Source organism: Rattus rattus, chromosome 5 (genome assembly GCF_011064425.1).
Source record: "Rattus rattus isolate New Zealand chromosome 5, Rrattus_CSIRO_v1, whole genome shotgun sequence".
NCBI lineage: Eukaryota > Metazoa > Chordata > Mammalia > Rodentia > Muridae > Rattus > Rattus rattus.
The window spans coordinates 153,786,931-153,906,546 of record NC_046158.1 but is presented as its reverse complement, the minus strand read 5'-3'; the positions used below and the strand labels follow the sequence as shown (position 1 = coordinate 153,906,546).

At 47.1% G+C, this 119,616-nt stretch overlaps 3 protein-coding genes across 3 annotated transcripts; 1 reads left to right on the top strand and 2 right to left on the bottom strand.

The window, feature by feature from the left end:
- The first annotated feature begins 1,952 nt into the window (after positions 1-1,952).
- Positions 1,953-79,651, top strand: Stk4 (serine/threonine kinase 4). Its single transcript, XM_032904862.1, has 11 exons — positions 1,953-2,053; positions 7,399-7,479; positions 12,188-12,316; positions 14,992-15,106; positions 18,858-19,022; positions 25,866-26,033; positions 27,610-27,747; positions 28,769-28,897; positions 29,600-29,786; positions 47,574-47,731; positions 77,653-79,651. The coding sequence occupies exons 1-11, from the start codon at positions 2,019-2,021 to the stop codon at positions 77,809-77,811; spliced, it is 1,464 nt and encodes a 487-aa protein (XP_032760753.1). The 5' UTR covers positions 1,953-2,018; the 3' UTR covers positions 77,812-79,651.
- A 9,630-nt stretch (positions 79,652-89,281) lies between these two features.
- Positions 89,282-94,242, bottom strand: Kcns1 (potassium voltage-gated channel modifier subfamily S member 1). Its single transcript, XM_032902500.1, has 2 exons — positions 93,204-94,242; positions 89,282-90,743 (listed from the first exon to the last, which is right to left on the bottom strand). Exons 1-2 carry the CDS (start codon positions 94,227-94,229, stop codon positions 90,276-90,278), a joined length of 1,494 nt encoding a protein of 497 aa, XP_032758391.1. The 5' UTR covers positions 94,230-94,242; the 3' UTR covers positions 89,282-90,275.
- Positions 94,243-102,974: 8,732 nt separating this feature from the next.
- Positions 102,975-108,033, bottom strand: Wfdc5 (WAP four-disulfide core domain 5). The gene is made up of 4 exons (XM_032902499.1): positions 107,860-108,033; positions 103,697-103,837; positions 103,465-103,605; positions 102,975-103,130 (listed from the first exon to the last, which is right to left on the bottom strand). Exons 1-4 carry the CDS (start codon positions 107,942-107,944, stop codon positions 103,126-103,128), a joined length of 372 nt encoding a protein of 123 aa, XP_032758390.1. The 5' UTR covers positions 107,945-108,033; the 3' UTR covers positions 102,975-103,125.
- Between the last annotated feature and the right edge of the window lie 11,583 nt (positions 108,034-119,616).

Below are 119,616 nucleotides of genomic sequence, written 5' to 3'. Positions count from 1 at the left end.
GCAATTAGTCCACGACTAAAAGAAGGCGCACTTTTCGTCAAGATCTTAATACTCTAGAGATGGAAAAGCAGGGCGATGCAAACCTATGGAAGGCTGAGGCACCCTCGAGAACTGTATGGTATAGAGTGAACGTGGTGAAAATTTATCATACACGCAAAAGAATACAATGCACTTAAAAAAAGAAATAGAAGCAACAAAACCCAAAGTTCAAGTCTGCAATTCTACCACTTGGGAGGCCAGGGCCAGGTTAAATGAGCTCCTGTTTTCAAACAAAACCAAGAAAACACAATGATGTTATCGGTGCTAGGTTATTTCTCCGTTGCCGGGGAAATGAGCCAATTTAAACCAGATTAGATTATATTAAAGACAGGTTTATTGGGAAACTGCTCTCGGGCAATTCACTGGTCCCAAAGAAGACGGCCAGGGAAGTCGCCATGGTGGGGGGGAGGGGAAAGAGAAAGAAAGAGGTGCTTATACACCAAGAGAAAAGAACGAGAGACAGACCAAAATGTCTGGATTATATAGGGAAGGGCCTCTGGGGAAAGGGCAGCCCAGCCCCTGGGCTGGAAAGTTCAGGGGGTGGGGGCAGGGTATGGCAGGTAGGAACTGAGAGATGCTGGGAGAGCCTGGAGCTCCAGGGAAACCAAACAATAGGAAGAAACCAGGAGGAGGCTGTTAAGCGTGAGCAGGCCGCGGAAAGTCTCCGAGGGTTAGAAGTGAGCTGAAACCTGAGATGAAGGGAACAGGATTCCAGAGAGCTGGAAAGCACCTGGCATCTTGTAGACCATAAAACTTATTTAGTGGGTAAATACAGATGAGTCAAGATCTTCCACTGAAGCTGGCTCTGGTGGCGTACGCCTTTAATCTCAGCACTTAGGAGGTAGAGGCAGGTTGGTTTCTGAATTCGAGGTCAATCTGGTCTACATACATGTTCCAGGCCAGCCAGGTATATATACAGATGCTGCCTCAAACAAACCCCAAACCCCTACAAACCCCAAACTAAAAATATACTCCCCATCCCCTAAAAACAACAAAACAGAACTGTGTGGTTGAGTCTAGAAGGTCATTTTTGGACTAAGTGGGTCTGCCCGTTTTTGGGGTGTGCCAGGTCCAAAGGGAAACATCTCCCCCCATTTCCTTCCCAAAAAAGGGCAGGCATGTGCTGAATATTGAGAGGGTAAACAAAAGGATTGCTGGTGGATAGATCGAGTATTCTTCTAGAAACTGTTAGTTTCTGTCTCCCAATAGGTGCCACTCCATTATCTTCCTCGCCTTTGGCAAAGGAGCCTTATGGCTGGCTATTGAGACATAGCTGTTATTACATATCAAAGCCCAAGCCAACCTGCAGGCTCGTTGAGTCCCTAGTAACATGTATCTGTTATGAGCATCCTAGCCCTCCTTACCTCCTCCACTATACTCTCAGGCGGTTCTAGATTATAACTAGCTCACTCCTCTCCGCGGTAGTTATGCTATAGCAAAGTCCCGACCTGCTATTCTCTCTTCGCTATTTTCTCTGCCCAGAAGATAAAGCCCTGGCTTTGGCCAGCCTGTTTCTTCCTCTCTGCTCAGTGTTTGTTTACTCTCATCTACAATAAAACCTCGCCAGTCGTGGAGCAGATATTTCTGTGGTTTCTTTACTACGCTCTAGTTTACAGAGTACCTGGGGCATTTCCCCTTGGCTCTAACAAGAACTCAATTCTTATCAAGCCCATGCTTTGCTAACAGCCTCACCGCCTGAGAAATTGGAGAAACCTCAGTTAGGCTCGAGAGTATTCAGTCCAAAGGCAAGTCAAGGAGAGGGTGACGCTAACACTTGAGCCACTAGAGGCCGCCCGAGAGGAAATTCTTTGGTCTCAGACTTCTGTATCCGCCCGCCACTGTACCACGTGACTCACGCCGATCAGCCCGGCCTCCTCTCGCTTCCGGTAGGGGCGGAAAGCGGAAGTGTGGGAGGGTTTGCGGGGCGGGCTCCCGGAGGATGGAGCATTGAGGCAGTCTGGGCGGCTGCTGGCAGCGCCATGGAGACCGTGCAACTGAGGAACCCACCGCGCAGGTGAGGGGCCGTAGGCTGAGAGGAGGAGAGTTGGATGGGAAGGGAAGGCGCGAACTTGCTCAGGGTGGACCCGGGCGTGCAAGCTCCTGCCGGGCGGAGAGGGACCCGCGAGGCTAGGGACCCGGCTGCAGGAGCACCTGCTGAGTGAGAGAGCATCCGCTGGCCGGGATAGAAGTGGTTGTGGTTAGAGAGAGCACTCTCTGGGCAACGTGCGGACAAGTTAGGGAGACACCAGCAGAGGCCGGGGAAAGGCGCCCCAAGAAGGGTCTCGAGGATGTAGGGGCGAATGCTGAGGCCGGGTGAGAGCGAGGACTTACTGAGAGTGTCCTGAGTACCACAGACCGTGCGGTGGTAAAAGGTCTGATGCTTTGCTTCTGAGGCAGAAGTCGTTAGAAAAATTGATTGGAAGTCTCATAGCCAGTAAGAGATGGAGTGGGGTTTTGTGTCCTGTCTAAAAAGTCTTTGCTTTTAACTGCCTTACTGTGGAAGTACCAATGCTTCGTGGTTCTAGTAGTGGAGAGAGGGTTATGGGGGATAGAGTTTCCAAGGGTTTTGAGGGTGTCAACCTCATGTAGTAGTGGTGATGGTAATTAATGGCTTTTATTACTGATATCCTGAGTGTCTGCCTAATTTTCTTCAAATCCTCCCTAGTCTTCCAACACCCAAAGTTGGGACGTTGATAAGGGGGTGGGGTGGGGTGGGGGAACCGGGGTTGTGTAAGCTGAGGTCCAATAGAGTTTAGACACAGTAGGTTCAGTCAGACTTTGTCCTTTTCCAATTCTGTTTCGATACTCTCAAGTCCAGATTCTGGAAGTATCTAGAATTGTTTTGGGTTAAGATGAAGGGGACTGACTTTAGGAAGTCTCAACTCCTAAACTGGCTGTTGGTGCGTTGGACCGCTCCCCCTCAGGAGCCTGAGGGAGTCATGCTTCTCTCAGATACAGCCAAAAACTTGGGTTTCACAGTGAAGACGTTTGACTTCCTGCAGCAGAATGAGCACTAAAATAGGAAGTGTTCAGAGTAAGGGAGTGCCCCGCACCCGAGAGGTGAAGGGAGCAGATTTGAAAGCCTGGGGCAGCACTCTTGGTGGGGGTGGGGTGGGGGTGGGGTCGTTGGAAGTACACAAACATGGAATCAAGCAAACGGCTTCTTAAGATGGGCTCAGGTTTGACTTAGTGTGGTGTGCGAGGCTCTAAAAGCAATAATTATTAATTATTACAGCCGGAGAGTGCTTACAGGTCGGCAGGCACTGTTTTAATTGCTCTCCATCTCTCCTCTTCAACCATGCGAAATTGCTGGTGTTTGACCACTTCTGAGCTTGTAGAAGTGGTACTTTGAAATGGTACACCTTACTGACGCAACCGGCCTTCACAACGATCATAGGAGGAGGATATCCTTGTCTCCTGACTGTACAGATGATGAAGCCAGGACACAGGGAGGCAGGGCATTTGTTAGCTGCCCCATAGTCAGAGGCGCAGTTGAAACGTTAATGTCTGGTGATCTAATCTTAACACCCTTGCTCTTGGCTTCCCTACTCTGAAGCCTCTCTGGAAGTTACCTGTTCCATTGGGTCTTTGTGTATACACATCTTAGCAGCTTGTTACTCTATGTGTGCAGTCAGTCACCACTAGACCAGTGTATTCTCTTTGGTTCCTTTCTCCCAAAACCTTCATTTAATTAAAAGGTTTTTTTTTCCCCTTTGTGTTTGGTGATAGTGGGCGGGGTGAATTTTTTTGTTTTGTTTTGACTTTGCTCATTACTTGTTGTCTTTCTTTTTCTTTTTCTTTTTTTCTTTTTCTTTTTTTTTTTTTTTTTTTCTGAGACAGGGTTTCTCTGTGTAAATGTTCTGGCTGTCCTGGAACTCACTCTGTAGACCAGGCTGGCCTCGAACTCACAGAGATCTGTCTGCCTCTGCCTCCTGGTTGCACCACCACAGCCCAGCAACTTTCCTCATTCTTACAGCGTTTGGATTTTAAGAACTGTAATAGAGTGCAAGAGAAGAGTGTTGCAGGGTCGATTTGCTGCTGTTCTGTTCTGTATTTTATTCTCACCGGAATTAACTGGTTCAGATTACTGCACCACACCTAGATGGTTTAAGCAATGGAAATTAATTTAATTTTTTATTTAGTTGCCATTCTGGAGGCTGGAAGTTGGAAATCAGATGTCTTTGGTTTACAAACGGCCACCTTTCCCCCACTCTTCATGTGGTCTTCGTTCGTATCTCTCTGTGCCCTCATCTCTTCTGATTTCAAAATGGCCTATCTCCAGGTACAACCTAATACTCTGAGGTTCTCTGAGTTAGAATCTTAACAGTCACACGAGGGAGGGGCACCGTTAGTTTAGTTACCCTTTTTGTTTATTTTGAGACAGGGTCTCACACAGGTGTCCTCAAACGCTCTACAATCCTGCAGCCTCCAGCTGCCTGCCTCAGCCTCCCGAGTGCTGAGATTACAGGCAGAAGCGACTGGACTTGACCACTCTGTTAGTAAGATGTTCCGGTTATCTTTCATAGCTGTAATCTGGAACATTCTGCTAGAGGAGCAAATGTACGTAAATGCATCGAGCCTCTGAGCGATCTGACATGGGGTGGTCGATTGAGAATGAGTCATCTGCGAGGTCACTTTATGACGGCTCGTGTTCGGAAAAATACAGATGTCTTCTTGAGAGGTTCGGATGGTCTGTGCCCCAACTGTCTCAGTGCAGGACATGCTCTCTGCAGTCATTAGCTTGACGTTTGTGTGGGACTCTGGCTAATGATGGATCGGTGACTCACAAGAGTTAGTGATTTTAAAATGTAAGTCGCTGTTGGGTAATGGTGTAGTAGAAGGCTTAGGCTGCATTCCTAGGATGCTGGCCATTCCTGTGTCAGCTGACACAGGAGACGGACGTCACCAATATTTGGTGTGTGTAATTGCATTGGCCAGGCCTGCTCATTATGAGCAAGTAAAACCTGGCAGACGATGTCACCCCTGTGTGAGCCTTGCCACCACAGTTCACCAAAGTCAAGACTATTTGGGTGGTATAGTCCTCATCCTTGAGGACTCAGTCACTTAGCAGCTGTCTAATAGGAATTTATTTGTTGATAACCTACTAGTTAGCATCTCCGAAGAAATTTTATTTTCATGAGCCAGGTGTGTGGTGTACGCTTTTAACCCCAGCATTCTTCTGGAAGGCAGAAGCAGAGGAAACTCTGAGCTTGAAGCCAGCCTGTCTGTAGAGCGAGGTTCAGGACAGCCAGTGCTACAGTGTCTCAAAAGAGAAAGAACGAAATTCTAGTTTGTTAACATAGAGAACACAGAGATTGCTACTCAAGGTTATGGGACTGCCATTTGGCTTATCTGTTTAGCAGATATTTTTCTGACCATCTCTCATTTATTTGAGAAAATAAACCTTCTTTAAGTTTGAAGTGTTTAAAAAACTCTCACGAAGGTTTAAAGTTTGTCTGTCCTAGTCTTATCGAGTCTTGCAACTGTCTCTTAGGGCCCTGGGAGTTTCCTTTGTTATTCTGTGGTCTCTGAAGTACTGACCTTTGCTTTTGTTACGCTCTAAGAGTCAACACTTGAATACTTTCTGTAAGCTGTTTATCAGAGTTTATTCCTGATGAATGAGGCATTGTCCATCGTCCGTACAGGGATGAGTGGGGTTTCACCAAAAACTCCCAGTATAAGAGCTGTTGGTTTTCATTTCTGAGTTCGTAGAAATACCACTTCTGAAGCGTAAGAGGAGTCTCACTTCAGCCCTTTCGTTTTGAAGCTGGGAGTTTTTAAAGAAGTCATTGGGATTTTAGTTTTAGGATCTTTTAAGTCTCCAAATGTCAGTGTGTTGGTTGATCTTCAAGTCGAGACGTTAAACTCTCTGTGGTTCTGCATTTCTTTGTAAAATTATGCAGGCTCCCCTTGACGTCAGGGCTTGTTGTAGTTCATGTGGTCAGGCTTTTTTTTTTTTTTAACTTTATATCCTTCTGATTTTTCTATTTTTATTTAAAGTAATGTCTTAAATATTGGTATCTTTCAGATCAAACCTTTTTTTTTTTTGCACAAGAAATTGATAGTGTGGCTGCTTCCACATTTCATACCGTTTCCTGAGCTGTCTTTTCTTTGTTGTCCTTTGTAGTTTCAGGAAACCATTGTGTAGAACACACACACACACACACACACACACACACACACACACACACACACTTATATAGGCATACTCTCTCTACAGCAAACTCTTTAAGTCTGTTAGTGTGTTTTATCAGAGGTTTCAGAGTTTTACATTTGAAAAGTTGCTTTATAACCTCTCCAGTTTATTACGAGGGTCTCGCATTGGTGCAGAGTTTGAACTGTGTACAAGTAGAGACTGGCACATTGATTTTGGGCACTTGTGCCGTCAAGTTAGTTTGTACGTTTGCTTCTGTATAAATGTCTGCTTTCTACTTCCTGTTTCTGTTACCTATAGAACTTAATTGGGTAGACAAGATGACCAAAACTTTCCCAATAGAGGGAAAAGGTCAGTTAGTACAGTTCAGGCTTAAATATACAGCCTTACTTACACACTTTTTTTTTTGTTTTGTTTTGTTTTTTAAGAGATAGCTATGCCATTTAAACTTACAGAATTATTTTACGTAATGTTTGACTCTGTGCTATAGCATTTCAGTCACGTGATACTTTATTTTCCATACGTTTTCCAACCATACAGAACTTGGCCTTCTCAAGGCAGTCTATATCACTTTAGGGCAGCTCATCTTATTAAAAAATTCATACAGGGGGTTGGGGATTTAGCTCAGTGGTAGAGCGCTTGCCTAGGAAGCGCAAGGCCCTGGGTTCGGTCCCCAGCTTCGAAAAAAAGAACCAAAAAAAAAAAAAAAATTCATACAGATGTTGAACTGAAATTTGATTCTTTATGTTCTGGTCCAGAATGTGCTCATTGGGTAACCCAGCAAAAGTATCCCTCCCACAGAGCAGTCCGTTAACGTCCTTTTTTTTTTTTTTTTTTTTTTTTTCCGGAGCTGGGGACCGAACCCAGGGCCTTGCGCTCGCTAGGCAAGCGCTCTACGCTGAGCTAAATCCCCAACCCCTGTTAACGCCTCCTTTAAAGGAGCCAGGGTGGTGGTATATACCTGTAATCCTAGAACATGAGAGTCTGAGGCAGGGGGATTGTGAGTTTGATGGTAATCTTGAGTTATAATCTGAGCCTGACTTAAAACAAAACAAAACAACCCTCTTAGCTCGCCTTAACTATTAGTTGCTAGTAGGGAAATTACTTCACAGAGCAGTTCCTAGAACGGTAATTGTAAAGTATAGTGTTCTTTATTTTTTAATTGCAAGTAAGACACATTTTGAGTTTTATCTCTTCATCCACAGGCAGCTGAAAAAGTTGGATGAAGATAGTTTAACGAAACAGCCAGAAGAAGTGTTTGATGTCTTAGAGAAACTTGGAGAAGGGTAAGTATAGATAAACTACGTCTGACCGTGAGTCCCAGTCTTAGCCCCGACCTAGCAGCCGAAGAATGTGAACTTCTCTCCTGTGACACTCAAGCCTGCTCCTGAGTCTCCTGTCAGCATGGCTTCTGGGTGCTGGGGGAGGTGCTTCTGGGGGAGGTGCTTCTGGGTGCTGGGGGAGGTGCTTCTGGGTGCTGGGGGAGGTGCTTCTGGGTGCTGGGGGAGGTGCTTCTGGGTGATGGGGGAGGTGCTTCTGGGTGCTGGGGGAGGTGCTTCTGCTACGTGCCACGCCTTTGCATTCTTCAGCCTCATCACTACACAGATTTAGTGAACTCCAGGCTTTTCAATACGAAGTCATCTGTTGTTTTCTTTTACAGAATCCGTGATTCGTATGGGTTTATATTGTTAACAGGAAACACTATTTAGATTACAGTTCATTCATTCATCTTTTAAAAAGTCAGCCAGGAAGGAGGCACATACCTTTAATTCCAGCATTTAGGGGGTAGAAGCAGGTAGATCTTGTGAGTTCGAGGCAGATCTGCTCTACATAGCATGTTCCAGGTCAGCTACATAGTGAGACCCTGTCTCAAAATAAAAACAAAAACAAAACAACAACAAAACCAGGCTTAGTCAATTTTATATGCTGTTCAGGATTTCTGCCTAGTGTGTAATCAGCTAATCACCAGTCAGTGAAAAACAGGAATTCAACATTTCCATTGCAGCTTTGTGAAAAAGAGCAAATACACTGAGAACGGTTTGCATCTTCCCAGGAGATCCAGCATCCCAGTTGGGAACCGGTGGGCTCTTAACATACCGTTCTGGTGGAGGTTCTGAAATGCCGCTCCATTCAGTGATAGATGGTGGGCGACCGACTTTCACTGATAGCGTAGGGCATCACGTGAGAGTTTCTGATACTTCTGCATATCATTGCAGTCTAAGTCTGTGTTTTCCTTCCTTCTGTAATGACCGGTGCATGAAAATACCAGGGATACCTTAAGTGTTTACCTTTTGAGTACGTATCAGAGGTAGTTGATGTGTAAGCAAACAAGTGCGAGCTGTATGAAATTTCTGTCTCTCCAGAATACCTTTGACTAATTAATGACTGACGTGACCATATGCTTTTTTTTTTTTCCTTTCTCAGTGGTGCTAGGGATTGAACCCAGGGTCATGCACATGCTAGGCAAGTGCTGTGCTGGAGCAAAGCCTCCCTCCCCTTCCCTGACCGTTTTGAGAGTTTAGCATTATTTATGTTTAACACAGATCTGTGGCGATAGCAAATCCAATTCTGGATTGCATGGAGTAGATTTTTCACGGATTACCTCCTTGTTAAAAACTCGAGTCTTCAACTTTCTGTTAGTTGCAAAAGTACTCTTTGGGATCCATCAGACAGTGAAGCAGGGGAAGGAAGGATGAGAACATGCGTTGTGGTGCTCATGACAAGCCTGAGACGGTGGAAGACTGCCAGCCGAGCGGCTTCAGTAAAGGTACCTTTAGCCTGGCATTATCCTCCTCCTCCTCCTCCTCCTCCTCCTCCTCCTCCTCCTCCTCCTCCTCTTCCTTTCCCTCCTCCTCCTCCTCCTCCTCCTCCTCCTTTCCTCCTCCTCCTCCTCCTCCTCCTCCTTTTTAAATGATTTCTTTATGTCTATAAGTACACTGTAGCTGTCTTCAGACACACCAGAAGAGGGCATCAGATCCCATTACAGATGGTTGTGAGCCACCATGTGGTTGCTGGGAATTGAACTCAGGACCTCTGGAAGAGCAGTCAGTGCTCTTAACCTCTGAGCCATCTCTCCAGCCCTAGCTTGGCATTCTTGCTATTCTCCTAAAGGCGCGTAGTCCATGCGCCTTCATCAAACAGTGTTCACAGGTTATTTTTGGGATAGGACATAAATCTGTAGACATAATTGTATGGTTTTTCATTTTTAACAAAAGCATGTTAGAGTAATGAAGTCACTCAAACCAGAGTTAAAGGTTTTGGTGTCCTATTGATTAGTCATAGCACAAGACCTTATATAATTTGGAATCTCATAACCCTTATCTATAAAGTGGGGATAGTAACAATATCTATTCCATGGCACCATGAAGGATTGCATGAAATACTAGAGAAGTACTAGGCACGGTGATTGTCATGCACTGAGTGCTCTGGAAGTCACAACTGTTGGTTTTGAGTTTATCAGCTGACACATTTTTCAGAGCTTACACCAAATCAAAGCTAAATCTCGTCTTTAAGTGCAGTTAGGAATTCTTGGTGGGAGTATTGCTTGGGGTGCTTAATTTAGGAAATATCACAGTTATAGTCAGGAAATGTCAGAAACCAAGTAAGTGATCTCTTTTTCTTAATAGTGTTTAGATATGGATGACGTCAACAAAGAACGTGGGAATGGCCCTCTAAAGATCCTTTCTCGTGCTGTCATCTCTTGAGCTCCTGAAGGACACCACAGACACGTGGGTTTTTGTTGTCCTGATGTAGTGAACCTGAGCAGATTCAAGGAACCAGCATGCTCCTGAAGGAAGACCTTACCTTCGCTTCTCTAGGATGCTACCACGTCCTCAGATGTTCCTTCTGGGAAGGACTGTGATTTCCAGTGACCCGTGGCTTGTTCTCAACGTGAGCGTGTGCTGAAGAACCACAGAGTTCTGGAGCTGTGGTCATGCTCTTGAAGAAGTCACGTGGCTCTGTGGCAAGGCAGTCACAGCTTCGAGCACCCGGCGTTTTGAGAACGGAGCCTAGCCTCTTGCTTCTGTTATTCCAAGCTTTACACAGGGGCTCCTATAAGTTCTTCCTTTTTTCTTCAGTCTTAGAGTCTCGTGCACTTTAGGCACCTGCTCTGTCAGTGAGCTCTGTTCCTACCTTCGTTACGTTTTATTATTAGATAACAAGTTGTTCCCGTAGTTTCACAGCTAATGAGTGCTAATGCCTGGAACGCTGTGGAGAGCTTGTTTGTGAAAATGTTACTCCATGAGAGCAGACTTCCAGAAGCAGTAGGTGTGGGAGAGCCGCAGCACGAGTGCTGAGGGAAAGAGTTCTGCACCCAGCAAAACTCGCTCCAGCATGAAGCCGACATGAAGAGATTCGTACACATGTGCTCCGTCTAGCTGGATGTCAGTAAGAGAGTACCTGCCAAGAGTGGCTAACTGCGGAGGCACGCACCGACAGACTAATAAACTTCCCCAAGTGGATAGTTGACCCGATAATGGTCGGTCTGGCCAGTTCCTACAGTTCCAAGACGGTTATGTTAGTTTCAAGTGTCATTCCCCTTGACAGTATCCAAAGCAAGGCCGAACGTGACAAGTGGAAATGGACAGCCTGGTCTTACCTGGGAAGAAAGTCTTGAGAAATCTAGCTGTACACCAGCCAGATCTAGGTTAGGTTCCTGCTGCTGGTTCATTCCCCAGGAAGAGAAAGGGCGCAGCCTATCATGATTCTCCCCAGGGACCAACAGGAAGGAAGGGCACTGGCTGGGTCTTCCACACGTGCTCACCAGTTGTTTGCTCTGATAAAACAGAATTGGAAGCTCCTTTGAGTTTAAGTATAAGGGATTCAGACAACCTTTTCCGTGTTCTGCATTCATAGATATTTCTTTCGTTTTGAAAGAAGGTTTTAAAATCTATTTTGACATTGGGATAATTCCTTCTTGCCAGTGACATAGCTCTGCTCTTGACCACTTAGGCCACATTCTTCATTTTGATTTTCTCTTCACTAAGACAGTGTGTAGAAATGGGTGTGTTTGTGCAATCTATTTATTCCTTTTGAGTTTTCAGTTTTTTGAGACAAGGATTCTCTACGTAGCCCTGGCTATCCTGGAACTCCCTCTGTAGACCAGGCTGGCCCTGATCTTGCAGAGATCCACCTGCCCTGGTTTCCCAAGTGCTGGGATTAAAGTTGTATGCCACACTGCCCAGCATGTTTGGGGAATTAAAAAGATGGTTTTCTCTTATCACTGAGTGATGCCCAGGGTATTAATGAAAACAAATGTCTGTAAGGGTCCAGAGTGTTTCTCGTGAGCACCATAGCTGTCTGGTTAGGGAGGGTTTTGTTTTTTGTTTTTAAAGATTTATATATTTTAATTATATGAGTGCACTGTTGCTATCTTGAGACACACCAAAAGAGGGCATCTGATGGTTGTGAGCCACCATGCGGTTGCTGGGATTTGAACTCAGGACCTCTGGAAGAGCAGTCAGTGCTCTTAACCACTGAGCCATCTCTCCAGCTCCTGTTTGTGTTTTGTTGCTGTAATCTTGTGAAGAAGACAGTTGAGGCACAAGGCGCTAACTCAGGTTTATAATAGTGTGTATCAGTCTGCTGTCTTTAGATTCTAAACCTCATGTTCTTGTAGCGCCTAGATTGAATGAACATAGAACCTTGGTTTTGTTAAAAAGCTTTTCGGGGGAGATGAAACGCAAGGCAAAAAAGATTTGAATGTGCTCTGTTCATCTGATTCTGGCACGAAAGAGACTTGGGTTTTTGTGAGAGTCTGTGTTTAAGCCTTGTAGCACTTGAGTAAGGACAGAGAGACTGAGGATAGAGTGGCCGTAGGAAAACAGACACAGGCATTGTGTTGCTGTGAAGAGAAAACGAGCATGGAGTTCAGACTGTGTGGGCTCAGCTCATAGCTCATCACTTACGTGAGCTTGGGTAACGTGATTGGCCTCACCTGCTCTCGTGTCTCGGCGCTCTGGCTCCATAAAGGGTCTCCTTCCCCACATGCAGGTCTTATGGCAGCGTGTACAAGGCGATTCACAAAGAGACCGGCCAGATTGTCGCCATCAAGCAGGTGCCCGTGGAGTCGGACCTGCAGGAGATAATCAAGGAAATCTCAATAATGCAGCAGTGTGACAGGTAAAGCTCGTGGGGTCCTTCGACAGAAGGAGCTTCTGCATCCGCTGGGGTTGCACCGCTGGACACCACAGAGACTGATCTGCTAAGACGCCCTCCCGAGGGCGGGGTCAGGGATCACCGTGCTTGTTCTTTCTGAAAAACAGGAGGAAGCATGTTATGTTTTTGTAGGTAGTTTCCATTTTTGTATTTTTTCCTTCATCTGTCAGATCTTTTAGAGACTAGGAGGAAGAGGCAGAAGGTGGTACTGGCTTTCTTTTTATTTTTCTTTTCGTACTGCTCTCTCTTCCCATTGCGCAGTTAGCTAAGATAATTCAAATACTTTTTAGCTCCAGAAACCATAGAATAGCAGATTGGCGTACAAAAAGAGAGTGTTTGCTTAGGTACTAACTGTTTCTCTTTTGCTCTTAAGAATGATTCGGGTCAAGAGTACTTAAGTGTTTTATTTTGAGGAACTAAGGTTTGTCAAGCTCTAAGCAGGAAGTTGGCCCCAAAGTCAACCACAGAAGAGCACGTGACCTGCTCTGAAGTTCCATGACAACACAGTGGTTGACAAAGCAGGCACAGGCCAGCACTGTTAGACGTGAGAGTACAGTGAAGGACCGTGCCAGGTCCAGGGCTTGGGAGTGAGGGCGAGGAGGTTCTGCACGGAGGCATTGCTGTTGGCTCCGAGGACAGTTTGGTCAGATCAGTCTGTGACCTCTGTTGGTCAGGCCTCAGCGCTAGACTGTGTGGGGGGCGGTGCATCTCGTTATCGAAGGGCAGCTGTTGCTCTTCTTCCCCCTGCTCTATCTTTTTCTTTTAGTGGTTATTGTCTACCCTACGGACACCTCCACCCCGCCCCACAGCTGGATTGGGGGAATTAAGTTCGCGGGTTTTCTTCTTCTCCACATGATTTCACTTTGGAACTCTCTTTAGTTGGCAAATTGGGGCTGTATCTAAACAGAGTATGGAAATGCTTCTAACTAAAGATTTGATTTTTAAAGATTTACTCATTTTTACTTTTTTTTTTTGTTTTTTGTTTTTTTGTTTTTTTGGAGCTGGGGACCGAACCCAGGGCCTTGCGCTTGCTAGGCAAGCGCTCTACCACTGAGCTAAATCCCCAACCCCTCATTTTTACTTTTTACGTGTATTCCTGCATGTACGTATGCAGCCCACATACGGGCCTGAAGCCTGTGGAGGCTGGAAGACGGTATCAAATCCCCTGGAATTGAGTTACGGACAGTCGTGAGCTGCCGTGTGGGTGCTGGGATCTGAACCCGCGTCTTCTGCAAGATCATCACGGGCTAAGAAATATTTTGAAGATTTTTCTATGTTAAACTTGTATTTAAAAAAAAAGAAGATGGGGCAGAATCCTTGTGTCCTAGGAGTTTTGTTTGTTTGCTTCTTTGTTTTATTTTTATGTCACTGTCTTTTGAGTAAAGGGAGGGTTTAGAGGGCATTTGCCTGGCTTACTAGAAAAAGTGGCTGGAGTTAGAGTGTCAGTAGGTTCCCTCTGTTTTCTGGGAGTTCACAACCCAGGCACGAACCGTGCAGCAGATCTTAGCGGGCAGTACAAGACTGCACAGATCATTTCCCAGCAGTGTGTTAGGACAATAAAGTAAGCACGGACAGGAGGGGAGGAGCAGAGCGCCGGGGACTGTGGACCTCGGGCACCCAGTTACCTGTGCTTTCACAAATGCTCATTTTGTGTGCTCTGTTTTCTTCGCTACTGGCACATGTCCAGGCTGAAGGGGCGTTTGAAATTGCAAGTCAAAGAAGCCAGGATAGTTTTAACTTCTTTCGTTGCTATGCAACCTGGCTTTCAACAGTAGTCCAGCTGTTAATGACACAGTTGTTGACACAGATTATTCATTTTCCTGAGATGCTTGACTTCTCACATATTTCTTTTTTGGTGTCTCTCATCAAATTTCAGACCTAAGGTTTCAGATTTGATGCTAAGTAATCTTTATACTGTATAGTGATGATCTTGCTACTCCCAATTATATCATGACTTTTGGAAGAAAAGAGAAAGAAAAAAATTACCTTTCATCATTGATATGTGTCCCTTGATGTATTATCTGTCCTGTCTCACTGGGAGTGTAACTCTGTTTGCTTTACTCTTTTATAGCTTACCTCCCCCTCTCAAATTTAAATTTCATGTCTGCAACACTTGCATGCCTGGTACCAGAGGCCAGAAGTGGGCATCAGGTCCCTGGAACTGGAGTTAGAGAGAGTTATGAGCCACCATGTGGTGGGAACCAAAACCAGGTCCTCGAGAAGATCAGCAAGTGCCCTTAAGAGCTGATCCGTGTCTCTGATCCTAGGATATAGTAACGCTGTTTATTAACCATTCCTCTGACCGTTCTGTAGACTCGTGGTGGGTCGTGTGTGCTACGGCGTTATTTCTCACGTTCCCTCCTATTGGCTGCTCACATGCCTCATGTTTCTTTTATCGGTTCTGTGTTCATAGCTAATTTTTTGAGAATCTGTGATTCTTTTCTGAAGATAAGTTGTACACTTAGAAATATCATTCCCTTGCTTTGAATCTGTATTACTCTGAGGAAGAGCTATCCTTCATCTTATCAAGAGATTGCTTTCGTTAGGCCTAACTAGAAATAGTTCATTTTTTTGAAATGAGAAGTTACTTTCCATGCATTGAAGAACAGTCCACTAAGTTGTACTGTTTCTCTTTCCAGCCCGCATGTCGTCAAATACTATGGCAGCTACTTTAAGAACACGGACCTGTGGATTGTTATGGAGTACTGTGGGGCTGGTTCTGTATCCGATATCATTCGGCTCCGAAACAAGACGGTGAGCTTACCTACCTCCTCAGACGGTGCCGCGGGAGAGCAGTTTCGCCAGCTTTCTCTGGCCTTTTGTGTGTGTGCTTCTACACCTGAAGAATGACGGTCATTTCCCCATTCCTTGGGTGTCTGCTCTCTTACTCACCTCCCTCACCCTCAGACAAGGAGAATCTCAGTGTGGTCTCTTACCTTTGATCCTTCTAGCCCATCCCGAGTGCTAGGTCACAGGGGTCAGCCACTTTGCTCAGTTCCCTTCTAAACGTGGCAGATTGATACTGACTTGTTCCAGTGATCTTTGTTTATTTCTTATTAGACGAAACCGTTATCAAATCACAGCTTGGGGATGAGTTTTTATTTTGTAATACAGGATTTCATGGGGGAAGAGTAAGTTATCTGGAGCTGACCTTGAACTCACACTCCTCCTGTGTCATTCTCCCTGCCATGTCCAGCTGCCATAGAATGACTTGTAAAACTACTTGGTCTTTTAAAAGTTATGCGTGTCTGCGTGGGTTTGCACACGTGAGTGCAGGTGCCCAGAGAGACCAGGCTTCTCTACCCTGCAGCTGGGTTTGTAGGGAATTTATGAGCCATACATTGTGGGCGGTGGGAATGAAACTGAGGACTTCTGCAAGAGCAGAGTGCTCTCCTAACTGCTGAGTCATCGCTCCAGCTTCTAGAATGAGTTTCAAATGTTGACTTTTGGATTTGAATTTGTCCTCTTACCCAGTATGTCTAGAGTGGCTTCTGCTTGCTGTTGGATGGGGAATAAAACTATTGTAAGCATTATTTGTCATGTCTAAGATGGCAGGATCTGACCCAAGAGTCACGGATTCTAGTTTTCAGTTGCAGAACAGCGCTATGGGCACTAGGGGTCCAGAAGTGGGTCAGAGAGCACAGCATGTGGAGCACTGCGATCCTGGCAGCACACCTTCCAGTACAGAAACAGAGAAAACAGGCAGCAGCTGGGAAGGAAATGCCAGGTGATGAGAAATACTTTGGAAAAAATTAGTAGGGCTTGTGTCTTAGGGTTTTATTGCTGTGAAGAGACACCATGACCACAGGACAACATTTCATTGGGGCTGGCTTACAGTTTCAGAGGTTTGGTCCATCCTCATCATGGTGGGAAGCATGGTGGCACACAGGTAGCTAGGGAGCTGGAGAGGTAACTCAGAGCTCTACATCTTGTAGGCAGCAGAAGGAGACTGTGCCACACTGGGTGTAGCTTGAGCATAGGGGATTTCAAAGCCCACTCCCACAGTGACACACTTCCTCCAGCAAGGCCACACCTAATAGTGCCACTCCCCGAGCCAAGGATTCAAATACATGGGTATGTGGGTGCCATATCTATCCAGACCTCCACAGATGGCGATGGGGAAGTGGTAAAGAGCCTTGGCGGTAGGTCGAGAAGCAGGAGCGAAGGGACACTGCAGATAGGACCCAGCCAGTGTGAAGGCCCCAGAATGCTGCTTGTTTGTATGTTTGGTGTTAGAAGTGCAGCCACAGAGACAGAGGAGGTCAGGCAAGAGAGGTGGGCAGGTTTGATGGTGTTGGGTCGTCTAGGGCGTGATAATAAGGCTGAGTTTCAGTCCATGTGCAGAGGGAGATGTCTAGGCTGTAAGAAGCTAGTGGGTCAACTGCTATGCAGTTTGGAAACCAATCCCAGTTGCCCTGCAGATTGTCAAAATGGGAACATTTGCCTTCGGTTGTAAGAGGGGGAGCGAGCATCTCTTTAAGTCTCTGTAGTGCTGTAAAGTTAGCTTAAGTATGCAAAGGTGAGCCATGAGGTATTAGATAAGTGTAGGGTGGGGCTATTGGCAAATGTTATAAATCTTGTGTTTTATCATTGTTTCCCTTTCTTAATTTACTTTGTTGAAAATTGTGGGTTTTCTTGATTAGACAGTAAGTTCTTTAGCCAAGAATAGTGTTCTGACATAAAATTTATTTGTGTGTGTACATACAAACATATATGAAGGTAACAATAATTAAAAAGAGGCCATGAATTTGAAGGACAGCAAGGAGGGGGGTACATGGGAGGCTTGGGAAGGGGGGAGATGCTATAATTATATTATAATCTCAAAAAATGGATTAAATAATTAAAAAGAAGCCCAAAACCTTGACTGGCTTGTTGATTTAAGATTGAAGCCCTTAGGGTTGGGGATTTAGCTCAGCGGTAGAGCGCTTGCCTAGCATGCACAAGGCCCTGGGTTCGGGCCCCAGGCCCGAAAAAAAAAAAAAAAAAAAAAAAAGATTGAAGCCCTTGGCTGGAGCGATGGCCCCAGGGCACTGGCTGCTCTTCCAGAGGACTCTGACTCAGTTCCCAGCACCCACACGGTGGCTCACGACTGTCTGTAACTCTAGCTCCAGTAAGTCTGACATCCTCACACAGACACGCATGTAGGAAAAACACCAGTGCATAAAAGACAAAAATAAACAAGTCATCAAAAATGCTTAAATAAATAAAATCGATACCTTAATACTAGTTTATTAGTCTATGTGACTTAATTATTAATTTGTTGTGTGTTATATAAAGACCATTTAGTGTGACCACTGCTAGCCACAGATGACTAGAAGTATTATTTAAATTTGAAGAAATAGAACAGAAAGATCTGAAAAGAAAAAAAAAGATCACAGTAGACTGTGGTACTGCTGTGCTAAAGAGGTTGCCAGGCTGAAACCACAGATGCTGCTTGCCCTTGGCCCTGAGTCTGTTCTGATGTTGCTCTCAGCCCCTCATGTTTTATGAATGCTGTCTACATGGGGATGTGGAAGGGTAGGTGCCAGGACACTAGAAAGGGGCCCCCAGGAGGCAGGAAAATCTTAACTTTAAGCAGAAAACTGGTCTATAATTAAACCTAAGTGGATGGTAGCTGTACTTTAAACCCAGCGTCCTGATTGATTGGATTAAGGTCTGGCCACCTGTGAGATATTTTAAATTCCTGGTTAAGTTCCTTTGGGAATTGCCGTTGGGTGTACTTGCAGGGCACGCCCTCTTCTGATCATTGACGCTGCTGTCATGCGGTGGTTGGTTTTTGTGCATTTCTACCCATCGGGCTGTTCCCACCGAGCCTCACTCTCATTCTTGTTTTCCTGATTTCTCTCCTCACTGGTCCTCATTCAGCAATGTCAAACCTTAGATAAAAGGGAAAGAGAGTAGTGCCAGAAGTCCAGGCTGGGTCCTTCTAATCCTGGGTCCTTTTGTCCACAGCTTACTCCTGAATGTGGGTTGGTTGTCACATGGGAGCCGTGTGTGGGTTTGGTGGGATCTGTTTCAGACTTGGGTCTGCTCAGAGGCCTGTGCCAGCCTCCAGCACTGTCATTCTAGAGCTATTTCAGTCCCCGCTCTTAATACCAGGGCTACAAGAGTAAGCAGGAGAGGACAGTTTTTAATGGAGCGTGCGTCTGTAATGAGGAAGACTGCATTGTATGTCAGGCTGCCTCTGAGCTGACGCGGTACGAGAAGAACAGAGAATGACCCAGGCGTGGAGAAGGAAGGCCTCTGCTGTTCTGATGAGTGACATTTGGGCAGGCTGAGGAAGGCCTGTGGTACAGATGTACACTGGGAGAGCCTTCCAGGTAGATAGGACAGGCAGGTGAGAGGAGCCAGGGGACTGGAGCTCTGAGTTCACAGTTCACAGGTCGTAGATCACCCGAAACAGGCAGGACACAGCAAGGCTGAAGCAGCCGTGAGAGAGTTTCGATGTAACTTTTTTCTCCTGTGTTAACAGGGTTGAGACTTCTTACTGTCTTTTGTTTTTCAGTTAACAGAAGATGAAATAGCTACAATATTACAATCAACTCTTAAAGGACTAGAATACCTTCATTTTATGAGAAAAATACACCGAGATATCAAGGCGGGAAATATTTTGCTAAACACAGAAGGCCATGCAAAGCTTGCAGACTTTGGAGTCGCAGGCCAACTTACAGTAAGTGGAAATGGGGACTGGTAGCCATAGTTTTGTCTGTGCCCCGAGAAGCCAGTTCCAATAAGTGATTGTGTGTGTGTGTGTGTGTGTGTGTGTGTGTGTGTGTGTGCGCGCGCGTGTGCGCGCGCGCGCGTGCGTGTACACATGTCTGTTGGCTCATGTGCACATTTGTGTGCTGTGGAAGCCAGAGTTTATTGTGGTGGTGGTTCTCCACTGACTCGGAGGTCACTGATTCAGAAAGACTGACTGGCTAGTGAGCTCCAGGAGTCTGTCTGTCTGCCCACCAGTTAGGGATTCCAGGCGCACGCAGGGCCGTAGCGTCCTGCGTAGGGTGGAGCTAGAGAACTGTACTGAGCTTCTCAGGGATACATGACAAATGCTTTCCTGACTGAGACCTACTCCAACCCCTACTTTCTCATTTTTAAAAAATAAAATACTTGATTTAATTGTGTTAGGAGAAATTTGTAGGTTTCCAAGTACATCATCAGAGCTGATAGGAGTTTCAGATCTTTTCCGGGACTCAGGTTCCATGGTTCAGTTTTTCTCGCAATGAAAACTAGCGTAAGAAATGAGCTTTAGTTGAACTCTGATACATCAGGTACATAGAAAGCTTCACTAAACCAGCCTGCTTTCCTCCAGCAAGGCAGCCAAGCCGCTCAGCTGCTGTGCCAGAAGTGCTCCCGCTTGCTTCAGTGTTGGCTCTTGACTTCCCGCCTGCCTCCCCAGCACTTGCCAGTGAGAAAGAAAACTGTTTAAGATGGGGCTAGAGTTACCTCGTTTTTAAAATAACTACTGAATGTGGAATTCTATGTAGGAAAATGGAACAATTCTATGAGAATAAACACTAGATTCCCAACAATTCAGGTTTTCCAGGGTAGTACAGCAAACACTGGGTTTCACACCCTCTCCTCCCCTTCTCCCTAGCTACAGACCTTTTGTTGTGTTGTGTTTGAGACAAGGTTTAACTCTGTCTCCCTGGCTGGTCTGGAACTCTGTGTGTAGACCAGGCTAGCCTTGATAGAAATCCACCTGCCTCTGCCTCCCAAGGGCTAGGATGGTGGCTCATGCCACCATCTCTGTCTGACTTTTTAACTTTAGGAGACGTCCAGTTTCTTGTTTCTTTGGCCACTTAAGCTTCTGGCACTTTATGTAACTAAGAAATCAAGACCTTGTGCGAGATCCCTTTTTATGTGTTTAATGGTCTCAGTTCTAACATTTGCTTTGAGATCTGAGTTAATTTTCATGCTGTGAGTAGGTCTCCAGATACATTCTTTTGTGTATAGGTAACTGGTCATTGATCATTTATTTCAATGACTTGTAGATAAGCCTTTAGCTTTCTTCTGGTGATATATGTGTTGATACTTGCTGAAAATCCAGTATGGCGTATCTGTGGCTTGTCTTGTCTTCTGTTGTCCTGCACCTGGGTCACTGTTGCTGCTCCACTCTTGACTTCACGCTGGTTAGAGTCGAGGCCTTTTACTTCATTCTCATCTTCCAGATTGGTTTGACTCTCCTGGGACCCTGCATTTCTCCTCAGTTTTGGATTAGTGGGTTAATTTTGCCAGAGAAATCGTTGGCATTTTGTGAGACACTGCTTTGAGTCGTGGGTAAGCCTTGAAACATTACCATGTTAGGATTAAGTACTGTAAGCCATGGACCTCGGACAATTTTTCCGTTACTTAGGTCTTTTATTTTTCACCAATGTTCTATCATTTGCACAATCCATATTTTGCCTTAATGTGTTTACGTCATTCCCTTTTGAAACTATTTTAAGTAGAATACTGTTTTCAAATTGTTCATTGTTGGTGCGTGGAGTTTTATGTATTGTGTCCCACAGTGTCACTGAACTTGCCGTTTGTTGCTAGTTTTCATTTTAAAAAGTGTATGTGTATGGCTGGACGGCTCAGTGGTTAAGAGCACTGACTGCTCTTCCAGAGGTCCTGAGTTCAATTCCCAGCAACCACATGGTGGCTCATAACCATCTGTAATGTGATCTGATGCCCTCTTCTGGTGTGTCTGAAGACAGCTACAGTGCACTCATAAATAATATAATAAATTTGTAAAAAAAAAAAAAAAACCCTTTATAAAAAGTGTGTGTGTGTGTGTGTGTATGGCTGCATGCTGCGATGAGGTATACATGTGGGGTTCCACCCTGTTTGATGTTTGAGAGAGGGCATTTTGTTGTTCATGGTGCAGATTCCAGAAGTTCTCCTGTATTCCACTTCCCATCTCCTAGGAGGAATGTAGGATGGGCTGTCAAGCCTGTCTTTCACTGGGTTAGATGTCAGCATTAGAGATGTCAGATCGAGAAGGGGTTTGCAATCCCATAGGAAGAACAATAGTATCAATCAACCAGAACCCCCTAGTTCCCAGAGACTAAACCACTGATCAAAGAGTGCACATGGAGGGACCCATAGCTCCAGCCACACGTGTAGCAGAGGATGGCCTTATGGGGCATCAGTGGGAGGAGAGGCCCTTGGCCCTGTGAAGGCTCAATGCCTCCGTGTAGGGGAAAAGCCTGGACGGGAAGACGGGAGGGAATGGGTGAGTAGGTAGGGAAACACTCTCATGGAGGCAGGGGAAGGGGGGAGGGATAGAGGGACTCCAGAGGGGAAATCGGGAAAGGGGATAACATTTGAAATATAAGTAAAAAAAAAATCCAAGGGAAAAAAAAAGAGGAAAAAGAGATGACAGATGGATGTGAGGTTGGAATTACAGGCATTTGTGGACACCTGATGTGGGTGTTGGGAACCAATCTCAGGTGCTCTGACAGAGTAGGAAGTGCTCTGAGTCACTGCGCACTCCTCTGGCCGTCCTTACTTTACATACATTTCCTTATTTTTGTGAGAGGGATTTGCATTCTAGCTTTAGCTGACTTGGAACTCTTAGTCCCCTTGCTGCAGCCTCCTGAAGGCTGGGATTCGATGCCTGTGCCAAGATGCCTGCTTTCTGAATCCTTCTGTAGACTCTTTGAGGCCAGCATTGCTGTTCTGATGCCCATGCGCACCGTCCTCCCGATGCCAGCCGCCTCAGCGACAATCAGGTGTTCCTCAGTTTTCCCAGTGACTGCCTCAGGACTGCATGCGGTTGTCCGTTTGGCTGCTGTTCAGCCTGCCGTCTGCTTCCCAGCTTACAGAACTTTTTGGTTTCGCTTTGCATCTTTAGATGATTTGGGGAAGATAGATTTGTCCAGTCAGTCATCTTTAGCAGAAGTTTGCAATTATTGTCTTTTTCTGTTTTGTCTTCTGTAGCCCAGGCTCCTGATAGACTCCATCCCTCTGCCTCAGCCTCCTGGGTTAGCAGCGCATGACGGTCTCTCAGGCTCAGTCTCTGATGCAGCTTGGGTTTTCATGTGTGATGTGCTGTTGCACACTGGGTGCTCACTGATCTTGGCTTTCAGTTCCTACTGCTGCCGCAAGTGTGGCAGTAGATGTGTGGTAACCATCGGCAGGGTGACAAAGCAGCTTCTGGGAGGCCAAGGACGCTGTCAGTAGGACAAAACGGCAGCCAACAGATTGGGACAAGGTCTTTACCAGTCCTACATCCCATAGAGGGCTAATGCCCAATGTATGCAAAGAACTCAAGAAGTTAGACTCCAGAGAATCAAATAACCCTATTTAAAAATGGGGTACAGAGCAAACAAGTCAGCTGAGGAGTATCGAATGGCTGAGAAGTACCTAAAGAAATGCTCAACATTTTTTAGTGTGTATTTGATTTTTGTCCTTAGAATAGTGCCCCCTCCCTTTTTCAAAAAAGTTAAAAGACGTGTTCTTACTGTGTAACCCTCTCTGGCCTGTGTAAAACAGGCTGACCTCAAACTCAGAGACCCCTGCTTCTGCCTCCCGAGTGCATGCCTCGTACTCTTGGTTTCCCTCCCTTTTAGGCACAGCCTCATCCTGTAACTGAGGGTTGCCTGGAATTCACTGTGTAGTCTGCTCTTGAAGCCTCTGTCTGCCGAGGGTGCTTGGATTACAAGTGTGAACTAGGATTACAAGTGTGAACTAGGATCACAGGTGTGAACTAGGATTACAGGTGTGAACTAGGATCACAGGTGTGAACTAGGATTACAAGTGTGAACTAGGGCAGACTCAGATTTAGATTCATCCTGTCTCTCTGTCTGTCTCTGTCTGTCTCTGTCTGTCTCGCTCTCTCTCTCGGTTTTTATCTTTGGTGTTCTGTTCCAGCATTGTATACCAGTTCATCTATACATCAGTATTATTCTGGGATTTGTTTTCTATATTTGAGAATTACCTTATTTGAACTTATTTTGGTGAAAGTATAAGATAAAATTTAAGTTTAGAATTTTATACATGACTATCTAGATCTTAGTTTGTTTTTCTCCTCTTCCTTTCTTCCTCCTCTTCCTCTGAGACAGGGCATCATTACATAGTACTGGCTGGTCTAGAACTTTGATATAGACCAGGCTGGCCTAGAACTCAGAGAGGTCTACCTGCCTCTAGCTCCAAGTGCTGGGTTAAAGGTATGTGCCACCACCCTTGGCCAGTGCTTTGTAGTTTGGGGATGTTGTGTCCTTAGCATCTAGTTTGAAAGCCTGTTCAGTTGTCTGTGGGGCATGTACAGCTGACTGGCTTTCCAGCGTGTGCATAGACAGTTACATGAGCCACAGTTTCTGGGTTTAGTGCTTTCTGCTGCTCTTTTAGTAACTCTGTAACTAATTGGAGTTTAGGATACACTGCTTACTTATTCTCAAAACAGTTTCCTTTATGTGAGTGTCCATTTCTAGTTTAGATAATCTAGTAAAAGCAACTTCAGCTATCTCCATTTGAAAGCCCACAAGTTTGAGGTCTCAGCTAAGGAAATGATTAAGCCCAAGTTGTTTCCTTTGTTTTTTAATTTGGTGGCTGTGTGAGGCTAGTTCAGAAGTCATTGCTCCAGACTGACAGAACCTAAGCCACAGGCCCTCAGGGAGGGTGGGAAGAGGATGGGAGACTGCACCTTCGCTGTGTTTCCAAGTCCTCTCCCTCCCTGCGCTTCAGTTGTAGCAAGATTCTGGGAAAGTGTGCACCAGCTTCTTAGTGTAGTAAGTGCCACCTTCCCTTCTTCAAACCGCAGGTGAAACTAGGGACAACTTCTCTATCTCAGCTTGAAGACGATTTTTCTAATTGCACTATTAACCAAGGGAGTCCTACGTCTGTAAGATGGACAGATGAGTAGCCTGCCTTCTGGCTGTGACCTGTCTTGACAGTACTTACCACTGTAGGCTGCTCTTCTGCTCCGCCGGCCGCTTCCGTTCACTGGGTGTTGCATTGTCTTGACTACTGTTCTGTTTGCACATAAATAAAGCTGGATTCGTCATCATTTTGTAAACTACTTTTCTGGTGTTGCAGTAGCTTACACATTTTCCATGCCTGCTTTCATTTACTATTTAGTTTTGTCTACCCTCAAAATTAAGCCCCTTTTGCTCCTGTCTCTCATGTGCATGGGCTAGGTGGGTGTTCACTCTGTTTACCTCTTTAGAGAGTTTTTGATGTGTTATTTCAGTATATAAGTATCTATTGTAATATTTACTTTTCTGTTTGAGCAGGGTCTTATCAGGTATCCCTGGCTGGCCCGGAACTTGCTGTGTAGACCAGAATGGCCTAGAAAGCACAAAGGCCCATTTGCCTCTGCCTCTCGGGTGCTGGGATTAAAGGCTGGGCCTGGGTCTCATTCTGGGTTCCCTGCCGTTCTGGAACGCTCTGTGCAGTCCAGGTTGGCCTTGAATTCTCTGAGATCTTCTTACCTCAGTCCCCGAGGACTCAGATTACAAGTGCTAGGCACCTGTGTGGTGATTTAAAAAAAATTATTTACCATTATTATGTAAGTCAGGTTACAAGTGTTAGGACTTAAACTGTTGTTCATTGAGTACCGCAGCACTGTCTGCCTGATCTTGCCCTCCGTGGTTCAGGTGGCCTCCCGAGTAGCTGAGGTGTAGGTCCCTGGCTTGGTAATTCCTGATCATGAACATTCTACTCTGGCGTGTATGTTATTAGTACTGGTTTAAACTTTTAAAACTTTAATAATTTTATATTTTAATAATTGAAAGTTTTTACGGCCCTTGGCCATTTGAATTTCTTTAGTGGCTTGTCTCATTATGCCTTGAGTATTATTTTTAGATATGTTTCAAGTACAAGGCATGTTTTTCTTCTTAAAATGTTTTTATTTATTCCTTGAGAATTTTATGCATTATGTTTTAATCATATTTTTCCCCTTTCCAGGTCTTCCCCAACTCCTACTTATCCAACTACATGGGTTTTGTTGTTGTTATTTAACTTTTTTAAGAAAACAAAGCAAAGATATGAGGGGGGCCGGCTTATGCTGGCCGGCTCCCCCTGAGCATGGCCTGCCCTGGAGTAGGGATGATGTTCTCGGTGACATTCTGTTGAAGAAAACAGATTTTCCTTTCCCCAGCAGCTGTCAGTTGCAAACAGCTTCTTGGCCCGGGTGGGACATTGTCCCAGCTTCCTGCATGCTGTCCAGTTTGGGTCTCTGTTAACTGCAGAAACCTCTCTGGGATGGCTGAGTGGTGCCGATGTACAGATGTACAGGTGCAGCAATGCGTCGTGAGGAGCTGTTTTTTTGCTGTGTCATTAGCAGAATAAAGCAGCAAGTTTCCCTTAGGGCTGCCGACCTGTCTCGGGTCCTTGGGCTCACCAACAGCAGCAGTAATGGACTCCTCCCTCCCCTGGAGGGAGCCTTAGTGAAATCTAAGCAAAAAGCTAGTCTCAAACAGCCACGCCCCCTCTGTACCACTTGGCCAGAACAAAGCAGTTTTTAATGTCCAAACCATTTCTTTTTCTCAGTTTTCATGCTTGATGTTGGTCTCTCCCCTTTCCCTTTTAGGATACCATGGCAAAGAGGAATACAGTGATAGGGACACCGTTTTGGATGGCTCCTGAAGTTATTCAGGAAATCGGGTACAACTGTGTGGCAGACATTTGGTCTCTGGGAATCACGGCCATAGAAATGGCTGAAGGAAAGCCCCCGTATGCTGACATCCATCCAATGAGGGTAAGGAAGCAGAAAGCTAGTTGGATGACTGACAACTGCTCATCAGAAAGCTATGTGGCATCTTCCTTGGTTACGTTCCAAACAGGAGATGAATTAATTTTATATAATGACAAATGCTTACTGTGGGTGATATTCTTCCCCTGGCATTAGATGTAGTAAGAAATTAATTGAAGGGGTTGGGGATTTAGCTCAGTGGTAGAGCGCTTGCCTAGCAAGTGCAAGGCCCTGAATTCGGTCCCCAGCTCCGAAAAAAAGAAAAAAGAAAAAAAAAAAGAAATTAATTGAATATAGTTCTTCATTCTGCAGCATGCGTCTCCTTGAAGGATATAGGCTATAGAATATAGAAATGTGTAGGTTGACTTACAAATTACATACATTTAATATATACCCTTTAATAACTAAGGTGCCTCATTTTAGCTTTGTGCATATAGGGCTTTCGATTTTATCATTTTCTGTGATCCCCGTTGGGTCACCACCGTCAGACAGCACTTGCTGCAGTGTTTTCTTCAGGGTGTGTTTGCACCTACAGCACTAACCACCATTTTTGTTCATATATTGTCTTTTTCATGCTTGGTTTCTGTAAGAGTTTTGGGTTGTGAATCCTCAGACTCAGAGGCAAAGCCCAGTCTGTAGAGCCAGTTCCAGGATAGCTAGGGTTACCCAGAGAAACCCTATCTTGAACCCTACCCTCCCCGCTCCAAATAATTTAAAGTATTTAATGCAAAATTGTTTCATCTTTCATCAAATGGTGTTTACATAATTTAAAATCCAATAATTAATAGTCTTTTAAAGAAAGATTTATTATTTTAATTGTGTGCTACCTTGGAGGCCAGAGGAGGGTGTCAGATCCTCTGAAGCTAGAGTTACAAGTGACTGCCCGACACGAGTGCTGGTCCTCTGACCTGACCGAACTCAGGTCCTCTGCAAGAGCAGTGCGTGATACTAACTGTGAGCGTCTCCAGCCCTAATATGTGATAACCGTAGCCTTTGAGAAGTAGAATTTAAATGTGCTTGATTTTATAGCAGCCCATAGTAGCTTGAGGTTTTGTTTTTTTTGTTTGTTTGTTTGTTTTTTTTTCTCTCATTTTTGCAGAGAGATGATTTGAGGGTGTGGAAAAATAGCTTAGTGGCAGAGCTCCTCCTTGGCATCCACAGGCCCCATGTTCAGTTCCTAGTGCCATAGTCTCTCTTTACCCTCTACTCACTCTTTCTCTCGCTCCCCTTCTCTCACATTCTCTCTCTCTCTCTCTCTCTCTCTCTCTCTCTCTCTCTCTCTCTCTCTCTCACGCACGCACGCACGCACACACACACACTTTCCTCTTTCTCTCACACACATACATGAAAAGGCTCTTTTATTGTTTTTAATACTGTAAGGTTTAGAACACAACTGCGTGTGAGCAAAGGGAAGGAGAACAGTTATCAGATTCTCTGATTGCTGTACTCCACGTGGACACGCTTTGTGTTGGGATAAGTAAAGTCCCTTTACCAAGCAAATGTAGTTGTAGTTGTTTATATTGAAATGTCATCTTTATTTTACCTAATCTTTTTTTTTTTTTTTTTTTTTTTGGAAAACTAGGCAATATTCATGATTCCTACAAACCCTCCTCCCACATTCCGTAAGCCCGAGGTGTGGTCGGACAACTTCATGGATTTCGTGAAGCAGTGTCTGGTAAAAAGCCCGGAGCAGAGAGCCACAGCCACCCAGCTCCTCCAGGTATAAGCCGCGTCCCCAAGCCGCCCACACACTGCTAAGTTGCTCGCCTGGAAGCAGTAGTGAGGAGTAAGCCAGTCCATGCTGTGAGAGGGGTTTAAAGCTGTTGAGATGGGAGGCCATAGAAAATACTTAACTCAGAACAGCGCAGGAACGGAAGGAAGTGCATCACCCGTGAGTCTAGGTTCAAGAGCAGTAAGAAGCTCAGAAACACTCCACCACCAGGCAGAGGAGTGGGTGGGAGTAGCTCAAGACTGATGTCAAGCCACGTGCGTGTGTCTGGTGAGAGTGGAAGGAAGTGGTGTGAACTACCGTGTAAGGACAGAGAACAAGGGCACGTGTGACTCTCGCTACCAGCCTAGCTCTTCTGGGTGTATTGCCAATGTGCCTGGAGGAAATGATGCCAGAGGCTTATGGCCAAGTCTTCTGCTCTGCAGTCTCACCACCCTTTCAGTTTAACAAAGGCTTGGGGCATTTACCCTGTTGGTGATGGGGGCAGGGATGTACTAATCCCGAAAGGAAATGTGGGGTACTGTCGGAATAAGTTGGGTGTATAGGTAACTCCTGCCCAGGAAGCCTATATGAAACTCTAACTACCAGGGACTGTTGTTGCCCCACAAAGACAGGAGGACATCAGATGGAGCAGGTAATGTCTTGGAGGGTAAAGGTGCCCTCCTGCCTGAATTCAGTCACTAAGACTGGGGTCCTGGAGACCCCAATAAAACAAAGACAAAAGAACCTGTAGATGAGACAGAGAAGTGGCACAGGTCCAAATGGTCATCTGCCTTCTTGGAGGTAGGAAGTAAGTGTGGCTTTGTGCCCCAGGGTTGAAGAGAAAAATTAGACCCACTGATTTATACGACAAGTCTTGCCAGATTTCTATTACGTGCCATGTACTGCTGTAAAGTAAAAATTGTGGCTGGGCAGTGGTGGCGGTGGAGCTCCGTTCCAGGCCAGCCAGGTCTGCACAGAGAAGCCTGTCTGAGAACCAACCGTGTCCGATGTCCCCATTTTCTTACTTAAGCACCCGTTCGTTAAGAGCGCCAAGGGAGCAGCCATACTGCGAGACTTAATTAACGAGGCCATGGACGTGAAACTGAAGCGCCAGGAAGCCCAGCAGCGGGCAGTGGACCAGGACGACGATGAGAACTCAGTGAGTGGCAGGCGCCGTGCTGGGTCAGGGGTTCATGTCTCTTAGGTCTCCCTGGCCACAGAGGCGGTAAGAAGCTGGTGGAGTCAGCTCTTTGTCCTGGGTGGATCTCGTTCAGCGCTGCCGGACACTGTGGCTGGGTCTGCGTGCGCTCAGTGCTCAGGGTTTTCTTAGAACACAGTATTTTGTCTCCATAGCATTTACCCAGTTTATTCACTCACTAAAGGGATAGTGACAGAGACAGAGACTTGGTTTATCCAAGCCCTTCTGAAGTATTTGTACTGTATTCCGGAGTAACCTGCAACTTTTATTTTTTTTTATTTTTTTTCTTTTTCTTTTTTTCGGAGCTGGGGACCGAACCCAGGGCCTGGCACTTGGTAGGCAAGCACTCTACCACTGAGCTAAATCCCCAACCCCACCTGCAACTTTTAGATTCCAAGGGCACTTTCGTTCAGATCTGAGCTGGAAGTCAGGTGAGAAGGGAGGAGGAGGGAGCTCCTTTTGATGAGAGATGCAGTTGTCACATGGGTGACTTTTTGTGATGATTCCTGGTTAAACAAGTGCTTTTCAGCTTCTGAGGTGTTGCATACAACCTGGAGAGGTGTCAGATCCAGGTCTGTTTGCACCAAGAAGAGTAACGGTAATTCAGAAACCTCAGAGTCTTGTGATTCCTTAGCTCCAGTTTACGATTCTGTTCCTTCGCAGGAGGAGGATGAAATGGACTCCGGCACGATGGTTCGAGCTGCGGGTGATGACATGGGCACTGTCCGAGTAGCCAGCACGATGAGCGGCGGAGCCAATACTATGATTGAGCACGGTGACACATTGCCATCCCAGCTGGGCACCATGGTGATCAACACGGAGGATGAGGAAGAGGAAGGAACCATGAAAAGTGAGGCTCTGAGGAGACGCCAACTGATCAGAGACGGGTTCTCACAGCCCCTGCCGTCTTAGTTGTGGATCTGTTGTTCTGTTGCCATAGATAAGTTCCTCAGAGGAAGAGATTAGATTCTCAGTGGCAGCTTTGGCTGGAGGGCTGTGGGGAGCAGGAGGCTGGGGAGGAAGAAAGCTGGCAGTAGGCTGTGGGAGGGAATTTGCTTCTGAACCCCAGTGTTCTCACTGGAGGGTTCCCCTGGAGGAGGGCACATTCATTGTTGTGATACAGAATTCACCTCAGATTGTAATAAGATGTGAGGTGCCGTACATATCTTCAGTTCATTTCCTGATAGTGTCTGTTTAATCAAGGGTAACCGACAGCCAGTCAGAGATAATTGAGCAGATTTAAAAGTTCCGTTAAGTCTTCAGAAACTCCTTCCTTTTTCCTCTCTCCTTGCCCCTTCTGTTCCTGCCATGTTTTACTCCCCTCTCCCTCCTTCCTTTCCTCCCTTCACTCTCCCTTACTTTCTTTGCTGGGGATTAAATCCCTGAGCCTCTCACATGCTAGGCAAGCACTGTACCAGTGAGCTCCCCCCAGCCAGTGCTTCTGCCTTTGAGACGATTCTTCTGTGTAGCTCAGGCTTCTCTCTAACTTCTGGGCTTAGCCATTGCCTGTGGTCAGAGTCTAGGCCTGGTGTTTGTAGATTTTTGTCATTGTTTTGAGGAAAGAGAAAAACCTACATTGTTTGCAGAGTAGCAAGGCAACTATTTAGGCAAAGCACAGGTCAGAATACAGCAAGAAGGCAGTAGGCCACAGGAAGGCACAGTTACTGCCCAAGGCTTCTTTCTGTGAGAGTCCGGTGGAGGGAGGGACTGGTTTCTAAGGGAAGTAGTCTGGGTGGTTCCCTGATGTTGCTTGATAGATGAGTTTATTTGATCACTTCCCCTCTGTACATGCCTCTGTCTGTAATGCAGTCCTGTTTTCCTCAAGTTCAACTGAGAACACACTCCATCTGGTCGTACATGAATCTAAAGCTAGTTCCTGCCAGGTCTGCCTTTCCGGAATGTCTTGTGCCTGGACAGGAGAAGAATCTGACTGCATAGTGTTTGTCTAAGTGTGATGGTCGTCAAGGGGCAGGAAAAGCCCATTCCATTCTTCAGAGTAGGGTGCGTGTGTACCCTGGTCAGATGGGGATCCTCAGTTGCTAACAGGTTGCTAGGTGTGCCTTTAAGGAGGGGAAAGGACCTGCCTAGGTCTTCAAGTGATGCTAAATGGACTCCCAGGTTGTTAAACTCTTCCTAGTGCTTGCCTGTCGCGTGGTTCCCTTGTCTCAGGCTCCAGTCGATCCACAGCCAGGCGTGTGCCACAGACCTGGGTTCTTTCCCTCCTTCCTGGCTGGCCTGTGGCTGGCTCCATTCCCTGAGGTGGCTTAGAGTCCCACACTAGGCTCTTCAGTGACCGCTCTTTGTCTTACCCTGAGGTACAGGCCAACTCACAGAGGAACTAATTGGAGGGTACAGAGTAGCTGAGGTGTAGAGGTCCAGTTTAGCCTAAACCTTGCGTCCATTTAAAGACCTGAGTTTCCTTGGTTATCAGGTTTTCACCCCCTTAACTCCTACACCCATGCTAGGGATCAAATCAGCGCTTCACATGTGCTAGTCTACTGCTGAGCTATACCTCTAATATTTACGGCTTTTCTTCTAATCCAGGGATCAGCAAACCAGTGTCTAGGCCAAGCTAGACTGCCACCTACTTTGGGCAGTAAGCACAACTGGAACATGGCCATAACCATTCCTTTGTTGCTTTTGGCTGCCTCTGTACTGAAAAGGCTGAGTTGAGTACCTGTTAAAAACCGTTGCCTAAAATATTGGCTCTGTTCCTTTACAGACAGAAAGTTTGTTGTCTGGTAGAACACTTGACTAGCTCACATGTGAGGGGCTGGGTTTGATCCCAGAGAGGGGGCACAACTGAAGGGGAGGAAGAAAAGGCGATCAAGGAGCCCTGGGGCTTGAAACCTAAGCAAAGGGCCTTACTGGAACGACATAGGCACAGGGTCCGGATAGTCCAGTAGTGGCTGGCTGCAGACCGGAGAGACTGAGAACCTGCAAGCTGCTCAGCCCACATTCTGGATGTCTTGGCAGTCTCAACCTGGCTCTCGGGGCCTGGAAGACTCCCAGGAGTCACTGGACTGTAGTCCATAATGGAAGACCAAGAGTCTGGAGTCTAACGCACCAATGGATGGCAGTGATAGCGGCTGGAGCAGCCACAGGGATGGCTGTGCCAGCAGGAGGCAAAGTCAGGCTGACGAGCAAGGCTGGTGTGTCTGCCTCCAGGCCCTGTCAGATGGTGCCCTCCACTCTCAGGGAGAGGCTTTCTCAGTCGGTCCTTTCCGTAAATGCCCTCACAGACTGACTTCCGTTGTGTCTGAGTTGGTCCCAGGTGTCATCAGTGCAGGGAAGGACATGAGTTCTAGTCTGGTGTAATCCGAGCGTGCTGCCAGAGTGCAGTAGGAGGGAGGGTCTTTAACTTGGCTGGGGCTCCTTGTAGAAAGGCAGCAAGGCTGGCAGCTCGCAGGTGGGTGGAGGTGTCCCAGCAGAGGGGCTTCTGGTGTCTGAGGGCGTTGCAGGGCAGTGTTCTCACGTGTCTCTACTCTTCGCCTTCCAGATCGTGGTTTGCATGGTAACCACTAACCTCTCGTTTTCAAAGGCAAAATAGTTCCTTGTATCAGTTTTGGGGCTCAGATTCATTATCTCTGAGATTGAAAGGAATGGTAATGTTACATGGGTAGATTCATACATTGATTAAACTTCTGGATGCATTCTTTGTCTGGCGTTTACAAAGTTCAGATCTGGGGCTGGAGAGATCGCCCCACAGCTAAGAACACTGCCTTCTTCCAGAGGACCCGAGTTGTTTCCAGCACCCACATCAGGTGGTTCATGAGCATTTGTAACTCCAGCCTCATGAGATCTCGTGAGACTTTGCCCTCCTCTCCCACATGAAGATACTTCTTGTTGTGTACACACAATCAAATCGTAAAAGAAAAGGTCAAACCTGTGGCCCGGTAAATTCTCTCCTAGAACTAGGCCCAAGGAAATAATTAAAGATAACATTTACAAATTTTTCCCAGACATGCTATTTATTATATATATAAAAATATCAGGTACAGTCCAGCCTTAGCTGAAATCTGAAGGAGAATGGACATTAACTAGTCATTACTTGTGTAAACACATACTGGTAATTCTTGTCAGTTGTCTGTAGAATGCGTGCAGGGCAGACTCTCCTGTTACTTTCGAATGAGGGCTCTATCCTCTTGGTCTCAGTGATGAAGAGGAAATTCCTTGTGAATTGTCCGTTTGGGGCTTGTCCTCCCACTGTGCCAGCAGAGGGCGCTCTGTGATAGGCTATGAGTTGAAATTGTGCTTTCGTTCAAGTTCACTGATAGCCTTTGTATGATGGTATTTATTTTGGATCAAGACTACTTATATTTAAGACTTTATTTTATCTTACTCTATTTTATTTTATGTGTTTGGGTGTTTTGCCTGTATGTATGTCTACACACACACACACACACACACACACACACACACACACACACACACGTGGCTAGTTCCTACTTGTGAGCTGTGGGTGCTGAGAATTAGACCTTGCTTGTCAGAAAGAGCAGCCCTCTCTCCACCCTCACCTTTTAAGGCTGTCCCGAGTTACCACAGCAACGCTGGGGATGGCCTTCATTTCCTTTAGTTAGGAGGTCGGCTACTTGGCAGAGTTGAAGCACTTAAGCACAGCCTCTTCCTCTCAGGTTTTTAGTGACTTTAGCAGGAATTGGTTTTGCAGTTCTTGAGCACAGTGCCACACATAGTCTTTTAAATGTCACCGGTTAAGTGGTCCCAACCAAACAGTGGAATAGGACTTTAAGACAAAGCAGTTCATGTGCAGAACTGATGGGGGAAAGCTATACTATGTAGAAAAAAGTGTTAGAGATGTTTGTAACAGTTCGTTGCTTGGTATGTCCCGATTGTGGTTTTGCAAGTGCAGGGACTGGAACCCTGGGCCCTGCAAGGCAGGTGTGCACAGCGGAGCTGCAGGGTGCCTGAGTGGCGGTTTACTGATGCGCAGAGCTTCGTGTATCTTAGGTACTGGCTTTCTCGGCGTGCGGTTTGCGCTGAGTTGTTTAGCCCTCGCCCACGATGTGAGCCCCGACTGTTGCAGTCCTTCTTAGCAGGCAGCCTTCTCGTGACATCAGCCTGTTCCAGGGTTACATACAGAATTATTTTTTTATTCTTCAAGAAATTTTGCTGGGTGATGATGATGCACCCCTTTAATCCCAGCACTAGGGAGGCAAAGGCAGGTGGATCTCTGAGTTCAAAGTCAGCCTGGTCTCCAGAACAGGTTCCAGGACAGGCAGCGCTGCATAGAGACACACTGTCTTGAAAAACCAAAAGAAGAAGAGAAAAAGAAAGAAGTTTCTTTGTACCTAGATATCTTGAAAATAGTAAATGTTTGAAGAGTTGTAAAGTCTCACTGTTGACAGATGTTCTTTAATGTATCATGAATTTCTTTTCGTTTGTACTATGAGCTGTAGTCGCATTCAACTGTATGGTCCATGACCGTTTATCTAAAGTAGATTCCATGTCACCCCCCTTCTTTTCTGATTCAGATTGCTATTTGAAATTTCTTTACAATGATCTCATCAGTTTCAGGATTACTGGATTCAGTTTTGCATTATGCCCCACGAGGACTTTACTTGATTGTTTTGAACACATAGTTCTGTCCACAAACACGGTTACATGGTTTACCCAGCGTCTCTCTAGGGAACTGTATCATTTATTCACAGACACGCTCTCTATATTCGTATGTGTGTATATCTGTCTGCCTGTCTATTTATTTATGTTTTTGTCGGGGAGGTCTGAGACAGCGTTTCTCTCTGTAGCCCTGGAACTCTCTGTGGACCAGGCTGGTCTCAGCCTCAGCAGAGATCCACCTGCCTCTGCCTTCTGAGTGCTGGGATCAGAGACACGTGCCACACTGCCTGGCACATGTGTGTTGATGAGGCCTTTTTATATAGCTCAAACTGGTGTCAACTTCTGATCCTCCTGCCTCAGCTTCATGAGCATTGCAACTATTGGTATGTAGGGCCACTCTTAGCACATGTGTCCGTGTACACATGTGTGTGCTCATGTGTAGGTCAGAAGTCAACACTGGGTGTTGTTCCCCAGGAGCTGTTCAACTTGATTCTTTGTTTTAGTTTTGTTTTTTAAAAATATTTTTAGTATTCAAAATTGTGTGTCAGTATGTGGGGTGTGTGCGCTTAAGTGTGGACACCTCAGGAAGCCTGAACTTGTAGCCCCTGGAGCTACAAGTGCTGGGCCCAAGTGAATCCTGAGGAGCGTGCACACAGACCTGCTGAGCTGTCTCTCCAGCCTTCAGCTTGGTCTTAGGGCCAGTTCTGAGGGGTTTGGTTTTTTTTTTTTTTTTTGGTTCTTTTTTTTCGGAGCTGGGGACCGAACCCAGGGCCTTGCGCTTCCTAGGTAAGCGCTCTACCGCTGAGCTAAATCCCCAGCCCCGAGGGGTTTGGTTTTATGTTGGTTTTGGTTTTTGTTTTATTTTTATGGCTGTTGTGTTAATGTTTTCAGTGGATTGTTGTACTCATTATCCTATGAGATTCCTAATCTCTAAATTCCCTTTTTATTTCTTATGAAGAAGACCTTGTCTGTGGATTATGGCCTCAGCGTTCCCCCTTTTGATCCATACTCCTTTTTTCTGGTTCGCTCGGATCTCTAACACAGTTTGAATAGTAGTGCCTGTCCTTGTCTTGTTGTTCCCCTGAGGGAAAGTTCCTCTCATATCTTACTTAATTAATACTGAGTCTGATAGCGCAGCAGAATTATAACAGTTCTTCCTTACACTGAAGAATCTTTACCTCTAGCTTTAGAGCTCCTGGTATCAGAACTGGGGTAACATCGTTTACCATCTCGAAGTTTGATTTTTCTTGCTTGCTAGTCTGACTACTGGTAGCTTTTCCCTGGCTCTGCTTCAGCCTCACTCCACTGTCGATGTGGCGTTCTGCTCTTTCCCTTTCTCCCCTTCCACCCTCTGGCAGCGGGCGTTGAACCTGGGGACCTCAGCGCACTGCTCAGGCATTCTGCAGGGAGCTGCATACGAGCTCTGATGAGCGTCTTGTTTATTAGAAACCGGTTTGTTCACTGTTGTCACTGCCAGCCTAGAAGTTGCTGCGTATCCCAGACTGACCTCAAATTCAAAACTCCCCTGCCTCTGTTTCCTGAATTCTGGAAGTATGGCCACATGAATTATTCAGAATGACTTTTTTCAGAACTAAGTGTGTGAAATTTTAAAACTGGGTATGGGCTAGAGAATTGTGTTTAAAGAAGGAGGCCTGTGTGGTAACAATTCTTTTTGTCAGAAGAGTCTTTGTGTGCTTTAGCAAGATTGTGTTTTCTTCTTTTGAAAATATTTAAGAACTCTGCATGTGCGTGTGTGCCATGAAGCTGTGCTGTGGAAATCAGAGACAGCTTTTGTGGGTCCTGAGACGTCAGCTCAGGTCCGCAGGCTTGTGCAGCGAGAACTTTACCCAGTGGGCCACCTTGACATCCCAAGGGTGTGTGCTTTCTAGTTGGTACAGGAATTTATGTCTAGGAAACTTAATTTGCCGATGCCTTTAAGTGGCCACTCTACCAATTTTTTTTTCTTTCTTTTCTTTTTTTTTTTTTTTTTTCCTGAGCTGGGGACCGAACCCAGGGCCTTGTGCTTGTTAGGCAAGCGCCCTACCACTGAGCTAAACCCCCAACCCTCACTCTACCAATTTTTTATCCGTGGTTTTTGAGAGACAGATCCAGCGAACTATGGAAGAAAGGGAGTGGGCTTGTCTGTACAGGTTGTATCTTAGCAGCACTTTCCTGAGGAGGGGCAGACAGGACTAAGCACAGCAGTTCTGATGGGGAACGGACACCTGTCTGCTGGAGACTTGAAGCCAGTGGCGCTCCCTTTTTGTGCTCGGTACTGCAAAGGTGTGGCCTTGTCCTTGCTGCATGTCTAGAACATGCACATCAGCCGGCCCCTCCTCCTTCCCAGGCCTGCTGCCCGGGGAGGTAGAATGTGCCTTAGTGTTTGCCGTGTTCCTGACCTTGACTCAGGCCTTGCCAGTTAGACCCTGTGAACCGAGGGCAATGAGAGGATTTCTTTTTAAGATTATACTGAGTTTCCAGCATTCTGATTTCCCCCTTAGAGCAGTAGCCACACTAATCTGTGTGAAGTAGAATTTTAAAGCCTAGTGGCATAGTTAACTAAGTTCGGGGAGCTCTGTGACTGAAGGCATCTACTGTTGCTGCGTTTCCTCCTTTAAGACTACGTCGAGGCTCTTGTTGAAAAGATTCGTTTCAGCACTGTCTGTCAGATCCGCATTCATCAGAGCGGCGTAAGAGAGATTCTTGACTCTCAGCCCGTCTCTTTGCCCCTGCAGCTGTCTGGAGGATGGTGTTAGAACTCAGTCCCCGTGTTGACTCGGTCAGTCTCTAACCTGGGGGATAGCATGTGGTAGCGAGGGTGTGAACTGCATGCTGTGGTACTCCTCTCTACAGCGGCAGCCTTGTCGTCCAGCTTCAAACCTCACCGGGGAGAACTCAGTGCTCCCGTGTACCTGCCACTCTGCATTGACACCATAGGAAGGTTCTGGATAGTGCTAGGGCTGTTTCCTGCTCTAGAGTGAAAAGCTACAACATTTAATTTTGTTGCAGTTGTCTTGCTGAAGGGAGGCAAGAGTAGAAAGAAAATACTGGAAAGATTTTTGGAATCATCTTTGGCTGGGAGTGTATTTCTGGGTCGCACAGGCGGAGTCTCCTTAAGGAGGTTACTCCTCCCCTTTAACCTTCAGTTTTATGTTTTGTCTTCTCAGACTAATATAAGGTACTACACATGAAATACTGAGTGTCCGAATGATCAAAATGAAAGTGTTTTAATAAGCATTTATTCATTCAGAGAGAGGGAGGGACACACACACACACACACACACACACACACACACACACAGAGAGAGAGAGAGAGAGGGAGAGAGAGAGAGAGAGAGAGAGAGTTAAATTCCCTAGCAATAAGATGATAGCTATTTTAAGAACCAGTTAAACAGCTCAATATACAAGATGGCAGATTTAAAGACGGCCAGACTTCAGATCCCTTTGAACCTTCTTTTATAAGGCTTCAAACTCTTATCTTAACACTGTGGCATTTATTACTGACTGCCGTTCTTTCCATCCCTGAAAGGTAATCTCCGTGGTGGACTGCATTTTCAGAGACGTTCCCTCCTGGGTGAGCTTCCCAATGGGAAAGCACGCTTGGGGCTTAAACTTTCCTCGCACTTTCACAAATAGCTCAAGGTCACCCTTCCGGAGCGGAGGCTGACTCCATGGTTGTGCAGTCTATTGTCTCCACATGCTGGGCTGGCTTTCATCTTTAGAAACCAGAAACATTCTTCAGTTCTTTAGGATGAGCCAAAAAGCAGAGAGCCTGGTGCCTGAATATTCAGTCAGAGAGCCCAGCCAGACGGCAGGCTGGGATGTGAAGGCACCAGCTGTCCGTGTGACCCGGGGCACGGGCCCAGGACCTACGGGTGACTGACGGGCCCAGGGCCTGCAGTTTTCGGAACATAAGGCCCTCCAGTGTGGTCATGTCAGTCAGAGGAGAGGCAAGAGTAGCCATGAGGCCTTGCGTCTCCCAGAGGTCAGTGATGCAGCGGCAGGGAGAAGAGAGGCGTGAGTCCAGTGAAGCTTTGGCTGTGGGTGTGAGAACCAGGCAGAGAGGTCAGCTTCGTCCATTTGTGCTCCAACTCCAGACCCTAAGCTCCTCTGAGCTGCTGGCTCTTGCTTGGAGAGGAGTGGAGATGCATTCTCTATACTAATTTAAATGGATCTATAAGAAAAAGATGCTGATTTTCTGTAGGCATGTCTACAGTAAGAAATGTCAATCTCTGAGCTATTTTCTAGGGATGTACTCCATGTCACAACTGTGCAACACACAGGGAGGGACTTCAGTGAAACACTGACTGCTGAGCAGGGACTTACAGGTTAAAAACATAGGATGGCGTCTCGCTGTTGCCGTTCAGTGCTGTATGCTCGCACTCCACTTTCTAATCCTCTGTATGAGTAGGACGCACCCCGATCGTGGCCTTTGGTAGTGATTTGATTAGAGAGGCCCTCTGCATAGGAAGATAACAAAGCACTTGATGACACATCAGGGAAGTTACAGAAAAAAGCGAATGAGCTTGCGAGAAGGATGGTAAAGAGTCAGAAAGGGAGACGGGGCGTATTGAATATTGAAGTTGGCTAAAGCAGATACAAACATTGGTCAACTTTAATTGACCAGGATTGAGTGCCCAGATAGAGTTTTAACTTGATACTGTTGTTAAGGGGGTGTACGGAGACACTCTGGTCAGGAAAGTTGGCCCAGTCCCAGGAGATTGATGCAGGATGCAGTACCAAGGGATGGAACTGTTGTCTCTTTCCAGACAGCTCTCCCCAGTGCCCTAGCTAGGGGCCCTTGGACGTTTTGAGCTGTAGTTTTCTTGAAATCCGTATGCAGCTCATTAGAGTTAAGATGGCTTGTGAACCACGGTCTAGAAAGCAAGTCAGTTCCTATAGATGCAGTTGTCCTGTCACCAGGAAGAGAGCTTTCCTGGGCCCCAGGGCATCTCACAACCCTCCGTTCTTAGTGGTTTCAAGAACAGCCAAACGTTTGTGGTTACACAGACTTGGACAGTGACTTTATGTAAGTGAGTGACTAGGTACATCTGAAACCCATAGCTGCTCTTAACAAAACCAAACCAGAAACCACATAGACAATAAATGTTAGATTTCGAAACAAATCAAACCCTCCATGATGCATTTACATTATGGCTCCTTGTTTTAAAACAGGGAAACATTGAGGTATTACTGGAGTTTTTGTTTTTGCAAATATTTTTCCATGGAGCCCAGAGGAAATTGTAGGCTGGTGCCCACTTCGATACTTTGAGCAGAACTAATTACTACTTAGATAAAAAAAACAAGTTACGGTGAGAATTAAGGAAGGGCTAGGCTGACAGTTGTGGTTCACTTAGTGATAGCTTGAAAGCGAAGGTGTGGGACAGAAGAGCCATCCCGTTTGAGATCTCATAGATGGGCACGCCAAAGGCGATATGAGCTCCAGTTTCTGGTCAAGCTTCCTTGTAGTACGTCTGTCCTGACATGTAGTGGACCTGTCAGGAGCACATTGTAGAGGAAGGGGTCATGCCTCTTTATCTCAACATGGAGTTATTGATATAATTTATGCACTATGGTGTTTACTCGTTTAGAGTATACAGTGACTTTTAGTATTCGTGTGTGCATGAATACTACCAGTATTTAATTTTTAAAGTTTTATTACTTTAAACTGGGATATAGTTTATAAAGCCTAATGCTTTAAAGCATACAGGTTCATAGATTTTAGTATGTTGACAACATCTTACAAACCTAGCAACTATTAAATCCCAGTATTTAATACCTTCAAAGCTACTCTCACCCCGTTGTCAGTTACTTCTTACTCTTCCTCTCCTCTGTGCATTTCCTGTTCTGGATATTTAATGTAAATGGACTTAGACAATATGCTTTTCTTTGGGTCTGACACTTTTGTATAATTCTTCCAAGGTTTATCCAAGGTGTATCAGTGTTTAAATAATTTTTTGTTGGTGTATGTGAACATGTGTGCATGAATATGTATATGTGTGTATGGTGAGTATGTGTGTATGGTGAGTATGTGTGTATGGTGAGTATGTGTGTATGGTGAGTATGTGTGTGTATGGTATTGGGGTAGGCCAGAGGTTAACACTGGGACTCCACTTTGTTTATTGAGTTGGTGGATGTGGCGAGGCTGGCTGGCTGGTAGCTCCAGGGATCTGCCTGTCTCCTCCTCCCCAGTGCTGGGATGCAGTCTAGGATGTTCATCAGTTGGTGGACATTTGGATCATGTCTTTCTGCCTTTCTGCTTTTTTTTTTTTTTTAATTTATTTTATGTATATGAGCACACTGCAGCTGTCTTCAGACACCAGAAGAGGGCATCAGATCCCATTACAGATGGTTGTGAGCCACCATGTGGTTGCTGGGAATTGAACTCAGGACCTCTAGAAAAGCAGTCTCAGTGCCCTTAACCACTGATCTCCAGCCGGTCTTTCTGCTTTTATGTAACATTTTCAAAGAAAAATGGAGACAAGGCACGGTGCTCAGCATCCCCTCCTTCGCCTGCAGGTTTGGACCGCGTGTCCATTCAGGTGATGAGTGGGGCTTACAGAGGAGGAGGCCGCCATAGTGTAGAGCACATTTATTTCCGGCATCAGATAAAGAGAATCAAAGCAACATGTGGCTGTTTCCGTACTTAGCCCAGTCCATCCTCCCTCTGGCTTCAGCTTTCCTGGATTATCATTCAGCCGACTGTGTTCATTTCCTGTGAAAAGCTGAAGAATTAGTCTAGTTCAAGTTGAAACAAACTGTTCCCAGACCAGCCGAAGCCTGGGAGCTGGAGAGGACGGAGCAGCCTAGTTTTTAATCAGTTCGGAGTAGTTTACTTCCCAACTCTCAGGCTGCTGCTAGTGCTTGACCCTCCAGCTCAAGGTTGCTGGAAGAATGGTTCAAAGATTAGGTTCCTGGGGAAATTCCATTCGCTTACCCTTTCTGCTCTCAACTTAATGGCAATGCTAGCAGGTCAAGAATCTTCATTTTGGTTTTAGAGAACTCACCAGATGATGCACAGCTCTCGAGGCTTAAAACCTGTTCACATTGGTCCTTGTTGTCATAGCTATAAAATCTTAGGCAAACAGCTCATCCATAAAACAGGAACCATAATATACTTCAAAGATTCCTAGAGGAGTTAGTGAAGGGCCATTGTGCAGCACTGGGCAGGCAGGTCCCTCAGTCTCCGTACCTCCTGTGCAGTCAGATAAAAGAGCATCCAGCCCAGGTGTTCAGTAGCAGTGTTGGTTGCATTTGCACCTGGGTTCTAAGGGAAATAAATGCTTTTTGTGGATGTAAGATCCCGTGTGAGTGAGCACACTTAGGGAAGGGGAGAAGAAGATTGTTACAAATCATTTAGCTTTTGCTGCATAACAAAGCAGTCCAAAGTTTGCTGAATTAAAAAAGCAGCCATTTCATTTAAAGTATGATTCGGTAGGTTTGAAAAGAGCCGTGTGCACTTGGGTACTTTTTTTGGTCTGGTCAGGTCGGCTCAGATCCCTGGGCAGCTGCTGTAGCAGCCACTGGCCTGGCTGATCGGAAGGCCTCAGTTAAGATGTCTGCTGGGTAGCGCCTCCGTGTGGTTTACTATTAGGAAGCTCGCTGAGATTTACCAGCACTGACGATGATTAGACGATGTTGAAAGTCTGGTCTGGCTATGTGCAATCAGGACCAGGAGTTTAAATCATCGCACCTTCTGGGGTAGGGGCTATCTCTGTCAATTTGAAAAGAAAATCATTGTAAAATGTGCACAGTGTAAAACTCCAAGCTAGGAATTAGTCTGCTGCGCTAGTTCCGAAATTGACTTTGGAGGCTAGGAATATAGTTTACTTGCTGGGTTTGATTCCCAGAGACAGCACACCCCCAGATGACCTCCTGCCCAAACTGAAGTCATCCTTCCTTCTTTGGTAATTTGAGGTATGTAAACGTTGACTGTTTAGCTATAATTGAATTCCCAAGAACAGTCTGCCTTTCATTCCCAGTTTATGTCTGAATATGTGATTAGAGGAAAAAAATTATCTAATCATAAAACATAGTTTGGGGTGGGTGTCTTTAAATTCCGATTCATGTCAGGGATAACCAGGTGCTTGCCATGGATAGCACAAGAGGAAAACAAAGGCATTGATAGAATTTCTTACTTGTGGTTCTTAGTTGTTGAAAGAGACAGAGGATGGTTTTGTTTGTTTGTTTGTTTGTTTGTTTATTCCTCCAAAAATATTAGAAATCTTGAAGGGCTTGGGGAGGGCTGTTGTTGTCAAGTAAATAAATGAATTGTGAGGAGGGCAAACACTACTTTTCATCTAAACAGTGATAGCCAGAGATTTGTTATCTCTTAGTGGTTGTCATTCTTGTGATTTTTTTTTTAATGGAATGATTTAGAATTAAGCTACAAAACTGTTTTTTAATCTCATCCCTGACTTAAAGATTTGATTTATATATCTTCGTTTATATTATACTTAATTTATTTTGAGACAGATGTCATTGTCTAGCACAGTTTGGCCTGGAACTCGCTGTGTAGTTCATGTGTTCTTTGGGTGTCCATAGCGTTTCCGACTTGGCAGTGGTGGTTCTCCCCATGGTACCTCTTAAATGCCCATTAGTTTTAAAAAAGTGAATATTTAGTTGGCTAAAGTAATCTTCAATGCATTAGTAATTTTTTAGACTGCAAGATATACGTGGTTTGAGGCTTAACAGAAATACATAAAATTTAGAAATAGCCCATTTAGTAAGTGTTTGAGCATGTATGAGCAGTCACGTAAGTCCTGTTAGCATTTATAAAATTGCAGGGACCGTGCTACAGACACCTCACTGGGTGGAATCTCTTTAGTTATTAGGGCACCAGATCCTGTTTTCCCAAAGAGGAGAGGGCGCGGAGGTGTCGGGTATTCCTGTCGGTTGCTTCTAAGAGACTCCCACACTAATGTCCACACTCTGAGAGCCACAAGAAGTCTTAGGGACACTTAGTGGAGGAATCTATTTTGGGGTCTCGAGACGTTAGCTCCAGATGTGGATGGAGTTGTGGCTTCTAAGGGCTACTGAGCGAAGTCCCATCTGTCGGGTTTTGTCCTTGGTGGGCGAACTGGGTCCGCTGAGACCAAGCAGGGAGTCTTGAGGGACGAAGGAGCAGTGTGGATGCGGGGTTCTCACAGGTGCGCTGATGCTGCTGTGGTGAGGTGTGAGGGCTTGGAGGAAGGCTGGAGGTGGCCTGGTAGCTAAGGTGGGGAGGGTCTCCCCTGCTATGCTCTTTGTGCTGCTGTAGCAACACTGGAGCCATGGCTTTAGCAGGGACCTCCTGGTTCTCTGCCGCACAAGGAGCCTGCCAACCGCAGGACCAGGGCTGTGGAGCCAAGAGTTCTCTCCAGCTAAGCCCCTCTCCAGCTGCACTTTTTATAGTTCTTGTCAATCTTTTGTTCTTTTTAATTTTTATATACAATATTTTAATCATATTCTCTCCCCTTTCCCAACTTAATATTCATTCTCTCTCTCTCTCTCTCTCTCTCTCTCTCTCTCTCTCTCTCTCTCTGTTTTTTGAGATTATAATATTACTACCCTCCTCCTTTCCCTTTCCTCCCTCCACGCCCTCCTGCACATCCTTCATGCTCTCCTTCAGTTTCATGGCCTCTCATGAATCGTTATTAAACATACATGTTCCTAAATATACAACCTGCTCAGCCTGTGTAATGCTACTTGTGTGTATGCCATAGGGCTGATACTGGGTAACCAGTTGTACTCTTCCTTGGGGAGACCATTTCTCCCATTCTTAGGATTCCTGAGTTGCCTGTAGTCCTCTGTGTAGGGCAGAGGTCTGAGGTCTGATTGAACACCTGTCCACTTTAGCATGTGTGGCACTTTATTGGTTTAAAGTTCCTAAAAACATGCAGGTGTGATGTGCCCTTGGTACATGTGTGTATATGCATGCATGCACATGTGTACACACACACACACACACACACACACACACACACCAGCCAACCATGGTTTCCATTTTGTGTTGGCCAGCTTCTCCTGAGCATGAGCAGCAAGCTGCCTGGCGTGTGATTGGTAGGACCAGTGCATTCCACTGAAGAAAGCAGATTCTCCCTTTCCTAGCAACTCTCAGTTGCAATGGCTTCTGTCGTTCAGTGAGGCATTGTGCCAGCTCCCCGGTTCGCCATGCTGGTATTTTATGTGGTTTGAAGCTGTGAGGGCTCGGGTGTGCTGTGATGGCCTATGTGAGCTCACAGAGCATCCGCCTGCTCTGTTGGAAGGTGCTTATTGCCCAGTCCATGTTAATCGCCATCTACTGCAGGAAGAAACTTCTCTGATGCGGCCGTGCGATGCACCGGCCTGTACTCGCCTAAAACAATGGAGGCTCACGTAATGATTTTTCTTTCTTAGTCCCGGAATTTGCTGGTTCCCTTTTTCAGTGGAGGAGATTCTGCTTTGTTTTGTTTTGTTCTTTGTTTTTCTCAAACTCGGATCTGTACCGAGGATGCTCATTGGTGTAGAGGTGTCATGGCTTTGGTGCCCTTGAGTCAGAAACGCTTGGCAGGATCTTTTTTAAAACACGAGTTCCTGTTCAGAGCTGTAGTCGAGACTCATCACTACAGACGGTTCCTGTGTGCTTCTGGTCCATGGTTTCATATGCAGCTGGTCCTGCTGCACACTGTACGGCTGGTTCAGCCAGCCACAGCCAGCATCCGCAGGGCGCACTGTGGGGTTTGGGGTTTTGCCAGCTGAAGCGTTAAGAGGTGGCTCCTCACGTGGCTTTAATTTATGTTTCTCCTGTAAGTGAGCGAAAGCCTTTCTCTTTACCTTTATAAGGAGCAGTTGGGTAGTTTTGTGTGCCCTACCAGTCTTTATCTCACTGTTCCCCAAATTCACAAACTCTTCCTACAGTTGTCTTTAAAACGCAGTTTTTAAAACATCTTATGGTATTTGTTGCAAACATTTCTCATAATTTATCTTTTAGTTTGGCTTATAACATGTGTCGTACACTACTTAGTCATTTTAAGATCTGTGCTGCTTCCTTCACACACAGGAAGTGGCCTATTTCCTTCCCTCTCTCCACTCCCCTCCCTCTCCCCTCCCTCCCCGGTCTCTCACCATTGGAAAGCCTTCCGCAGAATTGGCCTTTAGGAGCATTCTCCTCTCTAGAGTTTATAGTTTCTGTCTTCGCAGTTACTGTTTATTACTTTGGAAGTTACTTGTTTTTGGAGTGATACGTATCTAGTGTGATCTTTTCCCAAACAGCTACCGGATAATCTGAACTTGCTAGGTTTTCTGGTCTGCTCAGCTGCCCAGGGAAGTTCGGGCATTTTGTATGGTTACCATGTTCTGACTGTGTCATTTCAGCATCTCGAGGCTGGTTGGCACTGGTTTTCTGACACTCCTTGTTCACGTGTAGGACTAGGTGAAGGTCCGGTGTGCAGCTGTTTCATAGCCTGTCCTCCCTCTTGAGTTCCCAGAGGGAGGAACTGAGCAGAGAACATGGCTTCTGTCTCCTCAGCACATCCAGTGTCATACACAGTTTTACAAGCTTGTTTTATTGTAGTTCTTGTAGTAGTTCAGTATGCAATCATAACGAAGCTTAAAAACTAACAAAGCGAGCATAAGCACCTTGTGTTTTCTATAGAACACACATCACAGTAGTACACCATGTCTTCCTAGTGTGATTGGTAGATCTTGGCAAAGCCTGTGTGAAATCCCCTGTAAGGGGGAAGCTGAACAAGGCCGTGGTAGTACCTAGAGTGGGCAGACCTGGCATCGCTGGACTTGTGTGACGGAGAAAGAACCCAAATGTCTGAGAGGTTCATTTAACATTTTGGTCTATTTTTCTCCTGTGTATATGATTTTACAGAGTTCAGCTCATGCTACACACATGATATTATACCATATATAAATCATTTGTAAATAATATTTTAAAAATTATTTATGGGCCAAGCATGGTGTACATGTCTTTAATCCCAGCTCTTGAAAGGCAGAGGCAGCAGAGGGATCTCCGAGTTTGTGGCCAGCATAGGCTACACAGTAAATTCCAAGCCGGCCAGGGTTGCAAAGAGAGAGGCTGCTTCAAATAAGTAAATAAACAGATAAATACAAATGAAAAAAAATAGAAAACGTTATATAAGGCTAGGTGTGTGTGTGTGTGTGTGTGTGTGTGTGTTATATAAAAGTTTTATACATATATATATATAAAAGTTATGTAAAAAAAAAGTTATATAAGGCTAGAGTTCAGTGGGAGAACACTTGCTTGGTATGCACAAGGCTTTGGTTTTATCCTTAGCAGCAGAAGAATGTTACATAATATTTCACAAGTGGAAGGATTGTCCTTAACGTGTGCGTGTGACACACACACACAGACACACTGCTTGTGCATATTTGTCTCCGTCTCTCAACTGGAATGTGAGCTCGTTAAGGAGCAGTTGCTTCCCATGTCATTGTCTGTCCCTCTACGGCATTGGGACAGACAATGATAGATACAAATGTTTTTGTTTATGCAATATTTCCTTTTTTTTTTTTTTTAAGATTTATCTATTTTATGTATGTGAGTACACTGTAGCTGTCTTCAGACACACCAGAAGAGGGCATCAGATCCCATTACAGATGGTTGTGAGCCACCATGTGGTTGCTGGGATTTGAACTCAGGACCTCTGGAAGAGCAGTCGGTGCTCTTAACCACTGAGCCATCTCTCCAGCCCTCTGAAATATTTTCAATCTAAATATCTCAGGAATTATTTCCTATAGGAAACTAATAATAATAAAAAGGACAACGGTAATATAATTTTTACTTGAAGCCTTTTCAGAATCATTGAAGTGCCCAAATCTTTCTGTTTAGAAATAATGACTCTGGGGAAAACATTTATATAAATTATTACAGGGGGAAGCCACAGTCTGTCTATTTCCGTAAGAAGTATTTTGAGTGAGAATTTGTGTATTTTTCTTTAGCTTCAGCAGAGTCTTTTATAAAGGGGTCTTTATCCAGCAGAAGGAATTGACCTAGAGCCTGTAGCCCTTGTGGGCATCCTGACCACACGTGGATTTGTGTTTCTTTTCACCTTCTGTGTTTCTTGGTTTTCAGGGAGAGACGAGACCATGCAGCCTGCAAAACCATCTTTTCTTGAATACTTTGAACAAAAAGAAAAGGAAAATCAGATCAACAGCTTTGGCAAGAATGTATCTGGCTCTCTGAAGAATTCTTCAGATTGGAAAATACCTCAGGATGGAGACTATGAGTTTGTGAGTAGAGCTGAGGTTAAACGGTGGTGCTCCTGGAAGGGCGGGGTCTGTGGTGTTGCTCATCCTGTCCGGTCAGCTCACAGGCCTTGAGCATTTTTGAACCAAGTTTGAGTCCCCGTAACTGCCCTTGGCAGCAGCTCCAGGGCCAAGGACCTCACTAGTTTGAGACAACACTTTTACTGACATGTGAAAAGTTCTGGGATCCCTGACATTTTTTCCCTTTAAAAAATCCTTCATCCACTTTCTATTTGCTGTTTCATCCAGGTTGAAATGATTAGGGATAAAAGATGTACGTGATAACCAAATGAGGAGGCAGCTGTCTTTAGTGGTTCATTAAGGAGTGTGATCTTTCACTTAGGAGTTGAGCATTGGAGGGAAGTAGAGCATAGGTAGGAGAGTGAGGGCGGGAGCTATGCAGGTACCCAGAGACGGCTTGTCAGGCGATGCAATGATCCCACAGCGGAGACCTTTCTTCTTGAGGTTTACGGGAATCCCTTTGCTGGAGGTGACTTGACGTACTTTAGACTTTGAAACTTGCATTCTGGTGCCTCTGTTAACATGTAGCAGAAAGAACTTGGCTGTAGTGTTTTTTACTGTACAGAGGAGGCCACAGTTAGGGGGCGCCTGCCGCCATTCCTCTTCCAGGTCCTTGGCGTGTATCTTCTGACGTGGTGAGGCAGCGCAGACTCAGGAGCTTTGAGTTGTGCCGCTCGCCCCTCGTGTTGCCTGTGGAGTTGCCTTCATTGTGTCTGTAAAGGTTGATTTTCTTGGTTCAGTGGCTCTTTAAGCAAGCCTGTTTGGATTTCTGTCAGAAGATCACATCATTATTGCCAGGCAGAATGTAAGAGCTCTTGGATCTGCACTCACATCTGCGTCTTCGCTTTTGGAGGCCTGAGAACTAGTAATCTTGAGATACAGTCGCTCGAATGCTGTCCCCATCCTTAGGTCAGTACTTAATGTATGAACAGCTCTTTTATCCCTGCCCTGATTTACTCAGGGTGAGCTATTGTCTGAGAGCGTGGCTTGACAGGCAAGCTGTTTCTACAGAGGCTTGGTCCTCAGAGTGCTTTGGTGGAAGAAGGTGATGGCTAGTTCATGAAGTTGGGCCCCATGAGTGGACGGGTTAGCAGCTGTCCGGTCTGTACTGCACTACGACTCCTCTAATCCAAAGGCGGCAGCAGCTCACACAGGCTGCTCTGAGTTCTGTAATACTATAAAGTTTAAATCCAGTTGCCTGTACTTAAAACTCGAGGTATTTTACATAAAATGCTATTTTTCCAGCTTGTCCCAGAAACTTGGGAGATCTGGCCACATGCTTGTTACCATCGGATGATGGTTATTAGGGTTTGGTAGCAGCCGCCCTGTTTGAGCATGGCTTCTCCGACTCCCCACCTTGTGTGGCCAGCTTCTCTTTCCTACTCATAATCCAACCTATCTCACACTGAGAGATACTTGCTATTAGGGCTTTTGTTCCAAATCCAAAGTTTGGATTTATATGTGACTGAACCACCCTGTCCTGAGAATAAATGCCTCTGTTTTTACTTCAGAATGCTAAGAGAATTGTTAAAGAAACACGCGACACAGCGTGCATGTGGAGGAAGAAACACACACAATGCCGTGTCCATGTGGGAGTCAGGACAGCACATGGGTTTGAGTCCTCTCCTTCCACTGTGTAGGTCCCAGAGACCCAGTTTAAGGGCATAGGCTTGGTGGCAACTGCCTTTACCCACTGGACCAGCTTGTCAGCCTGAGAGTTCTATTTTTAGAAGACATATTTTTCATGTGTGGATCCATGTGAGAGAATGTGCACCCGAATACAGTGCCCGCAGAGGCCAGAACATCAGATGCTCTGGAGTTGCAATTACAGGAAGTGGTGAGCTACCTGGTGTGGGTACTGGAAAGTGAACTCAGGTTGTCGCTAAGAGCTATTTCTCCAGTCCCCTGAGAATTTGGTCTTTAAAATTGTCTTTTAAGGGGATATCATAGTTGAGTAATGAAAGAGGGTGAGATTGGGATGTATGTGAAAACATACTGATGATCAAGGGAAAATTGTCTCTAAAACCTTCGTACTGTCGCCCTGACTACAATCCTGAGGCAAGGGTTTGCTAAAAGATGGCTCACAGTACAGAGTGGTCAGCACACTAGCAGTTGACCGGGAGATACTGACCTAGAGTTCGAGGACAGCACCAGGTTGTGCCTCAACCTGTCCCTCTGGTGACACTAAGCCATGAAGTCTGACCTAAAAAATTCTCAGAGTGTGTCACTATAAACGAGTTTCTCTTTTTCTTACTAGTTACCATAGTGACAGAGGCATACTGCATTGTGGGAAGAATCCCTGGACAATCTTATTTCAAGCTTAGGAGATGTATCTGTACGGCTAACTAACACGTTTACCTCAGCAGCCTCAGAGAGAGGCTTTCTAATTCCAGACAAGCAGTATTTGATTATGAAAATGATACCTTCTTTTCTCTTGTGAAAGCCATTGCTTTTTTCGAAATGAACTTTTTGTCCAAAATGGAAAATAGGAAATAATTTAATCAGAAGTGGCAGAACTTGATATTAAAAAAACCTTCATATTTTCATCTGAAATTGAATACTTATCCCATTTCTAAAATTGAATTGCCTTATTTACCAAGTTGAAAGAAAACCTTCAGTGATTCCCTGTAGTGTTTAAGATATGTAGTGATTTCTAAAAAACACTGCTTAGAAATGCAGTAGGCTTTAAAAGTGATATTTCTATAAACTGATCACACTTTTGAAGAGAATATTCCTTTTAGGAGAACTCACACATTCTCATTTTGCACAAAATTCCACAAAAAGCTTTAAATTTAAATCCAATTTGGTTCATGACTCTTCAAAAGCAAAACTCCACCCTGTAATACTTTAGTTTAAGATAATTTACCAGCTCAGAGTAGATGCACAAGACAGAGCCTGTTTTCATTGAGTTCATGATGAGAGAAACAAACATAAATAAAATCAGTTAAGCTACAACAGTGGCTAATTTGTAAAGCATGGTAAAGAGAAAACATGGAGGAGGTCTTGTATAGACAGAGCATTCCATAAGACAGGAAAAACAACATGCCGTCAGGTCAGGAGGCCCCTCACAGACTGAGCCGTACACAGACACAGCTGGGCATAAAGGAAGCAACGGAGTCAGTGTCTGGAGCTGAGTGACAGACAAGAAATGCAGACACACTGGAAATCACAGAAAATGTGATTAAAAGTACCTGCGTTCTAAGAGTCTATAAAAGATAAATCTCAAAACAGTGTTACCAAAAAGCTCAAGCTAGAGAAATAGAGGACAGACCATGAGAACACTCACTGAGGTAGAAGTGGGGTGTGTAGTGTGCCCCTGGAGGCCTTGCTGCTTGCAAGGCTAGGGTGAGGGCTCCAGCCAGGCCAGTGTAGCAAGACTGCATCTCAAAACAACAGAACTGAAGACCGCATTCTATGGAAGAAACCTGCCTTATATTACTGTGGGGTGTGGGTGGGCTGGAGAGGATGAGAGTCGTGAATCTACATGAAGCCTATACATCTGTTGATGGGTGAATGGATAAATGTCACTATCCACTTACAGTATGGACTAGACATAGGAAGAACGCAGTGGACACTGAAAGCATAGTAATAGTATAAATATCGCTTTCTCAAGCATGGACCGTTCAGCAGCTAGAGACAGCTCAGTCAGCAAAGTTCTTGAGGATCTAAGTCCAATGTCCAGATCCACATTTTTAAAAAAAAAGAGACCCAGGGGCAGTGATGTGTGCTTATCACCTGGCCTTGGGGAGGCAGACACAGAGAGTAGATCCCTGGGCTTACTGACCAGCCAGCCTAGCTTACATAACACTGTAGCCAACAGGTGACTGCCTCAGAGAGAGAGAGAGAGAGAGAGAGAGAGAGAGAGAGAGAGAGAGAGAGAGAGAGAGAGAGAGAGCGCGAGAGAGCAAGAGCGAGCCATAGTCAATTGCTGGCCTGTTCGTGCGCGTGCACAAGTGTATCGAGAGTGTAGTGGTGGCGGGAAAATCTCTGTCCTTATGAAGAGAACAAATGGGTAACTGGGAGGAGGGAAGCCTGACTTGCATGGACTTTGGACTGGGGTAAGTACTTATGACTAGGGACTGAGGGAGCATGGTGGCTGGGATGGGCTTTGATATGCAACCAGACCTCTAGGTCCCTCCATCAGGGGTAAGGGAAGTGCTTCTTGGGTCAGATTGGGCAACAGAGTCCACTAGTTCCTGAGGGATGCCGGCTTTTATCTAAACACCAGAACCCCCTATAGTCCAGACTGTGCTGAGCCTGATTCAACTTTGGACCTCATTGGTGGGCCTGCTCTTTTTGTGGGGGCATGGGGTACCCTTTAGACCTGACAGGAACATATAGAATACAACAACAAAAAGTAGTACTCTGGAAGATGTATAATTTTAGGTTCCCAGAAAGACCGTAGCTAAAGCATTAAACAGGATAAATATAAAAGCAGAATTCAAAGAAATGGGAACGATATTGATCCATAAGATCAAGTCAGTGTCTAGGGGGACGTGGCTTTGATTGAGTTTTAAAGGGTTATATAATGGCCCATCCTAACCATCTTTACTGCATGACCTCTCTCTGGGCTTTTCTAATAGATGTGCTGATAACGCTTTTGTAAAGCATGCTGTAGGGGCTGAGGGGTGTGGCTTAGTGTCAGAGTCTAGGCATAGCCTCAGCCTGTCTAGCTAGCATGGAGCTCTGGCTTTGGTCCTCATCACTACATAACAAAACAAAGCAAAAATCAGGGGGAAAGCCCATTCTATAAGAAACACCATAATGACCCATGGGAAATCATGGCAGATGGAGGCCTAATTTGAGGCTAGCCTGGTCTACATGGCAAGCCCCTCTTAGAAAAGCAGGAAACATGGTGGGCTGGTAGCTCAGAAGAGAGTGGGAACCTCAGTCAGAACCTGGGGAATGTGCCCGGAGGTCTCGCTTGAGAAAATTTTCTTTTTCAAATTAAAAGTTTTTATTTTAAACGTATGGGTGTTTTGACTACATGTATGTCTAAGTGCCACATGTGTTCAGTGCCTGAAGAGGTCAGAAGAGGGTGTCAGATCCTGCAGGACTGTAGTTACTGTCGTGAGCTGCCATGTGTGTCCTGGGAACTGAACCTGGGTCCTCGGGAAGAACACCCAGTACTCTTAACCACTGAGCCATCTCGCCAGACCCTTCTTAGTTTATTGGGACAAGTTCTGGCTTGATGAATAGCTGTGGCTGACTGTGAACTCAGAATCCTGCCTTAGCATCCCGCATGCTGGGGTTATAGACACGCTGTGCTGTATCTGGCTGCAAGAGCGTGAGGTCAGATGAGGTCAGTGAGTACACCATCCTGCCCCCAAAAGATTTCCTTGTCTTGGACTTTTCCTGAGTGTTTGGGGAAATTAAAAATAGACTCCTAGGGCTCTTCCAGAGGTCCTGAGTTCAAATCCCAGCAACCACATGGTGGCTCACAACCATCTGTAATGGAATCCTCTCCTTGTGTGTTGAAGACAGTGACAGTGTGCTCATAAAATAAATAAACAATAAAAAAAATAGACTCCTAATGAAGCCCCAGGCTAATCTCTCTGAAGTTGTGTGATAACTGGTTCACTAGGGTATTAAAACTACCATGTTAATTTAAAATTAATTTTATGAAAGTACCAGAGCCTGAACGTTGATGGTTCAAAGCTTCTAGATAGTCACAAGCCAGTAATTGGCTATTCGTAGGCTGGAAAGACAAATTTTAGTCCTGAGTTTTCCCCAAGGATTTTTTGAAACTTTACCATAGCCATTTTTATCTAGTCAGACTCTGACCCTGATCTCGAGTTGAGATTTCTTTGGGGTTTCATGAAGAGGTTTTACAGAATTGTCGCTTACTCCGTCTGCATCAAGTTTCACAGTTTGCTTTTAATTATGTATACGCCTGAGAAATCAGACACTGGCTGGGAGTGAGACTCGCCATTGCCTCGGTGACTTTGTGGCAGGGACGCTTTGGGTATCTGTACTTCATACTTGCAAGGACACATTGTTGTGCTTTCTGGGAACCCAGATATCTGCAATTGAAGCCTTTATCTGCTGTTTTATGGAAACCAAAGAATATCCTAAAGCATTGAGCTTATTTTCTCCCTGCTTCACAAGGAATTGAAAAGTTAGCTCATTTCCTCAAGCGCGCCAGCCTCCGTGGTGAGATAGAATCTGTGAGCACTGCCGTGATCTAATCAGCAGCCAGTTTACTCTTGTTGAGCTCTCTGTTCCCCATTCTCCACTTTTCATACTTGGCTTGCGTTCAAGTAAATCAAGGCAGGTATATATTATATTATCTCTAAATGTTTTATATATGTGTAACTGTAAGAATATAAAATCTTTATATAAAAAGATTTAAAGACTCCTTTAAATACAGTAACTCATTGTACCTGTAAAATTAAAAATAATATTTAATGTCATAAAATACTTGTTACTGTTTAGTTTTCTCCAATCATGCTTTTCAAAGTTTGCTTTAGAGCCCTAACAAGATTACCATGTGGCAGATGGTTGCTGTATTAATTAGAGTTCTCTAGAATAGATCTGATAGAATGCTCATATACATTATATACATATATAATATATATATGAGATATATGGAAAGATGGATGGATGGACTAAAATCAGGCATCTGGGCACACCCGTGAGGAATTTTCCTTGGTTGGATTATATATATTTATATAATATGTATACTTACTATGTAACATGTATATGTACACACATACATACATAGTTCTTACATTACAGTGGCTTACAGGCATTGTTCTGAGGCATCTAGCAATGCCTGTCTCCTGATGGAAAGGCCAAGGATCCAGTCATTTTTCAGGCTGGATTTCTCAGCAGTCCCAGTCTGGAGCTGGAATCCCAGGGAAGTGTTAGAGGGCTACTGGTTATGTCAGAATCTCAATAAGCAGATCATCAGACAAGCGGAGGGTTGTGGCTCAGCATGGATGAACTTCCCACGGCAAAAAGCAAAAGCTTCCTTCCCGGTCCTTTTATGTGGGTGCCACCAGAAGGTGTGGCCCAGATTTGGGGAGGGTCTTCCACCTCAAATAGTCCAACCAAGGAAAGACCCCCTCAGGTGTGCCCAGTTGGGGGTTGATTAATGGAAGATGTAGTCAGGTTGACAATCAGGATTGGCCATTGCACTTGCTGCCTCTTACTATCACTTCATTGATAGACTCTGTCCTCACACCCTTTGTGATTCTGTTGGGATGACCAGTAGTTGTTCCAGATTTCTGAATATCGCTGGTCACGTGGAAGTGATCCTTGTAGTAAGTTCTAAATTTCCTATATGTTGTATTTCAGTGTATAGCAGGAGTTCTGAGGATGTCTTTGTACTTCTCTGAATTATTGAGGTCCTCAGAGATCTTTTATTTGTGTGGAGTTATTTTATTTATTCTCTCATCTATTATATCCCAACTGCAGTTTTTCCTCTCTCCCCTCCCTCCCTAACTCTCCACACCCCACTCTTTTCTCCCCTCCCCTCAGAAAAGAGCAGGCCCTTCCAGGGACATTAGCCAAATATGGCATAACAAGCTACAATAAAACCAGGCACATATTCTCAAAGCAAAGCTGGATGAGGCAACCCAGTGGGAATAAAAGGGTCCCAAAGGAGGCAAAAGAGTCAGAGACAGCTCAGCTCCCACTGTATGCGTGTATGCGGACAACCCAGGTCAGAGCCATACAGGGTCCCTGATGTCTGTGAGTCCACCTGAGGCTCTCTCAGTTGGTTCTGTGGGTCTCAGTTGTTACGGTGTCCTTGATCCCTTTGGCTCCTCCAATCCTCCCCTTCCTCTGGGTAACAGAGGGTGGCTGGTTTTGCTCCGTGTCCCCCATTGCTAGGAGTCTTTGCTGGTGTCACCCCCATAGACTTCATGGAATTTCCAATGCACTGGGCTTCTACCTCGATCTTAAGATGTTGTGTGTGTTGTATTTGTTGACACCTGACAAAATTTGAAACTAAGACAGATGAGATCAAACCTGAGTTTTAGTTTCCTTTCTTAGCATAGGCAAGGCCCTTAATATGAAGTACCCTCTACCTCCCCAAACCACAATGTTAAGAATCTCTTCTTATTCTAAAGCAGGATAAAATGATTCATTGGTTCATTTAAAATAGCAGTAAACCTATTATGCTTAATAAATTATTTTTATGAAAAATAAGATTTCACTCTATAACAAAAATGTGTATTAGTGACAGAGTGAGCTTGTTTTCAAATCTGTGTGAGTGGGAGACAGCTAGATTATCACGAGTGTTGACATCCAGTCTGTCAGACTTTGTTTTGTGTGAAGAATGTTGGGCCAGATAAAGCTGTGTCGTTGGAAAAGGGAGATGCCTCTTAATAGCTTGTCCAGATAGTTTTCTTCAACTGTGTATGAGGGATTTTTTTCATTTTGCGAAAGATTTTATTTTTCGCTCCATGCGTGTGTGGTATGTGATTGCAGGGGCAGGTGTAGGCAGAGGTCAGGAGAGGGTGTTGGATCTTCCGGACCTGGAATTGTAAGCAGATGTGAGCTGCTTGACTTGGGTGCTGGGAATTGAACTTGGGTCCCCTGAGAGACCCGCAAGTGCTCTTTATTGCCGAGCCAACCCAACAGTGGTGGCTGCTTAAAGTCTGTGATAGAGAATCGAGACTCAGTGAGCTGTATTCCAGGGCTGCATGTGGGAATCATCTGGTTCTGAATAGAAGGTTTACATGCACATGGTTTTGTAACACCATGCTCATCTGGAAAGCATTGGTTCAGTGAATCACGGAGATCTGCCAAAGCGTTGGCATTTTATTATACAACACGAGAAGACTGTGCCCCTTGACGCTCTAACCAGTCTCATCCAGAGTGAGTGTCCGTGTAGGGGACGCTGCCAAGCTCACTGCAGTAGAATTGGGTTTTCTGAAGTTCTAAGTTTTGCTTGAAAGTTGGAATTTTGTCATTGGCAGCAAACAGTCAGCTGTTTGACGCGCCAGACTGACTTTTTCATTTTGAAAGGAAATGTCTGCCAGTGCCCAAGTCTGCAGACCCACAGTTTGTTACTGTCTCTCTCAAGTGGAGTTGATGCAGTGGAAAAGCAGCTGGCCGAGCCCACAGCTCGATTGTGCAGGCGTTTGCTGAAGACAGCCATTGATTTCAGTTAAACCCTCTCACTTCATCATGGGCACTGCTCTCCTGTCATTCCATTAGGACTCTCACTACTGCATCTGAGGAGTTCCTAAAGGGAATGGGCTTTAACGTCTTTTGAGGCGTGTTATTTTATCTTCTAACTGTAGCCATGAAGAACACAGTAACTACTAATGCTTGCTTGGTTCCGTTTCCTGACTTATAATAAAGTTAGTACTTCTACCTCCAGTCCTCGATTTGTGCCCCCAGTCCGAGCGTCAGCACAGCGGAGGCAGGCAAGGTCTTAGGACTATGGAGATGGTTTGATCTTACAGACGTGCTGAGAGTCCGCTGCATGGGCCAGAACTGAGGGGCTGCTGGTGGGGCTCTCAGGCCTGGTTAGCCTCAGGTTCTGCATTTTGACAGAGACGTCTCATAGTCTCTGTACTCTTCCTCCACGGGTTGGCAGTGGCCTCTCTTTCACTTTGGTGACAACTACTGAAGGCAGTTGCCTAGGTGCTGTTTAACTCACAGATACAAGACAGTGAGTGCTATCTGACCACTTCACCGTTTATCATATGAGGGTCCTTAAACAGTAAGCATTTCATTAATGATGTAGCTGTTCCCAGCAAAATCGATGTACAAAAGAGAATTTATGCTAGATCTTTCCCCTCTATTTGCTATTTTTCAAAATGGTATTTGGTTTCCTGCCATTCTACAAAGATGAGCAATGATTTTTTTTAAAATTGTTTTCTTTTTTGCTTTAAAAATTAATTTTTGGCTAGTATACAAAGAAATGCATTCTACTGTGATTTTTCTTTTTTTAAAAAAATTGTGGTTAGGACTGGAGAGATGGCTCAGTGGTTAAGAGCACTGACTGCGGGGCTGGGGATTTAGCTCAGCGGTAGAGCGCTTACCTAGGAAGCATAAAGGCCCTGGGTTCGGGTCCCCAGCTCGAAAAAAAACCAAAAAAAAAAAAAAAAAAAAGAGCACTGACTGCTCTTCTAGAAGTCCTGAGTTCAAATCCCAAGCAACCACATGGTGGCTCACAACCATCTGTAATGAGATCTGATGCCCTCTTCTGGTGTGTGTGAAGACAGGGACAGTGTACTCATATAAATTGTGTTTTTGTGTGTGTTAGGGAGAGTGGTCTCTTCCACCATGTGTGTCTGGGAAGGAACTTGGGTCTCCAGGCTTGGCAGCCAGCACCTTTGCCCACTGAGCAGTCCCGTGGGTCCTAGTGTGGTGCTGTCACACATGCACCCTTCTCCGTGATTCTGTCCCCCTTGTGTTGTGCTCCCTTCTCCTCTTCCCCTCTAGCTGCTCCCTCACCAAGTAGCACTCGCTTTGCCCTCACGTCTCTCATCCCGTCACCCCTTCTAGGTTACACTCTTGCTCTTCAGTCCTTCCTACCTTCAAGTCCTTCCTGCATCTCTGGATCTGTCTTCCCAAGGCCGTCTGCTCGCTTGCCTCTGTATTTTTTAAGGCAAGGTCTGTAACCCAGGCTAGCCTCAGACTTGCAGAATCCTCCTGCTTCAGCCTCCCAAATTCTGAGATTACAGGTTAGGGCGAGTAAACGCTGCTTGACTTTAGTTTTCAGAGGAGCCTTCCTGCTGGTGTACATAGTGGCTGCATTAGTTGCTACCCTCCCATCCCCTGCAGACATGGATAAAAATTCTTTTCTGTCCACACCCCACCAGCACTAAAGGGTTACTGGTTAATTTGCTTCATTTCTTTAAAAACACTATGTGCGTAACTGTACCTGGATGAGCCTGGCTGAGTCTATGTGCACCACCTGTGTGCAGGTGCCGACGAGGCCAGAAGAGAGCATTGGGTCCCCTGGGGCTGCACTGGCAAATAGTCATCCGATCTCTGGTTTTCCTTTGAGAACTGTGCTCAGTTAACGTGGCCATTTTATTAGAGGATTTATAATCTCGGGCTTTAACTCTCAGAATTGCTCGTGGATTCTAGATAGCAGTCCTCTGCTGACTGTTTAGTTGGCCAAGGTTTTATTCCACTGTAGAGCCTTGACACTCTGCTGGCTTCCTTTGTTGAGCAGAAACATTTTGTCAATCTTGTGATGGTTTCCTGAACTCTTCAAGTTATCTCAGAAAGTCCCTGGATTTTACTCAGGAGCCAGAGGCTGAGGTGAAAGCCTGGGAGCTCAGAGAGGCAGAGAAAGCACCCAGCTGACCTTCCTCCTCAGCCGATGTCCCAGAACAAATGCCCCTCTCACACCATCTCAAAACACTTCCTCCACACCCGGTGTCCCTTCCTTCCTGCTTCCTCTGCATCTCTCTGCCGTCTTCCCAATGCCCTCTTGCACTCCATGGTCTTTTTCTTAATAATCTGGGCCCATTTCCCTTCAGCTGGTTGCTTGCTCTGCCTCTTGGCCTGTGGTTGACTATTTAATCCAGTTTACAGTATTCAAGCAGAAGATGTGGTGATCAAATATCCTGCAGTGTTCCTACATCTTATTCCCTTTCCCATCTAAGATATCCCTCATGTCAGCTTCCCTGTCCAGTGATCATTGTGCCTAAAACCGGACAGTCACAGTTGGGCAGCCTCCGCTGGTAACGCTGGGGTGAAGACACGCCTCTTCCTCGTCTCCCTCCACCGCACCGTCTGATCACTGACATCTCAGGCTGGCAGACTGGGACGATCGGTATTGACGGTGCAGAGGAACGAGTCCGCTGGTCGCCCTTCATTCCATCTCATACGAGAGAAGGCACATGCAGCGCTGTTGGTGGGTCCAGGCATCCAACTCTGCGGGTTTTGACTGAAAAATGCTAGATTAACATTTGCTAGAACAGCTGGGACTACACGGAGAAACCCTGTCCAGTGGGCCTCTGTGTGGAAGAGGATTATGTCTACACGCATCAAAGGCTAGTTACAGGGCATCAAGCTGGTCAGGGTCCCTAGAGGAGGGCTTTTATATCCGGTTCTGACTTGACTGTGATGAGTACCCTTAGCCTTCTCTCTTGCCTGTTAAGTAAATGGGAAGAAAGGACGCGGTCTAGAGCCTGCAGGGGAGGCTGCTGCTCTAAGTAAATAAGGCAGCGCACCAGACTTCCTGCAGTGCAACAGACATTTTGTAAATGCCAGCTCCCTCTATTTCTACTTTCTCCACCTTTCTTGAAACGTTATCCCCAGAGTAAGCCTAAGTTCCTTAAATCTTTCCTACGGAGATTGGCTGTTGAATTCCCTTATGAAAGTAGAGATGCATTTCCCACAGAACACTTGCCCAGAATCGGGCTCATTTACAAAACAAAGGAATTAACCCCAGCCAGTGGGAAATGCGGAGTAGTCTTGGCTATCACATTTAGATTGTCCCAGCCCTTCCCTCCCTTCCACCCTCTTTCCGCTCCGTCTTTCCTTTCATTGCTCTGACTTGTTTATAGCCCGTGTACTTTCCCACTTTCCCCTCATTGCATGAACTGTCGATGTTTAGGGAGCCACATTGCAAAGCACACTTTGGCCAGCAGATGCCACCCTTTTGCTTCTGTGTGCCGTCTTGGAGCAGAGGCCGCCAGCTGTGCATACTGCGTGATGTGGTTAATTTACCGTCTTGCAGTTTTGACTTTGTATAAAGTAACATTTCTTGAAAATAACCCCTCATCATACAGACCAGGTCACTTGAGTAGAGAGATCCGCCATCTTTCAGGTCACAGAGAACCTTAGCTCACTTGGCCTAAGTTGGTGGCTCTCTTCTCTGAACTTGATCAGCTGTCCTGGCTTTTTTTCCCTTCCTGGTTGGAGAAAAAAGAATCAGCAGACAAGTAAATTGAACTTGTGAACTAAGTTTCCTTTAAGATCCGTGGTAACAACATTCTGTTATTGTACAATTTTAAGGGTGTTTATGTTTGAGCCATATATTATTTTATTTCTGTTTCACATTTTAGTTTTGTAAAAAGTATTATTAGCTCTTTGAATAATGAGAGATAATCCAGGGACAACAGAGGATCAAAGCGCTGGTAAGCCAGATGTGGGGTATATGCCCAGTGACTGTAATGTTACCATCATTTAATACAAAGTCTAATGCACATAGGATAGTCATTTTATTTGATGATGCTTGGTTTTGTGAGAATAAGATGAATTTTGTATTTTTTAAAATAGTTTGAGAAATGGAAGCCCAGAGATCTTTTTAAAAATAAGCCAGTTTTCTCCTGGTTCTCTGAACTCTTGGATGGTTCCTTTTACTGAGACAGCCAAGGCTGCGAGCCCGTGTCAGATATTTAGTTTGTTTTACAAGTCAGGAAAAAGAATCATTTTTTAATATGTAATGGGTACTGACGTCAGGGTGGCGGGGGGACAGCGAGAGAGTCAGTGTGCTCTCATGCCTATTCAGAGCACAGACAGGGTTGACATACTCCATTTTATTGTCCTTCTAGGTCAGTACTTCCTCCTTAAAGCAGTCTTGTTACTCTGTTACTTACCTTGTAATCATGGCCTTTACAGTAAGTGTCTTGTCAGGAACTGTCCTACTAACTATAAGGCATTATTTTAGGCATCCATTTTGCTTTGACCAAATGTAATCTCTGTCAAAACAAAGATGCCTATTGTAGAGGAGTCTTAATGACCACAGCCAAGAGTTAATGGCTTTTCTGGTGGGACCTCTGTCACTAGGTACCTATTAGTCTGGTTCAGGAATTTGCTTCTGAGTTTTTCTTTTATGATCTTATCTCCTGATGATGTGGGCTTTTCTGCTAGTTTTTCCTCCCCCACGCCCACATCAATAACAGATACTGAGTATTTCTAACAGTCAGTGTATGTGTTGACTATTTTCTGGTCTTATTTCCTGCTTTGTTTGCAGGAATACTTGCCTCTTTACGACTAGGCTGCAGGGGCTGCAGAAGCAGCTCAGGGGTTAAGAGCACTTGCTGTTCTTGCAGAAGACCCAGGTTCAATTCCCAGCAACCTCATAATGGTTCACAAACATCTGTAATTTAAGTTCCATAGGCATTGATACCCTCTTCTGGCAGGCAAACGTGGTATGCAGACAAGGTACTCATACACATAAAATAAACATTAAAAAAAAAAGGGGGGGAGGTTGTAGAGGTTGTAGAGTTTGGGGTGAAAATAGCATTCAAGTGCATGTTGCGTGTGGGCCCCATAAGCAGTTTTTTCTGTTCATCTCTCAGCCCGTTTTCTCAGGGTAGATCTTATCCCCACTCGTGGGCAACGAGGCCTGGAAGCACCGGGTGGTGTGTGCGACCCAAACAGAGCATGTGATTAATAAGTGGTGAGTGTGGGCTTTCAGCTTTGATGTGGAGCCTGCTATTATCCTCCAGATAAAATGCCTCTCTGCCTGGGAAACGTGCGCTGCTCCCGAGCCTTTGTGTAACTCAGGTGCTGTGCGTTCCTCTCTAACGCGCTCAACGCGCTCGGCACCTGGCAGAGAGCCGCAGCCCAGGAGCGCTCAGGCCGTGGCTTTTAATGCTGCCATTTCAGCCCGTTTATACATCCATGCCGAGCCACATGCTTACTTGAGATTTTCACCTTATAATAGCTTTTCTCCTGTGTTTACGGGGCTGTGTTAATTAGAGTATAAATATGACAAGTGTGGAACAGGATTCTCTTCCCTTCTGTTTTGTAAAACCTTAGCAGAACGCATTGATTGGAGCTACAGTGTTGGGAATCCCCTAGATCGAAGTTGGATAAAGTTTATTAAGCATTGAGAAAGTACCCGGTATTCTACTCCATTATTACTATGTGGGTTTGTCTTTACAGCTCAGGCTTACGTATAAGGAGGGCAGCGGGCTAGGGTCGGGGTCAGGCCTGGCAGGCCTTTACTTTTGGAAGTTCTCAGATTCTCTTGCTCTCTGCTCATCTTTACCTTGGGCTACTGTGTATTTTCATAGCAGCCGTACAAGCCCAGAACCGGATGTGAAGGATGCTTAGGGTCCACAGAAGGTGGAAATGAACAGCGGAGTCAGGATAACTGAGCAGAGGCAGGTAGATCTGCTCTGTCCTCTCGTGAGGTCTGCAGCCGCGGCCAGCTGCCTGATGGGGATGCAATGAATGTCCTGGCTGTGTTTGCCCCAGGGTTATTAAGAATATTAAACTTAAAAATACCTTTAAAGGATTTAGCAGAGTGGCCGTTTAGTAAATTTTATGTACGTGTTTAGTGCTTACGGTAGGGAAGAGGAGTGCACCAGTAAAAAGGAGGAAAGGGTAAATTAGGTGAGCTGCTCCCCAAAAGGACGGTAGAAGGATGTTCTACTCCCTTCCCATTTTGGTGGGAGCCCTTGGAAGCAGTTCAAACTCACTCTGAAGCACTTTCTTAATGCCCCACACAGAACTCGAATTCTGCCATTAAGGTTAAGTGTCAGTTGTGCTGGCCCACACACTGGCAGTCTGTTTTCTGACCAGAATGCTTCCCTGCTGTGCTTCCTCCTGGATGATCCTGAGGTGCCTGGTTGTGGAGAGAGAGCAGACGCGTGTCCTCCTTACAGGCCCACTACTCTCTCCCAATTGCTCTTTATTTAGAAAGATTGTGGCAAAACCTATTCTAGGATTTTATGGCCGTCACACATGGCTGTGTGTAGTTTGAGTTTAAAATACCTTGTGGGAGTGGTGTTTAAAATGAGAGCTGTTGGGAAGTGTTACCCCTCCCCCCCAAGCGCTCTTCCCGACACAGCCAACAAAGGCCGTTCTCACACATTGTGGAGAAGGCTCCAGTCCAGACTCAGTGGAGATTTTCCACTCTTGGAAGAGCTGCCGAGGCTCTAATCACAAACTAGGATTAATTTAAAATATTCCTGGGATGAATTACCATTTTGCAGTAAAAATACCATACACAATCTGTCACATTATCTGTGGCATCCCTCCCTGAGCCTGCCCACTTAATGAGAAAATCAGGTGTCCAGAGTTTATTGCTGAAGGCATGTTTAATAAGGGAGCCATGAATGGCGTTTAGATGAGCTTGGGTTCATGGTGTTTGTCAGTGTGTGAGTTGTATATGGAGGTTTGTGGAAGCTTGTGAGACACAGGAACTTGCCTTTTTCTAATCTTAACTGCCTCTCCTCCTGGCTCACAGGGTTTTTCCTATAAAAAAAAAAAAAATGAAAACCAAACAGGATAGCCTGGTCTACTCCCCATTCCCTGACTTCTAGCTTTCTGGGCCAACCCTAAGCGCCCGTGGCCACTCAGCTGTGGTAAAGTAGATAAGCATTCAGCACCCTAAGGAAGTGGTCTCTTTAGAGGTGTCTGCATCTAAACATGGCTCGTTTCTACGTACAGAAAGTTCCCTTTTCGAGACTTGGCGTTTCAGTGTTCCTGTCTTTAGCCCCAGAAGGGAGCTGTGAAACACGTATTGATTTTGGCATTGACTTCAACGCCTCTCAGACAGGCCGATTCTACAGAACTTGATTCAAAGCATTTCTTCTCTGTCCTGATGCCTTTTTGCCAAGCAAAATTGATCATTTCTGACCAGAAGGCCCTGAGCCGACAGTAAGTGAGGAGGCTCCCTGGCCACGCTCCGGCCCTGGGTGCGGCGCTTTTAATTTCTCTTGAGCTATCAGCTGGCTGTGTCCTGTTTCAGGGGCTGTTTGGAGGGCTCCCTGGCCACGCTCCGGCCCTGGGTGCGGCGCTTTTAATTTCTCTTGAGCTGTCAGCTGGCTGTGTCCTGTTTCAGGGGCTGTTTGGAGGGCGCATTTAGTGCAGTCTCCTAGTCCTGGAGCTAGTAATGGTGTCTTTACACGTCTGCCTCCTTGGCTTTCTGAGGAGTAAGATACCGGGGGTCTTCCCTGACGGTCGGTTCAAGTTTTCTCTTGTATCATGACGTTTACTGTGGTTGAGTTTTTTGTGCTGGTGTTGTTTTCTGACACAGCAATGCCTGACCCGGTTTGTTGTTCGCTAAGAAGTATGTTTAGTTCCCGTGTGACCACTTCCCTGAGTATCTAGGACAGTGGTTCCCAACCTGTGGGTCTCAGGTCATGACCCTATGTGGGGGTGGGGTCACGCATGAGATATTCTGCATATCAGATATTACAGTTAGGAAATAACAACGAAATAATTTGATGGTTGGGGTCACTGCAGCGTAAGACACTGCATTAAAGAGCCCCAGCTTTAGGAAAACTGAGAACCGCTGCTCTAGACTTCTGTGGATTTGTCCTTTGTACCCAGACTCCTGAGTTACTGCATCATGCAAAATCAGTTTTCCCAGTAAAGGAACTGTGTTCTGCCAGTGAGGTCAAAGGTCAGTACATGCAGTAGTGAAAGCCATGGCTGTCGGCCTTAGCAGCCATCTTCACCACTGCATTTCCTCATCTGTTGCACATGGATAAACTCCTACTTCTCGAGGCTAGGAAGATGGCCTGATGGTTGATGGCTTGCTGCTCTTCTGACCTGAGGCTGATTGCCAGCTCACAGCTGCCAGCGGATCTGCTGCTCTCTTCCGGCTTCCATGGCTACGTACACACACCCCAACCCACACCACCTCCTTTAAAAATTACATTTTCCTCAAGGAGTTGGTGAGTACCACGTGATGTAAAGTGTATAAAGTAACACAGGCACCCCTGCCTATATTAAGCATTTTATAAGTGTTATTTTCTTTCTTGGTTTCTAGCGTTGCTTTGGTTTTCTAAGGTATTACACGGCCTCCGCACTAACTGTAGAAAGAATGTTTAATGCACGCTTCAGAAAGTTTAGAGATTGAAGAAAAACTTAAAGATGTCCTTTGCTGTTTATCGCCCTCAAGCAACAATGACGGTTTTTTTTATTTTGATGTGCCTCCTTCCAGTTTTCAGTCTCACACAACTGAAATCTTTCTGCCTATAGTTTTAATTTTCTCATCTAACATGACCTATTTCATTGTATAATTAAAAATGTGTGTGACCCATCTTTAATAAATGACTGTTTTTAGTTATGTGTGTGGGTGTGTGAACGTGAGTGCAGGTGTGAGCAGAGGCCAGAGATGCTGAATCTCCCTGGAACTGGAGTTTCAGACACGGGGCAGACACCCTTGTGGGTGCTCAGAACCGAGCGCAGGTCCTCTGGAAGAACAGAACCGCTGAACCTCTGTCCAGTCCCCTAGTCATACCTTTTTAAAAATAATGTGTGAGATAAAGTTTAGCAGTATAGCCTATGCTGACTTCAAATTCACTATCCTCCTGCCTCAACTTCCCTTTTACTATCATTATAGGTAGCTACCACCATTCCTAGTTTAAAATACTTGCTTATGGTCATATGATAGTCGTTACATTGTATAATTGACCTAATCAGTCAATTTATTTGACATTTAGTATTTTGAGCTCTTAGTTTGGATCATTCCAATGTATCAAACCAGGAATTTTCTTGGCTACAAGAGAGCTGCCTGGGGTCTGGGTGATTGTACATTATTTGTGGGACTCGTCCCTCAGTTCAGTGTGTGAAGTGGATATAAACCACGGACTCTGTGCTCTCAGACTCTTCCCTCGGCTCTCTGGTCGGCTAGTGTTTGTTTGCATTTTCATCGTTTTCAGGGGAGGTTTCCTCTCCTCACCTGCTGGGCTAGAAGAAAGGTGAAGGAGACTGAGCTGTATTTAGGTCTCCGGCCTGCTGGTGCCCAGTGAATGCCCAGGAGCTGGCCTGGCCTGGGTAAATGCTGCATGGCAGTGGGTCCTCGCTGGGAGGCGGCCATGCTGACTCTTCTGAATGCTTCCTGACTGGGCACACTGTTTTGTTTCAACTTCTTTTGGGGTTTTGTTTTGTTTTGTTTTTCTTTTTCTGTAAAGCCAATCTTAAAGTATGTTGAGGCTGAATTCATTTGTACTATGGACTATAATGAGGTCTTGTGCTCCTTACTTTCAGAAACATGGCCAGAAATAGCCGTCTGAAAGAGACATGTGTCAGGCTGTCCAGGGGACGCTGCTGTGCAGATAAACACTGTGTGAGAATCCCCATCACCAGTGAATGGCGCCTTTGTCTCAGAACCCACAGCGCCTGCTTCTGCTGTGATTGCAATATCGGGTCTGAGCTGGCTTCAGTTACTGAGATGGCGCTGAAAACAGAACTTGAATGCTTGTGGTTTGTGACCCCAAGGGTCACTTGAAACACACAACAAGAGTAAAACAGAACATACACTAAACAGAAAGCCCAAAACAACATTGCTCCAGCTCGAGGCTGTTTTCGTTTGCTCTCTGGGGTTTGAGAGCCTGATCCTTTCATTCCCTGATGGCAAAGGATGGTTTCAGTCTCAAACACAGTCAGCTTTCTGAGTCCAGACTAGCTCAGAAACTGATCCTGAGAACTGCAGACAGGTTTGCACAGTGGGCCCTACAAGGCCCTCCGAAGGCCACTTCCCTGTCTCCCTGTGGTGACCGAGGCTGGCAGCTCACACATCCTCTTGTATTCCAGTGCTGCTCAGAACTTAGCTATTGCTAAGTTCTGCTAAATGATGAAGGTAACGTCCCCGGGTAGAGACGCTGGGTGACGATTTCATTGGAAGTGCAGACTTCACACTCAGAAGCAGCAGACAGCTGGTGGACTTTACATTGGCTCTTGTTAGCTCTGCCCAGCTACGGTTCTAGCACTTTGGGAGACTGAAGAAGGAGGCTAGCCTGGGCTACCTAGTAAGACCTCGCCTTAAAAAAATTACCGTATAACTAGATCCTTAGCTCTTGCCCCCTCCTCAGCAGAGTCAGTACTGGTTCCCACTTGCAGTTTCGATGCCTTCTCTCGTGTGTGTCTTGGTCTGTAGGTCTGTTGGTCTGCTCTGGTCATTTTGCTTGACTTGCACCATGGCAAGAGCCGGGGCACATGGTGGCTCTGGACTCCTCTCACGGTCAGTCATTACCAGATTGGTAGTACTGGGAGTTAGGGGTTAACATACATTTCCAGCGTACAGAGAATACACCTTGCCCTGTGATGCCGTGACTGTCCCTGTCCTCGCCGTCTGTAGGTCATCAGCTTTGTCAGTGCTGTCAGACTTCCAGTCCTTAGCCTTACTCCATTCCCGGTGACTCTGGGTTTTGTCCCTGTGAAATTTTGGTTTGTCTTAAGTCTTTAAGGCAGTGGCATCAGTTCTGGACTTGGAGCTCTGTGGCAGAACCCTCGCAGAGCCTGTGCGAGGCTCTTCACTCAGGCCTGGCAACTGCAGAAAAAGTATGGAAGACCAGAGTTGCTCTTTCCTTTTTAGTACATACATGTAAGGCTGTAACATTTCCTTACACGTTACCTTACAACTGGCAATTTTGATATGCAGGTGTTTGTTTTATAAAGTCAGGTTTATTGAGATTTAATTTACATAATATAAAATTTGTTCTGTTATATACGGTTTGATGAACTTTGACTGATGTGCACAGTTTTATAAGTAGCCATAATTAAGTCACTCTGAAGTTTCCCAGGACCTGGCTTTTGTCTGTATATATGCCTTTTCTAAGGTACATGTCTTTGGCCAACTCTTCTGAAATGCCCTACCAGCTTGTCTATAGCCCAGTCTTACGGACGTGTCTTCTCAGTTGAAGCCACTCCCCACAGGAGACTCCAGCTTGGCCTGAGTGGACACAGAATGAGTGGGTACAGGCTTTGAATTCAGATTCGTAGCTCTCGTGGATTTAAGATCACGTTGGCAGTTTTCCGGCTTACATTTCTCTCTGGGGTTTGGCATCCCGGAATGTTTTCATGAGCCCACATGTATTTACCTACACTCTTCCTCCCTGGAATGGTTCAGGGCTGTTCAGGAGATAGAAACCACAGACTGGGCTGCACAGGCGAAAGACAGAGCACACGGGGGAGTCACCAGTGGGAATGTGATCGGCAGTCCCCGACCTCGGCAGGCAGTGGCACCTGCACTGTGTGTGGTCTGCAGTCAAACCCTTCACAAGGTTCACTAGAGGGCAGCAGCGCATGGACCAGGAGGGCGGAGCCTCAGGTCGCATGGACACAGTGACGATCACAGGCTGAGTCCTAGCTGCTGCCTGTTTGTTTGCCTTCTTACTGGTTTTCTGCAAGCAGTTTTTATTCTCTGTGTTTGATCTTTTCATCTGAAGGTGCCTTTCGGACCACATTTATTAAAAAAAATGCATTTTTCAAAAAATAATTTGGTGTGTGTGTGCGTGTGTGTGTGTGCGTGTGTGTGTGTGTGTGTGTGTGTGTGCGTGCACCTTGATAGTGGCTTTGAATTTGAGAGAGAGTGGAAGCACAGGCTTACCGAGAACTTTAATTCTTCTGCCTTGGCCTCCCAAATGCTTCTGACTACAGGCGTGTACTGCCATGCTGCAGCCTCATTTGCTGTTAACACAGCAGCTTTGCACAGGATGCTCTGGCTGCTTTTATGTGACAGGAAGAGAGAAGAAAGTCTGACCTTCCCACTCTTGGAAATTTCCAGCTCAAGAAAGTGCACAGAAGCCACAGCACACGGGGGTTTTTATGCGATTAGCCAACTCTTTTCTTAAATTATTAAGCTGCATTAAAACAGCAGCTTGGTGCACTTGGTGTTTTAGGTCTTCCTGTCTTCTGAAAGATTAATATCGCTACAAGAATGACGTTAGTCTCAGTGTCTCTCTTTAGTGTTTCCAAATGTCAGGAGCATCTCACCCTGTGCTGTCCTTGCCCTCTGCCCCTTAGGCATTTACAGTTATTCCAGAGTTTAGTGTGTTATAAATGTCTAAAGGTTTTCCTCTTAGAGTTTGACCTTTTTTTTTTTTTTTTTTTTTTTTTTTTGGTTCTTTTTTCGAGCTGGGGACCGAACCCAGGGCCTTGGGCTTCCTAGGTAAGCGCTCTACCACTGAGCTAAATCCCCAGCCCCAGAGTTTGACCTTCTTAATAGGAAATTTTGATAGCAGTTTAGAGCTACTCTTAAATTAGAAATTTTCTTACAGAGCCATTCTAGCAAACAGGACTGGAGTCAATCTTCTCTTTGTAGTGCTGGGAGTCAAAGCAGGGTCTTACAGATGGTAAAAACGTGTTCTACCACGGAGACAAAGCCTAGTCCCTTGAGGTTTTCCTAGTAGTGTCATAAGCAGGACAGTGGATGAGCTGTTTGTTTTGATTTATTAGAACGCACAAACCCATTTGGAGTAATTGATATAATGTTATTTAATGAACTTATATTGTCCTCTTAGGCTTATGTATTAATTGATTCATACTTTTAAAACCTCTGTGAACTGCCCTGTGTCTGAAAGAACCCAGTAAGACATGAGTGTTTTTACATAGAGACTTAAAGACGTAAAGACAGATTTCTTAATTCAATTTTTATTAAGAACTCTGTTCTAGTGGCTTGGGAATACCTTAGCTCTACTGATTCTCAGATGGTTCTCAAGTTGCAAAGAAAGGTTTTAGGGGACAGAGAGAAGTTGGAGCCAGGGCTGGAAGGCTGGGTGGACAACCCTCTGTACAGAGGGCATCGTCAGCATAAGTATTGGGGTACAGAGGCCAGTGTTTTCATAGACTTTGGAAGTCCCCAAGTCTTTTCATTTCTTTAGTCATTTTTATTTGTATATTTTCTCTGAGAGAAGGTATTATCGTATAAGTCAGACTGACCTCAAACTCGTCCTCCTGCCTCTGCCTCCTAACATACTCAGCCCCTCCCACCCCATCCATAAGATAGTCTTGCTGTGTAGCCCAAGCTAGCCTCCACTTCTAGATTCTTCTGCCTTATGATTCCAAGAATTAGAATTGTGAGCACAGGCTACCACACGGCATCAGGGAGATTCTCTAGGGCCTGATGGAACTTGATTTTCCAGGCCTGTTATTTGAATCAGGAGCTCTTTCATTACAGTCCTTACATTTCATGTAAAGAGTAAGTTCTGTCAGAGTGCTCAGGCATGACGTGCATGAAATACACATCCCCTGATAGATACTCTTTGCACAGTGTGCCACCAAAGTGAGAGTTTACAGAAGTAAAGAATTTAACGCAGCCTCGGACCCTGTGTCTTGACTGTAGATGAGTTTGCACACTGGGGCTCGCTGGGAAGGCAGGCGGAGCTCTGCTGTGCACTCTTAGCTGTGTAGTTTACAGTGTCCGTGTTGCGTCAAGACAGGCTAGTTGTAATTCCTACATTCTTTATTGGCTGAAGCATCACCGGAGCGTTTGCCAATGAGGATGTCACTGTGGGCTCGGTCCGGGGAATGAGCCAGATCCCTCGGTGTGCTAGAGATACCTCAGAGCATGGTTAAGATGACATCGTAGTTCACCTCAGGCAGTTGTAGCCACTGTCTACATCACCTGCTTCCTCCTGTCCCCGTGGAGTTGGAGGCAGGAGCCCCACCGTGCATCTGTCTGGCGTGTTCTCGGCTTTACTGTGTGTACTTTGCCAATGCTTACATCCAGTGCTCTTGTGGAACACATCCTGTCACCCTCTGGCGCATACACTAGATGACATGGCCATTACTGTAGAGCTACAGAGGACGGAGCTCAAAGCCCCCAGCTACCCTTGCCCGATAGTCACTCCTCTGGAGGGGATGCCCCGCTTCATTCATCTGGCGGCCATGTTCCTGACCTAGGAAAGCTGCCAGCACGGTTGCTTGAGTGCACCGAAATGCTCAACCAGTTGTGTGTCGTCACTTCAGCACTTCCCACAGAAGGCACTTCCTGTTTTCCAAAGAACCAGCTTTATAGATGGGAAAGCACAGCCCCACTACAGCACTAGGAGCTGCGTTTTCAGCGTAAGGGCTGTGTGACATATTTAACGTCCATTCCGTTCAGATTTGTGATCTCCCACACTTTTTCACTGCCTCGTCCTCAGAACTCTTTTGCTTTCTCTCAGGAACTCCTAGCTTTGCAGGCAAGTTACTTACCCGCTCTTTTAGTTTTTAAGATCAAATTTTAAAAGCTATGTATATGTGCATGGCATACGCACGCGTGAGTGAGCCGTTCTCAGAACTGGGCACAGGTGCAGAGCTGAACTCGGGTCCCTGTAAGAACAGTATGTACCCTTAACCACTGAGCCATCATGCCAGCTCCCTGCTTACCCACTCTTACCCCACATTGGCCCTCCTGTAAAGGAGAGCGGTACCTGCTACCTTAAAGACAGGCTGAATGAAAGGTGCGGGGGACGACCATGCAGTGCTCAGTGCACACCTGAGGGGTCCAGTACTGAGGTGACATCGTATCTTGCTGCAAAGGGGTAAGACTGAGCTTTAGACTGAAAACAGGTTTAAGAACACGCTTCGGGGACCACCTGTCAAGAGAAACAGTACAGCGCTTACGCTGTTGACGTTACTTGCTCAGAGACTCTTGAACAGACAGACGACAGCGTACACCACGGACAATGACTAGGTGGCCTTTGGGCGTTTGTAGACTGGAGAGAGCAGTCTCTTCCATCAACCCTAGGACTGGTGCTGGTAAGCTTTCATGTGGCCCCAGGAGTTGTAAATGCCCTTGGTCATAAGACTATTTCTGTGTTCTCCATCAAAAATGCGAGCTCTTTTAGAACGAGAGCCCGTTTGTGTGTCGGCCGTTCTCACCTTCAGTAAAGAGCCTGTGCTGACTTAGCTCTTGTCCAGAAGGGTCACATTTCTTAGTATTTTCGTTATCTCATTTTATCCAAGGAGTACTGTTACAGTAGAGGTGGGTTTTTTGTCCCAGGGACAACACTACATTAAGCTCACCCTTCACACATGGCTGATGTGGGGCTGGATACTTGCTTCCCATCCGCTGAAAGCCCAGAAATGTCCATCGAGCTGATGTTTGTCTTCGAGGTTAGCCCCACTGCCCCCTGAGCAAAGGCTCGAATGGTGGAAGGTTGGCTGGTGGCACTGCTGAGAGGTGGCTGGATCACAGGATCGATGACTTGCTTCATCACCGAAAGCTAACAGCAGCAATGCAGAATCATTCATTCAGTCATCCCTCCAGCCAGTCAAGGTTTAGCAGAGTGGATGAGGTGAGGCCATTTCATTCCCTTCAAGAACTTTCATCCTAGAAGGAGAAACGAATGCAGAGAGTAAAAATACAAGACACACTTTTCATGAGCAGACACATTTCCCCCAGAATCCATGCTGCAGCCTCTGCCTGTCACAAAATGAAATAGAAAAGTGGGAATTTACAAAAGTATCCTTATTGTCCCGGCAGGAGTAGCTGAATGGCTTAGGTTTTTTTATGTACTTCAACAGATTCATTATAAAATTAATGTAGTCATTTAATCATTTATATTTCCCTTCTGATTCAAGTTCATTGAACCGTAATGTTAAAAAAAAAAATTAAGTGGTGGCTCTAGCCCTCGGATAATCTGGTCAGAGTAGTTTTGTGACATCCGAGGAGTGAGCATCTGAGTGGAAACCTGAAGGATGCGGGTGAACTGAGAGCAGCTACTGAGACAGAGGACTGTGACTGTTGGAAGACTCCCGAGTGTCCTCAGACCAAGCTAAGGTGGAGTTAATAAGGAGTGAGGCTGGAGTGGGCATCGAGGCCTTCCTAGGGGATTGGATTTAAAGATAGTAAGACCTGATCTACCCTGGTTTTAGTTGTGCTTTTGCTGTGGGTTGGTGGTGGGGTGGACTAGGGGACTGGAGGCAGAAACAGACATGATCAACTTTGAGTCACAGCAGCTACCAGAGGTGAGCGCCATAGGACTGCTGAGGCCTGGCTGTGAAAGAAGGACTGTGAGGGAAAGGAGGGGGCAGGGCGGTACATTCCTGAGGTGGGGAGGAAGACTTCGGACCTCTTGCTCCTGTAAGGACCTGCAAGCTCCTGTACAAACCGGGGGCTACAATAGCCAGGAGGATTGGCGCTAGATCTTTCTGGAGTTCAGAGGTGGATTCTGGGCTGTAGATAGGAGTGGAAGTCACAGCGAAGAGAACATATGTAAACCTAGGGGATACTCGTGTTGACTTCCTCCTGTCTGGTGAAAACCTTTCGGACTTCCTGTATTGCTTGTTTGAGGATCTGATCCTTTGGATGCTGGTTGTAGCAAAGCTGTACAGATATTTTACTGCAAGATATCCATTTGAAATTTATTTATGTCACCAAGGACCGGGAAGGTGAAATGCTATACCTGGCGCCATAAAACCATTGTCTGAGCTTATTTGTCAGAAAAATCTGTATCTGGACAGTGTGATCAAATCCTCAGCCATGCCCTACTGGCTGTGTCCTAATGGGCCAGGCATAAAAACCCCCAGAGGACTAAGGGCAATCATTACTTAGGTTTAGGTGGCAGAGTTAAAACAAGAATGTCTGTTACTCCAGGTTAGAATCAAGGACAACAGAGCTGCTTAGAAACTGGGCACCCGTAAGAAGCTTTAAACCAAGCCTCAACTTTGAGGATTTTGTTAACAGCTAAATGGAAAGGCAGCTGAAGAGTCATGCTTAACACTTTGACGACACATAAGAAAAACCAGAGTAGCAGCGTCTCTAAGAGGCTGGACTTCCCATGGAGTCTGACAAAGTAGCAATCCAGACGCTGTGTCCACGGAGACACCCTGAGCATGTGATTGCCTAAGAACTATGCACACAGCCTTCTCTTACAGTGGAGACAGAGGCCTTCAGGGAGAAGGGCTTGCCTGCAGCCACAGAACAGCTGGGATGTCAGTGCCTTTCCCTTAGCTTACACCACCCTCCCCTGTCCTCATGTAAGGGCATCTGCTCTCCAGGCCCGGCCGGCCGGCCTGCCTGCCTGCCTGCCTGCCTGCCTGCCTGCCTGCCTGCCTGCCTGCCTGCCTGCCTGCCTGCCTGCCTGCCTGCCTGCCTGCCTTCCTTCCTTCCTTCCTTCCTTCCTTCCTTCCTTCCTTCCTTCCTTCCTTCCTTCCTTCCTTCCTCCTCTCAAAGCATTCATCCTCTTTACAGGGCACTTACTACTTCCTGTGTCACCTCACTAGAACATGAACTTCACCAGGTTCATGGTTTCTGTCACTTAGGTGTCCTGTGAATTCTCAGTAGTGATTGACCAGTAGTCTGAGTTCAGTGAATGTCTCATAATGGATGGATGAAACATTTTCTTATACAACCACAAGTTGCTGGGCCTTGTGGGAGCTGCAGGTTTTAGGTATTTTTAGCACAGATGAGTGAGGTGGGTGGTGTGTTGTTTTCCACTTGTGGGATCCTACTTGAATCAGCAGCTCCATGGACACCTTGTTTACGGGAGATTATCAGACTTCCCCAGGATATCAAAAATAACGGCTGTGATTGTTGTGCTTATAAAAAGATAAAGGAGGGGCTGGAGAGATGGCTCAGTGGTTAAGAGCACCGACTGCTCTTCCAGAGGTCCTGAGTTCAAATCCCAGCAACCACATGGTGGCTCACAACCATCTGTAATGGGATCCGATGCCCTCTTCTGGTGTGTCTGAAGACAGCTACAGTGTACTCATATACAAAATAAATAAATAAATCTTTAAAAAAAAAAAGATAAAGGAGAAGAGAAATATATTTTGGTGGAGGTGTAGTCAGGGGGAAGGGGTGCCTCCACGGGCCCATGCTGAGGCGTCCCGTCACCCTGAGGGACTCACCACAGGAAAGTATAGTACAGAATAGAGTTCATTCAGGGCATGGAGAGAGGGGAGTTGAGAGGGTGAGAAAGGCAGAGAGAGAGAGAGAGAGAGAGAGAGAGAGAGAGAGAGAGAGAGAGAGAGAGAGAGAGAGTAGAGAAGTAGAGGCCGGCCATGAGCACATGGAAAGGGGGAGGGAGGGACGGGGTAGGGGAGGCCAGAGGACGGAGAGGGAGCAAGAAGGCAAGAGCAAGAGAGAGGAGGGTGCAAGCAGCCCCTTTTATAGTGAGTTGGGCACACCTGGCTGTTGCCAGGTAACTGAGGGGCGGAGCTTAGACAGACTGCTGACAGTGATCACCAGCATTTCTTGAATCTGGGCTCGCTCTTTGTCAGACATGCACTGTAGGAAGTTCTGAGCTAACAGTTTCATGGCAACATGACCACTGAGTCTTCTCACAGTCCAGTCCGGGAGGAACTAGACCGTCTGTGTGTTCAGAGGAGACTAAGGCTGGAGGGAAGCTACTTCTTCAGAGGGACACAGTCAGTACAGACAGTGATCTAAGGATTAAGTTCTTAGCTATCTGTAGCATTCGGTATTAGGTTTAGGCTGTTTTCTCTTGGAGGAGGAATTGAAAACACTGAAGACCAGGCAAGCATCAGCCTTCAGAGTCCCTGGGCCAAAAACATCAACCTCCAAGGTGGTATAAAACCACAGCCTGGAAAAAAAGACGTTTTTTTCAGCTCAACTTTCCAGCATTCCCCATACTTTCAAGTCTTTCCATTCTCCCATTACAAAGAACCTTTCGTCTTAAACCGGTAGGCCTTTTCACTTCTCGGAAAACTTCTCTGAAACCAGCCAAAGAAAATTCCTGTGGTGACAGGTCACACTGAACCATTCTAGGGAGGCCACTGTGCCACTCATTCACACCCTGCCTCCTGAGGAAGGAAGGGGGTGGAAAGAACTCCTTTGCCCACCTTCTGTAACACAGCCCTGTGGAGGCCTCAGGAAGGGGCCGACTGAGGGATGTGATAGGTTTATAAATGTGAGCACAACAGATCCCTTGTGAGACCTGGGCGAGCCTGTGAGTTCTAGGAACCCTGTACTTCCTAGGAGCAACAGAGTGACTCTCACCACCCAGTGTGCATAATGCTGGCGTTCACTCACAGCTCTGCCAGCCACGGCTGCCCTCGTAAAATCAGTAACACCACACACAGGGCACAGATTCCATTCATGTCTTACAGGATTTCTGACGAACAGTCACTGCTCCCCTTCTGTAGATACAAACAGCTTATGGGGATTGGTAAATTGCTTTTAGCTTCCCTGAGTGCTGGAGTTGCAGCTGTGTCCCCCCAGTGCTGGGTTTTAGCTATTTGCCACCACTCCAGCCTGAGACCATAACTTGCCAGACCCTTGGCATTTCAAGAGTCCTGTTTGGAACCTGAGTTGTTGCCAAGGGCTGGCTGTGCTGTGCTGTGCTGTGCTGTGCTGCGCTGTGCTGTGCTGAGCTGCGCTGTGCTGAGCTGTGCTGTGCTGTGCTGTGCTGTGCTGTGTGCTGTGTGCTGTGCTGTGCTGTGCTGTGCTGTGCCGTGCTGTGCTGAGATGAGCTGTGCTGTGCTGTGCTGTGCTGTGCTGTGCTGCGCTGAGCTGCGCTGAGCTGCACTGAGCTGAGCTGCGCTGTGCTGTGCTGTGCTGTGCTGTGCTGTGCTGGCCTGCCTTTCTGCAGAGGTGGCTCAGACGGGCTGTGGAGCCGTCTTGCTGGTTATCCTCTGGTGCAGCTGCATGCTTGCTGGGAGACACCAGGCAGGTTTCCTGGTCACTCTGCCCTGGCTTGGGCACCCCGTTGTGGCATGGAGACACCAGACACACCTGTCCTTTCTCAAGAATATTAAAAGAGCCAAGCTGTCTGGCTCCCAGAGTTCAGCATGTCAGCGCCAGCCATATTTTTAATTTATATGTCGCCCTTTTCTCTCTGTGTATAAAATTAGTCAGAAGTTTCAGAGGTTTGCCAGCTAAAGGTTGTGCCCGTATGTTCAGGAGCCACATGTAGATGCCCATACAGAATGCTTGGCTTCGATCTAGTGAATATTAGTGGGGGTTAGTATGGCTGTGTGGGATACTGGGGGTGGGGGGAGGCTCAGCTGCACTGACCACCGGCCACTGAGGTAAGTTCCAGACACAGGCATGGGCACTGTCTCTGGGCTCATATGGATAGGCAAGAAGTAGGTGTCAGCCATTAGTTTTCACGCAGTGAGTTACTGTACGTGATGAACATGTACTTCAGAGATGGTCTCAACAGCTCTGTGGTGGTGGTCACCGGAATTAGCCGGGTCTCACCAGCTGCCACTGTGCCTTGATTCTGACTGGCCACAGCGTCCTCCCACCCACTTTCCTTCTGGATGCTGGAGGAGGCTGGGGTTCTCAGCTCAGACATTGTGGTGACTTCTCACTTCTCTTGCAGCTGAAGAGCTGGACCGTGGAGGACCTTCAGAAGAGGCTCTCTGCCCTCGACCCCATGATGGAGCAGGAGATGGAAGAGATCCGGCAGAAATACCGCTCCAAGCGGCAGCCAATCCTGGATGCCATCGAAGCCAAGAAGAGGAGGCAACAGAACTTCTGATGACACCAGCCCAGCCTTTGGTGGCTTCTGGGTTGCTAGACTCATGTCTGTTAGCCAGCACTTCTGCTCTGTCATTTATCCACAGCACCTTTGTGAACTCAGGAATGTACGCCAGTGGGAAGGGCTACTTGACAGTCATTGTGCCATTTGGTGTGAGCATTTACACCGGCAAGGTGTATCTTGAAGGGTTTGTATTGGTGCTTTTCACTCAGAATTTTAGACCCCAGGAGCAGAGACTCCTAGTTCGGTGACAGCTGGGACATTTTTTTTTTACATTGTTTCTTTTGTTTTCCTCCTAGTAATAGCTTTTTGGTTGCTCGCCCTGGAATACTTTTTAAAAATCTATAAATATGCATATATATAAATTATAAATAGACCCCCCATTCCGTGTGGGGGTATCTCTGTACAGGTACAGTTTCAAACACTTTGCCTCTTTCATGTGAGATTATGGTACTGTGCAGCAAGAGAGCAGAGGACACTGGGAGACTTAGCTTGTCACTGAACCCCAGGAGTCAGCTTCATCTGTTACAGAGCTGCATGGAGAAATTAGTCTTGGGATGGATGTGCTACCACAGTGACAAGCCTCGTGTGGTCACCACTGGTCTCCAGAGCTGTCGGTGGCCGGGAAAAAGCCTGGAGAACTTGAGTTGGCTCCTTGAGTCCCAGGAGAAGCCTTTGCTCTCCCAACGCCTTTCATGCATCCCCACCCTCCCAGCTGCCTGCAGTCACACCTCAGATCCTGCCCAGTGCCTTAAGAGGAGACACATCTGTGAAAGGACAGGCAACCAAGAACTCTCCAGCAAACGGGGCCCTCAGCAGTCCAGAAACCTCGCTGTTGACGGGGACTCACACATGGCATTCCGTTCTTCATTCCTTCGATACAGGGTAAAGGGCACTGCTTTCATGGTCCACATTCAAATACGTGGTTGTTTATTTTATTTTATTTTTTTCACTCACTGTGGAGGCTGTGACAAGGGTAAATTAATGCCAGACTGAGGCTCACTCAGAATGGCAGAGCTGGAAGGGCCTGTGGCAGTCATTGGGTCCGACCTTGTATTGTCCCAGTGGGAAAATGAGACTTGGAGGAGAGGTGACTTTGTCAATGTCACAAATCAAGTTAGAGCAGGGATGAGAATTCAGAGCCTTTGTGCTGGGCCACTGGACCAAGAGCCTCTTCACTGAAGCTTCCATTGTAGACCAGGTTGGCCCAGGAACCCCTGCTCGCTCTTTGCCTCTTTGGTACCCAAACTGCTGTGGAAAGGCTCCCCAGGGCAGCCATGTCATTCTGCCTCAGCGGGTCCCTTACGGTGTCTCCCAGCTACAGGCAGGCACTCACGGAAGGCCTGCAGGCGGGGTGGAGGGCTTTGCAAAAGACAGTTACAGAGTCCTCTCTGCGCCCTTAGCTCAAAACTGCAGCCAGAAGGAACTGGGAAGGCAGTGCCTTTTATTTCTTCCCCTTTCGTCCCTCTGATGGGGCTGCACCTGAGGACACGGAAACTCGACTCCTTTAATTGCCTTTGCTCCCTAACCGGAGAGTCGATAAAAAGGCAGGGGATGTTCTGTTCTGTGACCAGACTCTGTTCTTTGCAGTTAAAGCAAGCTTTAAAAAATGCAAGAGCAGCTGGTCTGCAGGACGCAGCCAGCAAAGCAACTGTGCGACAGAGAGAGGATTAGAGGACCGTTCGAGGATATTGCTGGGATGATAAATGGCGGCCAGCACTCTGGGTAGCAGGCGGCAGGCACTGAGCAAGGCATTCTACAGATTTCATCGGGGTCCCCTGTGCTCGCTAACTAAGTTCTTTCTCATATGATGAAATTGAGTTTGAAAGATTCCTCCCCACGACACTGTGGACCTGGATGCCTTGGCATCCTGTCGGGCTAGCAGTCCCAGAAATCGGGAAGTCCAAAACGCTTAGCATGAAGTGACCGCGGCTTCTCACCAAGTGTAAGTGGTATTTTTTTTTTTTAAAGGTTAGAAACCAGATGAATTAATAGTCCTGTACCCCAATCAAGAAAGCCTTTAAAAACCCAGAACAGGGAGGACATGCGTAACATTTGCTATGCTTACTTGGTAGCCCAGCCTCCAGCTCTTTCCTCTTGAAGAAAAAGGATTTGGGCTTTGCCAGACAGAAGGGGAAAAGCCCATGACTCCCTTCTGAAGCAAGGTGGGAACCAGAAAGTGGTCCTCCTGTGAGCCTCCATCCGGAGTCTGGTTGCAAGTGCGTCTGTGAAGCCCTTTGCCAGAAGCCAGTTGTTTGAGGTCCTTGGTGAGGAGCATGCGATGTTCAGTGACAGTCAGGGGAGCAAACCACTCTTCCCCCAAGGACCGAGTCCCAGGAAGCCTCACTTCCCTGGAGCCTGAGCCCTTGAGACTCTGGCGGGCTCTCTGCTCCAAGACGCCGAGGCCTACACCTAAATTTTCTTTTCAACAAACAAACCTCATGCTCTCTTAAGAATTTTGTAGTTTTGCTCCCATTCATAAATTTGAAGCACATTTCCAATTTTATTTCCTTTATATATTTTTTATTTTATAGAAGATTTTATATAAGATTTTATACTCCCCCATAGATTAGACAAGAATTTATCAGGCTGGGAGTGAGAAAGGTGGTTGGGTTGTGTGGATGAACAGGGGCAGCAACCGAAGCCTCAGGAGTTGAGTCTCTTACACTGTAGAGTAGAACCTGGCAACGCCAGAAACTTCCTTTACCATTTAAAACTCAATAGCCCGTCTAATGTCAGGAAGGAGAAGGACGGCGCTGTAGGCCCTGCAGATTCTCAGAGCCCTAATAGCAGAGTATTATGAACAGCTTCATGATACACTCACCAGCTAAAGTGAAATGGACGGATACCCAGAAAATGTCAAAGGAACTAAGCTTACTCAGAGACAAAATGGGCAGTCGCAAGGCCCCAGCCCCTTTCCTACCAGAACTCGGTAGCTCTGAGAGACACGGATATCTCTTCCTTCAAAGGATCTGACACTTTGGTAGCAACTGTTCCTCAAGGTCATGCCAGCAGAGTGCGACAGAGTCTTACCCCACTGTCCTTCCCAGCGTACCTTTTGGTCCCTAAAGACTGCCATTCTTCATCTTGGAGGAAATTGTTCCCGCTCAAACCACACCCCTCACCTCACCGTCCTCGGCCTTTTCTAAGGACCGCGTTTGTATTTTTATTTGGATGACACGCATCGTCTTTGGAATCCATGCTCTCTGTGTTTAGACGGGAGGTCTCTTCCACCAGCCTGCACTCAGACCAACTTGGAAAGAAAAAAATCTGAAATGCTGTTGCTGATGTACAATTTAAAAAGAAAATGTGAAGTTTGTAGCTTTAATCTTTTGTAACAAAAACTAATCAACACTGGCTTCAGTGCTGACCGGAAATGCTATTTTGTAAGGTTTGGCTGTAAATAATAGAGCTCAGCTGTTTGTATATGTGTGAGACATAGCTTCCTCCACTGCCGTGTGCTTTTAACTTGAGGTACCTCCTGTGTGCTTTTATGTTAGAGTTGTCCCCCCTCATCCCTCCCCCAACACCTGTCACCCTTGCGTTAAATAAACTGTCCTTTAGACCACAGACTGGTCCTTCTTTTAACATGAGGTTTCCCATCCATGTCACTGCTGTGCAACGTTGCTGTGATTACTGATGCTACTGTGTGTTTATTCTGGGATCCAGAGCCAGGGTGAGAGGCCGGCTTGTTGACACCTGACGACAGAGCCAGTGGGCAATGCCATTACAGTGAACTGGAATGGACATTTGTGTGTGTGTGTGTGTGTGTGTGTGTGTGTGTGTGTGTGTTTTACATATATATTATTAATATATTATCTCCCCATAAACACACACACACACACATATCTCCCCATCTTTGCCTCTTCTTTCCCTCTCCTCTTCTGAGATGTCCCCTGAGCTTTGGAGGGGTCCTCACATCCCACGCGAGGCCAAGCATTCCACCACCACCCTCAATGCTTCTGCCAGTTTGTAGGTTTCCACATTAACCACTGCCAGCCGCCGTAAGGAGCTTTTCTGATGAACGCTGGACACAGCACTAAACCCCGGGCTTGTGTCCTTAGAAGGTTGTTTGACAGTGCCACTGTTTAGCAAAATGACAGCAGTAGGTTTCCTCCTGGGTCAGCGACCAGACATAGCCTGAGGAGTAGCTCAGCCCAGAAGCACCATTGGAGAGGCCGAGGGAAGTGTCCAGCCTGTGTGTGCAGAGGGGAGTGACCATGCTGCTGAGGCATCGGGAAAGCATCCAGAAACGTGAAAAGTGCAGAAGCCAGGCCAGCAGAGGGTGGGGAGGAAGGGGAGAATGAGCAGGTGGAAAGACAGGCTGGGGCAGGAGCCTGATGTACGGCCACTTTGGAATCCTTGCACAGAGCCAGGCCAGACATGGGCCAGCATTCACAATGAAGTTGTAGGGCCATGCCCTTGGGTGGTGTGTCCTCATCCAGGGGTTAACCAGGCTGAATGACCCGGGGTTCTCTTTAGTCATAAAAAGTTCACCAGTAGCAGAGAGGGGGCAGATGGATATGGAAGGGCAAGTCAGGCCGCTCTGTAGCATGTAATGCTGTCATTCTGTCCTCTGCTGCTTCTCTGGGAGTGGAGCCGTGGTGGCGTTTGATTGCCCAACGTGTTTACTCCCTGAAACACTAGGCCAGGGTTGACAAATACTCCTATTGGTCAGGTTCTGAGCCTGACCAGAGAGAGGAATGATGCTGTTTTCTTCTAAGCAATTGGCATATGGCAGACAGTGCAGAGCCTTTCAGAGATCCCCGCTTCCTTTTAGGGGCTGTAATAGTCTCAGAGCCCACCAGGGTGGTTTTGGGAATGCATGGGAGTGTTTTCGAGTGGCATCGTGGGAGCCGTGGCAGTGCCTCAAGTAGGGACGAATATGCTGGTTCTTCTGTATGATGTCCAAATGTTTTTAAAAATACATTGTTCATAAACAGTCAGGAGTGAACCTCATCGTAGTACCTAAGCATGAAGCACTCTGTTTACTGTTAGTTTCAGAAGAGAGGACTGGAAATGCAGAGTTCCTTGTTGGAGCTTTGCCGAGAGATGCCCCCCAAGGCCGCAGTGCTCCTGAGTTTTGAGTCGCTAGTGCAGAACAGCTAGAACACTGGCTGGTCTAATGTGTAACCCGCATCCATAGGAAGTCTACGAAACATGTAAACAAGTGACAGGGGAGAGAGAGAGAGAGAGAGAGAGAGAGAGAGAGAGAGAGAGAGAGAGAGAGAGAGAATATGATGTGTGTGTGAGAGGTTCCAAGGGACTGGAATCTAAAGATGCACGTGTTTGCAGCGCCATCATCAGAGAGTACTCAACTTTAATCAAGAATGTATCCCAACAAGCTTGCCGGTGCTACACACCCACAGCTCAAACAGAGGAACTGTTGAAGGTAGCTAGGATGTGGAACAGCGGAATTCTTGAATACCGGTGAGCCTCCCTGAGGCCCGGCCGTTCTGGGTAATTCCTCGGAACTATGTGCACGTTTCTACACAGCATACCTGCACATGCGTGGCATTACTTACTATTATAACCGTCTTGGTGCTGCTGAGTCGAGAGTCTCATCCATTCTGGAGTCTGATGCATGTTAGGTAAGCACTCTCCCGCTGAGCCTTAGCGCACTCTTTTTTTCTTGAGGGCTAAGTTGTCTAAGCTGTATCCAGGCAGGTCTTGAATTAGCAATCCACCTGCCTCAGCCTCGTGAGTAGCCGCGATGATAGGCCTCTATTGTGAGCCTGTAACACTGGTATTCCCAGATGGCCTCCATTGAAGAATTAACCTGGCACGTTCGTGCTTAGCTTCTAAGATCGGAAGAGGTCAGGTACATTCGTGGTGGTATGGTGGTAGAGCTTCATTTTGTAAAAGGAAGCCATCCAGATACCCAGTGACAACTGGATGAATAAGTGACATAAGTCACAGTACTGGAGTACTACACAGTCCTGCAAACAGAGTACTATACAGCCCTGCAAACGAATCATCAAGAACTGTTGTGGGAAAAAAAAGTGAAGACATGGAAGACTTCAGTCTTGACTGGAGGCTATGGGCTGGGATGCTCTAGGCGAGCAGACATTTTGATGCTGCTAATTGGTCCTCACTGGAAATGGAAGAAATGATGGGAACCCATTACTGGTCAAGTCCTGGCCTTGTTAGGCTGGTTGTAACAGAAGTTATGGCCCAGCTTCTTGAATTGCCACTAGAGGTAGTCGCAAGCTGGCTGCCTGCAAAGTCTAGCCAGTGGCAGGCTGGCTTCCTGGGCTCTTCGCCATAAGAATGAATGAAGTTGGTTTTCTGGGTAGTTTGTGGTGGGTGGGAAGTTGAAGCTCTGCCCATTGTCTGCTTGTATGTTCAGTTTCTCACTACACAAAAGCCTGGCTGATCTCTCTGACACTAGAATAAAGTGGGACATGTCCATTGTTGGATGAATGGACAGATAGGATTTATATTCATAATGGATATTACTCCATTCTTGAAAAGGTATTCTCTATGATAAAAGAACGTGTCTATTATTTTGCTTACAAGAGCCTAGAGTGGGCAGGAAAGTCAATTAAGCAAGCTCAGATAATATTTTGGTTGTTTTCATTTGTTCGATTACTTGTTTGTTCCTTTGGATTTTGGGGACACAAAGAGCATTTCTGTGCTACAGTAAAGAATCAGAGCTAAGTTCAAATTCTGGTTGTTGCCAGATTCCCACCTTAATGGGGTTTGGCATTGGTCAAGTGGGATTGCAAGAGGTGTGGCCGCACAGAGAGTGGGGAGAAGCCCAAAGCCCCATAAAACCGACACAAACATTTCACAACCTTTCTCGGTGTAGGAAAGCTCCCAGATTCCTTCTTGCTCAAGGTTGCTTAACTAGAAGGTGGAATCAATTTAGCTTGGAAAGCTAAAAGTGAATTGGGCAGGAAAAAATGTAGGCCATACAGGATTGTAAACACGTGTTAATTGATACCATGAGCTGGCAGTGTGTGTGTGTGTGTGTGTGTGTGTGTGTGTGTGTGTGTGTGTGAGAGAGAGAGAGAGAGAGAGAGAGAGAGAGACAGAGAGAGAGACAGAGAGAGAGAGAGAGAGAGAGAGAGAGAGAGAGAGAGATACTGGATTCAGTAGGGGAAATGTAATTTGAGGCCAGCCCTGATTTTGAGATGGGATCACTTCTCTGGGATTTGGCCTTCTCCGTGCTAGCACCAGGATCTGGCTGGCCTCTAACAACCAAATGAGTTGGCCAATGAACCTTGGACCAAATGCTAGCCCACATGAATTGGGCCTTACAGAATCCAAATCCATTGGCATTCTGTAGAGGAAGGGAATAAAAGATTTCTGAAGACAGTATGCTGGATCGGACTTATTTGTGGTTTCTTCCCATAAGCCCCACCAAGCATGGCCTCTAGTGAACCCAGCATGTGTCTGCCCTTGCTCAGAGGAATGTCTAGGTCAGGAGCACTGGGCCTGTCTCAAAATACAAGGTGGAAAGCAATCATGGAAGACATATGACATTCATATGCACATATGCGCGCGCGCACACACACACACACACACACACACACACACACACACACACACATCCCTTATGCACACCTACACCAGAAAGGCGGAAAGAATGGAGGAGAGAGGGAGGAAAGAGAGGGAACAGAGAGAGAGGAAATGATAGAATTTTATGGATACACACTGGGTTTATCTCCCTCTTTGTGAAAGGCACATCCTCTTCTCATGCAACAGGATCTGGTGTGAGTCCCTGCCTTGCTGTTGGGCTTTGAGGATGAATTTCAGGCTAACTGTGGGCATCAAGTAATTCTGTGTCCAAAGGTACCCATTGTGAACCGCACCGTATCCTCCACCTAGATAGAAAGTCAAGTGTGACTCATGATTCACAGTTGGGAATTGTGTGTCTGTCGTCTAACGAAGCACAGTGGCCCACTTGCAGATCCATTGCCTCTTGTTTCTGTGGCTTGAATTCTGCAAGCTTCAAGATTTTGGTGCCCATGGGCAGAATGCTCCCCTAAGGGACACAATAGTGAGTTCCTGGAATCGGGGACTGTCACTTGGGTATTTCTGATCTTATCCCCAGGAATACAAGCATGAAGGGAGTTACGGGTCTGTCCTAGGTAATCAACTATGGTGTCAAAGGGAAATTCTATTACTGCTACCCAGAAGGCATCAGGGAGTTCGTGTAACACCAGGGAATTCCCTGAAGCATCTTATTGCTCCCAGCACTTGCAAGGGTTCAGATTCTCCTGGGATAAAGGTCAGACGACCCTACCAAGTAGTGCATCTCAACCAGCGGAAGTGCCAGCCGAAGGCAGGGTAAACGTGATGTGGCAAATAGAACACTCTCCGTGCTGGCAGCAGCCTCTGCACACCGCAGCCATGGGACGAAGCCATGACGCCTTCCTCATGTCTACGTCTTTCATGGCCGTCCCTCCAGTCTCATACACAGAACATGCTGGAACAGTTCGCTTGCTCTGTACAGAACACTGAGGTACCAGTGGGAGAAACTGTTACCAATGAGGATCTGGATCCATTCAACAGGACATGGTTTGGGGTGTCCTCCCTTTGGAGGGGGAATCAATGTTGGGATTCTATGTGACAGTTTCCTTATGTTAGAAACATGCATGTGTGTGTACACTTGTGTGTGTGTGTGTGTGTGTGTGTGTGTGCGTTTATGTGCATGCCTGCCCATGGTGTGTGTGTGTGTGTGTGTGTGTGCGTGTGTGTGTGAGCTGCTTAGCATGGGTGCTGGGAACTGAATTTGGGACCTCTGGAAGAGCAGGAAGTCCTTAACCATTGAAGCCTCCCCAGACCTATTGTGCATCATTTTGCTTACAGATCCAGTTTCCCTCCAGAAGGATGGTGGTTTGGCTGAGTCATCTGCTTTTCTCTTGGTGGGGCTGGAGGACAGAATTCTGGGTTTAAGTAATTCAGAGACACAGCCATGTGTTGTCACTTAAAGAAGACACAAAAATAACAGGTACCCACTCCATCGCAATCCTGGGTTTCTCAATACCGCACACACGCACATGCACACACGCACATGCACACACGCACATGCACACACATGGAAGGTAATTAGAAGTGAATGTTTGGAAAGCAACATCCCCTAAACAGAAAGAAGGATTCTGGGCTGCTACCGAGGTCCCCAGAACTCTCCTAATTTCTCTGTTGCTTCAGGCCTTGTCAGGCCTTTTTTTTGACTGGGGGACATGATTACCCTTCTTTAGTGTGCTGGGTGGTGGCCTCCAATGTTACCCTTATTCAGTATGTGGGTCTTTGCGATTGCGATGGGAAGGATCTTGAGATGATATCATCTTGGATCTTCCCCATGGACCCTAAATGCCATCACAAGTATCTTTATAGGAGAAAGGTTTGGGGAAATTTAATATACAGTGGAAAATGTGATGCCACGCCAGGGGCAGAGACTGCGCTGAGGCCAGAGGCTGAGGATGTGGGAGTGGGGCTGGTGCTCTCCTCTTACGGTTCCCAGAAGCAGAGCCCTGTTTACACCTTGACAGTGGACTTTTGGCTCTGAGAACTATGTGAGAATAAAGTTGTTATTTTAAGCCACCGAGGGTGTGGTCATTTGTCACAGAACCACTGAAAAAGAGCATTCCTTCAGATTAATTCGTTAAGTTTGCCAGTGTCCAATGTTTGCGAAGACACTTGATCTCAGTTGTTTTCATTGTTTGACTCGTTAGTTTGTTTTCCTTCCTGTGTTGCTGGGAACTGAACCCAGGGTCTCAGGCGTGCTACTTAAGTGCTCTCTCGCTAGACTACAATCTCAGCACTTATTGTTTTGAAGCAGGATCTCATTAAGTTCCCAGGCTGACCTTGAACTCACTCTGTAGCCCAGGCTGACTCTCAGCCTCCCTGGTCTCTGGGGTTATAGGCCTGTGCCACCAAGCCTGGTGAGTTATCCTTTCTGATGTCGTTAATTCCAACTGGACTCTTGTCCCATGCCAACTGTTCTGGCTGCTGCTGCCACAGACAAGCCTCTGAGGGTGTGGATTATGAATGGCTCCTTCGTATTGATGGCCCACCTTCCCCAGTCTCTCAGAGCAAACCTGAGCAACCAGTCCCAGGCTAGCTGTGGCAGGTGCTTGGGCATGGGTCCCTATTTGTGGAACACTTCCCACCAATCCGCTGGAGGGAGAGGGACCCACTACGTTGCTGCTCCGATGACATACAATCTACAGAGGATGGCTCTCCCTAATCTGTCCCCACACCCCCTTTAGAGTCTTCTTTGAAGGAGCAGAAGGTCTCGAAGTCTCGTTAGGCTAGGCCAGAGGAGGGTGTGGGGAGCTCTCCAGTGTGTCCCTCATCGGGGCACAGCTGGGCACAGATGTTAAGAGGTCAATGTGCAGGAGAGGTGAGGAGTATGGTGAGCTCCCGAGAGGCCCTTTGGCTTGGCTCCTGTCTCTGCTATAACCTGGAGACGTTGGGCATCTGCTGTGTACTCTGTTGGGAACACTCTTCCCCAGAACGCTCTCTTACCTAATTACTGTTTCTCTTTATTATAGCAGGGTAGACTGTCGCTCACTCGGGAAGGCATTCCTGGATGGCCTCGGGTTACGGGGTTTCCTCCCGTGCAAAGTTAACTCTCGTCATGGCTGTCACATTTGAGTCTGTCTCCCCGACTAGTTCCCTTGTTAGCATAGGGACATTTGAGTTCTCTACCATGACGACCTTTGAACCTGGTCAGCAACCGGAGGCCCAGGAGCCAAGGCAAACCGGACAGGGGAGGGTGGGGGCGTAACATGCAGGCTTGTATGGGAGGGGATGGAAGAGAAGCTAGGGGGAGCCGGACAGTCCATTCCTCCTCCTGAGGCTTTGAAAAAAGTCTAAATACACTAAAACTACCATGTCTGCAGGACACACCTCAGCCTTAGCTCAGGACTCCCCCCAATACAGATCTGTTCACGAGGGAGTGGGAACCATGATGACGCCATTGTTAAAAGTTCCCAAACCAAGCAGGGCTCGGGGTGGACTGCCCAGTGGCTTTTCTTTTCAATGCCGTTCACGCCCTCTCAGGAGCAAGGTCTCTATCTCTCTCCTCTTTCCTCCCAGAGCCTGGTACCCAGCAGGCTATAGCAATTACTGAGTCTAGGCAGTACGAGCTAAGTATCCACCTTGCCTGGGATGAGCCAAGACGATGCCTTCTAGGTGAGGCTCAGTGTGACGGAACAGACAGGGCCCCAGGGAGGCCCCGATGATATAGAAAGAGGTGCGTATAAAAGTGTGTGTGTGGGGGGGCAGGACCCTTCACAACTTGTTCAGTCAAAGGGACAGTATAAAAGATTTACCTCCATTAAAGATGACAGGGCCTGGTCAAAAGGGACAGACATCTCAAGCATTTGCTTGGGGGTTTATTCTAGGCGGGGTTAGGGGGTTAGAGTTCTGTGTGATAGACAGAGAACTTCCCAGGTTAGAATGGGGGCCGTGGTAACCAGGTTTATATCATGTGATAAAGGCCATGACCAAAACCTTGGAGAGGAAAGGGTTTATTTGGCTTACATATCCCAGGTCATAGTTCACTGAGGGATGCCAGGGCAGGAGCATAAGGCAGGAACCCGGAAGCAGGAGCCTGGAAGCAGAGCCGTGGAGGAACACTGCTTACTGACTTGCTCCCGTGGCTTGTTCAGTCTGCTTTCTTATAGACCCCAGGACCACCTGCTTAGGAATGGTGCTACGCACAGTGGGCTGGGGCCTCCCACATCAATCACTAATCAAGAAAATGTCCCACAGGCTTGCCGACAAGCAATCTGATGGAGGCGTTCCCTCCACTGAGCCTCCTCTTCCCAGATTACTTTAGCTTGTGTCAAGTTGAAGAAAGCCGAGCAGGACTGGAGCATGCGCGGTACCGGAGCATGCGCGGTACCCCTCTGCCGCCAACAGTTCAGAGTTGAGCTGGGTCTTCTCAGTCAGCTTCTCTCTGGGTCCCACGCTGTGACAGATCCACTAGAACCTATTTCTGGGGGCAGGGGGCTGGCCACCTTTCCCGTGGCAAGTGTAGCGCTGGGATTGGGTCCCAGAAGGGTCTCTAGTCAGGCTCCTTCTGTAAGTCAGCCCTAGGAAGTGTGTATGGCAGATGATTGTGGTATTGATCCTACAGATTCCAAAGACTCGGCCCCCAACTCCTTCCAGGGACTTATCATTAAAAGCTGACTTCTCCGTGGCATTCGGCTGAGCCTCAGTTCTCTCATCTGTGAAATGGGGATAATCATCTGCACAAGGCTAACCGGCGCATACAGAGGCTGTCCTCTTCCTCCTCTTGGTGTGTACATACTTCAGAGGAGGCCTTTCTGTGGGCTGGTGGAATGGAGGGCGGTGCTAGCCTGCTCTGGGCTTTTTTGAGAAAGATCTGCGGCCCCTATGTTTTGCTCAGGCGGATGGCTCCCATGCAGAACCTAAGCAGGGGAGGACTCTGCTCTACATTAGCTGATTCCCAGGCTTTGGGGAGGGAGTGCAGAGCCCCGGTTTTAATAACTGTGAGATTTTGCAGGCTCACTGGGGGCTTGGGTCTCCAGGTCTGTAGAGCGCCCTTCCTGAGAAGTCTCTCTGGATGTTTCCAGAGACACGTCTGATACGCCATCCACGCTGCTCAGCAAGTCCTCAAACTCCCGCTGGCCGCTGCTCCGCACGGCCGCCTCCAGTGCCTTCTGGCGCCGGTAAAAGTGGGAAAACTTGTTGAAGATGATGGTGATGGGGAGGGCGACCACCAGGATACCCCCCAGGATGCAGCCAGAGGCTGCCAGCTTGCCCGCCACAGTCTCCGGGACCACATCCCCATAGCCCACTGTGGTCATGCTCACGGTGCCCCACCACCAGCAGGCGGGGATCGTGTCGAAGCCCACGTTCTTTTCTTCGGCTGTGTAGGCCACGCCAGAGAACACTGACACACCCACGGCCAGGTACAGCAGTAAGATGCCCACCTCACGGTAGCTGTGCTGAAAGAAAATGTATGAATCCGAGTCAGAGATATCTGAACTTACAGACTTAGTGTTAGGAGAAACTGAGGCTCGCAGAGTATAAAGAAAATGTCCAAGGTCAAATGGTGGAATTGGAGCCAAGACCCTGACTCTGAAGGGCACTCTTCCGACTACATTAAGCAACGAAACTCCCTCCGATTGATCACAGGATCAACTAGGGATTGGGATAAGACTTGCTATCTCACAGAACATAAAACACTTGTCCTCAAATGATTTCGGTGCTGAGAGCCCCTGGTCTACAGCAAAGTCTCCTAGACTGTAATTATGCAGGGGTCTGTTTAAAAAGCCAGGACTCAATTAAGTAGGTCTGGAGTTAGACCCAGAGATTCTGCCTTCCTGGCAAACGTCTGGGTTTTGAGGAAGCTGTGGTGGTCTGGGACCTCACTTCAATAGCAAGTCACTCCCCCCTACCGGATACATACACTATGCTGTGCCCGTGTCTTGATTCAAACAGCCTTGGTTCTCATCTCTCTCCTCATAGGCAAAGGTAGGAAGGTTTGGGGGACAGGAGGCTCTTCTCTAGGGTGAAGAATTAAAGGGATCTGGCTAACATATCTCTCTGTACCTGCCTAGTACCCAGGGGTCTTCCGGGTCACACTAGCTAGCACCTAGTAACCTGGCTGTTTTGCACTGGGACCTGCAAAATGCTGTCACCAATGGTGGAAGGGACTTTCAAGCACCTGCTGGGGATTCTTCACAGGGTTGCCTGGGGCTTAGGAGAGCACAAAAGGCTGGAACTGAGCGCAGCCGAGTCGTTCTCTGGCCCCTGCCACTTATTAAGGAGCCTCCCAGAAACCCCGTGACTTCTTAGAACCTCAGTTTCCACATCTGTAAAATGGGGGCAGTACAAGCCCTTCACAGGCTCTGCAATGCCCTCGGAACAAGGAAAAGACGAGGAATGGGTCCAGGGTTCGTATTTTCATCACCTCAACCTGCCCATCTCTTTCCTGCTGCGCCCCCTCTGTTGACGTCCACTCTGTTCCCTTATCAGACTCAGGTAGAAGTTGATCAAGTTCTCTTTACCAGAACCAGGCTAATTTCACCCAACTGGGAGGGGCCAGTGACCAATAAACTGCAACCAAGCTTATAAAACTCAACCTAGCCAACCCCGGATCTTCATTTGTAAATTATAGCATCTTCCGGGGGAAGTCGTCCTAAGGACTAATCAATCAATAATGGGTTTCACAGAAAACTCATCCTGTGCCCAGTGAGTGTTAGCACTGGGCTATTGGGAGGCTGAGTGACTGTGACTACCTGTGCCTTCCGATGATGCAGGAAGAGAGACACCAGGAGAGAAGCCAGCTAGCATCTTGCTTCGCACCTTTCTTTGCACTATGATTTATTTGATGTTTCACAGGAACATCAAAGGCCTTTCTCTGTTCTTTCTCTTTCCTTCCTCCCTTTTCTTTCTTTTTTTTTGGGGGGGGTGGGTGGACAATGGTGGTTCACTTTAGTTTTTAAAAGATTTATTTAAAGTTACATGCATATGTATGCTTGTGGCTATATGCATGTGTGTGTCTGGGTGCCCACAGCAGTGCTGGAGTCCACTGGAGCTGCAGTAAGAAGTGACTGTCAGTCATCTGATGTGGGAGCTGGAAACCAAACTTGAGTCTTTGGCAAAGGCAGCACCCACCCCTAACCACTGAGCATCTCTACCCCCCCCCCAACTCTTAACCAACCACCGAGCTATCTCTCCAGCCCTGTGGTTCAGTTTACTCCAGTTTGTTTTCTGTATTTATTTATTATATGTTAATTATTTTTATTCTTCTTGGGAAAGGTCGCCCTAAGCCAGTGGTTCTCAACCTGTGGGTCACGACCCCCTTGACAAACCTCTAGTTCCAAAATTCGTTATGATTCATAACAGTAGCAAAATTACAGTTATGAAATAATAATGAAGATAATTTTATGGTTGGGGGGTCACCACAACATGAGGAACTATATTAAAAGGTCACAGCATTAGGAAGGATGAGAACCACTGGACTAGGCCCTTCTTTTAGTATTTTTTTTTTAGATTTATTTTTATTTGTATCGTAGGGATGTTTTGGCTACATCTATATTTGGGCACTAGGTGTGTGCAGTGTCTGTGGAAGCCAGAAGGGGGTATGGCCTGGAACTGAAGTTACAGATGATCGTGAGGCGACATGTGGGTGCTAGAAACAGAACCTGGATCCTTTAGAAGATCCGTTAGAATACTGATTCTCTCCAGGTCCCCTAAGGCCTTCCTTACAGAGAGAGCGGTGGGGTTACACATGATGAATATGAATGTATTATCTGGCCTCTAGCCTTATTTCAGGCCCAATGTGGCATCTCATTTCATGGGCTCTTGGATGTGACCAGCCTATAAATACAACCGTAGTTAACCCAACATGCCCTACGGTTATTTCTCCCTCTGCCCCAGCGTGGCCTCAGCGGTCCTACCTTGAGCGTGGCGCCCAGAGAGCGCAGCCCGGTAGAGTGGCGGGCCAGCTTGAGCACGCGGAAGATGCGCATGAGGCGAAACACTTGTACCACCTTTCCTAGGTCTCCGAGCTCCTCCCCGCTGGCTCCGCGCCGGTCACCAAGCGCCGCGCCGGCCAGCAGTGTGAGATAGAAGGGCAGCACCGACACGATGTCGATGAGGTTGAGCGGATGGCAGAAAAAGTTGCGCGTGCTGGGAGCCAGCAGCAGGCGCGACGACACCTCGAAGCTGAACCAGGCGATGCAGAAGTACTCCAGGCGGCGCAGCACCGGGTCGTCGCGCACGTCATCTGCGCTGCGACCCGCGGCCACTGCAGCCACCGCCGCCGCCGCCTCCCGGGCTTGGTACTCGGGCAGGCTGTGGATGCACATGGCAGCGATGGAGGCGAGCACCACGCCGATGGACACGCAGCTGAAGAGCTTGCTGGGCAGCGAGTAGCCGGGGTTCTCCATGGTGAGCCAGAGGCGACGGCGCAGGCGACCACAGCGGGCCGCACCATAGCGCGCCAGCTCCCGCTGCACGTCGGAGATCTCGTCGGGACACGGGTCCACACTGCTCGGGGCATCGCTGTCCTCGTCCCAGGCGCGAGGCCGCGTCACACGCCGCTCCAGGTAGCGCGCGCGGCAGCACGTGGCCAGAGCGTTCTCGCCCAGGCCCCAATAGTCAGCCTCCTGGCCGAAGGCGAAGACGCACAGCTCATCCAGCACATGCAAGTGCCCGGTGCGGTAGAAGTGCAGCAGGCCGAGGAAGAAGCCCGGGTGCCGATCGAAGTAGAACTCGCGCGCCGCCGCGTCGTAGTCGTCGCATAGGCGCCGCGCCTGCTCCTCGGACGCCGCCGCCTGTAGGCGGCCCAGCCGCGTGCCCGGGAAGCGCGCGAGGGCGCGCGCGCTCAGCAGCCGCCTCACTCCGCCCACGTTCACGCGCAGCGCCTCGTCCCTTGGCCGCCAGGGGACCCGAGAGCCCGGACCCGGAAACTCGCTCACCATGGCTACACAGTGTGTCTCCCTGTTGGTTAAAATCCCCGGCTCTATCCACAGTGCTGGAGACCGCGTGAGGTGCCAGGCACGCAGGAGATGCCCAGATGTCAGATGCCCCCTGGACTCAAGTCAGGCCTGGGTCTGAACGTCCTTCAGCCCAGACTGGGTAATTTCGACTAAATCGCCCATCCTCCCACTTCCGGTTTGTCTCCTCCAGGGCACAACAAAAGGGCACGCCTACCTTGCAGGGCTATAGAAGTCATGTGATGGCCTGGCATCTAATAGAGACTCGTACAGGACATCTCTCTTTTTCCTGGACAAGGTTGGATATAGGAAGCCAAATGTCCACGGTGGCTCTTCTGAGCCTCAGGATTCTCTGTAGATGGGAATAGTTAAAGCTTATTACCTACGACTATTAAGAAAGTCAGTTGAGACTCTAGATTGTCAGGGTGTTGTTCCCTGTAGTAGGAGAATCCTCACCACAGGATACTCCAGAAATCCTGTGTCACAGGATGCAGTTTCAGTCTGTCTTGATTTTGATGATTTGAAAACTCTGAAGTAGGAGCCTGCACTCCAAAGTGCACTTCCTATCTATCTATCTATCTATCTATCTATCTATCTATCATATCTATATATCCATCTATCTAATTATTTATTTTGGAGACAGGATCTTCCATGCAGTTCGACAAGGCTGATATCAACCTCTTGATCCTGGTACCCCAGTCTCCTGAGTGTTGAGATTCCAGACACGCACCTGTGCACCTGGCCCTTCTGTTTTTAAGAAGCCTGGAGGGTGATTCCAGTACATGGTCAAGTTTGAGAGCTACTGGGCTAGACTATGTAATAATACACTTGTGGTGTCCTTCAGACTTGACCTTAAACCTTGGTTCTGTCTTACCTTAGCAGTCACATATTTCCCATTAGCCTTCCCAGCAGCAATCAGAATATAGACTTGAAAGTGTGGGACATAGGCTGGTCACCTAGGTCACTGTCTATTCGAGTCCCTCGAGCTGGGATTTAACTTTATCCTTAATGGACCTGGCCCTTGACTGAAATGTTTATTCTCCAGGTTTTAGTTTCCTACAGAATACACATGCATACAATAGCACACATTCCAGAAATAGCCAGGGGTTAAGATGGTTTATGGAAACAGTCTAGTTTCGGTGGATACACCAGAAATGCAAGGTTTTTCCACTGTTCACTGATCCCTGATCCTCCTTTAACTTAGGGCTGCTGGCTTACCCCTGTTCCACAAAACTATGTAATCTCATCTGTAATTAGGGTCAGTAATGCCTTCTCCCAGGGGATGGGGATGGAGGGCACCCCAGATGCTCTTCATTAACACTGTGGATTGGGATCCCATCCTTGGCTCCTGTGCTAAAACCCAGGCCAGTCCCTTGACTCTGAGCATTAGTTCTCTTACCTAGAGTGGAGGGCACGACACTGGATGAACTGTTAGGAGAATACATGCAAAGTCCCTGGTACTTGGTGGGTTCTCAGTAAGCATCAAGCCTTTATCCTTTCCTTTTCCTTCTGAATTTGCCACTTGCTAGCTGTTGACCTGAGCAGATCCATCACCCTCTCCGAGCGGAGCCACTGGCTCCCTCCTCTGCAGTCTGGACTGCACTGGAGAGACTCTGAGGATTGAACAAGCCTGGTGTTTTCCGGTAGCGCAGTCCCTGCCCAGAACTGGCGCATCACATGCATCCTCTATTGGCTTGGGCATCAAAACACACCGTTTTTAAGTACACATCTTTCATCCATTAGAAGCCCTGTTTGGGTCAACTCCCCCATCTGCCACACACTTCTCTGCTCTAGGAATTAGGATAATTAATTCAACAAACATTTCTTGTTAAGTATCCCAGCCACTCAGAAAGGCCGGGTGACTTATCCGAGATCATGCAGACTGTGCCTCTCAGGGCACCGGCTCAGCACCCTTGATACTTTTCATGAGCACCCTCTGCGCGTCTGGCCGCTTCCCTGAGCTCCTCACATACAGAGCACTCAGTTTTATCCTAACACCACCCAGGTTTCCTAAATCCCATCTTACAGAATATGTAAGCAAGATTAGTCCGGTCAAGCTGTCCCTCCTTGGGGGTCTCCTAAAAGGGAATCCTCAGGCCACCCCCACCTCCCACGCTGTCAGCCACGCCCCTCCCCGCGGGAGGCTCCTTACCTGCCTCGACCTCCAGGGATTCCAGCGCGCTTGTACCCCAAGTCGCCGCCCGGGCTGTTTTCTGCCCTGAGGCCCCGCTGCGCCTCACTACTGCGGAGGCCCGGCGGCCCCCTCCTTTCCTGTGTTCCCGTCCCCCGCGGCTGAGGCCGCATCGATCGCTGCCGGGGGGAGGGAGGGAGGCCGCGGGCGGCCGGAGGCGGTGGTTTCTATTCTTGCCTGGGATGGATGGGGGCCTAACAGCTGGGAGCATCTTTCAAAGTCAGAGCCTGGAGGGATGGGACGGTTAGGGAATGGGGACACCTTTGGAGAAAGGTTTAAACCTCTGTCCCAGGAATGGCAGCGACCAGGATTTACTTGATTTAGGGATTAATATGTGTCAGGCACTGTTTCAAGGGACTTAGTCCAGACATGTTTAACACAAACTTGGCAGGGACAAGCTCTTCAGCTTCTGATTTTATAGGTGCCACCTAGGTACTCAGACTGTGGAGGTCTGAGTTAGGAGGCGGGGTAGGGTGCTACATCTCCTTGGAGCCCCCAGGCTGTGCCTGTCCCCGGGCTGTACTAGTGTAGGGTCTAGCACACTCTTCTTCCAAGTGAGTTGTGAAGCTAGAAACCTGTCCTTCTGTCCTGGAGGCGTAAAACTTAGCTAGATAGTCTTAATCACTTCCTACCAGGAGGAGGGCTGCGGGTCTGACAGCCGCGTTGAAAACTTATAGAACCCCATCATTCTCCAGCATTTCTTTCGGCGGCGGCTGTGCATGCTCCTTCACTCTTACCAATAATCACCGATATTGATTGGGCACCTCTTTTGGGCCCACACAGGCCCCATCCTATCTCACTCAACCTGTACGTGTACCTGTTGGGCGGGTGTGGTGTTATTCCTCAACTGGAGGCGTAAGGCTTGAGAAGCCTCTAGGTCAGGTGGTTGAAGTTTACACCAAGTGAACCACAGAGACATGTGATCCCCCTCCCCCACGTCCTTTATGAGTTCTGAACTGGGAGTGAGGCTCAGCTGGCAGAGTGCTTGCTGGTTGGGTCTGAAGCCCCCCGGGGTTGATCTCCTGTACCCTGTAAACCAAGCACTGTGGCTTATGGCTGTAATCCCAGCAGTGGGGGGGGGGATCCAAGGTGGGGGAATCAGAAGTTCAATCCTTGGTTGAATAATGAGTTCCAGGTCAGCTAGATTCCATGAGACACTATCTCAACTGTTCTTTTTTTTTTTTTTTTTTTTTTTTTTGGAGCTGGGGACCAACCCAGGGCCTTGCGCCTAGGGCAAGCGCTTTACCACTGAGCTAAATCCCCAACCCTCAACTGTTCTTTCTAATAGCAGCATTAAAAATATTAAAAGAGGGCTGGAGCGATGGCCCAAGCAATCAAGAGCACTGGCTGCCCTTCCAGAGGACCTAGGTTCAGTTTCCAGCAACCACATGGCAGTTCACAACTGCCAGTAACTATAGTCCTAGGGGGGCTGATGACATCTTCTGACGTCATGTGCAGACAGAATACCCATGCACATAAACAACTATCGTTTGATAAAGGAAACAGAAGAGTTTAAAAAAACAATGTCTTTTATTTAACCTAATACATCCCAGACATAATTTTAGCATGATATCAATAAAAAAATTAACAGGGAAATATTTTCTATGTCCACTTTTGGGCTAAGTCTTTAAAAATTATTATACTAATTTTGCTAATTTTGTTGTCAGTGTTACAAGTTACCATAATTTTGACAGTTCCCAACCTTACAAACTTGCCATCTCACCACTTCTGAGGATCAGAAGTCTGTGGATGGCATAGCTGGACTCTGTACTCATTCGTGTGTGTGTGTGTGTGTGTGTGTGTGTGTGTGTGTGTGTGTGTGTGTGTGTATGCACATATGTGTGCTAGTATGTATGTGTGTTTATGCTGTTAGGGTATGTGTGTATATGTGTATGTGTGTGTAGGTGTATATGTATGTGTGTTAATATATGTGTGTGTTATTACATGTGCGTGTGTACTTGGTTGTGCTAATGACCACGTGTGTACATGTGCTGGAGTGTATGTGACTCGCTGATTTGGCGAGGACATGTTCCTTCTGGGATTAGACTCTGTAAGGCTATGACCTCTGCTGGCTTTCATGAAGTTACCATACTGGAAGGGCAAGGAACCGAGGGTGACTTCTGGCTACTGCCAGCTGAGTGTTTAGTTCCCTCACCCTCCGGAGCTGAAATGCTGCCCGCAACGTTTGCCAGCGGAGCCTTCCCTCGCTGAGGCTCAGATAAGACTCCCACCCAGGCAGACATGTGACTGCAGCCCCCGGAAAACCACGCTAGGTTTCTTAATTCAAGGAAACCGTGACCTAAGTGTGTATTGATTAATCCACTTCATTTGTGGCAGATTGTTATCCGGAAATAGATAATGGCTTTGCCACTGGATTCCGTGTGACCTTGGACCAATGGACTCTTTCTTGGCCTTTTCCTTACGTACAAAACGGGAAGAGCATCTCTTTCCAGATTTCAGAGTGGGTTAGCACACGCTTGCCATTCCCACAAATAACTTTTCCTGCCTTTCCCTTTCTCAAGCTAAGTTAGCTGCAGGAACAGAAAATGGATTCCTGGCGGGTTCACTAGAGAGTCCGAGCCTGTCTTGTGCAGCAGACACAGCTGCCTGTTAGCAGCACGGAAGGTCAGCTCCTTGGGACTCCTTCCTCCACTCTCCGGTGGGGCCCTCATCCCAGGAGTGAAGGAGGCTGGTGCTCTATGCACAGCCCCTTGAAGCTCCATTAGCCGTTGTGTACCCCGGCTCCTGGGATGCTCTCCCTTTGGACAAGCTACAGCCTGCTGAAGCCTTGTGTGGCTACCAAGGGGAGAGCCGAAGTAAGAGCTACACTTGTTTCTGCAGCTGCCCTTTGGGCTTTGCCCACTTCACATTCTCATGAGCCTCTTCTCTTTCTGGCAGACACACACACACCAGGGGCCCCGGGGCAAAACTTTTAAATCAGCACCGTCAAATGAATCTTTATGATAAGATTCTTCCTGGGGGAATCCAACCAAGACACTTCTCGAGGTTGTAGCAGTCACCTTTCAGGAACTGGGAAGGGTTCATGGGAGAGGAGCCAAAGGCCGACTTTGTCTTATTAATGGAAACAACAATGATTTCTACTTCTGATTGGCCCATCTTGAGCTACATGGACATCTCCCGCCGAAAGGAAGCCAAGGAGGAAAGTTAATTTACCTTTGCAAAGTCGTTATAGAATGTTATTGAAACGCACAATTATACAGTCATGGCTGGAACTAACATTTGGTGTTTCTGCCTTTGTGTTGCCCTGGGAAATATGTGGAACTTCATAAGCATTCCAGTGGCTAGCTGAGCTGTCTGTCTAACTGGAGACACTATGGCTGGAAAGGAGGGAGGGAGAGGACACTTTCTCACTCCTCCTAAAACTCAGGGCTTGGGCTTGGAGAACTTCTGGGATGAATTAGGCCTCTCATGGCCTCCAGTAGCCTCCCAGGCCTTTGCAGACTGGTGTACGGTGTGTAGATGCTAGCTGGGCCTTTATCTCATCCACTGGAGTATGTGAGACACAGCCCGTAGTCCATAGTAAGTGCTCAGAAAACACCATTGAACGAATAAGGAAGGAAAGAAAGCAAGATTGGCCTTAGTGAAGGAACCAGGTTCTTGGCATGATGGGACGATTCTCACAAGGGCAGTGGAGGGAGGCACTGGGTTTGCAGCAGGAGTTTGGCGGCTGAGAACTGAGGAGACACGGCATAGACAAGGCTAGTCTCCAAGGAGCAGATGGTGAGTGGGCCAGGAAATGGAGTAGAGGGACTGTGTGGAGATTCCCCCTATAGTTAGAAAAGCCACAGCTTGTGACTCAGCACCTCCTGTCACTCCAGGGAACATAGCTCAGAGTCTGGATCCCCCAGAGAGCCATAGGATTGCTGGTCTCCAAATTTTATTTGGTTTATATGGGAACTTCCTTCCCGAGTCTCTTGAGCGTTCAGACTCCTCTCCTTCAAGGATGAAACCCAGGACAATCAGATGTGCACCAACCGTGTTCTGATGTCTATGACTGAACTCGTTCATGCAAACTTCTTGGAGCTGTTCGAGCCTCTTTTTTTCACCTGTGCACACTGTTGTTAAGGCTAGATAGGCTATTCCAAAACCTACTGTAATTGCATAACAGGGATGTAAAGAATTGAGTCGCAACTTTTACAGGTTGGTCCTAGCTCTAGTATGTGTGAACCAGGACCCAGTAGGGCTGTGAGGCTTCAGTGAGATTGACCATTAGAGTGAAAGGGTACAGGGTGCAGGGCAGGGACTCTGTGGCGTTTAGCTCTTGTCTGGGCTCATTGTTACCTAAGGAAGAGAACACCATAGTTTAATTCTGGCTATGACACCTCCCAACTAAGAGCTGGGGCAAGTCTTTGCCTAAAGCTCTTGCTTCTCCATTGTCAAATGGGAGTACCAGGTCCTCTTTCTGCGGGGGACAGAGTAAATAGTATCACAGTGTTTTAAAGCGGGAAGCATAGGGTAGGCTCTTTCTCCAGGCTAACAGTCAGTTTCTAGCAGGCCTTTGCTGTGTCACCAAAATCCCCATATCCCTGTGACTTCCTGCCACAACTATTACCCCTCCCAAGTGTGAGGCTTGCCTGAGATAGCTCAGCTTTAGGCTAGTGGCTTCTGGGTGAGCTCTGTTTGTGGCAGAGGCTAGAAGCTTCCAGAAGAACTGTGCCTTGTGGCTGTGAGTTCTACCCAAACAGGTTGCTAGCCAGGGCTCCAAATTAGTGGAGGTGCTGTCTTAGCTTCTCTTTCTATTGCTGTGACTAAAGACTCTGACAAACGCAACGGAAGGCAGAAAGGGTTCATTTTAGCTCACAGTTCAAGATACAGTCCTTTATGGCAGGGAGGTCAAGGCGGCAGGAGCTGGACGCAGCTCGTTACAGTGCATTTGCATTGAGAAGGGAGTGATGGATGGATGCATGCTATGCTCAGCTCAGAAGGGAGTGATGCATGCTATGCTATGCTATGCTCACTTGCTTCATTTTGTCTGGTTCAGGATCCAACCCAGGGAAGGGTCCTACCCACAATCAAAGTGGCTCTTCCTACATCAATTAGCCTATCAAGATAACATCCAGAAGCTTGTCTCTCAGGTAATTCTAAGCTCTGCCAAGTTGGCAATTTACAGACTACAGGTGGGATGTACACTATCTAGGGAATCTGTGGACGAGAAGGGACATGGTGGGCAGAGACTATGTTCCCCTATATTGTCTGTGTTAATGTGATGTGTGGGGAAACCGACGCCCAGGAGGAGGCTCAGAAATATCCAGGAGCTCACGGATTCCGTGACACCAGAGAGCTTTCTGTTTCCTACCTGTCACCTTGGACCCATGTTGTTGGCAACAATTACTCTGAACCAACAGTTCGGGCATTTGAATTTAGTTAAAAGGGTTGTAGCAGCCAGAAAGTGCCACTCTCTCCATCTTCTGAACTGCAAAAGGAAGTGGCGAAGGACTCACCTGGGTTACACTGCAAGGCCATGAGAACAGGACAGAAGAGGCACAGTTCCTAAGCCCACCTCCAAAGTAGTCTGCCCCAAGTCTGGCAAACAAAAGGGTGCTCAGCAGAGAAAGAAATGGGGGTGCCTCCTTTCTCAGCTGTCTGGGTACAAGGAATGGATGGATCCTTGCTGAGTCCTTTCAAGGAACCCTTATTAGGCTCTGACTGTAGACAAGTGAGACACAGCTCAGTAGTGGAGTCAGGCATACTCTACACATGACATTGCAACCCCGGAGCACCTTTCCCTGGATATGGGACAATCCAAATGGTCTTAGCAAATGCTTGGCTACAATGTGAGACAGCATTGACTCCCTGGGTGAGAGGCGCTCCTTTAGCTCCGGACTCTGCCAGGAAGCTGTCTCAGTCAGAATTCTGCATCTCTTGGCATCTCTTTAACCCTTGTTAATCTCCATTTACTAAAACAGAGTCAGGCTCTGCTTTGGCGGGTGGCCATATCTAGCTAGAAGAGTTAAACGGTACTATTAAAATCAAGCATGAACGAACTTAACAGGATTACTGTTTTCATTGCACTTGGCTTTGAAGTTCTGTGCTGTCTCTGGCCAGTGAGTGACCTTGCAGGTCTTATTTATCTTTGTGGCACCAAACCTCCTCTGCCCTCCCCTCCCCCAACACCATCCCTTGGAAATGAACCATCCAAAAGGGAGCCATTTAAATGAAGACACTAAGTAACTAGATGTACAGGGTGCTTCCCACAACTTTACATGCTATGGGCTGGTTCTTCAGGGATGGTGGGGACTGAAACACATGTATGGATGGACTGATGTTTGGAAAATTCTTGCTGCACACACATTTTCGAGGGAGGATTGTCTGAAGGTGGGTTCAGGGCTCGGGAGAGAAGGAGCTGCCTGACTCGGCACTTTAAGTGGAGGAAACAATGAACAGAGAGATATAAAAATGGCTGTGAGGTAGGGTGGGAAGCTCAGCATGACAGTGGGGTGGGGAGCTGGAGCGATGAGCTGTGCCTTTGATGTCTGGTGTGGACCTTGGCACTCAGAAGAGAACGCAGGAGTCAGTCGTAAGGGAGGTGACAACGGACCAGTGTTTGTCAGAAGGCTACAACTGTCTCTGGAGAGATGATCTGGGTTGCAGGATCCCTGGCCCCCACATCGTGATCTCTTCCTGGTGGGAACCACACCTGGATGCAGAGTCACAGATCCTAAGCCAGAATTAGCCTAAAGAAAGGGAAAGAAAGGGTTAATCCCTCTTTTGTAACAAGACTCCCAGTCTGACTCCTCAATTTAGATCCTGTCCATCTAATCTACTCGATGCTAAGACAGGCCTCCCCAGCCTCCTTCAGAAGGGCAAACTGATACCCAGGTTGGCACAGCACACTCAGAGGAACGCAGTTTCTCTGCCTTGCTAATGGGAGCCCTTCCGCCGCCTTCCTTCTTCAGCTATGGCCATGATGGGGGTGGGGGTGGGGGCTCACTTCCGAGGAAAGCATCCTGCTGAGATTATCTACCTGGAAGAACATCCCAGAGCTGGGGGGGGGGGTGGAAATGGCACCTTTGCTGGGGTCTCGGCAGTCCCGGCCACAGGCGCTAACACAGCACCGCTTCTTGCCGGAGCAGTCCAAGTCTTTGTCACACAAGTGCTTTCTAGGACTGAGGCAATGAAGTTGATCCACAGGGCATTTGCCCAGCTTTACTGCAATAGAGGAGCTCGAGTGAGTCTTGCTTGTGCTCACCAGCCCTGGGGCTTGAAGTTCGGGCATTGGAACAGTAGGGAGGGCACTTACCAAAGACTCTAGGCATACACTGGAGGAAGCAGGCTCGGGAGCAACACTTCCAAGAAGAGGGACACTGTTTGTCATTCGCGCACTGATCAGGAATCACCTGGCTGCAGGGCCCATCATCTGGTGGGCAGCCCCCCAATTTGTCTGCACGAGAACCCACACTTCAATTAACCAGCCACAGCTCAGGGTTGTGCTGGGAATCGCAGGATCGAATATCTCAGTCTCTTATTTCTTGCTTGCCACAGGATGAGTTTTAGAGGTTTTTTACCGTCTAGGGCTAATTACACTCGGTGGGCGAATGGGATAAGAAAACAAAATTAAAAGTCTCAGGCTATTGGAGGTCACTCAGCTAAGATTAGGACCCGAGTTTGATCCTCGAGACCCAAGTTAAAAAAAACAAACAAACAGAAAAGGGGGCTGGTTATGAACTTTTAACCCCAACAGCCCCAGGGAGGTGGGTTGGTCTCTGAGGTTTGCTGGCCAGCCTGGCCTACTAGATGAATTAATGAGATGCTGTCTCAACAAGGTGGCTGGCACCTGAGAGATGACACCCTGGATTGTTGTCCTCTGGTCTCCATGCCTCCACGTATGTATGTGCACCTGTATACACACACACCTACACTTGTACGCACACGCACACTCGCATGGATTCTCCACCTCGGACAAGATCGTGCTAGTCTGCCCCTGCCCACCTGTACCTCCCTGGCTTCATCCTCTATCTCACTCTCCCTCCCTCTGGTTCCTGAGCTGCTTCAAGCCAGCTCTCTCTGCAGGGTTTCTCCTGGCACCCATTTCCGCTCTGGCCACTTGATCCGTATATTGATTTCAGCTGAAATGTCACCTCTTCTTAAGGCCCTGCCTGTCTGAGCCGGTGGAGCTGGGTCAGCCCTGGGATGTGTGCCTACAGCTAGTCTGTTCCTCTCCCTGACTAGAGGCCGAGGTTTATCGCCTGCTTGCCCTGTTCGTCATGAGCACAGCACAGTGCACAGAGATTGGGGCTTCGTGGCTATTGGAAGGAGATGGAATTTGAAGGGAGGCCCAGTGTCACATATGTGCTCCCTGCTGGCCACCCTGACACACCTACGCTGCCGTGCCCACCTCTGTAGGAAGTGGGATAGCTTAGATTCAAGAGCCTACACTGTCTCTGAACCTTTCCCGGAACAGCCCTGAAGTGCTCGGACCTGGAGGCGACCTGACTGCTGCTCTTGCTGAGATTTCATTCACAAGTCCACAAGGAAGAAATTAGGGCCTGTTCAGGACAGTGACCCCACACTGGCCTGGGCTGGGCTAGAGTCCTCTGGCTCTCTTTAATCTTTTATGTTCTGCTTTGGCTGATTTGAGCTGTGTGTATATATACAGGGATGGGGCTGGTCCTAGAAATTCAGCTCAGTCTAGCATCACAGAAGTTTCAATTGGACCCAGGTCTATCAGTGTAATCCCCTGGGGCCCTCTTCCAGAGGTTCTCCCTGACTCTGACCTGCGACCTACCTGGCACCAGATCTCCCAGGCCAGTGGAAGATCCCACCTTTTTGCTTAGAGTCCAGACATCTCCATTTGCCTTGGTGTCTGTTAACCTTCTCCTCTCTCAGTCCTAGCCTGGGTACTGGCTGTGCACACAGTAGGTGGTCCTGTGCTCCCGAACTGTCAGCTTTAGTTCCTAAACTGGTGGTTTAAGTTGAACTGCTGCCCCCTGCTAGAAAGTGAGCAGCTTAGCCCCGGAGGGAGCACACATCCTGAGGAGTGTCTCTTTGGGGAGGGACTTGGGGTATTCTGGGTTCTAGGGGTCAGGGGAGGTAGGAGGGAGAGTCTTTGAAGAGTATCTACAGGCCAGGATTTAATACCAAACTCACAGCCCAGCACAGAGGTGCTCAGGCCTCAGTGAGTGGGCCGAATGGAGCTGTCTGAACTCTAATGGAGGAAGTTGAATGTCTAGTGTGTGTGTAGCGTGTGTGGGGTGAGAGCAGCATAGATCATACCAGAGAGGAAGGGGAACTGCTGGAGGAGGACCCTGGGGCTGGGCTTCAAGGATTAGACTGATAGGGAGCAGCCTGAAAGTTGGCATTTTAAGTGAGACAAACTGTCGGTGCCACAATGTGGAGGATAAAAGTCTGGACTGTTCAGAGATGTATGCAGGGGTCTGAGTGGTCACACTGCCCTGGCTACTCTCCTAACGTTCCCTACACACACACACACACACACACACACACACACACACAGACAGACAATGTGTAGACTCCATACCTGTGTGGCAGCCATAGCTGGGCATGGTTAAATCGATGGATTTATTCAGTTACACAGATGAAGTCAGGTGCATGGGCACACCTCACCCTGAATACACACGCAGCCCTCTAGATGGAATTACAACATCGCCAACACCCTGACATTTGAATGAGGCGCACGGGATCTTACAAGTGGACGCGGCTGAGCCTCCATCAAGCTGGGCTAATGCTCTCCACTCTCAGTCCTGTTGCCGTCTGCCAGTGTCTGAAATTCTACCGAGACCTTCATGCAGATGCCTTGGTTAACGGTAAGGGTGTCACAGCCGACCGGGTACAGCAGGCTCAGGTTCTGGTGGGGCCAGGTCTCACCGTGGGTGTGGTGTCAGGACTGCTCTCCTAGGACTCCTCCGTTGCTCTCCCAAACCACCACATAGGCTACACTTATGGCCATGTCTGGCATTTATCCTTCAAGGCCCCGTTTTTCCTGAAAGTGTGGGACCCCGTTTCACAGGAGTGAGTTGGCGAAGGGAGCCTTTCTGACTCACAAGAACTGCCATCAGACCCCAAGTTTGATACTGTCTCGGTCTTTGGCACTGGCATTTGGTTAAGTAGTAGAGCCTTGATTTCCTTACCAGTAAAATGGGGATAAAACCAGTGCTGACTTGAGACACCACAGTGAAGATGTGATGGCTGCATGAGTTACAGTCAATGTAAGGCCTGACCTGGAACCTACTAACATCCTTTCATCCTCAGTGTGGATCTCCAAGGTTCCTCCTCCTCCTCTTCCTCTTCTTCCTTCTCCTCTTCTTACTCTTCCACCTCCTCCTCTTCCTCCTCCTCTTCCTCTTCCTCCTTCTCCTCTTCTTACTCTTCCTCCTCCTCCTCTTCCTCCCCCTCTTCTTCCTCCTCTTTTTCCTCTTCCTCCTCCTCTTCCTTTTCCTCCTCCTCTTCTTCCTCCTCTTCCTTTTCCTCCTCATCCTCCTCTTCCTTTTCTTCCTCCTCCTTCTCTTCCTCCTCCTCTCCTCTTCCTCCTCCTCCTCTTCCTTCTCCTCCTCCTCCCCAAACCAGTTCATGCCCGAGGCAGAGACCTGTGCCTCTGAGGAAGGCATAATCCAAGCTAAAGAGAATGGGCACCATGGAAATTCTGCTATCTTCATCTACCTACACTGCACAGGCTTCCCTAACCTTGAGGACGGGTTTCTGTCCCCATTTGTATTCTTCCCCCCAACCCCTCAAGCAGGTCTGACTCTCCAGAAGTGAATGTAGGTCACCAGCCTCAGAGGAGGATGGAGGAATGGCCTCGCCCGGGCAGGGAGGCACCCGTGTAAGAACCCCATGCCTCCCTCACTGCCAACACATCAACCTGAGCTTCGTCAGGGATGGGAATGAACTGAAACTGGAGAAAGGAACAAGAGAGACAAAGGTAGAGATTCCTCCCATCAGAACCCCAGATCCCAGCAGCCATGCGCCCTACTTAACTCCCAAGTCCCTTCTACAACTCCCACTGGTGGAATTATATAATGTTTTCCCCACAGGGAGAGGCACAGTGACACATGCATTGTGTCCGTAAGCTTGGGCACAAGAAGCATATGTATAGAGAGGTCTGCTCAGACAGGAATGAAGACACCTATGTACACACATGTAGCTATAGTGTGTCCTTAAAAACATTCAGATGTGAATGTAGACCCAGGCAAGTGAACAAGTCTGATGCAAAACTGCAGGCTCCCGGGAGCACCAAGACAGACAGGCAGGCAGGCAGGCAGGCAGGCAGGCAGGCAGGCAGGCAGACAGACAGACAGACAGACAGACAGACACACACACACACACACACACACACACACACACACACACACACACCTCACTCTTCACTGACTCTCCCACAGCCCTTGCTCTCTATAGAAGGGCAGAAACCACCCCGGCTGGAACGCAAGGACCCATAACACTCACCTCCCTTCTTTCTACACAAGGCAACAGGCAGCTGAGTCTCCAAAGCCAGGAGTACTGCGAGGAGGAGGGAGCTCCGGATTCTCATGTTTCTTTCGTGGCACCCAATAAGCTCAGGGCCCAGAGGCCCCCAAATTAACACCTGCAGTCACAGAGATGCCAGAGCAGTTGAGTCAGAGGAAGAGGACGAGAGGATGACCAGGGTGGCGTGTGCTTCCCCGATCTGGGCCCCACCCTCCCACCCCTGCCTAATGTCCTTCGGGCAAGGGGTGCTTGTGCAAGCGCAGGTAGCAGAGGTTCCTGGTGTTAGGGACGTGGATCTAGCTCTGCCTGTATTGCTGACTTGGCTTCTGGGTGTTGGGCAAGCCTTGCCTGTCTTTGGGCCTCGGTTTGTCTCATCTGTGTTGTGGGGAGAGGAAAAGGAGGGGTCATAATGAAAGCCACACATAGAGATTTTTCCCTGTAAGGCAATTTACACTTTACTCGCATGGCCGGCTCTGCCTGGGAATGTGAGTCTTAGCCTCCTCCGCCCTCTGACTGACTACAGGTATCTGGAACATCTGGTACAACCAGCCCAGTTTACTGTGCCCAGAGACTGAAGACTTACTAGGAGATGGCATTGAATTCCATGCTTACTAAGAATATAACTCTTCCAATGATTTCCTCTGGGCCCTACCCAGTTTAGTCCCCACTACCTACCCAACCCCTGTCCTGGGGATTAAACCCAGGGCCTCTCACATGCTAGGCAAGTATTCTACCACTGAATTACATTCCTGATCTCTTTAACTTTTTAAGTTTTGAGGCCACGCCTTGCTGAGTTTCCTAGGCTGATGTACTTACTGCTCTGTAGCTCAGCCAGCAACTGGGGTTGATACTTCCTCCTCAGTTTCCCCGAGTAGCTTTGATTACAGGCCTGCATCATTAGGCCCGACCTAGCCCCTTGCCCCTCTTCAGCATTCAATGCAATTTTCCTACAAAAGGAATTTTACTGCTTTGTGGCAAAAGTGCTGTTTGCCAGGTCTCCCTTGCCTGCCCTGCCTTCTTCAGACTACTAAGCCAGACTCTCCGATCTCAACTCCTAGGGCTCCAAGTCCTCTTTGCTTTGCACTTTCTGTGTTTGGCTTGACTGGTAGCATGCAGGGTGATGTTTGAGTGAGGTATTTGCTTTCCCAACTCTCTAGGGTCTTGAAGCTCCCACAGTCTCTTAGAAGAGGATCAGGAGTCAGCTTGACTGACAAGGAATGATGCCAAGAAATGGGGACTGCAAAGGGCCAGGGCTGGGGTTTCTTTCCGGAGAAGTTGGCTCAGGGTGGCATGGTGGACGAGGCTAGGCTTAGCCTCTCCTCTTGGGACCCTGTGGATGGAAAAGAGACCAAGATCCTTGGGGAGGTCACTTTCAAGGGTACCTAGTGGCACTGCCCTTTGTCTGGGCTGTCTTGGCTCTACAGCGTGGCTCTGGTTTGGCTGAATTCTCCGGCTGGAGTCAACGCAGGTGTCAGTGAGCCTTCCTCCCTTCCCGGCCTCCTTCACTCAGGCACCCACCTGTAGGGTTGTGTCCGCCTCTGCCACAAGGCATGGCTAGCGGCATGAGGAGGAGGAAGGCAGGGAGTTTGACTGTGTTTATCCCACACTGCCACCGGGGTACCGCTCCAAGGGTGAGAAATCCAGAACTGGCTCGAGAGTACCCAGGCCTGCGATGAGGCTGGGGCCATGGGGTTCTCAGACCCTTGGACATCCAGGCACCACTGGGATTCTTGGAAGAGCAGAGAACAGAGGTGGGGCCCTCGAACTGGGTCTATCCCAGGGCTGGGGGAAAAGGGAGCTTCTGCTAGTTCCAGCGGGGGATGATTGTCCTTTGCTTGAGGACTGGGGGTTGTGGGAGTGCTGAGAGGCCTTCTATAGGAGACTAGACTGAAGCTCTGTAGGTGAAGGCCTTCTCCATGGCTCCCCACGGCAGATCTCGATGAAAAGGGGCAGTCCATGGTTCTAAACAGTTTATTGTCATGGTAGAAATGGATGTGTAAAACCATACCTCACCTCTCAGGGTGGGCCTGAGATTAAATACCTTTTGCAGGGAGGAATGTCTGGGAAGTTAAGCTTATTGGCAACACTCTCCAGGCCTCTTGGTACCTCATTAGCGTGGAGACCCTGTTTTGAGCCTATTTGACTGTGGTCACACTTCCTTTCCTATTGTCTTGGTCTGAGATGTTAGGGGTGCCTCATCTATGTGTGGAAGGGCTTGGGGTGTTGCCCTCACATGGCCGATGGCCACAAATCTGTGGGGGACTTCAGGTACCTGACAGGGGCTTCTACTGTCCCTTCAGGGTCTCCGGGGCTTCAAGCCTATGTCTTGACCTTACCAGGTTTCCTCTCACGGTCCACCACCCGGCAGCCACCCCCACTTTTCCGTCTGTGGCTCCACACACGGTGGAAGAGAGTAGCTGAGGCTTAGCATCCCACGGGGATCCACATGAAAACTCCAGAGCACAGGGCTCCATCAGCACTAGGACAACCAAGGCCTTGCCCTGAGCCCTCTCATTCAAAAGACGAGCAACCTGTTAGCCAGAGATGGGAGTGGACCGCTCCATCAACACACACCTAATTCCTGAGCAGCTTCCTCGGTACTGAAAGCAGGATTGCTTCATGCGAGTCTGAGAAAGGATCAGCCTTTGCCTCACTTGCCCCTCCCAGTCTTCGACAGCGAAGCGGGATGGGCGTGGCTTCAACGCGAATCCTTCATACTGTCTTCTAAGCCCCTGGGAAAAGGGGGATTGTGTAGGGGCTGTTGATATTTTGGGATTCTGACACATTCTTGATAGCTTTATTTTGGTGGAAAATTTCTGTGGGCTACATTTCCCCCAATTACAAATTGTACATATCCGTTGACGACATGCTAGCCCAGTAGGGATGATTTCATAGACATTCTCCCGTGTGCTGAAGTGTTTTCTAAACACCACAAGTTCTGATGTCAAGTCCATGTGATCTGCTCTTTATTGGAAGAAGTGCAGGTTCCTTACCTTTCATTTTCGTGAATAAAGACGTGATAAAAATTCCACTATATAGTTTTGGAGTCACATCTCAGATGCTTTTTCAACTGTTATTTAAATGGAAATGTTGAGTCAAAGAACATAATAAATTTCTTCAGGCTGCAGATATACCTGGTCAATATTCATTTCAGAAGTCAAAAAGAACACGAGAACCTTCATCTGTCGGGCATAGACATCTGCCCATTCTCTCTGCTCAGTCCTTCTGTCCTTGGGAGAGCCAAAGCCTCCTGCCCCAGCTCTTTAATTCTGGTCAGTTGACACAGTGTATTTCTCCTGACACAGGTGAAGGGGCTGGGTCCACGTGAAACCCACAAGATTCCTTTCTTGCTCTCACCCACCCATCCTTCCGTCCGAGTCCTAGGCAGAGAAAGCCGGGCTCACAAGAACTCTGGAGTTCTACCGCTGCTCCTCATGGCCAGATCCTTCCTGGACACACCCAACACAGGATATTAAAAAAAAATCATAAATAAAACTCCCACTAATGGGAAGTTTCTCATCTGAATTGTCTTCCTCCGAATATTGGTGGGAATAAATATTTCTCATATGCTTCCATGGGCTATATTTTCCCCCTTTGTGAATGATTTGCTTTTATATTTTATTAAATTTTGTAGGATGTCTTCTTATTTTCATTTTTGAGCTACACTATTGTAATATATATGCATATATGTATATATGTATATACATATATATTGAAGCCGGTTATATCACTAGGATGTACATGAGTGGTAAGAGATAAGAGAGCAGCTTGTTGGATCTGTTTTTGAATTTTAGTATTACTGAGTTTTACTTGAACTTTGATAAATCCCAGCTATTCTTCTGTAAGAGAGACAGAGATGATACGTATCTTATAAGCTGGTTTTGAGAACCGAATTCATTTGATAAATGATAACGATTATTCTAATTCTCTATTCCAAGTGAATCTTTCTTTTTTGAGGGGAGGACTTGTACCAAAGATTTAATTTTTAGGGTGGTCAAGTCACTGGTTTCACTTATATTTGCTTCATTTATTTGGATATCATTCAGTTACACGAATGAAAAGATTTCACTGTGAGAGTTCCTTACATGTATATAATGTACTTTGGTAATGTGTTGCCATTTCTTTCTTTTAAAAAAAGGTTTATTTGTTTTTATTTCATGTATATGCAGGTTTTGCTGGCATGAATGTAATTCATATGAACACAATGCCTGAGGAGGTCAGAAGAGGACACAGGATTCCCTGGAACTGGAGTTACAAGAGGTTGTGATCCACAACGTAGGGACTCGAAGCTGACTTGAACCTGGGTCTTCTGTATGAACAGGTGCTCTAACTGCTGAGCCATCTCTTCAGACCCAATAATTCAAGTTTCTGGTATTGATTAGCAATCAGACCCTTGTTAAAAAAAAACTTCAAGTCATATATGTCATAGAGTGTTGTGATAAAATATCCGGACAAGAAGCAGCTTATGGGAGAAAAGCTTGATTTTTAGCTCACAGTTCCAGTTTACAGTCCATTGTGGGGCAGTCAAGGCATCCAGGTGGAAAAGTCAGGGTAGATGTGTTATGCTATATTTGCAGTCAGGAACAGAAGGGAACACATGTGTGCTTTGCTTCCTGGTGCTCAGCTTTATTTCTCACTCTTACACAGTCCAGGATTCACTGCATAAGGAATAGTGCCGCCCACAGTGGGCTGGGTCTTCTTCCCATATCAGTAATGTAAATAAGACAACTGGCCATAAACATGTCCACATGTCAGCCTTACGTAGTAGATAATCACTCCATCATTGAGACGACTCAGATGATTCTAGGTTATGTCAGATTGACAAGTGAAGCTTACCGTTACAACCATGCTGTTGTTGGGATTTTTTTTGTTCTTTTTTTCATTACTTCTCCTCCCCCTCCCCCTCCCCCTCTTCCTCCTCTTCCTCCTATTCCCTTTTCTCCTCCCCTGCCTCCTCCCCCTTCCTCTTCTTCCTCTTTCTTCTCCCCTTACTTCTAATCTTCTTACTTCTAATCTTCTTCCTCCTCCCTTTCCTCCTCCTCCTCCTCCTCCTCCTCCTCCTCCTCCTCCTCCTCCTCCTTCTCCTCTTCTCTGACAAGGTTTCTCTGTGTAACTGTTGCTGCTCTGGAATTGGCTCCAAAGGATTATAGCTTGTGCCCCACACTCCTTTTATTGTTCATCCAGCACTGCTGTGAAATGTTACAGCTTCATGATGTTTAAGTGACTTCTGGTATCCATGAATTTTGCTACTTTACATTGTTACCTTTTACATCACAGTCTTTCACTGCCCCATAGGCGCCGGACAATGATTTTGTTAAGTTAAAAAAAACCCAACCCATTGTTTGCTGTAACAATTTTTACCACCACTTCAAAAACATAGAAAAGAACAGCAACCCTTTTTGTGAAGCTCTGTGCATTCCAAACTCAACAGGAACATTTCACATTCCTTCTTGTACACATCCAAACCACTTTCTTTTAATTTCAAAGAATTTTTAAGTAAGCCCAACACATCCTATAGTCTACTTTTAGATATTTCAGTATGGATCATTTAGGTTGAGTGTGGGGATGCGCTCCTACCTAGGGTGTGCAGCTAGCAGGATCCAAGTTACAGGTTAGCCTGGGCTACGTAGCAAAACCCTCTATCAACTCTGAAAGGGAAGAATCCAATTTATCATTGTCACACTTAGTCATCTGCCTCTGCATTTGCGTTCTATTTTCCTTAGGGTTCTAAAAATGACTTTGTGGGGCTGGAGACATGGCTCGGCAGTTAAGAGCTCATACTGTCCTTACAGAGGACCCACATTTGATCGCCATACTCCATGCTGGGTGTTTTGTAACCTCTTTTAACTCCAGACCCAGAAGATCTGATAGCCTCTTCTGTCCTTCATGGTATCTACATTTACACACAAACCCCACACACACACACACACACACACACACACACACACACACACACACACACAGAGAGAGAGAGAGAGAGAGAGAGAGGGAGAGAGCTAATTAAAGGTACATCCTTTTCCCCTTTATTCTAGGATAGACATCTTAGCTCATTTCTGCCCCCACTCCTTTTGTTATTTCTGCTTGAGCAAACATGACCGTCTAGTGTGGCTGATAGCCCTTCCTTGTGGTGTCTTTCAGCCTCCTTCATCACTTGAGGAGTGGTCTACGCCTGGCTTACCCATGCTTAATGTTGTTCAGACAGACTGAAGTATTTCAGCCAGGACACCTCGATCCTCCTAGGGTAAAGCCATGTTTCTGCACACATGGATGCTCACAGCACGGAATGATGAAATGGCACCCTGTAAACATTAGGAAGCTGTGGATGACCAGTGCCTGTGGCGACAACTTAATAAAGATTGCAAATTCCAAAGGATTTAGATTGTAGTTCTGTATAAACTATGCTGCCCAGGGAGGACATCTTTGCCTTATGGACACGTGGTGTTTGTAGAAAAGCAGGCATGTATATGCATTGTATTCTATGTACAATATATAAGAAATACACACACACACACACACACACACACACACACACACACATTCTCTGGTACTTTCTTTTTTTTTATTCTTTTTTTTTCAGAGCTGGGGACCGAACCCAGGGCCTTGTACTTGCTAAGCAAGTGCTCTACCACTGAGCTAAATCCCCAACCCCTCTCTGGTACTTTCATATACAAACAAATGTATTCAGATTGTTTCTTTCTCACTTCTCCCTCTAACTCCCCCAGATTCCCCTCCACATTTCCCTCCCAACTTATTTTATTTTTTTTTCTTTTTCCTTTTTTCGGAGCTGGGGACCGAACCCAGGGCCTTGTGCTTGCTAGGCAAGCGCTCTACCACTGAGCTAAATCCCCAGCCCCTCCCTCCCAATTTATGCCCCTCCCCCTCCCTCTCCCTCTCCTTCTTCCCCCCTTTCAAAAATAACCCACTGAATCAATTAGTGTGGGGTACCATCCACTGGGGCACTGGCAACCCCCCATGGGCCATACCACTGAGGAAAGCTGACTCTGCTCCCTCTAGTGGCCATCAACTAAAATGGCTCCTCAGCTAAGGGTGACGGGATTTGTGCAGGTCTTGTGCTGGCTACAACAGTTGCTGTGAGCTCGTGAGTACTGCAGCCCTGTCATGTACACAAGACATTATTTGCGGCAACCTCCCAGGGTCTCTGGCTTTTCCTTGATGTTCTCTGAGCTTGGTGGTAGTGGTGGTGAGTGTTATGGAATGCAAGTGTCTCATTTAGGGATAAACAATTCACAACTCCAGGTTCACTTTGTTCTATGCTCTTTGGCCCGCTGGAAGGGCGTATCTTTTTTAAAAAAATCGCATCATGGACAAATTTATCCTGTGTATTCAGATCTTTAAAAATGTCATTTAATAAAGTTTTATAGATTTTTCCCAAAAAAATTTATGCATATTTCCAGAAGCATTTATTTATGTGTGTATGCACACACACTCATATACATGCATATATATGTATATATGTGCATATATATATGTATGTACATACACATATATAATGTTGAACAAGGACTTTTAAACTATTAAGTTGTGCTAGTCTACTTGGACCAATGTAACAAATTACCACAGACTGAGTGGCCTATAAACAATATTTATTTCTCAGAGTTCTGGAAGCTGGGAAGTCCAAGATCAAGGTGCCCAGGGATTCAGTATCTAGAAAGGCCTGGTTCTGTTTTTCTGTACCTTCTTGCTGTGTCCTTACATAGTGGATGCAGTGCTCTGAGGCCTTTTTTATGAGGTATCACACCTCACTCCTGAGGGCTCCATCTACAAAAGAGGGAAGAGAACATGCTGAAGAGGAAGCTTATGCTGGGGTCAGGCTGGATGGGTAGGCTGTTCCTTCCTTTGCAAACAAGGACTCTGGGACCAGGTTTCCTATGGTTGTGCCCGTTTCTCCCATACTTTAAGCCTGTGGACCCCTTGGGGCGGTTGCTAGGTTACAGCAAGTTCTAGAGGAGGAAAAGACCATGGGGAGAGCAGTCCTGGGAGGAGGTAAAGCCAAGAGGCTCTCTCCTGACTGCTTGGTAGACGCCTTCACCTTTGTACAGAGGAGAAATTCAGTGTCACTGATCTCTGAGATCCCATAAGCTCATAACCATCTTTAACTGCCTCTCTGCTCCAAGAGCCGCTCCCCCATGCTCTCAGAGATCGAGACGGGGAAGTGGCAGGGCCGTGAGCGGCAGTGGGGGCTACTTACTGTTCCCAGCTGTCTTTCACCGGCTGCACACATTTGAAGCCACAGTGCCAGTAGCAGCAAATCTTCTGATCCTTACAGTCGTTGTCATTGTGACACTGGGGAGCCTCTCCCCTGATGCAGCGGACATTGTCCGGCGGGCAAACTCCTTTCTCTTTATTTGGTGGAAGAAGGCACAAGGTGAGGGGGTTGGGGGAAAGGCCCCATCCCTCTCTATCATCTGGGCGCTCCCATCCGATCCCCAGCCGTAGCCAGCTCACCATTTTCAGCGCCTTTGACTCCACCTCCAGTTACCAGAGTAGACGAAATGAGGAGCACTGTGAGGACCAAGATACTGTTTGGCCACATGCTGCTGTGAGGCTGAGGCTGGTCCTGAGGCTGAGGCTGGTGCTGGTGCTGGTGCTGGTGCTGGTGCTGGTGTTGGTGCTGAGGCTGCGGCTGGCTTTCTACTGTTTCTGCTGGGCGTGGAAATGGGCGGGGCTGAAGGTTTGCTGATGACAGGGAAGCCTGAGGTTTCCAAGCCCTGTCAGAAATGTCCACCATTTTGAGGGAGGGACTTGGGGTCCCTCTAAGATCTCCTGTGAGATCCTCTGTTTGCGCAAGAAGTCTCTCCTGAGGCCAGGTTGCCACCGAGACTGTATTATCTTAGGGGAGGAGGAAGGCAGCACCAAGGGTACTCAAGGACACACAGCCTGGCAGTGAGTGGCGGGACCCATTTTCTTCAGATCTGATGTTCACTATCGAGCCCTCTTTCTGTGTGTCCCCCTCTAGACAGAGGCCTTCGCTTCTTCCTGTCGTATCTGGACTGGTCCCCAGTCTTCTTCTCACCCCAAGGAAGGCTCTGCCACACCCAGTTCAAAACTCTGTCGTTATGTGATCCAAACTGCGCCACCCTAGAACTTTGATTATTTTACAGTCTACTGTCTACTTTTTTTTTTTTTTCTTCTTTCCCGGAGCTGGGGACCGAACCCAGGGCCTTGCGCTTGCTAGGCAAGCGCTCTACCACTGAGCTAAATCCCCAACCCCTACTGTCTACTTTTAATGACGGTTCTTAAATGTTTTAACCTCCCTTCTAGCCCATCACCCACGAGAGGTAGGGGTAAAGAAAGGGTACTGGGGAAATGGACCTGTTTAGAAAGGGTTCTTGGGAGCTAATCCTATCTGCATTGTCAGGAAATCAGCGGTTCAGTTCACGGGGGTCACCAGCAGCAGCAGTTCAGTCCACTCCCAAACTCTCCATGGATACACCAGCAGGCAAGTTCAGTAGAGTTCGGATAGTAAACGCGGAGCAGCAGCGGGGGCGCTCTCTAGCAGAGACAGCCAGGCCTCAGCCTTGGAGGAGGACCAGAAGTAACAAAAGGAGTTCTCTGCTGTGTTTCTCTCAGCGAAGCAAAGGTTAGCAAAGATCAGAAAAGGTGCAAGACCACCAAGCGTTTAGCTATGCAGGCAAGCCAAGCTCCTCCCATTGCCGGTTGAGTCCTCCTCATACTCCCTCCAAACATCACGTGTCCTCCATTGGTCTTACTCGCCTCAGCATTTGTCTGTCGCAGCACATGTGTCTGTCTCAGCTGACACCGCTCTGCCAATCAGCCTGAGTCCGCTGAAGCAGCAAGAAGCTGAAACAAGCCACAACAAATGCCACCGGAAGTTTTTTCAGTGCGTTTTCGCTCTATGGAGTCCAGACAAATGGAGCTCAACTACACAATGTAAGATGGACCAATACCTGTGTGTCATCAGCAAAGACTCTTTCATCACGTGTCCTTTCACGTGCTTGCTTCAGCACGACGTCCTTTCTCCCGTGTCCGCTTCAGCAGAGTGTTTCTACGTGAGTCTGCCTTAGCCTTTCACCTGTGTCCACTTCAAGAAAATACTCCTTCACATCTTACCCAGCAAAACACCGTCCAACCCAACTGACTTTCCAAAGAACCCTTAAGTTTCCCCTTCATTACCCTAGCACACCATAGGTGGAAGCAGACCTAGGCCCCTCACTAGTTGTGTGACTGAAGGCTTTTCCTTCCTAAAATTCACTGTCCTCATTCATAAAATGGGTCTCCCTATTTTATCCCATTCACAGGAATTACGTTTATTTCCTGAAATGCAGCCCCCAACCCATTCAGCATCTCCGGCTCTCACATCTTGGATTCCCGGTGGCCTCCCTTCCCTTCAGAATTAGAACTCCATTACAGACTCCTGGATTGAGGAACTTTTGGGAAGGAAGCGTACTGGAGAGGATAAAGAAATAAAAGGTTAACAAAAAGAAAAGACGAGAAAAGAGAGTGCTTTTGAGGAAGTCCTTTCTTCCACCAGCATTTCCCCAAGGTCAGCCCAGGAGTCCTTACTCATGGTTGGGCTACCATGTACCTCTCTGCCTCAGCTGCTGTGAGCCAGTTTCCTTGAATTTGCTACCTGGAGTTTCGAGTAAGGTTTGAATTTGAGAATGGGGTGTGTCTACTTCCTGGAGTATAAAAGAGACTGATATGAGATCAACTAAAGAGAGGGAGGATCCTTCCATCCGGCTCCCTACTGGGCTGTGAGTCTTGGCTCCCTAGTCCGTTTGTTCCCGAGCTGAAGTCTGGGGATTTGCTGAGCAAATCCATGATGTCGGTGTCTGCTGGCTGCTCCCCGCCTCCTTTTTATTATTCCTAACGATGGTGGTTTGAACAGGCTTGACCCAGGGAGTGGCACTATTAGGAGATGTGGCCTTGTGGGAGGAAGTGTGACACTGTAGGGGTGGGCTTTGAGACCCTTCTCCTAGCCACCTGGAAGACAGGCCTCTCCTGGCTGCAGAACTCTTGGCTCCTCCAGCACCATGTCTGCCCTTACGCGGCCATGCTTCCTGCCATGATGATAATGGACTGAAGCTCTGAAAGTGTAAGCCAGCCCCAGTTAAGTTGTCTTTTACGAGTTGCCTTGGTCATGGGGTCTCTTCACAGCAGTGGAAACCCTAACTAAGACACTAACTTTCAAAGTACACAGAAAAATATTAAAAACCAGGTCAGTGGTACTCATATACACTCAGATACCTATGTTGGAATGAATGATTAGTAACAGCGTGGGGTATCTAGATCAGTGGTTGTTGAAACATTTAAAACGAATGGCCGGACATATTCCTCTAGGCTTAACGATATACACTACGCGAATTTTATAATGAAAGTACCCAACGTATAAAACGGTGATCATATCTTAGGAAGCCGGTGATAAATGCTATGTGGGACCAATACTATATATTTGCTTTTCTGTCTCCAAGGTATATTTGTAGCTAACTTTTGATGCAATTTCTTAAAAAAACAAAAAACAAAAAACAAAACAACAAACAAGCAAACACCAGCCCAAGTTTACTATGGAGCAAGTTGCACAGAGGAAAGAACGCAAGCAAAGCCTTTACCCTTCGAAAACTGCAGCTCTAAGCCTAGATTTTATAAAGGCATTTTTTTTTTTGTAGTTGTTTTTGTTTCTTGAGACAGGGTTTCTCTACAGAGCCCTGCCTCTTCTGGGAATTTGCTATGTAAACCAGGCTGGCCTTGAACTCA

Bases quoted from the DNA above. Each gene is read 5' to 3' on its own strand.
- Wfdc5 (XM_032902499.1), bottom strand. From the start codon at position 107,944: ATGAGAATCCGGAGCTCCCTCCTCCTCGCAGTACTCCTGGCTTTGGAG. The intron at 103,838-107,859 runs GTGAGTGTTATG...GTTCTCGTGCAG, and splicing joins CTTGTGTAGAAAGAAGGGAG to ACAAATTGGGGGGCTGCCCA. The intron at 103,606-103,696 runs GTAAGTGCCCTC...CCTCTATTGCAG, and splicing joins GTGTATGCCTAGAGTCTTTG to TAAAGCTGGGCAAATGCCCT.
- Stk4 (XM_032904862.1), top strand. From the start codon at position 2,019: ATGGAGACCGTGCAACTGAGGAACCCACCGCGCAG. The intron at 12,317-14,991 runs GTAAAGCTCGTG...TTCTCTTTCCAG, and splicing joins ATAATGCAGCAGTGTGACAG to CCCGCATGTCGTCAAATACT. The intron at 29,787-47,573 runs GTGAGGCTCTGA...CTTGGTTTTCAG, and splicing joins AGAGGAAGGAACCATGAAAA to GGAGAGACGAGACCATGCAG.
- Kcns1 (XM_032902500.1), bottom strand. From the start codon at position 94,229: ATGGTGAGCGAGTTTCCGGGTCCGGGCTCTCGGGTCCCCTGGCGGCCA. The intron at 90,744-93,203 runs GTAGGACCGCTG...ATTTTCTTTCAG, and splicing joins CTCTGGGCGCCACGCTCAAG to CACAGCTACCGTGAGGTGGG.